This window comes from Phascolarctos cinereus, unplaced genomic scaffold (assembly GCF_003287225.1).
Source record: "Phascolarctos cinereus isolate Bilbo 61053 unplaced genomic scaffold, phaCin_HiC Scaffold_4;HRSCAF=312, whole genome shotgun sequence".
NCBI lineage: Eukaryota > Metazoa > Chordata > Mammalia > Diprotodontia > Phascolarctidae > Phascolarctos > Phascolarctos cinereus.
In genome coordinates, this window is record NW_027555847.1 from 501,984,986 (window position 1) to 502,091,619 (window position 106,634).

Genomic DNA, 106,634 nt, shown 5'->3' on the forward strand with positions numbered 1-106,634 from the left:
ACAGCATTCCTATAAATAAACCAATAAAACCCAGATGGAAAAGTTTTAAAAAATCCATTCAAAATAACTGCAGAATCTAAATTATGTGCAAATGTATATACCAAGATTCACCCAGGGATTATAGAAATCTAACTATAAAATACTCTTTGAAGAAATAGAGGCTGGCCTATACAATTGCAGAAACATTAATTGCTCGTGGTAAGCCAATATAATAAAAATGACAATGCTACCTAAATTAATTTTCTTAATTAGTGATTAACATCACAATCAAAATGTCAAATATTTTATGGACCTCGAAAAAAATAATAACAAAATTCATAGAGAGGAACAAAAGATCAAGAATCTCAAGGATAATTTTTTTTAAGTAATAAGAAAAGGGATAAATATTTAAGTCAAAAACATAATACTGTTGTTTGTGAGAGCAAAATCAGAAATAGTTTTTAAAATTAATTTATTTTGATTTATCAACAATTACTTCCATATGCTTTTGCGTTTAAAATTTTTCTCCCCTTCCTCCCCACCAACCTCCCCAAGATGGTGCAAATCTGATATAGGCTATGCATATACATTCCTATTAAATATATTTTCACATTAGTGATGTTGTAAGTAAGAATTAGAACCAATAGGAGGAACCACCAGAAAGAGGAAACAAAACTCCACAGAAGAAAAAAAAATAGCAAATAGTATGCTTCAATCTGTATTCAAAATACATCGTTCTTTCTTTGGATGTGGATAGCATTTTCCATCACGAGGCCTTTGGAGATGTCCTAAATCCTTGTATTGCTGGGAAGGGCTAAGTTTATCAATATTAGTCTTTGCACATCTTGGCTGTTATTGTGTACAATGTTCTCTTGGTTCTGCTCACTTCACTCAGCATCAGACTATACAAGTCTTTCCAGGTTTTTCTGAAGTCAGCCTGTTCATCATTTCTTATAGCACAATAGTATTCCATTACATTAACATATCACAACTTGCTCAGCCATTCCCCAATTGATGGGCATCCTCTCAATTTCCAATACTTTGCCACCACAAAAAGAGCTGCTATAAATATTTTTGTACATGTGGGTCCTTTTCCCATTTGTATGATCTCTTTGGGATATAGCCTTAGAAGTGCTATTGCTGGGTCAAAGGATATGCAAATTTTTACAGCCCTTTGGACGTAATTCCAAATTGCTCCCTAAAATGGTTGGATCATGAAATAGTTTTAGAAAGAAATTTATTAGGTTATTTGATAGAGGAGCGAAAGCTAGAAAGGAGGTATGGTTCCCTCTCCTCTAGGTTCTGGGACATTAACATTATATAGGATTTAGACAAGGGTACCCCACACAAACCACATGTATGTAGTTAAACAATTTTGCTGAGAGGGCAATTTGAAAGCAAGATAGATTGAGATGGATATCAGTAAATATAAACAATAAATAAAATTTTGGTGAAGTCAAAACACAAGAGAACCCAAAACACAAGCTTTGTCAGACCCCTAAATGAAACCTGTGGGTCACTCAAAATTCCTTGTAGCCATCTCTGCCATTCCTGGAGAATTACTGAAGTCAGAATAACATTCTGGGTTCAAACAATCTCTAGTATAGAGTTAGGTACAAACAATATTAATAAATGGTAAATAATAACCCATACTACAAAGCAGCAACCTTTAAAAATGATTTGGTACTGGTTTAAAAAAAAGAGATTGATCAGTGGAATAGTAGGTATACAGCATACAGAAACAAACATAGTAACATAGTGTTCAAGAAACTCAAGAATCTAGTTACTGGAGGAATTACTCATCTTTCACAAAAAAAAAACTGCTGGGAAAACTGTTATAGAGTAGTCTAGCAGAAATTGGCTTTAGACTTTAGACCAACACCTCACACAATACACTAATGTAAGCTCCAAATGGATGAATGACCTATATGTAAAATACGACATTGCAAACAAATTAGAGGAGCAAGGAAGAAATTACCTTTTGGATTTATGGATAAAGGAAGAGTTCATGACTAAACAAATGATAGAGAGAATCACACAGGATAATACTGATCACATACAAATTGTATATTTTTTTGCACATTGCACAAACAAATCTAATGTAGTAAATAAAAAATCAGAAGGGAAACCAGTAACGGGGCAGGAAGTCTTTGTGCGACAAGTTTCCCTGATAAATGATGCAGATTTATAAGAGTAAGAGCCATTCCTCAATACACTGTCAAATGACATGAATAGGAAATTTTCAAAGGAAGAAATCCAAGCTAGTTGAAAAAATTCTCTAAATCACTAATAAATACAGAAACTCAAATTAAAGTGACTTTGAAGGTCCATCTCATATCTATCAAACTGGCAAAGAAGATGAGAAGAAAATGACAAATGTTGGAGGAGCTATGGAAAAATGGGTACATTAATACACTTTTAATCTCTCCTTTGATTTTCAGAATTTCTATTTTGGTGTTTAATTGGGGGGTTAATTAATTGGTTTTCTAGGGGTTTTTTTTAGTTGTATGCCCAATTTATTGATTTACTCTTTCTCTCTGTTTTATTGAAGAAAAATGTTTAGAGATATGAATTTTCCCCTGAGCATTGCTTTGGCTACATCCCCCAAATTTTGGTAATGTTGTCTTATTGTTGTTGTTTTATTTAATGCAATTATTCATTGTTTCTGTGATTTGTTCTTGTTATGCTTTATAATTAAGTTAATTATTTTTCAATTAATTTTTAATCTTTGCTTCAAAAGCACTTTATTGAATGCTGTTTTAATTGCATTAGTATCAGGAAAAGATACATTTAATATTTCTGCTTTTCTGCATACATTCATTTGGTTTTTATGCCCTAGTACATGATCAATTTTTGTGAAGGTACCAGGCACAGTTAAGTAGGTATACTCCTTTCTCTTCTCATTCAATATTCTCCAGAGGTCTATCATTTCTAATTTTTCTAAAATTCTATTCAGGTCCTTCATTTATTTCTTTTTTGTTTATTTTCTGGTTAGATTTTTCTAGATCTAAGAGGAATAAATTAGGGTTCCATACTACTATAATTTCATTGTCTATTTCTCACCATAACTCATTTAACTTTCCATAAGAATTTAGATGCTATATCACTTGGTGCATATAATTTTAGCATTTCTATTAATTCATTGTCTATGATAACTTTTTGTCAAAATGTAGTTTGCTTATTTCTTTTTATTGGGTCTATTTTTGCTTTGGGGCAGCTAGGTGATACAATGGGTGAAGTGTCAGGCCTGGAGTCAGGAAGACTCATTTCCTGAATTCAAATCTGGCCTCAGACACCTGTACTAGTGTGACGCTGGGTAAGTCACTTAACCCTGTTTGCCTAAGTTTCCTCATCTGTAAAATGAGCTGAAGAAAGAAATGGCAAAACACTCCAGTATCTTTGCCAAGAAAACCCCAAATGTCATAAAGAGTCGAACATGGGAAAAACATCTGAACACACAATTAATTACTTAGAGGTTGTGCAGCAAGTAGATAAATCACTATTTCCTTCATATAGGTCCATCAGCTGCCAAGAAAACCTCATAGACAGTATGGTCCACACGGCCATGAAGAGTCAAACATGACTGAACCACTGAACAACAACATATTCCAAGAACCATGAGAAGCTTTGGTGATACAAAGAAAAGCAAAAAACAAAAACAAAAACAAAAGACCCAACCTAGTCTCCATGCTCAAGGAATTCATAGCCTAATCCAGCAGACAATATTCAAACAACTATATACAAAAAGATGTATACAAGATAAATTGGAGATAATCTTAGAGAAAAGGCACTAAGATTAAAGAGGATAGCCCCTACTCAATTAACTCCAGTAGTTTCCTATTGCCTCTAGGATCAAATATAAAATCCTCCATTTGGCTTTTAAAGCAACTATTCTCTTTTTTAAAATAATTTTTAAAATTCTTAAATTAAAAAAATAATAAAATAAAATTTAAAAAATGAAAAATAATAAAAAATAAAAAGATCTTTAGTGACCTTTTTGACTACGCTATAAGTTTAATATAGTATTGGAAAGGGGCCCTGTGAATACAATTTTATGAAGGTCGTTTCCTGCTCTAAATCTATGATCTTATGGTTCCTACTCTCATGGAGCTTACTATAGTCCGGTTAAGTTTACAAGTTTAACACAATGTATCATCCCTACCTTCACCTCTAGTAGAATGTAACTTCCTTAAGGGCAGAGACTGCCATTTTTTTTATAACCCTAGTACCTAGCATATAGTGCCTTTTACATAGTTGTTGATTAATATATATTTGTCTCATGCAATTCAAATACACAAATATTCATGAAGAATCTTCTATTTGTAAGGCACTATGCTAAATTCTGGGGATATAAAAGGAAAAAAAGACATAGTCTCTGCCCTCAAAGACTTTACATTCTACTGAGTGGAAGGGGAACACACACACAGAGATAGGTAGGTTGAGAATATATATGTTTATGTTAAGAGAAAGGGGAGGAGTTTGAGGAGGTAGGAGAGAAAACCAAGCAAAATGCTCCAAGAAAACAGGTGAAGTTAAATTTTTTTTTAATTGATCAATGGAGTTGATTCAACTATAAAAAGCAGTTATTCTATCATCTGTGCAAAGTCCATAGAACATTAAGTATGAGAGAATAGCAGCACATGTTCCAGGACCGTTTCTACCTGAATCCCTTTAAGAAAGAGAAAAATATCATCATCATCATTTGTGACCCAAAGTGATTTACTCTGGAGTAGAGCCTATAAATCTGCCAAGATCCTAGAGGAATCAAAAGCTTAAGCATCTGTCACCCACAGCATACTGAACTTGGCCAGTAATGTGTCAGTAAGGAAGGGCTGAACAAATAGTTGAGTCATAAGCATTTGTTTATGGTAACAGAAGAGTTTATGGCAGAAATTCAGTGCCAGGTCAGAAATAACCAGAAATTACAGACAGTTTATACTTAAGGAACTCAATGATCAATGAGGATTATACAAGGAGATAATAGAAACCACACAAATCACTTCAGGCTGTAAAATTTTTGTTCCTAACAAATACCTAGCAAGAATGACTTGGAGGCTAGAATTAGAAATCAGAGGTTCACCAGATTCTGTGGACTGATAGGTAACAAATACCCATGCTATAATACAGATATCAAAGATTTCTTGAGGATTTAATAAACTGTATTGGAAATGGAGCATTATCAAATCAAACTTTGTATGCCCAGACATCATCACTTTGATCCATAAAAATTTAAGGACTACCCTTTACTGAACAGCTCCATTCCAAAATATACATAATCCCTAAGCTTTGTGGAGTAAAAAACTTTCAAAATAGAAACCTGGCAGAAGAAATCAAAATCATGTGAAATGGCAGATAACGTATTTATCCACATTGTCATTGTCCTGGAGGCTATGACACTTACCCTGAAGATGATTTCAGGGAGCCAACAGAAGGTGGTCTTATATCCAATTACAAAAAGCAGTTATTTGATCCACTTGTGCAAGAGACTGTAGAACATTTCATATAGTGTGATATTGACTTATTCTTGGATTATTTTGACTTGAATCCCACAAAAAAGATGAGAATGAGATTTTATATATATATATATATATATATATATATTGCTAGTGTGAGACAGTACATAGAGTGAACATAAATTAAATATAATTAGTCTCTATTATTTTAGGGGGGAATAAATATTTGTAGTTTTCTTCATCTGAGAAGCAAGCAATGATTTTCCTTTTTATAGGATTATTTTTATTAATTAATTAATTTTGACTTATCAACAATCATTTCCATAAGCTTTTGAGTTTTAAATTTATCTCCCTCTCCCCCTCCCTCCCCAAGATAGAGGCAATCTGATATAGGCTATACTTATACATTCCTATTAAACATATTTTCACACTAGTCATGTTGTAAGGAAGAATTAGAACCGATAGAAGGAATCAAAAGAAAGAGGAAACAAAACAAAACAGAAGGAAAAAAAAGAACAAATAGTATGCTTCGATGTGCATTCAAATTCCATAGTTCTTTCTTTGGATGTGGATAGCATTTTCCATAATGAGGCCTTTGGAGATGTCTTAGATCCTTGTATTGCTGAGAAGGGCTAATTCTATCAACATTAGTCATGACACAACGTAGCTGTTACTATGTACAATATTCTCCTGGTTCTGCTCACTTCACTCAGCATTAGTTCATATAAGTCTTTCCAGGTTTTTCTGAAGCCTGCTTGCTCATCATTTCTTATAGCACAATAGTATTCCATTACATTCATATACCACAATTTGTTATAGGGTTATTCTAAATGACAATTGACACTTAAAGTTTGCAAGCTGTTAAATCTTAAAACTGAACTAAGACTCTTGGGACACACTGTGGACACTATCTCATTTGATTTTTACAATAACCTTGTAAGGTCAAGGATTTCTTGTGGACTGAGGAAATTCCTGACTTCAAAAAATAGTTACACTCCACTACGTTAAATTCCAAAAAAGTTACGGGGGAAAGATAAAGTATTTCATTATTAGGATCCATTGATATAGTAGTAGATACTTGATCTATCAAATCAATTGGCAGATCACAGGACTCTGAGGGAATAGCAACAGAGAAAAACTAAATTGTAATGAGAAGGTGGGATGGTACTATACACTTCATAAGGTTGTGATCAGGAACATACATTATGGATCACAAATACGTCTGATGAAGATGATGATGATGTTGTTGGAGGAGTGGAAATAGAGGGAAATCAGGGAAGTCATTTAGAACTGGTAGGGACCTTAAAAATCATCTAAGCATCAGGAATGACACCACTCTCATACATAGTTGGTAGAGCTGTGAATTGGCCCAAACATTTCTGTGAAATAATTTGGAATTATGCTGAAAAAATGACTAAAATGTCCATACCCTTTGACCCAGAGATCCCTCTCCCAGGCTATACTCCAAGGAGGTCAAAGAAAGAAAGGAAGGTTTCGCATGCTTCAAAATATTCATTGTAACTTTTTTTTTTGTGGGGGGAAAAAAAGAACCAGAAACCAATTAGATGTCCATCAATTAGAGAATTGATAAACAAATTGAAGCCCAGGAAAATAATGGAATATTATTGTGCTATAAAAATCAATGAATATGAGGGATTCAGCTAATGGTGGCAAGGCATGCGCACTTACATAAAATGAAGGAAACAGAACCTGGATAGCAATTTACACAATGACCCACAAAAAAGTGAATGAGAAGAACAAAAATACCCAAATCTGAAAGAATAATTAAAATAACTAGTAATTTTGGTCCTGCATAGGGGATGAGAAAATGTACCTTCCTCCCTTCTCTGGAGAGGTGGGGGACAGCTGTTGGGGAATCTCAGTTGATGAGATGATTTTGCTAATCTGCCCTTTTTTTTGTCTCTTTCTTTTATTCTTTATTATATAACCCATGATAGAATAGAATAGAATAGAATAGAATAGAATAGAATAGAATAGAATAGATCCCTGAGTAGGATGACAAGAAATGTATTTTTAAAATGAAGATGATGTAAAAACAAAAGATATAAACAAAAAACTTTAAAAACATTTTTGAAGGCCAGCAGTGTTTTTATGGTTTGGGGAAATAACTTTTTTTTAATGTAAAAAAAAATAAGAGTTTTTCATTTCTGTTTTATAACATTGTCTAGTACAATTTCCTCATTTTGCTGTCAAGAAATCTGAGTCAAAAGAAGTAAAGAAACTTGCTCAAGGCCACACAGTTATTATAATGAAGAGCTGGGATTCAAATTCAGATCCTCTGCTTCCTGATTTAGAGACATGATGTTGTGTATAAGATGCTGGACTTAAAATACCCTACACTTGTATAGCTGTTTAAGATTTGCAAAGCATTTTTTATTATTCTATCTCATTTCATCCTCACAACAACTCTGGGAGGGAGGTGCTATGATTATTCCCATTTTACAGAGGTGAAATCTGAAGCTGAGAGAGGTTAAATAACTTTCCCTGGGGTTAAACAAGTAAGTATCTCAGGCAGGATTTGAACTCAGGTCTTCCTGATTCCATGTCCAGTACTTCATCCTCTACAACACCTAAATGCCTCTATAGAAAGACTTTGATGTTCAATTTCTTGGGAGTGATAATACCCGTAGTGCCTGCATCACGGGACATTTGGGAGGGTCAAATGATATAGGCACAGGTAAAATGGTTTGCAAATCTTACAATACTGTCATTAAATAGGGGGTCCCAAAAGTCTTAGTGCAGTTTTAAGGAATAAAACTTAAAACTGCACTAAGACTTCGTGGGATACTCTGTATCCTAAAACAACAACATATGGCACATGTTATCATTTCTACTACACCGTGTTCCAGCTCAGTGGAGTAATGAATAGGGAAGATCCAGGTAAGGAGCCCAGTAGGATCCTCTCCTTTACAATGCATAGCCTGAGGCCTGGAAGGAAGAGGATTGCCGAAATACTTCTTGCAGAGGACCCTGAATACAAACTTTCATCTCTTATACCTTTTTGCCTAGGCCTGGTCTGATCACTGCTAGGAGTTCTGACCAAATAGGGCCCAGTCCTTAGAGCATATATACGTCTGTGTCTGTGTCTATGTGTGTCTGTGTGTGTCTGTGTGTCTGTATGTGTGTATATATATATATATATATATATATATAGTATACATATATATAGAGAGAGAGATATAGATATAGTGTTATGCTAGTAAATGTTTAATAGATGATTTTCCATAAATAAAGCGATGGATAGATAAATAAATGAAATCTATGCCCAACACACTTTTAAGTTTAATTTGCAGCATTAATATTTTTCCCTCACTTTCCTAAATCTAGACAGTCAACAAAAGCGACAACTCAAGTCACTCTGTAACATTTGCCAGCTTCTGAGGTATAAATATTTGCAGTACAAATTTAACAATAGGCTTGAGCCAACTAAAGATGATTCCACTGCTTGTTATTGCTTAGTCATTTCAGGTTCTTTGTGACCCCATTTGGGGTTTTCTTGGCAGAGACACTGGAGTGGCTTTGCCGTTTCCTTCTCCAGTTCATTTTACAGATGAGGAAACTGAGGCAAACAGGGTTAAGCAACTTGTCCAGGGTCACACAGCTAGTAAGTGTTCGAGGCTACATTTGAACTCAGGAAGATGAGTTTTCCTGACTCCAGGCCTTGCACTGTGCCACTGAACTTCCTGGCTCCACTCTATTCCTGCTTCTACAGAGCACTGTCAAATATTCCTTACTTGCCTCCAATCCAATGTATAGATTTAGAAGATCACTGTTTCCAGTGATAAGTAATGGTGTGTGAAGCAAGGACTACTCTGAGCTTCTGAGGTAGGAGGAAGGCCTATCTCTCACCTAGCCATTAGAGATCTCACTTTCATTTTTGTTTTGTTTTAATTTTTTCTTTCCTGATCTTAGGTTAAAAAAAGTATTCCAAGAGGAGTGACTAGGTGAACTTGAACATTTAGGATCTCTTGAGGTTCCAGCAGAATTTCCACCAGTGACTGGCATCAATATCAGTAACCACTGGAATGGTAAAGGCTGATGACAAAGGCTGCCCCTGCAGATAGATGGAAAGCAATCATCAGAGGATGGTGGTAGCTTCAAGGATAGTGACTCTTACCATAGAGAGAAGTGTTGGGGGGCAGCTAGGTGGCACAGTGGATAGAGCACTGGTCCTGAAGTCAGGAGGACCTGAGTTCAAATCTGACCTCAAACCAAACACTTGACATTTACTGTGTGACCCTGGGCAAGTCACTTAACCCCAATTGCCTTAAAAAAAAAAGCTTTTTTTTTTTTTAGAGAGAAGTGTTGGCTATGGACTTGAGAAAGGCACTGATCTTTAGAGCCCCGTGCACCTAAGGGAAACTTCATCAGGACTCCACACAGGGAGATAGGACTTCCAGAGCCAGTAGTTGGGAGGTGGCCAAATGTGTCCTTTATACATATGTGTCATCATCTTCCTTCAAGCAACACACTCTCCCTCCCAAGGGACATTACATGTGCAAGGGCAGAATGCACCAGTGCAAAGTCCCTAGGGAGAGTTTATTCAAACTTAAAGAATGATGGTAATATAAGAGACACAATGTATTAGCTGTTCTTGCCATATCTTCTTAGTAAATGTCTTTTCTTTCTTCTTTTTTTTTTTAACTAGGCAATGGGGTTAAGTGACTTGCCCAGAGTCACACAGCTAGTAAGTGTTATGTGTCTGACGCCGGTTTCGAACTCAGGTCCTCCTGAATGCAGGGCCAGTGCTCCTTGTAAATATCTTTTCTAAAGCTAGCACGGTTCACCAGGCTCATTGGTAATGGGAAACAATCAAAGGGAGTTTAGGAGTGAAAGTGTTAGAAGTCACAACCATCCAGGGTAATACCCTAAGAACCCTGAGGAGAAAAGTAGTTATTCCCTACTGAGGACTTAAGACTGCAAGTTTGATGGGAGATGGCAGATTGGGCCCAGAGTGAGTGTTATAGTAGTATAACCTGGCTTCATTCTACTCTGGCCTTCCATTGTTAGGAAAAGTCATCCTTGCTTTAATGTCCTTAATTACAAAAAGCAAATCACTAATAATTTTAACTGCGGCAAGAAACAATTTGTTTGAAATCTGGGGAGGAAAAGTATCACCACAAGGATGCAAAATGTAGGTTAGAATGTTTTTACATTGATATCATTGTAACACAAATGCAAATCTTGAATCTGGTAGGTGGAGTATTAGATAGCATGTGGACTTGGAACCAGGGAGGGGAATTCAAGTCCAGATTCAGGTAGTGTTGGGGATCTGTAAGGATGTAGAGGGCCACAGGCTGTCCATGAGGTCTCACTGATGCCCCTCTCAGGTGACTGATCTATGAGCAAAGGTCATCTGGCTCGGTGCTCCATTCTATGGATCTTTAACAATCTTTAACTCTCCTAGTTATTGTATGGTCATTAGCAGTCTATCTGGGATTGGAGTCAGATCAGTGCACAGGACTGCCCATACACTGTCCTTAGCACAGCATGAGCTCTATGTCATTGTAACTTGATAAGAAGTTCCTGTTACTTTACTACTTAAGGGAATGCTTTGTAAAAATAAAACGGAGTTGCTTCCATCTCGTCTCCCGCCTCATCAATGCGCATTTGAAAAGAAGGTTAAGCTGGCTTCATCCCTTCAGTTAGTATAGGATCCTGGCTCTTGTGGTGAGCTGAATTAGTTGTGCACAACAAGGTAGTTATTGGGATGTGGGATTCTGGACAAGTCAATTAACTTCTACTTTGTAAAGAAATGCTAACTTTTTTTTTAATCTTGGTCAAGTAATTTTAGCTCTCTGGGACTATTTCCTTAACTGTAAAATGATCCTATTGATACTTCCTGAAATAGAGGTGATGGATATGGCCAAAGTGGGAATTTGATTTCCTTGAATTTGAATTTTTGCTACGGAGATTTTATCTTTTTTTTTTCCCTCCTCCTGTGGGGAGAAGGGTGGGGGAAAGAACAGAAATAGAAGTATAGGATAGCAAAAAAGAAAAAAGAAAGTCATTGAAGTTTTTTAAAAAAATTCATAAGAGAACAGAAAGGCCAGAGAGAATCATAAAGTAGAACAGCTTTCAAAGCTATATGTTGAATTTTTAATATATGTTAAAACTATCTGTTCATACAGATTCACAATTTCATATACGATCCCTTTTCTATTTATATAGATGTAACACCATTTTATTTGGTGTTTATTTAAAGTTCAATTTTTTTAAATAAAAATTTTAAATAAAAAAAAAGAAAGAGTATTGGACTAGAAGGCCTCAAAGGGTCCTCATTCTGTAACACAATGATTCAGTGGCAGATGACAATCTCCTCGCTCCCCAAACCAGAAGGGTCAGCCAGCCAAAAGTTTGCAGCTCTTTTTCCAAGCTCCCCAGGTAGCTGTAGGTACTTGAAAACAGCAATGCAAACTTCTACCGAAAGATGGTGTGTGTTTTCAAGCTCTCGAGAAGTTTTGGCAGAGTCAGCTGTAAACAGACAGGATCTGTGACGATTACATGTTTGGCACTGAGAATCCAAAGCGTCACTCCAGGAGACTGTCACCATCTCTCCACGCCGCCCCTCCCTTCCCCTGCCTTCGGCCAATGACTAAGTCCTCTCTGGCTTTGGGTTTGTCTGATAACCTCCCATCATGGGTCAGGCCACCATACGTCAAGCTCCCTGGGAGTGTTCCCACCCGACTGGGTATACTGCTTGGAGTTGAGTTGTGTTTGTGTAGCTGTATCAGCAAATAAAACTGCGTGGTGCGGCCAGGACCAGAGCGTCCCTAGCTAGACAGCCCATTAGAGATCATCTGGTTAAATCTCCTTATTTTACAAATGAGAAAACTGAGTGCATCTCTCTCCCTTCCCCTCCCTTCCTCTCCCCCCCCCTTTCCTCCTCCTCTCTATGGCTATCCCCACCCCTCCCCCTCCTCCACTGTGACTACTGACCTCCAAGGTCCTTTAAGTCCCAGCTTAAATCCCGTGTCCAGTAGGAAGCCTTCTCCAACCCCTCTTAATTCCAGTGCCTTCTGTTAATGATTTCCTATATATAGCCTGCTTTGTATATACTTGCTTGCATGTTGTCAACCCCTCCCGTTAGACTGTAAACTCTTTGGGAGCGAGGACTGTCTGTTGCTACTTTTTTTTTTGTATCCCCAGCGCTTAGTACAGCGCCTAGCACGGTAGGTGCTTAATAACTGTTGATTGAATTGAAGAGAAGCGAAATGATTCGTTAAAGGTCACTCAGAGCCAGAATTTAACCCCAGGTCTCCTACCTCACATCAGCGGTCTTACCCTTATAACCACACTGCTCCTAAACCCAGACAACTTAATTTCACTTGGGTTGATGCGATTTTTTGCTTTCAAAACAATTGCAGCGTGAAATCATTTGGAGGAGACTCCACGCCACCCACCCTCCAATTCTAGAAGTAAAAAGGCTGTATGTGGACCCTTGGAATCGTTCTCCCCAGCAAAAGTGAACTGTTACTCACTATAGATAAGGAAAAATGATTGACGTCCTTAGGAACATTCTCCTTCCCTAAATCATCCCAGAAAAAAAGGGAGAGGGCTGGATGGAGGTCCCTAAGTTTGTATGAAACCAGAAGATTCAAGGTGAAGAATGGGGTGGAAAGTGGGAGGAGGGGGGCATTGCTAGTATTCAGTCAACTAAAAAGAGCAAGGAACGAGCAAGTGGGGTCAGCACAGAGAATTATAATAATGCAAGGAGAGAGCGCGATGGCGGCCGAGGAGAAACTCAGGGAGGTGCAGGAGCATTGGTGGAGAGGAAGATCATTTTTAGCTCCTCGTAGAGGACGGCGCCGGAGCCAAGGCTAGGGAAGCAAAGCCGCGGGCCTCCTGCTGCCGGCTGCGGCAGGGCCCGGCAGGCGCTGGGCTGGGGGAGGGGTGAAGGGTGGGGGGAGCAGGAGCGCGCGGCGCCCGGCGACACGAGGCTCCGCCCCTTGGGGAGAGGGGAGAAGAGGAGGCGGCGACCCAAGGGGCGGATCGCATGCGTAGCCCCACCCTGCATTCCCCCCCCCCACCGTCTCCTTCCTGACTTGCGCGTTAAGCTCGCTCCCTGCTGCTGTGCTGGCTCACAAAATTCCACTGGTGTGAGCGAAGGCGGCGTCGCAGGGGGACGTGGACGGACCGGCTCCGGCTCCCTCCGGCACAGCCCGGCTCCCTCCGGCACAGCCCAGCTCCGCCCGGCGCGCCTGCCCCCTGTCCTGCGCCCCGTCCGACTCGCGGGCCGCCCTGCCCTGCGCCCCCTCCGACCCCGCTGACCGCAGCCGGCTGCCGCAACCGCCGGATCATGAGCCCCCGGCTGCTCCTGGCCGTCGGCCTGGCGCTGCTTTGTCCCGTGCAGGTGAGCCTCTCATCCCCTTCCCTCTTCTTCCGCCTCCCTGTGCAGCCCGTACACATAGACCCATTTACTCTCCTCCTCTCCCCCTACCTCCTGTCTTCTCCCCTCTCCCCATTTCCTCCTCCTCCCTCTTTCTTCCTCTCCTGCCCTCTTCCCTTTCCTTTCCCCTCCTCCCCTTTCCTTTCCCCTCCTCCGCTTTCCCTCTCTCCTCTTCCCCCTTCTCCCCTTCTCTCTTTTTCTCCCTCCGTCTCTTTCTCCAGTCTCTCTCATCTCTCTATCGCTTTCTCTCTCTCCATCTTTTATCTCCAGTCTCTCTCTCTCCTTCTCTTCTCCCCTCTCTCTCCCTCCCCATTTCTTTTTCTCTTCTTCTGCGACAGAGATGGGAGTTACTATGGGTTACACTGGCTTGAGGGCTATGGGGCTATCTCGGCTAATCCTCGCCAGCGATTTGGAGTTTAAAGTTGTCTGAAAGGCCCAGGGGAAGAGAAGGGGGGAGAGGAGGCTGGAAAGCCAAGGCAGACTAAAAGCAAGAAAGTGCCCCTTGCCGGGTGGGGTCCTTACCAGGTTTTATTGATTCTCCGTCATACCTTGTCAAATGGGTTAGCTACGGAAGGAATGAGTAAGCTTAGTGACAGTTGCTTGTAAAATACACCTCACTTAATCCTTTTCTTGTTTTACTTATTTTTGGGGGGGAGGGAAGGGTGTCATGGACCCTTTGCAGTCGGGTGAAGCCTGTGGACCCCTTGTCAGAATGTTTTTAAATAATTGAAGAAAATGCTAAATTTCAGTTTGAATGTGAAAATAAAGATTGTAATTTTTTTTTACCCTTCTAAATTCCCTGTCTCTTAAATCTGTCCATAGACACTGCTCCTTTCTTCTCCCCAAGAGATTAATAACCGTAGATCTAGTCCTGTTTGCCTGTTTTGCAAGTCTGAAAATTAAGGTCCCAAGAGAAGTGACTTGTCAAGACATGGGGGTAATGAATGGGAAAGTTGATCCAGAACCTTATTCTTTTGATTCCCAGGCCACAGTTAACCTGAGGCATTGCCCTTATTTTTTTTTTTTTGGTTAGGCAGTGGGGTTAAGTGACTTGCCCAGAGTCACACAGCTAGTAAGTGGTATGTGTCTGAGGCCGGATTTGAACTGAGGTCCTCCTGAATCCAGGGCCGGTGCTCTATCCACTGCACCACCTAGCTGCCCCTGTTGCCCTTATTTTTGTTAAATAACATCACACCAGGGGCTTGCTGTGAAAGCTTCATTATACTTTTAAGGATTTTTCTATTCTCTTAAGGGGTGAGGAGTAGCTCTTGAATCCCAGCTTCCTAAGAGGGGGTGCTAAGCACCTCTGAACCTGGTAAAATGGAGAAGTATCCTAAAGCAGTGGATATGATTTCTCTGTTTTCGTCCCTTTTTAAACAATTATCATAAGAACATCCCCACCCCACCCACAGGTATTGGACCTGTGATTTGATTGGTATTGGAACCTTAACTCCTTTTACCAGTGAATGTTTGCGCCTTCTGTGCAGTAATTTGAGAGTTGCCTAGAGCAACATCTAGGATCACCCAGCCATTATATTCAAGGTGACAGTTGAAACCAAGTACATACTATTTAGTAAAAATGCCATTTATGAGTTCACAGTTGGAGACAGCTAAAGTATTAGATGAAAATTTATTAAGTATCCCCACTGTGTTGACTTTTGGGGGGAGTTCCTGAAGATTGGAGTTGATATCAGCCTCTACAAAAGCTGAAAAACTGGAGAGTCAAGTGGGAACTTCCTCCTAGCAGGTGTAACTTCTAAGTGTTGTGGTTTGCCCTTTCTTGAGAATGTTCTATACTGGTACATTTCTACTAAAAGGTTACATCCAGTTGTAGGACACCCTAGCCCTTATCCATTTGATACTATACCTGATTGGGAGAATTTGTATACCAAGAACTGTCTTTGTTTTGTTTTGTTTTTTTAATTAGGCTTTTGACACACTCATACTATGCTACTCAAGAAAAATGAAGAAAGTTTTTTGTTTTTTTTTCCCACCTTAGAATCTCCAAGGGGCCAAATATCCTGGTAAACATGAAGGAGGGAAGAGAAAGAAGTTTGCCTATTATCCATCTCACTAAGTGGCATTACATTGGCCAGTTGTGCTACTGCTATGATCATTTTTTATTTTTTTGTTTGTTTTTTTTATGATCATATTTTTAAAAAGGTGATCTTTATTTTGAATAATCCTGTGCCAGTGCTTTTCACCCCTAGGTACTTAGCCCTCTAAAACGTTCTGAGAAGGAGGTCATTGATTAAAACTAGTTATTGCAAAATACCTTGAAGCCTTTCCCAAGGTCTTTAAATCCTAACATAATGATAGTCCATACAACATTCTTTTTGTTATGAAACACTTGGCTATTGCTTTGGTGGCCTTTGGTCCAGTGGAATAGCTTGCTAATTAAATTAAGGTTTGGTAGCTATTGTCAATAAAATCTTCACAGACGAAGCCTCACTTCTGTTTAGGAGTGGTATATGACAGTTTTAGAAGTGGTAAGTGAATTTCCCTGACAATAAATCTGTCCTTGACTTTGGAAGGGGAGAGAGGGAAAGAGGCTGCTCTTACTCTACTCTTAATTTTTTTAACAGCTGATAAGCAAACAAAATGATAGCATTTGGCCTGGGCCAATTTTTTTTTGAAATTATTTTTAATGTCTTTTTTTTTTGAGTTGAGCTCTGAATTCTTTCCCTCCCACCCTTTCTCACCCATTGTGAAGGTAAGAAAAAATGTGATATCAGTTATACATGTGAAATTATGCAAAACATATGTCCATATTAGCCATGTTACAAAAAAAAGCCAAGAAAATCAAGAAAGTGAAAAAATTATGATTCAGTCTGCATTCAGACTCCATCAGGTCTTTTTCTGGAGATAGGTACCATTTTTCATCTTAAGTTCTTCAGAATTGCCTTGGATCATTGTGTTGATCAGCATAGCTAAGTTATTCACAGTTGATCATCTTGTGTACTGTGTACAATGTTCTTCTGGTTCTGCTCGCTTTGCTTTGTATCAGCTCATATAACTCTTCTCAGGTTTTTCTGAAACCATCTGCTTATTGTTTCTTTTAACATAATAGTATTCTATCACAATCATATACCATAACTTGTTCAGCCGTTCCCCAGTGGATGGATAGCCTCTCAATTTCCAATTCTTTGCCACCACAAAAAGAGCTGCTATAAACATTTTTTGTGCATATAGGTCCTTTTCCTTTGATTTTTTTTTTTGCTTTTTTAGTGAGGCAATCAGGGATTAAGTGACTTGCCCAGGGTCACACAGCTAGTAAGTATTAAGTGTCTGAGGTCGGATTTGAACTCAAGGCCTCCTGACTCCAAGACCAGAGTTTTATTCAATGTGTCACCTAGCTGTCCCCTCTTGATCTCTTTGGGATACAGATCTAGTAGTGGTGTTGCTGGGTTAAAGGATATGCACAGTTTTGTTTTGTTTTGTTTTTTAATTTTTAAAAAATTTTAAAATTAAAAAAAATTGATTATTTTGATTTATAAACAATCACTTCCATATGCTTTTGAGTTTAAAATTTTTCTCTCCCTCCCTCCCAATTACTCTCCCCAAGACAGCACACAGTCTGATATAGGGTATACATATACATTCTTATTAAACATATTTTCACATTAGTGATGTTGTAAGTAAGAATTAGAACCAATAGGAGGAATCACAAGAAAGAGGAAACAAAACTCAACAGAAGAAAAAAAAATAGCAAATAGTATGCTTTGATCTGTATTCAAACTCCATCGTTCTTTCTTTGGATGTGGATTAGCATTTTCCATCATTAGGCCTTTGGAGATGTCTTAGATCCTTGTATTGCTGGGAAGGGTTAAGTTTATCAATATTAGTAATCGAACAATGTGGCTGATACTGTGTACAACATTCTCCTGATTCTGCTCACTTCACTCAGCATCAGTCCATACAAGTTTTTCCAGGTTTTTCTGAAATCAGCCTTTTCATCATTTCTTATAGCACAATAGTATTCCATTACATTCATATACCACAACTTGCTCAGCCATTCCCCAATTGATGGGCATCCTCTCAATTTCCAACTCTTTGCCACCACAAAAAGAGCTGCTATGTATATTTTTGTACATGTGGGTCCTTTTCCCATTTGTATGATCTCTTTGGGATACAGCCCTAGAAGTATGCACAGGTTTTTTTAGCTCTTTTGGAATAATTCCAGATTGCTGTCCTGAATAGTTGGATCCCTCTAGAACTCCATCAGTGCATTAGTGCATTTCTAAGGCTTGTAGTTGGCCAAAATAATTCTATAACATTTTGGAAAGTTGAGGAATCCCTGTTCTCCTGTCCATAAGTGATCATGAGCCCCCTTTTTTTAAAATGAAAAATTGTTTCAGTGAACAAAAATCAATTTTCTCTCCTTTTCATTGCCCCCACCCACCCACAGGGGAAGGAGTAGGGGGGACAAGACCTCTGTAACATATGAAGATTCTCATATTGACCATGTCCAAGAAATGTTTCATTCTGCACTTGAGTTTTATCGTCTCTGACAAGACAATCATGATATTGATTAAAGTTTTTCAGTTATTATTTTTGCAGTATTGTTATTTTATACATTGCTTTCTTGGTTCTTTTTACCCTGTCAGTTTTTACAAGTCTTCCCAGATTTCATGGAAACTGCGTCTTTCATAAGTTTTTGGGGTTTGTTTGGTTTTTTGGGGGGGTGTGCTAGGCAATGGAGTTAAATGACTTGCCCAGGGTCACACAGCTGGTGTCAAGTGTCTGAGGCTGGATTTGAACTCAGGTCTTCCTAACTCCAGGGCCAATGCTTTATCTACTGCGCTACCTAGCTGCTCTCTTTCATCATTTTTTATGGTATGATAATATTCCTTTATGTTCATGTACCTTAGTTTGTTCAGTTATTCCCCAAGTTGATGGGCACTCACTAGGTTTTCAATTCTTTGATACTACAAAGATAATAGCTAACATTTCTATAGCTCTTCCTGTGTGCCAGGTACTTTATAAATATCTCGTTTTACCTTCGTAACAATGCTGAGAGGTAGTTCCTATTATTACCCCCATTTTACAGTGAGAAAACATTGAGGCAAAAGGTTTGTCCAGGATCACACAGCTAGTAAATGTCTAAGAGAGGATTTGAACTTGGGTATAATGGAACTCCAGGCCAAGCACTCTATCCTGTATCACCTAGCTGCCAAAAAAAAAAAGCTGCTAAAAAATATTTTTGGACATGAGTGCTTTTCCTCTTTAATCTCTTTGGAGTTGTAGACCTAGTAATGGTATTGAAGGGTCAAAGGGTATTCACAGTTTAGTAACTTTGGACATAGTTCCACATAGTTTTCACGGGCTCTTTCGTTAGGAGAATCAGATTTAGCAGAGTTGATAGTTGAGCTAGTTCAGTAGGTATTAGGCAGAAAGTTAGACTAGTTAACCTTTAGACTTGGGAAGGTGGGAGGCGAGGAAACTCTGAAACAGGGCAACATTTTTTTTCTTAATACTTTGATAGACTGTGCCTTATTTTCTTTTTTTGTGGGGAGGGGAGGAAGTTAAATTTCAACTTGAATATCATATATTAGTAATTCAAAGAAAATGACCTTTTCTTAGACGCAGATGGTTAGAGACAGGCTGAATAGGTCTTTGTGATGCTCCATTGTTGTATTACACAGAACAAAGGATCCCTCATTATAATCCAAACAACATAATCTCTGTTTCTGAGGCCTTGCCCCATTTAATAAAATTTAGGAATATTTGTCAGAATTTCTGGTTTGTTATTTGTGAAGTAGGATGGGTGTCACCTTGAAGAAAATCAATACCTCCTGATTCAGGTTTAGAAACAGCCTTTAGCTTGACATTCAGAGTAAATCCATGATGTGTCTCTCAAATCACCCATGAGCATGTATTCAAACAGAAGCTTCACATGTATGCACACGTACACATTGGACCATAGACCCAGCTCTCTGTCGTCATTTTCTGGAGGTGGTTTAACATTTAGCCAAATTTTCTAAATCTATGTCCATCCTACTTTTGCAACCTTATTTTCCCCAATTTTCTTAAAACCGAACTACTCAGTTCTTATTTCCTAGATTCCTGGTCCATTCCCTCTGTTTACTCCCCCATCATCACTGGAGTTCTCCTCCTCCCTACCTCTCCCTGAATTATCCTCTTTGAAATCCTCTCCATTCTTCAAGACAAACAGAGCTCAGATTGAAGATATGATTTCTGCGTGGAGTTTTCTCTGTCTGCCCCAGTCATAGTAATAATTGACATTTCTATAGCAATTTAAATTTTGAAGTCCCGTAGTCCTGTGTTCTTGACCTTGTACTCGCTCAGTTTAGTTTTTTATTTCATTCCTCAGGTATCTTACCTCACATAGTAAGCATTGCACTATAAAGTCTACTTGGGGTTGATCATAGGTTGTTTTGTTAGAAAATTTTTAAAAAATGGTTTTATGGTATTGACAAAAAAACTAAAGTGGCATTTGGACTTTAAAAAAAAAGTTTAAACCCTCATTTCTTTAGATCTTTTTGGATTCAGCAACATTACAAATGACTTGATGTGTTGTAGAAGTTTATTGTCATGTTTAGTAATTGGAAACTGTCTGATTGGATTTTGTAAGGTGCTTCAGAGCAGTTCTCTCTTTTCTGTTTACTTTCATAAGCCAGTATTTGATAGCAATTGAAGAATCATAGATTGGAAGCTTCAAGGGATCTTAGAAGGCATTTGGACTTCTTATTTTACAGATGAGACCGATAAGTGGAACAGTGGATAGAGCACAGGCCATGAGTCAGGAAGACATGAGTTCAAATGTGCCCTCAGATATATATTAGCTGTGTGACCCTGGACAAATCACTTAACCCGTTTGCCTCAGTTTTCTCATCTGTAAAATGGGGATAATAATGATACCTGCATCCCAGGATTGTTGTGAGGATTAAATGAGATGATAATTGAAAAGTGATGAGTGTAGTGCCTGGCACATAGTAAGTGCTACATAAATGTTAGCTATTATGAAGATGATGAAGAAATTGGGTTCAGAGAAGTTAAGTGAGTTTTCCAAATACATGTAAAGAGTATCATAGTTAGGATTTGAAACCAGGTCCTCAGCTAATCACATTTTTGCTTTAAGAACTTAGGAGTTTTTGTTTTCTAATCAGCTTTGGTTTATTTGGTACCATTAATATAGTAGACATTTTAACAAGTCACCTTAAAAGACTTTTCTGGTCTAGTTCCACCAAGTTTTTGTTCAAAGTGAAGTCCCACTGAAAAGTTGGAGAACTATTGCCATATTAATGTGCTTCTTAGGAGCCGTATTACCTTTTAACTTAGTAGACATTAGTGTTATTGAATACCCAAAATAACTTGTAATATTGCTTAGAAAATAGTATCCCAGAAGGTGGTTCTCCAATAATTCTTGGAGACATTGTTGTTCATGAAACTTTTGTAGGTGACTTTTCCCCATTCTAGCATTAATTCATTAAACTGCCATTTTTTGAGCACCTCTACAGGCAAGGCACTGTTATAGGTGCAGCAGATAACAAAGAAAAATGAAATGGTCCCTGCCTTCAAGGAGTTTAATTCTACTGGGGATAAACAAAAAATAGATAAACATATCAATACAAAATATATACAAGACATATGTGGGGTGGAACATGAAAATCTGGGTTATCAGGAAAGGCCTTTTGTAGAGAGTGGCTCTTGAGCACGTCTTTGAAGAAAGCTAAAGATTCCAGGAGGCAGAGGTGAGGAGGGGGTACATTCTAGAAAGGAGAGTAGTGTGTGAAAATGCTTGGAAGTTGCATATTGAATGTTATATGCAGGTAAGTGGGCCAGTTTGGCTAAAATATAGACTGTATAAGGGTGAATGATGTGAAATCAGTCAGGAAATAGATCCTGGAACTATGTTGTCGTGGGTTTTAAATGCCAAAGGAAAGAATATGCATATTGCATCCTAGAGGTGGTAAGGAGCTTCTAAAGCTTCCCTCTGTTGTATCTCTAATTTATCCTGTATATATTGTTTGTCTCTTCCATTTGACTGTGAGCTCCTTGAGAGCATGGCCTGTCTTTTGCCTTTCTTTGTATCCTCAGTGCTTAGAATGGTTCCTGGTACCTAGCAGATGAGTAGCCAGAGCTTCACCTTAGGAATCAGTTTGGTGGCTGCATAGATGATGGATTGGAGCAAGGATAGATTGGAGATTGAAGGATCTATAGCTGAATCCTAAAAACAAAAAAAAAGTCCAGGCAAGAGGTAACAAAAGTCTGAACTGGATATATGGGTTGAAAGGAAGTGAATGTGAGAGCTATTATGGAGACAGAATCACATGATTTGACAGTGGATTGGATATGAGGGCTAGGGATTAGGGGAAAGATAGAGGTTGTGGATCTGAGTTGTCTGGCAAGTACTGCCTCCATATGGGTAGCTAGCCTCATTCTTACTTAAAACAACAATTACAAAGGCTTAATCTAGAACAGATTTAGAAATAATCTCTCCTTCCTCTGAAATAGCATAGCCCTGGATGTCTGTTTATCTTTTTGGAATGCAAGTTCTAGGATCCATGTCTTACTTGAGTTAGCTTTCATGATGCTTCATGTATATATAATCCCTTGAAAGAACTGTCAGAGAGTTATTTTCTTCTAAAACTATAGGGCGTAGCATCTCAGTAAGGCTGTTGTATACCACAGGTGTTTCCTAGACTTGGGGGGAGGTGTCAGGGGTGTGGAACATGCAGAAGAGTGAACTTAGTTGTCATGTGAACCACAGAAAGGGTAGCTCAGAATTTAAAATGTCAGAGAAGGAAAGTTATATTTTGAGCTCCTGATGTCTTAGAGTAGAAAGAGAATCTAGTGGTCTGATTCAAACTTGTACCTTAAGCAAGAGTCTTTTTTTTTAATCTTCCAGTTTTTTTTAATTTTTAGCATTCACTTTTCCTTCCCCTCTCCCCAAGATAGCATGCAATCTGATGTAGGTTATGATGTACAGTCATTTTAAATGTTTATATGATGTACAAGTCATTTTGTGAAAGAAGAATCAGAACAAAGGGAGAAAGAATCAGAACACAAGAAAGAAAAAAACAAGCAAACAAAAAAGAGAAAATAGTATGCTTCAATCGTATTTAGACTCCATTGTTCTTTCTCTGGCTGTGGATAGCATTTTCCATCATGGGACCTTTGAGGTGTCTTAGATCCTTGCATTGCTGTGAAGAGCCAAGTCTATCAAAGTCAGTCAGTGCACAGTGTGGCTGTTACTGTGTACAGTGTTCTCCTGGTTCTGCTCACTTCACTCAGCATCAGTTCACGGAAGTCTTTCCAATAAACAGGAATCTTCTTCGAAGTGTCCCTGACAGTGGTCACCTGGCCTTTCATTGTATAAGGTGGTGCCTTCCCTTTGAGTCCTTCTAGCAGTAGAGAATTCACTGCTACATGAGGGGCTACCGTACTATTTTTAGACAGTTCTTTACATCAAGTCAGAATTTGTTTTCCTTTATGTAATTTTTACCCAGTGATCTTTTTTTGTCCTTTGTGGAGCCCTGCAGTATAAGTGCTCTCTAGTCTCTCTTCCCCATGGCAGGCAGCCCTTTGGATATTTGAAGACAGTTTGTTGAGTCTGTTTTCCAGGCTACAGGAAGAAATTGAGTTTGCTGAACTCATCCTGTTTGCTTCCAAACCCCAGTGGCTCCCTGTCACTTCTAAGATCAAATATAAATCCCTTTGTCTTCTAGAGCAGGTCTTATTAAACTTTTTCTACTTGTGAACCCTTCAGTGCTTCTTAAACTATGGGTCATGACTCCATTTGGGGAGAAACACTGATCTAGAGCTCCTCATAACCTGGCCCCTTCGAAGACACCTTTACATTTTTATACATTATTCCCTTTCACATGATCTATAGTGCAACTAGATGGCACAGTGGATAGAGTGCCAGGTCCAGAATCAGAAAGACCTGAGTTCAAATTCAGCCTCAGACACACTTATTAGCTGTGTGACACTGGGCAAGTCACTTAACCCTGTTTGTCTCAGTTTCGTCATCTGTAAATGAGCTGGAGAAGGAAATAGCAAACCACTCCAGTATCTTTGCCAAGAAAACCTCAAATGGGGTAAGAGAGAGTCAGACACAACTGAAAAATGACTGAACAACATAGTCCAGCCATTGTGGGCTACTTGCTGTTCCTCTTAGAGACCTCATCCCCCACCTCTGTACCCCTGTCTGAAGTGCTCTCTTTGCTAACCTCTGCCTCGTAGAGTCCTTGGCCTCTTTCAGGACTGAGCTCACATGTTTGTATACATATACATGTAAATACACATGTACATAACTACATACCAACACCTTTTGAAATACATTTTTGTTGATGTTTTTCATTTTTATACATTACCAAAATTTCCCCCTAATATATGAGATTGTCCCAGAGAGCTATCTCATAAAACAAATAACATTTTAAAGATAATAAAAGAAATTAAATCGGTAAAACTGATCAATATATTAAAAAAGTCTGCAAATGTGTTACTGTAATTCACTTATATATTATTTTATATACTTTTAAAATAATATTTTGTTTTTCCCCCAATTACATATAAAAACAATTTTTAATGTGCATTTTTTTTTGTTTTGAGTTCCAAATTCTGTCCCTGCCTTCCTCTCCCTCCAATCCCCAAGACGGTAAGCAGTCTGATATAGGTTACACATGTACAATTATGTAAAATATTTCCATATTAGTCATCTTGTGCATCACTTCTGTATTATTTTATAGTGAATTTGCACAAATTATATCCTTTTGATTGTGAGCATGGTGAGGACAGGGACCTTTGTTTCCCCTACCATCCAGCACAATCCTCTGCCTTTAATGTCTGTAGAATGAAGAAACTGGTAGATTGAATGTACTTCCCTGAAGTTGCTTCAAGCAGATTGTTAGCTTTTCTTTAGTTACCTTCAAAAAAATGGTCAGATGTGCTTTAAGAATACTTAGTGTAGAACATTTGTGGTTAATCCTCACTGTCATTTTTAACACTGAGGTTACTTTCTATAACTGGTGCTGCCACCATAACCTAGAATTGAAACTTTAACTTCCTTCTGATATGTATATTTTTTATAATCTTGTGACTGTCACATGAGGAATATGAGTGGCTCTTGAGAAACTTTTAAGTAAGAGATTTGTTGATTAAGTGATACCCTTGAGGCTGCTGACATTAAAATAATCTTTGTTTATTCTGATCTTAAGTCCCTAGACCTAGGCACTCTGCATTCTTCCTACTCTTGGTTTATTCCAGCTAATCCAAATATATCTAAAATATCCCTTAGTTCCTGGTGTGAAGAGGGATTGAAGGGTGGGGTAGCATTATATCCTGAGCCTGTGGGTAAGAGATTAATCTCTTGTCCCCATCTTCCCATACCTGGCTGGTTTGCTCCTGTTAGCAGATCTTCCTTTTTCACACCTGAAACTACCTATTCCCCCTATGGGTACTTAAGAGAGCACTAAATAGAAAAGTCAGTAAAGATCACTTCCTTAAAATAGCTTTCCAGGGGCAGGTAGGTGGTGCAGTAGATAGAGCACTGGCCCCGAAGTCAGGAGGGACCTGAGTTCAAATGCGGCCTCAGACCAGACACTTGACACTTCCTAGCTGTGTGACCCTAGGCAAGTCACTTAACCCCAATTGCCTTAAAAAAAAAGCTTTCCATTTGTGTGCACCACTACTAGTTATGGGAGACCAGAATTCTGATTGTGAGTACTTCAACAAATGTTTGCCTAAGGGGATTAAAAAACCCCCGAGGACCTCCTTTTTAAAGGTATCTGTCCCTCTAATCCTTGGTTTGAGGAAGGGAGATGTCATGCTTAGAGCACAGGCAACCTTTAGATCAGAAGTTCTTAAGCTTTTTATGTCATGGACCCCTTCTCAGAATGATGTTTATAAAATGCATAAAATTAAATATGTAGGATTACAAAGGAAACCATTTATATTGAAATATAGTGATTGAAACATTTTTTAAAACAAGTTCACAGAACCTGGTTAAGAATCTCTGCTTTAGATCATAGTACCTATAGAGAGACTTCAGGTTCTTATCGTTGAAATGTTTTTTGGCATTAAGATTGTTTGTATTTGTTTTGGTTACAGAATTTTGTATTCTTTGTTTAGGTATTTTCACAATCGTGTGTTTGGTATGGAGAATGTGGCGTGGTATCCGAAGGTAAGAGATACAACTGTGAATATTCAGGGCCACCCAAACCACTGCCAAAGGATGGATATGACTTAGTGCAGGTGAGTTTATTATGTTTATATTGTGAAATAGGAAGCTGAGTAATGCAGTGGATAGAGCCCAGGACCTGGAGTCATTCAAATCCAGGCTCAGATACTTACAAGCTCTGTGACCAAGGACAAGTCACTAAACATCTGTCTTTCAGTTTCCTTTTCTGTAAAATGGGGCTAATAACACCTACCTTCCAGGTTTGTTGTGAAGATAAAAAGAGATAATATTTATAAAACACTTTGCAGACTTTAAAGTGGTTTGTCAATGATAGTTGTCATCCTCCTCATCATTATTATTGTTACGGATATTCAGAGCATGGGTAACACTATACTATATCATGTGTGGCTACCAACAAATATTTTAATGGAAGATGGGAATAAGTTTCATTAGATAGGAATTTGAGGCCAAAAGAGATTAAGTGCCCAAGTTCACACAGAGTATCAGAGCCAGTATTTGAACCTAGATCTGCTGACTCCAGGTCCAAGGGCCTCTGCTTTATAACAGATTCCCTCCCTGAAACTCTTCTAACACATTTTGGTTCATTTTTTAAGTTATTAGGAAGCTTTAAAAAGTGTTTTATTGCTGTGTGTTTTTACCCTTAGGAGAATCATTTGTGAAATAGCTCTTTTTTTTTTTAGAATCATCATTTGGTACCTCTGTTTTAACTGTACTGAAACTACGTGCCTTTGTTTGCTTTCTGTCCTCTAAAAGGAACTCTGTCCAGGCTTCTTCTTTGATAATGTCAGTCTTTGTTGTGACGTACCCCAACTTCAGACACTGAAAAATAATTTGCAACTGCCTCTGCAGTTTCTGTCCAGGTAAGTGGATGATCCTGGCAAGTAGGGAAGACAAATACCTCACAATAAGGTTTTTATGAACCATTGAACTATCATTTGGATCTACTTGAGAAGGGTGACAAGTCACAGAGGACATTTAGGAAAGCAATTTTTGTCATGACTGATTGGAAAGGAAGATTAGCTAGTAATTGTTAGATTTTTGAAGGGCGTTTTGATAGTTTAAATTTTGAGTTCTCCAATTTAGGTTTTTGGTTTTTGGTTTTACTTTCTCTACATTTTTTCCTTTGGTTATTTCATCAGCCCATGCATTCAGTTATCACCTTTATATAGATGACTCTTAAATCTTTCTAGCCTTAATCCCAACCCTGAGCTCCAGTTTTGTATTGCTAACTGCCTGTTAGACATCCCCACCTGAATGCCCCATAGATTTCTTGAACTCATTATGTCTAAAAACTTCCCTCCAAACTTTCCCATTTCTATTAAGGGCATCCACATTCTCCTTCCACTTACTCATTTGCTTCATTCATTCTATTCGCTCTTCCTCTTCCCCCTTATCTGATTACTCAGCGGTTGTGTCCCTTCCTTTTTTTCCACTCGGATAACAACCAGACTCTCATTATATTGCACGTGGACTGTTGAAAGAGCCTCTTAATTGGTCTCCTTTCTCTTAGTCATTCGCCTTTCCAATCCATCATCCACATGGCTGACAATTTTAATATTCCATAAACCCATGACTCACAGTATCACTCCCCTGCTCAAGAGTTTTCGGTGGCTTCCTGTTGCCTTTAAGACAAAACATAACCTGTTCCCCTTGGCATTTAAAACCCTGTATTATGAGCTGGCTCCAGTCTGCCTTTCAAGGTATATTTTATATTACTTTCCCAGTGTGCCCTGTGTTTCAGTCACATTGGCTTACTGCAGTTCCTCAGGTCTCTTTCCTCCCTGTGTCCTTTCAAAGCTTAGCTCAGTTGCCGCCTCCTCTACAAGTCTTTTTTCTGAACTCCACTAGTTTTTAGAACCCTGTCATCGAAATGACTATGTATCCGCTTTGAATATATTTTGTATTTTACTTTTTGTCTATATTTTGAGTTTCTTTATAATAGCTAGCATTTACATAGTGCATTAAGGTTTGTGAAGCATCTTACAAATATCTTATTTGATCCTTCCAACAGTGCTGGGGAGGCAGGTGCTATTATTATCCTCATTTTTTTTTGTTCTTTTGCCCATGAGGAAACTGAGGCAGGAAGTGATTTCAGTGACTTGTTCAGGTCACACATCTAATAAATGTCTGGACTTAGGTCTTCCTGACTCCAAGCCCAGCATTCTTTCTACTCTGCCATCTAGCTGTCCATAGGACAGCTTCTTGAAGGCAGGGCACAGTGCTGAATACAGAATAGGCATTCTACAGATGCTTGCTTGAATACTATTGGCTACACTTTGCCCTTGACAGTTTAGGGGTTGTTGGATTTCAGACTAGTGGGTGTACCTGCTCGAGGGGTAGAGAGATGGCTTCCAGGTGGTCCTTGAACCTTTAGCAGCTACATGAGATATTTTCTCCTTGTAGCCATGACTCATTTCCTTTTGTGCTCAGCTACTTTCCTCTCCTTTCACTCTGTTTTAGGTTTGGATCTCTATTCTGTATTCCTAATCCTTAAGTAAAGTTGAACTTTGACAATTGTAATCAATTTTGTCTTGGAAGTTTTGCTGAGATCTCAAAGATTGAGATACTTGATGTGGTTGTTTGAAAGCCAAAAGTTCCTGATTGATTTGTTCCTTTGACCTAGCGTATAAAGCAGGGTTTCAGGGTTCAGTCTTTTTTAACCAATAAAGTTCTAATAAAGTATGCATCAATGTATATAGAAGCTAATGTTATTCTTCCAGTGCAGCAAGCTACCAACAACATGAAGGTCTTCGAATCCCTGTCGTAGAGTGGCTTCTGTATATTGGTATAATTGTATTGGAGGCAATTAATAATTTCTTCCCAAGATCCTAGGTCATTTGTAGTTAGTTCTTTGAAGGTGAAAAACCAGATTAATTGTTCTGCTGCATCAGGGAAGACTGAGATCTCCTCAGAGTTATTAATTAGCATTCTAAAATCCGGTTGTAGAATCATCTTAACCCTTAAAGAGACCTATGAGGTCATGTAGTCTAGCCACTGGGACACAGAAGAAGTGACTGATCCATAGTCAACATGTACCAGTTACTAGAGCCAATAATCGAATCCAGGTCCTTTGGATCAAAATCCAGTGCTCATTTCACTAGCTTTTTCACCATTACAGATCTCTATGAACAGATCAATCAGAAAGATTGGCAAACTGACACCCATGAGTTTGCTGAGTGCCTAAGTTGACTAAAGTGATATACAAAGTATTGTGAGAGATAACAAAGGGGTCACTGCCTACAAGGAAAGAAAAACAGTAAAGAGGGTGAACTCACTTCTTTCAAAATTAATTTATTTTGAATATCAACAATCACTTCTTCCATAAGCTTTTGAATTTTAAGTTTTTCTCCCTTTCTCTCTCCACCTCCCCGAGATGACAAGCAATCTGATATAGCTACACATATACATTCCTGTTAAAATATTTTCACATTAGTCATGTTGTAAGTAAGAATTAGAACCAATAGGAGGAACCACCAGAAAGAGGAAACAAAACACAACAGTAGAAAAAAAATAGCAGATTGTATGCTTTGATCTGCATTCAAACTCCATAGTTCTTGCTTTGGATGTGGATAGCATCTTCTATCATTGGAGATGTCTTAGATCCTTGTGTTGCTGAGAGGGTTAAGTCTATTAATATTAAGTCATCTCACAACGTGTCTATTAACTGTGTACAACGTTCTGCTCAATTCACTCAGCATCAGTCCATACAAGTCTTTCCAAGTTTTTCTGAAGTCAGCCTGTTCATCATTTCTTATAGCACAATAGTATTCCATTATATTCATATGCCACAACTTGTGAACTCACGTTTAAAAAATATTTTACTGACTCCTTTTGCTTTATTTAGTACTGCTGCAATTATTTCCTTTTGTTCCTCTGCTCACCCTGTGCCTTTCCCTCTCCCCAACCTACCCCAGAATCTTTCCTTTATAGCAAAGAAAAATAATTATGCAAATTCCGCTAATGCAGTGGCAAAGGTCTGAATTCTTATATGTCCTTCCACCACCTTAGGCCACCATTTTTTTTCTCCTTGGGTGTTAACTTCCTATTCCTGATGTCTGTACTATTGCATACTTTACCTGTTGTGTCCAAATATAGTTTTCTATAGTGTAAAATAGGTGCACTTCTTCTGTGTTTCTGAAATAAATCTTATTTTGCTAGACCCTACTATCCCCTCAAGCTATCGTCATCAGCGTCAACGTAGCTAGTGTTTATGTAGTTCTTTAAGATTTACAAAGGTTTTCTGTACATGTTATTTCGTTTGATCCTTCCAGTAGCACTTTGGGAGGTAGGCACTATGATTATCCCCTTTTATAGGTGAAGAAACAAGCAGAGAGAAGCTGATTGTCACACAGCTAAGAAAGGATCTGATCTGGGTCTTCATGTTTCCTTATATCTCTTCTCCCTTCCTTAGTGGCATACATCCACTTCTCTCACTTTTCAGCTCTTTGTCGTCTCACGTTTGACCTCACTCAATCCAAATGGGCTCATCTTTTCTCAGTTCTGATTCTTGGCCTCTGCTGCATTTGACATTGTTGACTACCCTCTCTTCCTGGCTTCTCTCCCCTGGGGTTTTATGATGCTGCTTTCTCCTGGTTCCTTTCCTACCTGCTTGACCACTCTTTATCAGTGTCTTTTGCTGCTTTTTCATCCACATCGTACCCCCTTACTATGGGAGTTTTTCCTCAGTGTTGCAGGCTGGGCCCTAATCTCATTGGCTGTAGTGGGTTTAACTATCGTATCTATGCAGATGACTTTCAAACGTATGTATCCAGCCTCAATCTCCTGCCATCCTACTGCCCATCTTTGGTCCCCAGTCATTGAATACGTATTGGGCATTTCAGATTGGATATCACAGAGATATCTTCAGCTTTCAGCATATCTAAAACCGAATTTAGCATCTTTCCCCCAGAACGTCTCCTTTTTTAAACTTCTCTATTGTCAAAGATATCACCAGCCTTGCAGTTGCTCAGGTTCATAAACTTTGCCTCAAAAAACCAAAAACAAAAAGCCAACAATAATCTTTGCCTCATTCTGGACTCCTTACTCTTTTACCCCCCATTTCCAAACAGATGGGAAATCTTGGCCTTTATGCCTTCACAGCTTTGCACAGAATCCCTTTACTCACACAACTTCTTTATCGCCTCTCACCTTGCTAACTGAAACAGTCTCCCACACATATGGGAGTCCTTCCCACATATTGCTGCAAAAGTAATTTAAGTGCTATATGATTCCCCTATTCAGCCATTTCCTTCGGCTTCCTATTGCTTCTATGATCAAAAATAAATTCCTCAGTTTAGCTTTTAAAGCCCTACACATCCTGGCCATAGCCTACTTTTCCGAGCTCTTTGGACATTAGTATGTTTTGAGATCCATCCAGCAAAACTATCCTCCTCTCCCTGGCTATCCCCCATTCCTGGAATGTATTCCTTCCTTCCTTCTGCTTCTTTTCCTTTAATATGCCTTTTGCATGAAGCCTTTCCTGATCTTCTCCCTTAACCTCCATCTGCTAATAGCTTTCCTACCTTGTGTTTAACCGCTTTTTAATATATTTGTATTTATTAACTCTACATATTTGTGTGTGTATACTGTGTAGATTTTATACACATATATTTATATGTATACCATATCTATTTTACATATATTTGTTTTCTCCCATTAAAATATGAGCTTATTGTAAGGATTGTTTTACTCTTTGTCCTTCTATCACCAGTGCCTAATATAATACCTGGCACAAAGTAGGTACTCAGTAAATAATGGCTAATTGATTTGCTTAGAATCTTCTTAGTTGCCTTGAGAATGGCAAGGAAGGACTATTAATTTATGGTACTTTAATTTAGTTCTGTCCTCACCTCTGTTGAGCAGTCTTATTCTTACTGGCTCCCTGTATCACTTCCCAATAATAGCCACTATTTAAAATTTCTTTTCTGCCAAGGCCTTCCACCAAATCCTTATGCTTCTCCCTTAAAGGGATGACTGAACTTTCCTGAGAAGATTGAGGCCATTCTAAGTGGCTCCCTCTGTTCTTATCCTTTCTGTCCTCACTTATCTCATTAATCCCCTGACCTGAGAAGAGGAAGAATTCCTACTCTAAGATAGGGCTAATACAGTCTTTTTTTTTGGGGGGGCAGGTTGGGCAGTGGGGTTAAGTGACTTGCCCAGGATCACACAGCTAGTAAGTGTTATGTGTCTGAGGCTGGATTTGAACTCAGGTCCTCCTGAATTCAGGGCCAGTGCTCTATCCATTGCGCCACCTAGCTGCCCCCTAATACAACCATTTTTACAAACATTTATTAAATGCATTGTGCTGAGCTCTGGGGACACAAAGAACCTCAAAAAGACAGTCCCTCAATTGTATATTGAAATGGGGGGGGGGACGCATGTCTAGCTAGATACAGGATATACAGAGTAAGTGCAAGGTAATCTGAAAGAAAGCCTAACTAGCTTGAGGGACCTAGAAAGGTCTGCAGAAAAATAGAATTCTGACCCAAGTCTTGAAGGAAGGGAAAACCAAGAGGTGGAGTTGAGGGGGGCAGGGCATTCCTGGCATGGGGCACAGCCAGGGCAGACACAGAATCTCCTTTTGACAAGGAGAAGGAGAACAGTTTCACATTTGAGGATCTGCATGTAGGCCAGCGAGTGGCAGACTCTCCCGCTGTCTCTCCTAGAGCTTTGTTTCAGCAGTTGTTTCTTCTGCATAGCCAGTCTTCAGTCTCCCTGTCTTTCCCGTCTGCCAACAAACAGGGTCTTCCTAGTCAAAAAAAGCCCTTCACCTGGTGCTTCTGCCCCATTTTCCTGTTCTCCCATTTCTGTCTCCCAGTCACTGTCAGACTTTGAATGAGTTGAAAATGCTGTGACTGATGTGGAGGCTACTTTTTCACCATTCACTCTTTCTTAATCCCTTTTAATCTTATTTCTGTCTGTACCATTCTGTTGAAGCTACTCTCTGCAAGGTCACTGGCAATCTCTTCGTTGCTAAATGCAGTGGCCTTGGTTCAGATCACTTCTTTTTGGCATCTTTGCAGCATTGGATGCTGACTCCCCCCTTTCTGGCCCCGCCCCCATTCCTGAGTATGCCCTTTCTCCCTTTGCTTCATTCAGAGATCACACCGGCCTGGCTTTCCCTTGTACATTCCTTTTCCCTTTATTCCCTTTGACCCCTTGCCTTCTTCCTACCTAGCTGTTGCTCAACATGTGCTTTTAAGCAGACGGGCGGCTTCAGCTCTCACCTCTTTATTGAACAAAATCCTTGAGGGCAGGGCTGTTTTGGTCTTTGAATCTCCACTATGGCACATACTGGCACTTAATGTTTATTTGAATTGAATGACTGTTGCTAAGCAGTCTTCCTATTGCTTCCTTATCAACTCACTATCCCATTTTCCACAGCAGCTCTTCCAGACCTCATCCCTCCTTAAACCTCCTGCAGCTCCCTCTCCCCCCAACTCTCTCAGCTGAGAACTCTGCTTCATATTTTACAAAAAATATTGAGGCCATTCGTGTGAACTCCCTCTTCTTCCTACTTCCTCATCTCATGTCACTCAGATGCCTTCTGCCACCATTTCCCCCTTCACCCATCTCACATGATGAAGTTGCCTTACTCCTTACCAAGGCTTTACCCCTCTACCTGTTCAAACAATCCCATTCCATCCCCTCCCCTTCAACAGATTGCCCCCTCTGTCATCCCCATTCTATCACGTATTTTCAATCTCTCTCTTACTACTGACTCATTCCCTACTGCCTGCAAACATGCCCATGTTTCTCCCATCCTCCAAAAACCCCTCACCTACTTGATCCTTCTATCTCTGATACATTTCCCTGCTGTCCCTGTACCTGCTTGTGCCTGTACCTTTCTCTGTATTGCCACCGCTGCCACTCTACTATGAGCCTGCATTGTCACCCTCCTAGTGAAATGGAGTCTCCATTCTCTTTTACCTGCTGCAGCCTCTTCTACCCTTTCCTACCATTTTTGGCCCAGTCTTCTTTGTACGTTGATCCAGACCCATCAGTCCTCTGTTAAAGGCTGTCAGTAATTGTTCCCTCTTGCCTGTTTTGTGTGATATCTGAGGCCTATGTAATCTGGCCCTCCCCTTCATACTTATCCAGCCACATCCTCTGTTCCTCTCTCCACATATAAGGCATGCCAGCCCATCTGGACATTTCTTTTTGAACCCTGCCACAAACACTTCTTGTGGTCAGCTGCACCAGCCTACTTGCTGTCCATCACAGAGGACTCTTTGTTTCCTGACTGTGCATTTGCCCTGCTTGTCCCCCATGGTGGAATTCTTTCCCTTCTCACCTCTTTTAGAATCCATGGCTTCTTTCAAGACTCAGCTCAAATCTCACTTTTTGAAGCAGACCCTTTCTTGTTGTCCTTGCTGCTGTCTTCCCCTTTAGATTTCTTCCTCTGTGTGTGTGTTTGTGTTTGTATGCACATACGTACATGAATATGTGTGCTTATGTATGTACACATAAACACATAACAACTATGTACCTAGGTGTGTACATGTACATCTCCCTCATGATGTATTCACATTGTTTCCCTCCCCTAGGCATGGACTGTTTTTTGCATATCTTTGTGTTTCCAGTACAGTGCGTCATTAATAAGCATGAGTAAATGATTGTTGACTGATTGCTTCCTCTGGTTAGGATGCCCTCCCTTTTCTACTTGTTGAGTCCCACTCATCTTTTTAAAACTCAGTTCAGATATCTGCTTCTACATGAAGCCTTTCTTCATCTCCCCAGTCATTACTGGACTTCCTACTTCCTTCCCCCCCTTCACCTCCTATATATCATTTTCTGTGCATAAGAATTTCATTCTGTATAGATTTTTTAACCTACCTAAGTGCCTTGTACACTATACAGTGTTCTGTACCCTAAAAGCACTTGATAAATGTTTAAATATTTTTTAAAGGGTCTTGGATTAGAAACCCCAGCAGTACTTTAGAGACAGTTTATAAGACAGCAGGCCCTCTGACCAGCGAGCAGGCCAAAGAGAGTGGTAAAAGCCCAGGGGTGGGGGAACCCATGGCGGGTGTTAAGCAGAAATAGTTCTTTAAGTCCTGGAGAATAATGCATTTAGATTATGGGGTAAACTCCAGAATCCTGCAAAGCAAACCTTGAGTGAAGGTAATCACTGCTCACTCCACGCATTGGAGCAGTCAGGCATCTGCCGTTGCAGCAGCAGAAGACCAAAGGACCATCATATGCACAGTGTAGATAAACTTGTTTGCTGTCTGTGGGTTTTTTATGTCCACCCAGGCAACTCCATGGCTTTATTCTTCAACAGGAAAGACAGCAGTCTCCTAAAAACCTAGTTGCTAATAAACTGAGAGAAGTAAAGCAAGGCTGGTTTTACTATTTAAGGGTGTGGTGGTGGAGACCCTCATTCGTAAACTGGGCCTCAAAAAATTAGTTAAAAACTCTTTGTTCGTGTGCATGGAAATCTTTAGTAAAAAGTGAAGCATTTATATGATCTGAAGAGAAATCAGAATATCTTTTTGTTTTTGTTTTTGTTTAAACAACCTGGAAGCCCTACCACACTTTTGAGAGGGAGCCTTAGGTGAAGTGGGACATGGGGAAACAAAAATTATTAGTGCCATTAGATGGTTATAGGACAAAAATTTAAGAACCTACTAGATTAAACCTCTTTTTCCTCTTTATGTTCTTTGTTTGACATTTGTCGGTAAGATGATTCTGAGTCCCTCTGGTTTTGAGAAAGACCGCATCTCTAGATGAATTGATATGTACAGAGAAGTATTTTCTTTCCGTGAAACTTTCTGTTCAAAAAACCAGTAGGGATTTGGAATCAAGTACATTCTCATCACAACTCTATTTGTATACCATATCATTTGGTTAACATGACCTCCTCTTGGCTTTTTCTTCAGGTGTCCATCCTGTTTTTACAACCTGATGAACTTGTTTTGTGAGCTAACCTGCAGCCCTCGACAAAGCTTGTTTCTGAATGTTACAGATACCACAGACTATAATGATACCACCACAAATGAGACCAAAAGAAATGTAGAAGGACTACAGTACTACATTGGACAGAGCTTTGCTGATGGTCAGTTAACATAGAGAGTGTATGTGTGTAGTATAAGAGCGCCTGATGAGTTGGAAGACCTCTGCTTAAGTACCATATGAACTGTGTATTACTTTTATCCTTTGAGTTAAACGATTATTACAGGATAAACGCTACCACCACCACATTAATAATAACTGCTAGCATTTCTTTGGTGCTTCAGAGTTTGCCTGTGTTATCTCATTTGATCCTTAGAACAACCCAGTGAGGTAGGTACTATTATTATCCCCATTTTATAGAGAGAGAAAAAGTCACAGAGAGGTTCAGCATCTTACCCCAGGGTCACACAGTAAGTATCTGAATCAGAATTCAAACTGAAGTCTCCTTCAGATCTAGCACTGTATGCAAAATACCACCTAGCTGCCTCTGTTAGAAAAGAACAGATTGGAAATAAGCCAAGTTCTTATTATTTTGTGGAGTAGAAATAACAATTGGCATTTATATGGCACTGTCAGGTTTGCGGTGCTTGGAAAACCATCTTTTGAAATTGAGATGGGGTCATTTCTCTGCACATTCTGAGCCTGAAGCGCCTCTGGAGATGAGACAGACTCTGCCAGTCTGGTTATTTCTCTTCCGCCCCTGGTACTTAGTGAGCTCTGCTTTTCTTTGACTCTCTTCTTGTTGTTTGGAGGCACAAAATGAGTCAGGGGAAGAGTTTACACTTACTGCTCAGAGAAGAGAAAGCCCAAACATCCCCACTTGTTTTCTCCCTTTCTTTTGATGTACTTTGGCTCTGCCTGAGATAAGTTGTGCAGTGTGAGTGCAGGTCCCCTGTGCTGTGTGCTTCAGTGTTTGTCTTCCGTCCTGTTTGCAGGGGCTCTAGAATTCCCGGAGCTGGCTGCCTTTGAACACCTCTTTGGGGTGGAGAGGGGCATCTTTATAAGAAGAGGCAGGGGAACTAAAGCAAGTATATTCCATTTCACCTTTTTTCCTCATTGTTGGTCTTTAGCCATGTATAATGCCTGCCGGGATGTTGAGGCCCCCTCAAGTAATGATAAAGCCCTGGGGCTTCTCTGTGGGAAAGATGCTAAAGACTGCAATGCTACCAATTGGATTGAGTACATGTTCAATAAAGATAATGGACAAGCACCTTTCACTATCACACCTATTTTTTCAGGTAGGGGAAAGTTGTTCTTTGTCAATTATGTTCAAAATCTATTGTTTTAATGCCAGAGAATAAACTAAATGGATTGGGGGTTGGGCAGGGTTGACATTATATAAATTTGGTTCCTCATACCTATATTCTGTAGTGTGAAACTTATCAAATTCTGTTAGTGGTGTACTGAAAAGCAGGCGGCTTTGGAGTCTGGTGCCCAGGGTTTGAATCTCGAGTATGCTGTGTGATGTTGAGCCAGACTTTTAGTAAGAGGGGGTTGAACTAGATGGCTTTGAAGGGCCCTATGGTGATGTGAACTCCAAAGTGATTTCTGAAACAAATGTCTTGCTTCTGATTTGGAAACAAAAGGCACATAATTAAAATAAAATTGATGACTACAACTAATAGTTTGCTGCTAATAAACAAAAGAGGGGCACCTTGCTAGTGGCTGTAGTCGGCCCCTATACTAACTCTTTAGAAGTAAAATAAGATAGCATTAGTTAGTTTTGGTTTTCACAGAACTAATGTCATGGGCGAGAGTATGAGAGGGCTGTATGGACAGATAGAGGAGTGCCAGATTAGGGTGGGCCTTGAATATCAAACAGAGGAGTCAAAACTTTTGAGGCAGTAGGGAACCACTGATGACTTGAGCAGAGGAGTGACATGAGAAAGTGTATGCTTTAAGAGGGTTTGTCTGGCAATAGATGAATTGAATTACAGAGAAAAGTAGAGCAGTAAGATCTACTAGGAAACTGTTGTTTCCACCTGTGTCCACCTGTCCAGGTGGGTAGTAGTGAGGCCTTATACTAGATTAGGTGAAAGTGAACCAGAGAAAGCCTCATTGGCATTTGGGAACTGATAAAGAATATGGGCAATGATAGAATCCTGGTCCCAAGCGCAATTGCACATCATGTACAGTAATACATAGTTTATGGAGGACAGGATGGTGCTTATAGCCATTTGTAATTATAGGACTAGTAGTACCCTTGATCCCTTGCCCTCCTCCTACAGGCTGTCTCCACTATTCCCCACCTTCAGGTTTGTAGTCTCTCATTATCTGATGGTTTCTTCTCTGTTGCCTAAAGACAAACCAGGGCTATCCCATCCTTTGAAAAACAAAAAACAAAAACCACCACTCGCCACACCCTGCCATGCCTGCCACCCTCAGGCTTTATCTCTCTCCCTCTTTTCAGCTAAATTTAAAAATATTGTCAGTTCTCAAGGCCTCTCCTTCATCTCTTCTCACTTGCTTTTGAACTTTCTTTAATCTGGTTTCTGAGTCCAGTCTAGTGTCACAAGCTGCCTATGGGACACTTCAGATTAATGTCACATAGGCATCTCACTCTATTATCTTCCCTGACAAACCCACTCCTCTTCTGAGACTCCCCAATTCCTGGTTTTTTTAATTGTTTTTAATACTATCTTCTTTTTCTTTTATCATTAGTTATCCCAAGTATTCCCTCCTCCCAGAGAACCATCCCATATAACAAATAGTATTTTTTAGGAGGAAAAAAAATCAGAACAACTAATCAATACATTGAAAAAGTCCAAAAACGTGCAGTGTGTAACACCTGTGGACTTTCCATCTGCATGAAAGGATGAGTTGGGGGTGTCCTCTCATATATCTTCATTTGAGTTCTGTTTGCTCTTTATAATTTTGTTACATTTACTTTTTTTATGTCATTCTTTGCATTTATGTTGTTGTAGTCACTGTGTATATTGGTTTTTTGTCTGCTTTTACTTAATTTTGCATCAGTTCATATAGATCTTTCTGTGTATGTTCATTTCACGCACATCATTTCTTAAAGCACAGTAATATTCCATTACATTGATGGGCATCTACTTTGTTTCCAACATATATATATATATATATATATATATATATATATATATATATATATATATACACACACACACACACACACACACACACACACACACACACACACACACACACACACACATATATATATACACATATATATATATATACACACACATACACACACACACATATACATATACACACACCTTTTGGATACCAAACCTTCATTAGAGAAATTTGATTAAAAAAAAAAAGACCTTCTTTTCTCCATTTGACCACTTCCCTTCTTATCTTAGATGTGCTAATTTTTCCATTACTGGGGTTTCCACCCTTATCCCCCAGTTGCTGGTACCTTCCCTCATAACATTACTTTCCATTTCCATCTTGTGTATGCATGTTGTTTTATCCTTTTGAATGTACATTCCTTGAGGGTAGGAACTGTTTTCACTTTTTGTCTTTACATCTTTAGTGCTAAGCATGTGCCTTCCCCATAGGAGGCCTTTTCTCTCTTTCTTCTTTGGCCTGTGTGTCAGAAATCATAATATTCAGTAAACCTCAAATAAGAGAAAACAAATTAAAGATTTGTCCATTTCTAATTTCAAATTAAAGAATAGGAGCTCCTTGCCTTTCTATAGTGCTATAGCTTTTTTTAATAAAAACTTTTTTCAGTTAGCAAGCATTTATTTTCTCTCCATTTCTCCCATTGAGAAAGAAAACAAAAACAAAAACCTTTATAACAGATATCCATTGTAGAACAAAACATTCTCCCATTAGCCATGTCCAAAAATCTGTAAATCATTTTGCTTGACTCCGTCACCTCTCTGTCTTAGAAGGTGGGTAGTATTCGTCATCATTTATTCAGTCATTTTTCAGTGTCCCACTCTTTGTGACCCCATTTGGGGCTTTCTTTGCAAAGATGCTGGAGTGGTTTGCTGTTTCCTTCTCCAGCTCATTTTACAGATGAGGAACTGAGACAAACAGGTGTAAGTGATTCGTCCAGGGTCACTCAGCTAGTAATGTCTGAGGCTGGGTTGAACTCAAGAAGATGAGTCTTCCTGATTATCACCAGGCCAGGCACTCTATCCACTGCACCATCTAGCTGCCTCTGTTCTTCATCATTGGGCTTCTAAAATTATAATCTGCCATTACACTGATCTGAGTTCTTAAGTCTTTCAAAGTTGTTTGTTGTAGCTATTGTATAAATTGTTCAACTGGTTTTGCTCATTTCATTCTGCATCAGTTAATGCGAACCTTCCCAAGTTTGTCTGAAACTGTCCCTTTTGTAATTTCTTAGGGCATCATAGTATCCCATTGCATTCATTTACCACATTGTGTTCAGCTGGTCCTTATTTGATGGATACTCCCTTAATTTCCTCTTCTTTGCCACCACAAACATTGCTGCTATAGATATTTTTGTAAATATAGAGACTCTGATTTCTTTGGTGTATGGTCCTAGTGGTGGTAGTATTGCTCAGTCAGGGGCACAGTTTCAAATAGCTTTCCAGAATGACTGCAGTAGACTCTTAATGAATGCTTGTTGATAGAGAAATAGAAAGCCATCTAGTAGACTAGAAAGTTAAGGAACTTACCTGGAATCCCATAGCTAGTATGTGTCTAAGATGGGAAATGAATCCATTGCTGGTCCTCAGTAGAAAGGAATCTCCTTGCTGGGAATTGCCTGTACTTGTGAAATCAGAAGTTGTGGGTGGGGTAGGGGGAGATAGGAAGAGATGGCGGGAGGTAAATCAAGTGGAAGAGGAAGAGGGAGACTTTTTTTTTGCTATATGACTGTTTCTTTGGTTTCTTTTTAAAATATGTATATACATATGTATGTGAGTATATATATAAAATGAATATTATGAATGGTTCTTTTCTGTGTTGTTGTCATTTAAAGTTTCTCAAATAAAATCAAGTTCTCATTCTGTTAAGATGTATTGTTAATTTGTTAATCTGTGAATTTGTTAAAATGTATTAACTGAACATTGTTTAATCTCTCAGATGTCCCTGTTCATGGAATGGAACCAATGAACAATGCCACCAAAGGCTGTAATGAGTCAGTGGATGACGTAACTGGGCCTTGTAGCTGTCAGGATTGTTCCATTACTTGTGGGCCCAAACCCCAGCCCCCACCGCCTCCTGCTCCTTGGCTGATACTTGGCTTGGATGCCATGTGTGTCATTATGTGGATCTTCTACATGGGATTCTTGCTTGTGTTTTTTGGAATGTTTTTTATAGTATGGTGTTACAGGTAAGGACTGACAAGGTTTTAGGGGAAAAAAGCAAACTTGTGGGTGACATTGTTAACTTTCTTTTGGCTGTCAAGTGCCGATTATAGTAATTGGTGTAGGAAACAGTTTTGTAAGTTATTAATACAGAATGTGAATTTTTTTTTAAAGCAAGCAGCCATTCTGAGGCTTGTTGAAACACTAAGCCAATTTTTTCTAAATTATGTATAATTCATAGGAGTGTTTCTTGTTCTAATGGGCTTTTTGCTGAAACTATCCAATCATCAGAATTAAATCAGTTCAAATCCTTTTTTGTCCCCTCTGAGTTTCTGTTCAAATCCTTTTTTGTCCCCTCTGAGTTTCTGAATAAGTGTTTACTTTGTCATTAGTCTGGAATAATACATTTTTGAGCCTAAAATATGTGAGATGCAGACTTTAAGTTGAAGACTTTGAAAAGACACTTTGATTTTGTTAACTGTTTAAAGAACATGTGCAAAAAAAAAGCAGATCTTTTTTTTCAGGATGCATATGGAGAAAAGATGAATACTCTTGAACAAAGAAGAAACAGGAAAAGCTTTCTGTGGGATTATAGTGATTTCAGAGTAATCTTTTCAGAATCACAGCATAATTAAAAGTTTATTAATATTGCTTATACTTTTTTTCCCCAGAAAACGGTATTTTGTCTCTGAGTACACACCTATTGATGGCAATATAGCATTTTCTGTTAATGCCCATGATCGAGGTATGCGTATTTGAGATTTGACAAAGAAAGGGGGGTTGGAGCTTTAGGCATCATGGTTATGAAAAAATAATTTTTAGTATGGGGGAAGGGACTCCTTACATGCTAAATTTATTCCTCTCCTGGGTGAGGGTATGAATCACCCACCTCTGGGAGGGAAAGCATGGATTTTGTGTCCATCGTCACAGACCTTAGGCTAGTCAAAGATTTTTCCCACCCCCCTGTAAGCTCTGAATCCAGTCACTGCTGTATGAAGTTTGTTAATTTATTTCCTGTTAAAAATTTCAGGAATGGCTTGGCTCTTAACCTCCAACCTCCCTTCCTCTCATGCTCTTCCAGGGGAGGCCTCCTGTTGTGATCGGCTCAGTGTAGCAGTTGAGGGCTGCTTGACCAAAGGCTTCACCCGCTGGGGATCTTTCTGTGTTAGAAACCCAGGGCCCGTCATCTTCTGCTCCCTGGTCTTCATCGCAGCGTGCTGTTCGGGTCTGGTGTTTATGAGACTCACTACCAATCCAGTGGATCTTTGGTCAGCCCCCGACAGCCAAACTCACCTGGAGAAAGAATACTTTGAAACTAACTTTGGGCCTTTTTTCCGTACTGAACAGCTTATCATCCAGGCTCCATACACTAAACAACACACTTACCAGCCATATCCTTCCGGAACAGATGTTCCCTTTGGGCCCCCTCTGGACAAAGGCATCCTGCACCAGGTAATGTGCCGTTCGATAATGTCGTCCAGGAGGTACAGACATACTATATTTGTGGTACATCCTAAGGAAGGCACTTTTTGGGGGAGTGGGGAAAGACTGGACTTGTAATTTCATCAGCTCCCATTGAAGAATTCCCACAGCATCTTCTCTGCAAATAAAGAGTTGCTTGGAGCATTAAGTAGTTAAGGGACTTGCCCAGGATCACACAGCTGCTATATGTCTGAGGTAGGACTTGGACCCAGGTTCTTCCTGGCTTGGAGACCTCTTCTCTGTCCTTTACTTGAGAGCATGGCAGGCCGGTCCTACTCATCCAGACCACACTAGCAAAGACATTATTGTATTTCAAGATTCTTGAATAAACATACAGCCTTTCTGCAAGAAGATTTAAAGAACTAGTAGAATTTTATGGTCGGTCCCACTCTTATGTACTTCTTGTGGCAAAACCTGCCTTTTTATTGAGGTTGGATGGGAAAATTCGTCTAAACAAAGGGGAGACTTTACCAGTAATTTCTTCCTCATCAAGAACTTATTTACTAAAACTTGACATTGTGGATTTTCTCAAAATGAGAGTTTGGGTTTTTTTCAGTCATTAGTTAAGTGGCTTCTCAGAGTGATGAGCCTTCTAAAACTTAATGCTTGGCTGGTTGGGAAGAAAACTTATTTTGTATTGAACACGTTGGCAGTAATTATCCTAAAATCCTTGTATTTTGCCTTCCATCATATTTAATGAGAGATGCCCCCAAGCTTCTCAGGAAGGTTTTTAAAACCATCCCATACTGTCCTGTACTACACTGTGCCTGTGGATATGTCATCCAACTTCTTTTTGTACAGTTCCAGATTTTTTTAATCTTCTCAAACATGATTCCTGATTGTAAACTCCATCAGATTAAACCAGCATTTTTGAAGCATAATCCTGTGTGCCAGGCCCTGTTCTAGGGGCTGGGGATATAGAGATAAAAGTTGTGTCTCTCCCCGCTTCTCAAGGGGACAAGACAAAACATTTATATACAGAAGTAGATTTGAACGTAAAGCAAATTTGAAGTAATTGTCGGTGGGAGGTGGGGGAGAGGTACTAGCAAGTTTGATCCTTTGAGAAATGTTTTATAAAACTTCAAGGAGATGGCAACAAAAAAGTCTGACGTCTTATTTCAGAAAGTAGGATGTTTAGTCTTCCACATCCCCGTTTCCTACTTTGTTGAATACAGATTGTGTAGTGCCTACTTCTCCTATCTGCATTAGCAAGATCAAAGACCCAGAAGAGTGGGGTGTTGGTAACAGCTCCACACTGCCTTGCCCCAGGTAGTTTTGGAAGGTTTGAGGTTATCGGAAGAGGGTTTTTTTGAGGGCCACTGGGAGTTTTACCTTATTTTCGCTGATGTTTTCTTCTCTGACTTTTTGCTGCTCTGAGAAATTGCGTACCTTCAGCCATTTGGTCCTTCCAAAAGCCACTCATGGTTCCCTATAAAGTGTGAGGTCTGGGAAGGCAGCCTAGTTGTCCATATTTTAAGAATCACTCTGGGCTTTGGTTTGCATACTTAGGAGAGTTCTGCTTCAGATATAATCCTCCTCTTACAGATTGGGACAGGGGTTGTATGAACTTTTTTTTTTTTGGGCATTTTGATCAGAGTATTTCACTATGATTAGTTTCTTTTGTAATTCCATATATTTTATTATATGCATTTAAAAACATTTTGTGAGAAAAGGATGCATATAATATCCATTATAAAAAAAGTTTAAAAACCCCTAGATTAGGGGAACTTATACCTCCCATTTTCTGACCCCAATTATCAAAATGTTAATCAACTGTTAGTTAACTATCTAATGTAAACATGGTTCTGTTCTTCTAGGTGCTAGACTTACAGACAGCCATCGAGAACATTACTGCTTCTTATAACAATGAAACTGTGACACTTCAGGACATCTGTTTGGCGCCCTTATCACCTTCCAACAACAACTGTAGCATTATGAGTGTACTCAATTACTTCCAGAACAGCCATTCTGTTTTGGACCACGAAAAAGGAGATGAGTTCTATGTCTATGCAGATTATCACACCCACTTCTTATACTGCATACGGTAAGCAAGAGTATAGTTGGAATTGGCCAGTGAGAAAATGACTTTTTAAGAATTATCCGGGCATGGTGGCACATACATGCCTGTAGTCCCTGCTTCTGGGGAGGCTGAAAATGATGGTTTGCTTGAGCTCAAGAGTTCTGAGATGCTGTAGGGCTAAAGCCAATCGAGTGTTCACACTAAGCCTGACAGTAATATGGTGAACCCCTGGAGCAGAGGGACCAGCGGGCTGCTGAAGGAGGAGTGAACCAGGCAAGGTCAGAAAAACAGCAGGATAAGGTTTCTGTGACACCTGGTATTGGGATTGGGCCAGGAGTATCTGTTACACTTCTAACCTGGGCTCTAAGATAGGGAGAACCAGTCTCCAGTGTCCATCTCCGCCCCCCCCCAAAAAAAACCTCCCCACACAACAACAACCTCAGAACAACACTTTTCAGACCCTTTTAAGTAGGAAGTTATGTCAGGTGAATCTGTAAGTATAGAGAATTGTCGGGTCAGTTTTTAAAGGAGGAAGATGAATGAATTGGCCCTAGAAAAGGCCTGTTTTAGAGAAGTGACTGCTTTTGAGGCTCTGTCAAGTAAAAAGGATGTCTAGTGGTTTTGAGTGAGTACATGAGTACTTGTTGGGTCAGCTTTTCAATGAGCTTTCCAGATTTGAAACATTCCAGAGAGATGCTAGACAATTGCCTGGTGACCTGTAGGATGAACTTGATATTTGAACTTTAATGGGGTGGAGGGAAGAGGCAGCATCAAATTTACCTGCTGGCTCTGAAAACTGCGCTTCTTGAGTCGTGATAGTTATGTTGTTTTCAGGGTGAAGACAAGAAACATATGCCTGGTCATCTCTGAATGTGCTTTTTCTTAGAAATTAGTCTCCCAAAAACTTAGTTATAAGATTTGGTCACATTTTGCTGAAGCATAGGTTCTTTATTTTTTGTGCTGAAGAGAGAGAGAGAGAGAGAGAGAGAGAGAGAGAGAGTGTGTGTGTGTGTGTGTGTGTGTGTGTGTGTGTGTGTGTGTAACCCACACCTTGGGTTTCTCAGTGACTTCCAGTTTGCTTCACCTGTTTTTCAAGGGAGTGCTCATCTAAACAAGATAATGGTAATGCAAGCATACATCTTTCTGACAGCTTTATTCTCTAAGGTTGGGTTTGTGCCTGTTAACATGCCTGGAATGTCTTAGTGTGTGCATGTATTTTCAAAGTCCTTTATCAGATATGATGAAGTAGCACAGACAGTTGACCCTGTGTAGGTAGAAAGAGCACTTTTAGGAGAGCCCTAGTACCAGCTGTGTGTGACCTTGGGCAAACCAACGAATCCCTCATCTTCTCCTTCCTACTTCTGTAAAATGGGGATGAAAATCTGGTAGGACCGTATGTATGTAAAGTGCTTTGTGAACTTTCAGACCTGCTGTCAGTGCCAGGTGTTGACTTTTGAGGTCCCTTGGCTACTGCAAGGCTTCCTTCAGATTATTTGGCAACTGAAAACCTCCACTAAAATTAAGATGAAATGGTGAATACGCATCTTGAGCTTACCTTGAAGCTCTCTCAAAAGCTTTTGCCCCTCAAAGAAACACCTGAATTTCATGTCACCAGCATTTTCCAAATATTTTAGCAGTGGCCACTCTGCTACAGCAAAGACTTAACAATGGAATATTTCCCCAGCATTTACATATTTGTTTGCAGAATCTGAATCTGTTATATTTACATAATTGAGGATATATTTGTCTTACCTGGGCTCATTTAATTTGTAGCTCCACATGTGTGTTTCCTGTGATGTTACCTTGGTTTTTCTCTGTCTTACTGTCATGTCATTGGGTCCCTAAAACATTTCTTGTTCAAATGCATAATAATTGTTTTTGGATTTTTTTGGGCAGGGCTCCTGCCTCTATGAATGATACAAGTTTGCTTCATGATTCTTGTTTGGGAACATATGGTGGACCTATTCTCCCTTGGCTTGTCTTAGGAGGCTATGATGGTAAGTACTTTTGGGAGGGGGCACAGTTTCAGTTACCTAGGATTGATCCCAGAAGTAGCTATTAATTTAGGACCTCTGAAGTACCCAGATATCAAGGCTTGATTTCTTGTCTCATGAATTCAGGGCATATATGTTTTATTTTTTCTTTACCCTGAAAAGAATTTTTTTTTGTTTTCCATTTTAATGAGTTATTATTAACAGACTTTAGTATTATATCAGCACCACCAACTTGTTTACAATTACTTATGTTTAAATGAATATCAGCGCATAAAATTTCATCATAACTTTACAGTCTTTGTCCATTCCTCCTCGTTATCTTTTCCTCTGATGAATTAGATTCTTTTAAGACTTCACATGTTTATAAGACCAGAGAGAGTGAGATTTTAGTCTTTAGCCTCAGTCATCTCTTAAAACTGTGCAGATCAGCACTGAAGCAGTAAGGTTCTCTCATCTTTTTCTGAGTTGGCTGATGAAGAAATTCAGCCATATGTATATGCCACTCAAGGCTTTTAAATACAGAAACTGCAGCTTTGATTTCTCTTTGCTAGTTCCCATAGCACATCACAGCAGACGTCCTGGTGTGCAGTGGTGCAGTGAAGGTCGTAGCATCTTTGGCACCTGAGGTTTGACAAGGTTTTCCTCTGCAGAGGGAGGCAGCCAATGACAGTTCTTGGGCATCTCTGCTGTGAGTGAGGAGAGATTGACCTACAGTCTGAAATATGTATCTGCTAAATGAGGATTTGGCTTCTTTTAGGTAGATGAGTATTAGTTCACAAGCAGCACCCTACCCTTGTCTAGTAAATTTCCCATTCTTGGTACACAGGGATTCTTGTTAGTAAACTCCCCCAGTTATGTCATTAGGTTAGGAGCTCTCTGGTTAGGAGTCTTTTTGGTTTCAAGCTAGTAATCTTTGTGTTACTACATTTTTCCTTTATAGGTCAAAACTATAATAATGCTACTGCCCTTGTGATTTCTCTTCTTGTCAATAATTACTACAACAATACTGAAAAGCTACAGAGAGCTCTAGCCTGGGAAAAAGAGTAAGTTTCTTGCCGTGTTTAAGTAAGCTCCTTGTATCTCTGGATGGTGAGTTTGCTATTCTGTTCTTAGCATTTCTTAGTCAGTGAGCAGATAACTTTGATCCTCTATTTTCCCTTATTCAGTAAGGTGCTATTAGGTAGACTGGGGGAAAAAATCTACACTTTAAGTTCTAAATTCTTGATCCAAATGATAACCCATTCCAAAGTCACATTTTGTTTTTTATGTTTCAGCATGGCAGACTTTAAAATCCCACCTTTTACCAGATAGGAAGGAGAGAGAGCTTTTTTTTTGTTTAAAAAAATCCAATTGAACTCATTTTGAATATTTACTTTTTTATTTGTTTTTGGGGTGAGGCATTCAGAGTTAAGTGACTTGCCCAAAGTCACACAGCTAGTGTCAAGTATCTGAGGCTGGATTTGAACTCGGGTCCTCTTGACTCCAGGGCCAGTGCTGTATCTACTGTGCCATCTAGCTGCCCCTGAATATTTTTTAAATGACCAGAAAATTGACCGAGTTGAAAGTAACTGCCTTATTAACTCACAACCCGGTATAGAAGAAAGTTTAGACATTGTGTTGGTATAGTGGAAAGAGGGATAGATTTGTAATCCCTAGAACCTGTATTTAAATCTTAGCTCTGTCATTTACTCCTGCTTGTAAGATAGTGAGATCTTAGGTTGAATCTCTGTGGTTCTCAGGTTCCTGATCTATCAAATGAAGGGATTACATTGGACGACCCCCGGGGTCTTTTCTAGCTCTGAATCAGTGATCCTAAGACTCTTCACTTTTGCTGGGGTTTTTCCCTGACATGCATTTTATTTACTTTTTAGATTTATCAACTTTGTAAAAAACTACAAAAATCCAAACCTGACTATTTCTTTCTCTGCTGAACGAAGTATTGAAGATGAGATAAGTCGTGAAAGTAACGGTGATGTTATCACTGTTCTAATAAGCTACACTGTCATGTTTTTGTATATTTCCATTGCCTTAGGACACATCAAAAGCTGTCGTAGGTTCCTGGTATGTGATATCAATGAGTTTTCATGTAGTTCTTAGTATAATTGAGACTTGTAAAATCTATCCCCAAGGTATCTTTATGCATTAATCTTTAAAGCAGATAAAGTTACTTTTGTATTTTTAAGAACAAAGTTCTTTGGCACATTATCTTTCTTCATTTTGTTAAACTTTTTTAAAAATTGGAATATGAGTAAATAGTGTATTTATAAATGAGGGAACTTACAGACATGTCTCTTACCACCTCAACTTGTCCTGTTATAAAGTATAACTGTTACTGGGGGAGACCAAATATATTTCCCATCTACTACTGGTAGAGGGCTACTATATTCATTGAAATCAAAAACTGTCATAGTGTGCTTGGTATGTGGTATCATTAAGTTTTCATATAGGTCTCAATATGATTGAGACTTTAAAAAATCTCCCTAAGGTATTTCTTATACATTCATCTTTATATTTAAAGCAGATAAAATTAATTTTTTATTTGTAAACAACAAAGTTGTTTGGCACATCACTTCTCTATCTTCATTTCGGTAATTTTTTTAAAAATTGGGATAAGTATAAATAGTGCGTTGATAAATAAAGAAAAATTATAGATGTATCTCTTTACCACTCCAGCTTGTACTTTTATAAAATATAATTGTTATTAATTATTTCCCATCTACCATTGGTAGAAGACTAGTGTATTCATTGAAATCTTCTTTATTTGGGTATGTCCAATCTGATGTAGCAAAATCTAAACTAACCATTTTTCTTTTATGCATGTTTCAGGTAGATTCTAAAATCTCCCTGGGCATTGCAGGTATCCTGATGGTGCTTAGCTCAGTAGTGTGTTCTCTAGGTCTCTTCAGCTATGTTGGAATTCCTCTCACCCTGATTGTCATTGAAGTCATCCCATTCCTGGTGCTTGCAGTTGGAGTAGATAACATCTTTATTCTAGTTCAGACCTTTCAGGTATACAAATATGTGCCAATCTTGCCTTTTGGTTCCATTTTTTAAATTATTTGAAAGCACGTTGAAAAGAGGAAAAATGCCTTAGTTGAAACTTACTGCATTTTCATTATATGTCTGTAAATTCTAGTCTATTTGGACTCTCATGGTTACTGGGGTGGGTTCATTAGCACCAGGGAAAGGAGTCAATAATAATAACAATGCATTTTAAAGTTTGCAAGGATTTTTACACATTATCTCATTTGAGCCATATAATGTGAGATGTAGGCATTAGTCCCATTTTGCAGACCAGGAAACCAGGGCTCAGACGTGAATTATAACTTGCCCTTTGTTACTCAGATTATAAGTGTCAGAGGCAGGATTTGACCTAGGTCTTCCTGACTTCAGGTTGTCGGTCTGTACAGTTTACCATATTGCCTCTTGCCTTCCTACAGAATAAACCTTTATTACAAAGATTGTTTTCTACCCAGTGGCCAATATGCCACAAGTTTCCTTTGCCCTAAATCTCTCGAGGTAGTGAAGTTAAAGAAGCTTGAGGTCGGTTTGATTTAACGCATGTTTTTTTAAGTACTCATTGTGCAGAGCACTGTGGAAGATAAACGTTTAATTAAGAAGCCTTTACCCTCTTGTGAAATTTAAAGCACATATTGCATGCACCCAGGTGATTGTAAAATAAAATAATACATAAGTGTGTGAGAGATATAAGCTACATGTGATCTGAAGAAGGAAAGTCATTGCCAGCATGGGGACAGGAAAGAGAATAAGAGAGGTGTGCTTGCTATAAGGGGCTGGAGACTTTGGGTCTGTTTGCTTTCTTCTTGTTGAGATCCTGATTGTATAAAACATTTCACTTCTCGTGTCAGATGAAGGGGTTGAACTGATTGACTTCTGAGGGCCTTCCTGTTTTACTTTGGGGAACCTATCTTCTTGTATTTCTCATCCCTGTACTAAGGGGGGAAGGGGCACCAGGAATCTCTTAGATTGAGTTACTTTTAATGTTCTAATTTTGAGGGAAATAGGAAATTTAGCTTTTTAAATCCTCATTGTGAATTAAAATTAAGGATTTTTTTTTTATTCTTTTTGAAGTCGGCCATGTCTCTTTAAGGAGTTATGGAAAGAGAGATTGTAGCTAATTGGGTGGAAATGATCTTTTTTCATCTTTCAGAGAGATGAACGCCTTCAAGGGGAAACACTGGATAAACAACTGGGCAGGATCCTGGGGGAAGTGGCTCCAAGCATGTTCTTGTCATCATTTTCAGAGACCGTAGCATTTTTCTTAGGTAATTACTCCTCCTACTTGTGTGCCTTTGCTTTCATTGAGCCTGGATGGTATGGTATAAGAGGTTTGCAGGTAGGCATCTGGATGGCTCCTTTTAACATTCATCACGTAATCTGAATATTTTATTGGGATGGAGTGTGTGTGTGTGGGGTGGTTCAAAAGAATTCCTTCACTACCTTTCCTTGCAGTTAAGCATCCCCTCACAAGCATCAGTTTTGGGACTAGAGGGATCTCATGTATAAAGCGTACCCTTCTCCCACTTGTAATAACTCTCTCACATTTCTGTGGCATTTTGATATTTACAAAGTACGTTCCCCATTGAGTTACCTTGTTATACAGACATTTCAGAGCCTTTGGGGGCAGCTTGCTCGAGGTCATTCAGCTACCTATTGGACTGAGTTAAAGCTACACTTTTTTCCCACTTGAAAAAAACTTTCTCTGTCCACTGCTACTAAGAGTATATAGGGGGGAGAAAAAAAAACAGAGCAAGCTTGTGTCATAATGTTTCCTGACTCTAGCATTGGGAGAGGGAGTTCTATACATACATGTTTGGTCTCCAGGTTTCTGCCTAATTCCCGAATGTAAATGAAACTTCTCCAATCATTTTTAGATAAGATTTTTAGTGTAGGAGCACCCAAATAGAATCTGAGATTTGAAGAATATTTCTTGCTAAAATTGAGCTAGTACAAGGTGGTAAAGACCCGCCCTCTTTGAATTGAAATATAGTCACAGTGAGAGCTTAATAATGTATGCCCTTCACACCCTCAAAACACCCCTTTCTTCATTTTACCATCTTTCTCACTTCTTGGGGGAACTTTCTTATTGGTATGTCAGCTTCCTTTGCCACAATCATGTCAGAAATGGCAAGTAACTGGTTAATTGTAAAGCTAGTAGTACACATGGATCAGGAATGACCAGTCTCCTTTCCTGTTGCCCTGTAGGGGCTTTGTCAACCATGCCAGCTGTTCGAACTTTTTCTCTGTTTGCTGGAATGGCTGTTTTCATTGATTTCCTCCTTCAAATTACATGTTTTGTGAGTCTTTTGGGACTGGACATTAAGCGTCAAGAGGTAAGGTATTTAATTGTGGCAAGTGATTCTCATTTATGTCTCTCTAAATGACAGTGGTCAGATAAGGTTAATGCTGTGACATGTTTGTTTTCACTCAATCAGAAAAATAAATTGGACATTCTGTGTTGCATCAGAATTGTTGAAGACAGAACTGGCCCCCAGCCATCAGACAGTTATTTGTTTCAGTTTTTCAAAAATGCCTTCTCTCCACTTCTGCTGAAGGACTGGATGCGGCCTATTGTGGTATGCAGCTTTCTGCAAATGTTTGCTTTTGTAATTGTGGAGATAACTGTACAGAAGCCTCAAGTCCTTCCCACTCCTTTTTTCTCTTGCAGATATCTCTGTTTGTGGGTATTCTGTCATTCAGTATAGCAGTTCTCAACAAAGTGGAAGTTGGCTTGGATCAGTCTCTTTCAGTGCCAGATGTAAGATTTGTTTTATTTTGATTTGATTTGTTGGTTAACCAAGAAATTTTATATAGAGGTGTTCAGGGAAAATGCTGACTGATAAATACAGTTACAGGCAGCCTTGTTAAGGGTATCACTCTAAAGATCTACAAACTTGGGTTACCTCCATTGTTCACTATGCCTTCTCCTGTAGACCCAGAACAGTAGCATGAACAACCAGTTTGTTAGCTTGTAGCAGGACTTAAAGGAGGAACCTATAACTTGATGTAGATAAGATGTTCTTCCCATCTTTCTCAGGCATCCTTGCCAAAACAGTCTTCATTCAACAACTTCCTGATGACCTTTTTTTTAAAAGAAAAAAATTTTCTGTTTGTAAAGTACATTTTTATTGATAACTTCTTTGTATCAAAAAATTTCTAGATGATTTCACGTCACCTACATTTTTCAGTATATCCTTCCTCCTTCCCTTCTCAGAGAGTCATCCCTTATAATACAGAATAAAAAATCGAAAAACAGTTCAGCAAAATTAACCAACATATTTAAAGAAGCATAATGTATGCAGTGTTCCCCATATCCAAGGTCCACCACCTCTGCAGAAAAGTTTGGGGGTGGAGTTGCTTCCATCTCTTCTTTGGCACCAAGTTTGATCATGATGATTTTATTTTGCAGCATTCTTTTGATCTTTTAACAATTTTCTTACCTGAGTTTTACCTTGCCTTTTGTCTGCTTTAATCTGTTGTTGTTTTTTTTTTAAAGGACTCCTATGTACTGGATCATTTCAAGTCCATGAAGCAGTACCTAAATACAGGTCCCCCTTTATATTTTGTGCTAGAAGAAGGACATGACTATACCTCTCTAGAAGGACAGAACATGGTGTGTGGTGGAATGGGATGTAACAACAACTCACTTGTGCAGCAAATTTTTAATGCTGCAGAACTAGAGAATTAGTAAGTACTGCATTCTTCTCCATCACTGCAATAGAAGAAGCTTCAGACTCTTTCTACATTTGCTTGGGTGATTAGAAGGCAAAATGTGTGCTCAGTTTCAGCTGTCATGGGCCAGAACTTTCAGAAGTTAATTTAACCCAAAAATGATTTTTATTGTAAGTAAGTGATAAAATAATATGGAAGAGTTGATGTTTAGTTATCCCAGCCATTAATTTGTCTTTGTCTTGTGTCCCATAGCACAAAGATAGCCTTTGCTCCTTCTTCCTGGATTGATGATTATTTTGATTGGATTAAACCCCAGTCTTCCTGCTGCCGGATTTATAATATGACAGACCAGTTTTGTAATGCTTCAGGTAAGAGCCCCTGAAAGTCTGCCCTTTCCTTTGAGCATCATAAAACTTTTATTAAATTTAAATTAAATTTTTATTAAATAAAAAGTTTTGTATAACCTATTGAAATTGAACTAGCTTAGAGTGACAGCTTTCAACCAGTTTATGATTTCCTGTGTCATTTCTTTGGAGAGTTTGAATGTTTCATGGGCTAAAATTAGACAATTATGGCTTATTTCTTGACTGCCGTCCCAAAAGCTGTCTTCTGTGGATCGTAAGCCAAATAGGCCCTTTAAAAACTACTGATTCATCCCATTGGTTTGAAATAAGAAGGGGGCAGCTAGGTGGCGCAGTGGCTAGAGCACCAGCCCTGGAGTCAGAAGGACCTGAGTTCAAATGTGGCCTCAGACACTTGACATTTAACAAGCTGTGTGACCCTGGGCAAGTCATTTAACCCTGATTGCCTAAAAAAGAAATGAGAAGACTAAATTCCTTATTCCTTGGAGTGTAGCTTAACTTACTGGGAGACGTTATGTTACAGTAGTAAGAGATTCCATATTGTGGATTCAGCGCCTGATTCTGCCACTTTTACTTTCTCTGTGATTTTTGGGCAAGTCATTTAACTTCTCTCGACCTCAGTTTCCCTTAGTTGTATGTAGTATGGCAAAAGTTAGTCTAAGATATTTCAAAGATCCCTTTTAGCTCTAAATCTGGGACCCTATGAATGAAATGAAATGAAAAAGCATTTATGAAGTGTAACTGTGTGCTAAGAACTATGCTTGGTGGCTAGATGTAAAAGTGAAACCATGCCTGCCCTCAAGGAGCTTAATTTTAATGGAGGGACAGTACATAGAGGGGAATAGTGACCAAGAGTGAGGAATTTTGGTTTGGAAAATCGTGGGGCTAGCACATGAAGCCATAAGTAAATTGGCATACTCTTTCCAGGAGTGGGATGGTATTAATTAGATTAGATTTTTGTTCCAGAGATTTAGCTTTTATGAACCTTGGCAAGTAATTTAACCTCTCAGTGTTCTGTAAATATAAGACCATAAATTTCAGGCACTGACCTGTGTGGGTAGAGGGTGTTCCTCATTTAGTGCCCTATACCATGGGCATCACAGCTGCTGGAAATCAGGCCCGGTTCCTGTTGCTATTTAGAGCTGGAATGGGCAGGGGGAGGGGAAGGCGATGGGGATGAAGGAGCTGCCTGTGGCATCACAACAGGTGGCAGGAGGAGGAGTAGTAACATGGACCACGCCTGGGGCCACCGAGGCACACAGGTACTGGCCAGTCAGGACAGGGTGGGGACCCCAGAGGGCGAGTTCCAAAAATGATCCGAAGGAGTAGTGAGTGGCGGGGCTGATGGCCAGCATGACTGTCTGAGGGCCCAGGTGAGTCTCTCTTTGGGTTGCTTTCCAGTTTTCTTTTCACTGTTCCCTTTGTGTTTGTTTTAAGAATTAATTGAACTATTACTATAGACACTCATAGTTTAAAAAGAAGAACCTAGAGATTAGATTCTGGTAACATTTGAGGTCCTTTCCAGTAGCGGGGGAGCAAGGCATATTTTGAAGGACAGAAGTCTGTGGACATTTTAGAGATAGAAAGAGCTTGTTTACCCCATCCTTTCAATATTGCAGACAAGGCCATTGAAACTTAGGCTAAAGGATTGGTGATAAAAATAATAAGCATTTACATAGTACTTTAAGGTTTGCAAAGCACTTTTCATGTTCACTTTTGATCCCCACAGCAACCCTGGGGGGTAGTGCTATTATTACTCACATTTTATTGATGAAGAAATGGATTGAGAAAAGTCAAGTGACTTGCTCAGGGTCACACAGCTAGTGAGTGTCTCAGGCAGGACTGGAACTCGTCTTTCTGATTGAAGTCCAGTTCTCCACCTGCTGCAGCATCTAGCTTGTGTACAGGAGTAGAAAGCAGCTCTCTGCTCAGTCTGGTGCTTTGCACTGTAGCTGTACCCCCTTCTCTCTCCCCCCTCCCCCCCAAATTAATTTAGAACATTGGACTGAAAAATATCACACATAGAAGGGGAAGAGAGAATTTTCTTTGAGCTTCTTTACTGGCTCTACTATATGTGTATGTGTGTGTATATACACACACATATGTATACATATATGTACATATATCTTGTATGTATATGTGTGTGTATACATGCTGTGTATATAGGGTAGCTAGGTGGCGAAATGGATAGAGTTCCTGGCCTAGAGTAAGGAATTCAAATCCAGTCTCAGACACTAGCTGTGTGACCCTAAGCAAGTCACTTAACCCTCTTTGCCTCAGTTTCCTCATCTGTAAAATGTGCTGGAGAAGTCAGTGGCAAACCACTCTAGTATCTTTGCCAAGAAAATCCCAGATGGGGTCACACAAAGAGTCAGATACGACTGAACATAACTTAACAAAATGCTGTGTGTATGTGTTGTGTGTGTATGTGCTGTGTATACATGTGTGTGTATATATATAATCAGTATTATGTGGTTTATAAATGTATTTTACAATAAAACCTGCAAAACTTTACTCCTAAACCTTGCTTTATTACATGTTGGTTCTAGTTGTTGACCCAGCCTGTATTCATTGTCGGCCTTTGACTCCAGAGGGCAAAAGAAGGCCTCAGGGTGAAGACTTCATGAAATTTCTGCCTATGTTTCTTTCTGATAACCCCAATCCTAAATGTGGCAAAGGGTGAGTGCCCTTGAGTGAGTCTTAGTTTTTTGGTTTCAGGTTTCCTTTACACTTACACTTAAAAACTATGCATTTTTGTTTACTTGGGCTGTATCGATCATTATTTACTAGAAAAATAGGTTTGACCTCACGGACCCCTTGGAAGGGTCTTGGGAACCTTTACTGGTCTGTCTCTCCTCCAGTTTTAATAGAAAATGTGGAATTAGCATTTTAGTCTGGGCAGCTTTGTGGCAGTAGTCTTCCTCTTCTCCCTCAGACTCTCCTATACCTCTCCCCTGTGAAAATGAGGGTACATAAGAGGTGGAAAGTCAAAATTTAAACTTGCTTGTCAAGAATAAAAAATGATAATGGCCAACATTTATTTATTGCTTTAAGGTGTGCAAAGTGCATTACAAATCTTATCTCGTTTTATCCTCACAACAACCCTGGGAAGGCTATGCTATTATTATCCCCATTTTACAGAGGAGAAAAAGGCAAATAGAGGTTAAGTGACATGTACAGGGCCACATAGGTAGTGTGTGTCTAATGCTGGATTTGAACTTCAGTCTTGCTGGTTCCAGGCCTGGCACTCTATCCGCTGCACCACTTCGCTGCCTCTGGGAATAATAATAGCACCCAGCTCAGAGTATAAAAACAGAAAATAAATGCTAGTTACTGTTAGTGTTGTTACTACTGCTACTACTACTACTACTACTATTATTCATATTGGAAGTTTAACAAGGACTTATTCTTAGTTTGAGAGCCCTTGCTAAAACCATTTTTACATACTGCCTTTCAAAGTATGTGTGTATGTGTATGTGTATGCATATGTATGTGTGTACATATATGTGTATATGCACACAAACACATTCTAGATCCCAGTAGTGTATATATGTGTGCTCTAAATTATCATTAGGAAAGATAGGCCTTTTATGGGACTTTAACCTTGCTCCTCCCCACTTTTTTTGGACGCAAAGAAAGCATTATCATGAGCTGTCCCAGATTCCAGCGTAGTATTTTAATACTCCTATCTGTTTACCTATGTACTTGTCTGAAACCCTAAAACAACAAAGAAAAGCTAGTTAGCAGAAGGAATATATGCTTAAATACTCATTTGCTTTTTGATCAGTAGAACTTCCAACCCTTAGAATTCACAGCTTGCCCTATTGACCGCTCAGGGTGTTTGGCAGACCAGACGTGGCATATTCAGTGTTCAGGATAATTCTCCATCCAGGATGCAGGGAATGATGCTTGTCTACTCTAGTGATGATCTGTGCTCTTTCCCTTCCAGGGGGCACGCATCTTATAGTTCTGCCGTTCACATGAAAAACAATTACACCAAGGTTGGAGCCACGTACTTTATGACTTTTCATACTGTGCTTCGTACTTCCTCTGACTATACTGAGGCCATGAGAAAAGCAAGGATAGTGGCCACTAATATCACTGAAACCATGGGCCTCCAGGACAAAAACTACCGGGTGTTCCCATACAGGTAAGGTTGGACCTCTTGCTCCACAAGCCATAGTTTGTGCGTTTGTTAAATCATATTCTGTTAGGGATGGGCGCTGTGTCAGGAGACGGTATGGTGTGGAAAGAGCTCATCCCAGGACCTGGCTTTGATTCCTAGCTCTGTTGTCCTTGTGACTTGACCCTCAAGTCCCTCAGCCTCTCCGGGCTTCAGTTTCCTCTTTTGTAAAGAAGGAAAGAGAGGATTCGGCTTGGTGGTCTCCGAGGCTTCTCCCAGCTCTAAGCGTGGGGTATCCTGTATTTGGATTGTTGCTGTTTTGCTCCATTTGAATGACAGACAGCAAAAGTGAATGGGAAGAGTTCTGCCACTCACTAGCTTTTGGATGACAAGCAAGTTTCTTGGCAAATGGAGAGTGTATATTAATATTCACTGTATCCACCTGGCCTAGGTTATTGCAAGTATCTAATGAAATGACGCATGTGGAAGGGATTTGAAAAAGTATAAAGTGTTACACAGATGTGAGGGGCTGGGTTTTGTTTGGGGTTGATTTTTTTTATAAACTCTTTCTAGGGGGTCCTGGCCTTTCTGAATGAGGAAAACAGACGGCATTTCCCTGGCCAAGTTTTTCAGTGTGAGAGGGTCTATGTTCAGCTCTCATGCTGTGTGACCATGGGCAAAATCACTTTGCCCCTCTGATCCTCATTTACCTCCTGTATAAAATAAGGGGAGACTCTTGATGGTCTCTTAGGTCCCTCTGTGATCCTGTAGCCCTTAGAGGTAGTCGTAGTAGGAGTGACCCAAACTCCTCACACACAGCAGCCCTAGTAGTTCAGGTGTATGTAATGGTGCTTTAAGATTTACAAAGGGCTTTTGTTGCAATAGCCCTGTGAGGTAGTGAATTAACCCCAAGTTACAGATAAAGAGACTAAGGCCCAGGGAGGTGAGCTGCCCAGGGTCATACAGTTCATATCAGAGAAATAAATAAAACCCTGGCCTCTCTGTAGGTCTTCAGTCCATTGGCCTATGGGCCATAGACCTTCCCCTGCTTTAGTGGCACATAAACCGTGGTAAGCTCATATTTACTGGCTTGGGTTCCTTTCTGAGCAGCAGACCAGCCTCCTTTGGCTTGTCCTTAAAATTATTCATTGCTGGCTGGGAGAAAAGGTAGTATTATGGGAAACTTTGATAGCCACAGCTCAGTACCAGGACACTTTAAGTGGGCTCCAAAATAGACTGTAACGTTATCAGGAGAAGCACCATAGGGATGCCTTTGGGGGGGGGGCAATTGGGGTTAAGTGACTTGCCCAGGGTCACACAGCTAGTACGTGTCAAGTGTTTGGTCTGAGGCCAGATTTGAACTCAGGTCCTCCTGATTTCAGGGCCGGTGCTCTATCCACTGCATCACGTAGCTGCCCAGGGATGCCCTTTTCCGAGAATAGTATGAGTTAATTTGAGGGTTTTTTAGGGGTGGGGGGGTTCCAAACCTGTAATTTTATGAGCAAGAACCCCCAGTGTGAGAATCCCTTCTCCCGTACAGATGGGTTACTTTGTAACTTCTTAGAGCTGTCTGGGGTACGAGGGGCTGCCCAAGATCCCATAATGACTGAGTCAATGGCAGGATTCAACCCAGACCTTGCTGGCTTCACAGCCAGTCTTCTAGCTGCTGACCCACGTTGCTTCTCTTATGTTTACTTTAAAACAAACATATTAAATGGGCGTGAAATCAGTCCTCTTAAAAAGATTAAAGTTTCAACTTAATTCCCTTAAGTACCTCAAACCTTTTTATTTGAAGTAAGAATAATCTGTCAGTCCATTAACGGTCAGTAAACTGCAAAAATGGGAAATGCCCTGGGTTATTGGTCAGTCACTAGTAAGCTTTTGCATGTTTTGCTTACTTCCTGTGAAATGTACTTTGTTGAGGAAATAGGAAGTTATGTCAAAACAATATGTCAAAAAAGGCCAAAAAATTTAAATGGTAAGTTTTTCTTCATTATACGTCTTTTGTAGCATTCGAGATAGTCAACCAAGAATGAGTGAGCAAAGTAAAACTTAGCTGTGCCTGCACTAAAGCTCCATGTCTTCTCCACACAGTGTTTTTTACGTCTTCTATGAACAGTACCTGACCATTGTGGAGGACACCATCTTCAACCTTGGCGTATCCCTGGGAGCAATATTCTTGGTGACTACAATACTCCTAGGCTGTGATCTGTGGTCTGCAATGATCATGTGTGTTACAATTGCTATGATTTTGGTCAACATGTTTGGAGTTATGTGGCTCTGGGGCATCAGTCTGAATGCTGTTTCCTTGGTCAACTTGGTAATGGTGAGTTTTGTGACCCCCTGTACCTTGGTACCCAGAGATTCTTTTTTAAGGATGCCTTATAAGTCTTAAAATAGATAAGATAAAACTGCTATGTGGTCTTAATAACTGTAGAGAAGATTAATGAGGACATTAGGGTTGGCCAACAGAGGAATCCTTGAAAAGAGCTACTTGGAAGTATGACTTTTTTTCTTTTCCCTCTTTATTCCTCCCTGTAAAGATGCTGCTTAAGTATTAATGTGTAGCCATAGTAAGCTGATGAATACATGTGCACATCCAGTCCGTTCTGCGGCTACATTTGTGAATCATTCTTAGCATTGTCAAACCTTTCAGCGTACAGCAGTAAATGTAGTGGTTCTTGCTTATTCTAGCTTCACAGTTATGTACTCTTTAACAGGGTGCAGTGTAAGGGAGAGATTTGAGATCCTTGTTAATAGTTATAACATCCTAATACAAAGCTCAGGAAAGGATTCATTCAGTGCTTGCTTGGCCCACCTCAGAATAAGATTAAGATATAGCAAATACATCATTATTCAGAAATGGATCAAATAACGAATAGGAAAAGTGTCTAAGCACTTTGATGTCTTCGCTGCTTCTAGTAGTTGGTAATAAAGCACATAGAAGAAGGCTTAAGCCTGGAGGTAGGCCATTTCTCTGATGGCTCTCAGTGGTTTTCTTCTGGGGACTACACTGGCCTCTTAGCAAAGGCAAACCTAATGCCAAACTGGGCATTTTGATTTTCCCAAAGTAATGATGTGATTTGTGGTGGTGGTAGTGGTGGGGTGTGTGTGTGTGTGTGTGTGTGTGTGTGTGTGTGTGTGTGTGTGTGTGTGTGTGTGTGTGTGTGAAGATGATGATGATGATGATGACAATGACTATCAAATTTGCCACCCCAAATGCTCTGGAAACCTCATTCAAGATCCAGGTTAAAGAACAGAGTAGTGCATGCATAAGACTGGCCATTTTCAGGCTACCCATCATTAAAGTTGTTTTTATTTCAGAGTTGCGGTATCTCTGTGGAGTTCTGTAGTCATATAACCAGAGCTTTTACCATGAGCAGAAAGAGGAGTCGGGTGGCGCGTGCTGAGGAGGCGCTGTCTCACATGGGCAGTTGTGTAAGTATTCCGAGTAGCCCTTAGGACAACTGGCTGAAATGTCAACAAGGCAGGGCAAGGGATGTTGTGCTCTTCTGTGACGGCAGCACCCGCTAGTGCCTTCCCTTCTCAGATTACCTTCTGTCTAGTGTGTGTATGTTTGGTTTTGTACCTAGTTGTTTATTTGTTGTCTTCCACGTTAGAACATGAGCTCCTCGAGGTTAGGGATTGTTTTTGCCTTTATATCCACAACACATAGCACAGGTCCTGGCAAACACTATGTATTTAATAAATGCTTGTTGACCGAAAAAAATTTCAGTGCTTACTCATAGTAGATGCTTCATTTTTTTCTGACATGGCTAATAAGACACCACAGCCTTGTTGAAAGAAGGTAACTCATAATTCAGTATTCAAACAGAACTTTGGGATTCATCCCATGACTAGAAAACATAAGTTACAGGTCATTTTCCCATGCTTGGTTGATAGGTCAATTCTTTTCTATCTAGAGTTTGGATAAAATGGAAACATGATTGATTTGGGAGTAAAGTAGAAATTTTTAAACAGGAAAAAGGTCATTACTCCCTTTTTATTTGGAAGTCAGTAATATAAAAGCGATCATTGAAGCCATGGGACCAAGTGTGTTCACCAAGGAGAAAATGTAGAGCAAAGAGGGCCTAGTCAGAACCTTGGAGCCTTCATGTTTAAGGAAATGGAGAAGATGAGGAAAGAGGAGACATGGTGCAAATAGAAGGCTGCAGTGTCTCAGAAGTTGGGGCAGGGTGGTATCTACGATGTCCAATGCTACAGAGTACAAAGAGGGTAAGGACAGAAAAAAGGTCATTGGATATGGTGACATTTGTAACACTTCCCACCGCCTCTCTACTTCTACTTCTGCCAGCTGAGTTCTGGCATAAGACCACAAATAGGAACTGGAAAGGTTCTTCCAAGCGATGTGGTGCCACTGTCTCTCTTTATAGGTGAGGAACATGAGGCCTTGAGACCCAAACTCATGTCTTCTGACTCAACTCCATGTTTTGTTTGTTTGTTTGTTTATTTTGTTGGCTAGGCAGTGGGGTTAAATGCCTTGCCCAGGGTCACACAGCTCGTGTCAAGTGTCTGAGGCTGGATTTGAACTCAGGTCCTCCTGACTCCAGGGCCCAGTGCTGTATCCGCTGCACCACCTAGCTGCCCCTCCATGTTCTTTCCATTGAACCCCACTGCCTCTTTCATTATCTTTTCCTTATTTTAATAACCACCTAATTGGTCAGCCTGTCTTCAGTCTGTCCTGTCCATTCCATCCACCACACTGCTGTCAGCAGTTTTCTAACGCACAATTCCGATCACATCATTCTCCTGCCCTAAAATTGTAGGTGATTTCCCATTGCTTACCCCCATTCTCACACCCCACCCCCAACTTCCTGAGCCAGGCATTGAAGGTCAGGCCACAGTCTGATTTCCAAAAGCATGATCCCATGAGCACTAGGTTTTGGATTTGCAGGACTTTGGTTCAGATTCCAGCACTGCTACTTAACTACTTTGTGCGATCTTGGACAGATCATTTTTACCTGTGGGTTTGAGTTTCCTCATCTGTAAAATGTTGGGATTAGAGAGCAGGCAGTCCTTTAAAGTTCCTTCTAGGTTTATATCTCATGGGCCTACCTTTTCATTCTTACTGCATGCTATTCTTAACACACTCCAAACCCCAGCCAATCCAGCCTGGCTGTTCTTTCCATCTGCCCTTTGCTACCTGCATGCCTCTGTGTATACCATTTCTCGTGCCTGGATGGTCCACTCTGAATTGCTGCCTCTTGAGTTGGAGGGAAGGAAGATTTCATGTGGCCCCTTCTTCAGAAAGTATTCCCTAACTCTTCCAGCTCTAAGTGATCTCTCCCATCTTGATTCTTTCATACCATTGTTGGTAACTCTCCCAGGCACTTATTTTAGTATGACTTGTATCGTTTGTATCACTTGCTGCTCTCCTCTCCTGCACCCCTTAAGTACACAGCATTAGATTCTGCTTTTGGTCACTAAGGACTGTTTTATCTTTGTATACCTAGTGTGAAGCAACTGTGCATCATCTATGCTTCATGTGTTTCTCTTGACTTTCAATTCTGTCACATTGTTTTATCTATTCTAGTGCTCATTAAGTACTGAAGCTGGACACATAATTTTAAAAAATCAGTCTATGACATTACTTGGTAGTTTTAACGGAGGGGGGATTTAAAACTACTGGCTTAAATTAGAGTTGGGATTATCAGTGGCTTGTAATTGACTGTGCTGTTTTTGCCCCATTGCCTTTGACCATTGAGTAGAATGTATTAAGTTGAGCTCTTGCCCTTAAATTATTACTCTAAGGGGATATGTGAATTTGAGGCTGGAGAAGGTACAGTTGTTTACACTGATACATATAACTTGTTTCTAACATTTCCATATTTCCTCTTAGGTTTTTAGTGGAATTACACTAACAAAATTTGGAGGGATTGTGGTGTTGGCCTTTGCCAGATCTCAGATTTTCCAGATATTTTACTTTCGGATGTATTTAGCTATGGTCTTGTTGGGAGCCACACATGGCTTAATATTCCTTCCAGTCTTGCTTAGCTATGTAGGTAAGTTTTATTAAATTGTTTTTATGGGTATAAAATGGGAAGAACTTGGTGCTACAGAAGCATTTAAAAATATATTCAAGGTTTTTATCAGTGGCTTTTGATTTGCAGTATTCACTTTAAGGAATTCTCATTTTTACATGAAGGATTTGTTGCCACAACTGTTACTTGTTACAGTGCCAAACCCAGGAATTATACATGATGTCAAAGTAAGAATTTCTATTAATTCCCCTACTTTGGCTGGTCCTTGGGGAAGTAGAAGGGCCCCTAGATAGGACATTGATCAAATTCTGGCTAAACATGACTCAGTACCAGTTGGCCTCTACTAGCATTTAATGTTATTGAGTAGATGACTGGTGAAGAATAAATATGCAGCCAGATTATTCATGGTGTTCACAAATGCTGCACTGGTATTAGCTTTATTTACTTTTTGGGGATGAGAATAAGAACACTGAAGTAGAGGCCTCTCTACTGTGACTCTACCCCTGCCTTTAACTGTTTTCAGGTATAAGGGCTTAAATTGAGTCAGCTGTGAGCTTGGACCAAATCCCTGGGTGAACCAGCCTCAGCAAAGCAGGAGTGAACAGGATAAAAAGGAAGATTACTAGTTTACTTGATAGCATTTTCCTAAAGACTAAAATGAGGCTGGAAGACAATTTTCTTCTACTAACATGTGCTTCTTCACCTTCTGTGTGAGGTTACATTTAACTGCCTAGTGACCAGGGAGAACAAGAGATGAAATTGGTCAGCTCAGAACCCTACAACCTTAACATTGAATAGTTGGTAGTGCAGGAGAGGAAACCCAGCCTGCAGTCAGGGAAACCCAAGTTCAAATTTGGCCTCAAGACACTTACTAGTAATCTTGGGCAAATCACTTCACCTCTTTTTGCTTCACTTTCCTCATCTGTAAAATGGGGATAATAGTAGCACCTATCTTGTATTATTAAAATGGTTGTGCTAAGAAGAAACAGACTCAGTTGATGACACTCTGGGGAAAAACCAGTAACCAACTTATTTTCCTTCCCCTACAGGGCCATCAGTAAATAAAGCTAAAAGTCAGGCTGCTCAAGAACGAAACAGAGGAACTGAACGGGAACGGCTCCTCAACTTCTAGTCCTTTAGGTGGCTGAATGGTCATGTGGTATAGCATGGGGCAGTCATGGTATTCTAGGAACTGTGGTGTTGGCGTGACTAGCTTGTGCACTGGACATCACTGAACACCACCGCTATTTAACACCAACAGCTTCAGATGTGTTTTTTAAACTCAGGAATGCTCAACTTGGACTTGTGAAGCAGCATTACTAAATCTTTAGGACACTGAGACACTTTGGAGAAGCTAGAAGAAACATGTAACTTCTCAGCAAGCCAAAAGTGACGGCCAATATTGGTGGGTATGAGAATAGACTGCTCACTGCCACCTTTTTTTTTTTTTAAAGAAAAAGCAAATCAATGCAATTTTTTCTCCCTCTACTTTTAGGGAAAAAGCCATTCATACAGGTTCTGTACCATATTTTTAAGTAACCTTCCAGAATACTGTGTATATATATATATTGTACACATATATATATTAATATTATATATACTTTATAACATTTTGTAGTTCAAAGAGCTTTATTAATGCAATAAATTAACTTTGTACAATTTTTGTAAAAACTAGCAAATGAATTCAAAAAGTTGTAGGCTTCATTAGAGCTTGGTCTCCGAAAACCTGTTTGAAAAAAGCAACATGTTCATCACAGTGTTCTCCTGTAAAGGAAAATAAAATAAAGTCTGTTAGATTCACTATTTAAAGGAATTTCACAGATTAAAAACAGATGGGGAAAATGAACCTAGAACAAACACCTGCAGTTGGTACATATGTATGAGGGGTTTTAACTTATTTTCTTTAATAAAATGATATGTTTTTCTTAGGCTTTGAGCTTCCTTTTCTGTATAAGACACTAGCATCTTTACTGTAACTTCACAACTACTTAATATAAAAACCTTCTGTCAGCAAAAAGAGACAATTAGATAAATATATAACCCTTCTTCTACTTGGAGAGGAAAGGAGAAATGCAGGACTAACCTGTCACCACTGAAAAAGCACGCTTGTTTTTAACTTTCTGCCTTAACTTGCAAGTAAAAGTAAAGTCCTCAACTACTTTATCCATCTTAGAAAAGAATGAAGGCCTACACAGTTAATTTTCAGAAACTGATCTAGAATGCTGTTGCTGATCAAAGGTTCACAGGCTTGTGAACTAAGGCAGAAGCTAAGAGTCTGAAATATTAAAGGACCTAGAGAAAAGAGAGTTTTCAGTTTGGTGTGAGAGTACTGAGAAGCTGTTTACCACTGAGTATGGAACTAAAGGAAATGGGATGAAGTTTGAGCAGTCAATTAGAACTAAGAAAACAGACCACCGTATAATTTGCTGTTTTAACTATCTTCTTGAAGTTCTTTATACCTGGGTGTTTTGCCATAACTGGTAATCTCAAGTCTAGCTGAATTTCTTGGGCCCATTTAAAAAAAAAGCCATTATTCAATTCTCCCTATAAGTTCTTACTTTATTAAAGATTAGAATCTTTTTTTAAGTGAATTACTGGCTACGCCTCAGATAGATTTGTTAGATGGAGATTGTGTTCTCTCATAAGAGACTAGGACTAAAACTTGGCTACTAATGAATTGTCAAGGAGGCCTTTTTTCTTTTGTTAAGAGGTGTGATGTATATGTAACTTCTCAACCAGCTATTTAGAAAGAAAAACCAAAAGTCAGAGTTTTCAAATTCTGTTGCTCTTTGTTACTCACCTGGCGTAAAATGTGGGCTCCCTCGTAAACGCTGATTTCGTTGTTCAAAAAAGCGGAATATGGTATAGAAAAGCATGTTATCTTCAGTTTGTTTTGCAGCATCCAGAAACTTTCGAGCAGAGATGCTGTCATGTCCCCCAATACCTCGGATAAACCTTAGGGCAGCTAACACCTGGTGCTTAGAAAGAAGAACTTCTACTATTTCATCATTGGCCGTGGAAAGCCTCTGAAAGGAGAAAAGAGATGGTAGAAATATAAGCAGATCTGATTCCTGGCTAGAAACTCCCAACAGCATTGATTATCAATCACCCTTACCTTTAGCATGTCCAGAGACAACTGATGAGCAGGGGGATAAATACTCTCTAGGGACAACAACAGACAAGCCTGGAAGAAAGTTTTTCAGATAATTTTCAACTTTAAAGATAAACACAAATGTGACTAAGAAATATTTGAAATCAAAAGTTAACAATAAAGAAATTAGGTTATGTGACACCTACCAAAGGCTTTGAGTCACTGAGGACATGGTACTGCAGGAACTGATGGAGCATGTAAAAGAGGTTGTGCTGAACAAGTGTCTTGATGACAAGTTCATGTAGGTAATGCTGAGGAAGAGAAAAAGGGTTAGAGGATGTTTTGCCTCACCTTGTGCAGGGCAATGAGTACAAGACAGCAGACTGAGGCCAGGGGAGAATGCCCTGCTCTTTTTAGGGGAGTGGTCTTAGCATTCTTGAGGCACGTTTGATGCTCCTTTAGTATATCCAGAAGGGAGATTAAAAGAGAAAAAGACTATTTAAGACTAACAGTCTTAAATTTTAAATGTGGTGTTTAAAGTTATAAGATCATTTTTTAAAATTTGGCAATAAATATTGCTTGAAAAATACCTGAACAGGGATCTGAAACTGGTTGAGAGAGCGAATATATTCCATCAGGACTGCTATCACAAACTTATGCGGTATCTCCTAGAAAAAAGAACAAAAATTTACTAGAGTGGATTTCATGTTAACAGAACTAAGGGAGAGCTATAAAATTACAGGTCTGGATCACAGTAAAATAAGGAGAAAATTAAGTGTGTCATCTTGTTCATTGGGTTCTGTCAATTAAAATCTAATTTTACCATCAAGGTTATTGATCATGACCCTCTGGCTCCATTCCCCTCACCCCTCAAAGAGTGGATGACACAGATGACCATTTTGTCAGGGGACCACTTTCTGGGTTCTGCTAAATCACCTTGTACGGGGAAACCACTCCAGATTCTTTGTTATGATTAACTCAAGGTATTGGAAGCATGAGTTATACTACCAACTTCATCTGCTTCCTCAATTCTTTTATTTCTTGGAATACTATTCACTGAGCAAAGGATAAATTAAATGAAAAATTTATTTACCAACCTTCTTTTCTGTGAATACCGAGAGAACATGAGTGTACATATCAGACTGATCAATGACAGCTTGGGTCCGAACAGGTCTTTTCAGAAGGGGATTGCTTCGGCTCTGCCCGTTTCCACTACCTAAAGTAGAAGGAAAAGAACAGTTGATAGCCAGCCCACTAATTCACAGCAAGAGACCCTACCCACAATAAGCTCAAGATGCAGAGACAGGAGAGTGTGCCGGGCAGCCTGGTGGACTAGGAAGAGAGCTGGAGTCAGAACCAGAAGGAACTGCCTGCCAGGCTTCTATCCTCCTTCCAGTCAATCTTCCTGGCTATGGGACACTAAGCGAGTCACTGAGCTTCTTCCTGACACTGCTTCTTCATAAGAGGTTGAACTAGATGACCTTTAAGGTTCCTTCCAGCTCTAGATCTGTGGCTGGGTAAAGATTTCGGAAAGCAAGCTTAGGCTCAAAGTGTAGTTAAGATTCCTACCCTCAATAAAGTCACTCATAGTATGGTAGAGGACTATTATAAAAATACTGTAGGAGGGGCAGCTAGGTGGCACAGTGAACAGAGCTCCAGCCTTGGAGTCAGGAGGACCTAAGTTCAAATTTGACCTCAGACACTTGACACTTACTAGCTGTGTGACCTTGGGCAATCAATTGCCTCACCAAAAAGCAAAAAAGTAAAAAAAAAAATACTGTAGGGAAAATGGGAGGTCCAAGGGCAAGTCATCTAATACTGACTGGATCACTGAAAGTTTTGTGGATGGTGGCCATCAGGTTTAGCTAGAACACACAGTAAGGACATGAGGTGAGGTTGAGAAGGTAGGTTAGTGCCAGAGTGGAGGGCCTAGAATAATACCAGGCACACATTTATATTTTTGTTACGTAAGCAGCAAGACACAGGAGACAACTGGCCTTAAAGCTAGGCAGACCAGACTTCAGTTTTGCTTTTGATGAATATTGACTCTCTGATCCTAAGCAAGTTACTTTAACCTCTCATTACTCCATTCTCAACTCAAAGCAGAGACGGTGCCAACCTCCACTGGTAGAGGAGTCTCCTTGACCTGAGAGAGTACCCTGTACCCACAAATTACAAGTCATCTGTATTCCCTGTGTAGGCAGTGAAGAACCGCTGAAGTACTCTGAGCTAAAGATAAAACTATATCTAAACTACAGACAAAAAAGGCAAATCTGGTGGAAGTGGGAAGGATAGGAGGTAGATCATGTGAAGACCTACTTTGGAAGGCTACTAAGACAGGCCAGTGAGCAGCAAAGAGGACTTGTTTGTTCTAAGGCAGGGAAAACAAGGTGGGAATGAATGCGAGAGATTGCAGAGGAAGAATGTAAGACATGAAGTCGTGAGGCAGATTTCCACGTGTGGGTTATGAGGTCCCACTGTTTCACAACCACACTCCATAGTTTGAATTACTGCCTCAGCGGCAACATCTATAAACCTGACGATTTCACTCTGGCTTCACTCCTAGGTAGTTAATATAAATACAGAGTAAAATCATTCTTAGCCTGAAGCTGGTGCTACATTACCATATCTCGCGGTCTCCTTCCCTCCTACTGAACCCATGTCTGGGAGGGCACCTCGACAATCAGATCGCACAACTCCCCTTTGGCGCGTACTACCTCAGAGATCCCTCGCTGGACATCCCCTCGTTGAAGCTGCGCTGCCTTTTCCCCTAAGTAGGTTCCACTTTCAGTGCTTTGATCTGACCCTTTGATGAAGATGATGTGACTCTACAACACTCCTCCAGCGCTGCGGTTACCAGTAACATTTTGACCTCAGACTTCCTTTTTTTGGGTGGCCCTCATCTGGTGCTTCTCTTATTTTGTCAAGTAGCACTAGAAACACTTGTGCATTTGCTATTCTCTCTCTGAAAAGATTTTGGGACTACGAATTCTAATGAAACCACTGAAAAAACCATATTGGAGAGCTACCCTGTGCTGACATCTGCTCTCTTTTCTCCTACCCTCATGACCGCTTTGCTGCTTCATCATCCACACTATGCCCCTCACAACTGTGGGTGTACCCGAAGGCTCGATCTTCTCTTCATCAGTGACCTCATCCGCTCTCCCATGAGTTCGATTATCTCTACGTATCTATTTCCCAGATCTATCTTGAGTTCCATTTGCACATCTACTGCCTACTAGAGATTTCAGAATGGATGTCCAACAGGTACGTGTCCAAACCAGAACTCAATCCCCACCCCCGACCACAATTCCAGGTTTGCAATCTCAGCATTACCTCTGTCACTCTCCTTCACCCTACATATCCTGACCCGCTGCCCCTCTTGTCATCTGTCTCCATGACAGGTTTCACATTTGTCCATTTTTACTTGCACAGCCATGACCCGAGTTCCTCAGCACCTCTCACCCGGACTAATGCAATACCCTCTTCCATGGCCCTCTCCACCCTCTCCAAGCCACATGGCCGCTTAAGTGATTTTCTGAACATACAGGTCTGTGTCACCTCCCTATATTCCATAAACTCCAATGTTTCCCAAATGCCCCTAAGATCAAACCTAAGCCCCTCGGTTTGGCCTTTAAAGCTCTTCACAGTTTGTGCCCAGCTACATTTTTAGTCGTATTATACCCCCTTCCTCTATTCTGTGGTCTAGTCAGACTGGCCTTGCTGTTTCTCACACAACACCACGTACTGCGTTAGCACTGGCCTTCCCCCTCCCCCAGGCCTGGTAAACTTTCCCCTAATCCCTGCTTCCTGTCCTTCTCAGTTCCACCAAACTGTTCCAGCAAGCCCTCGGTGAAGTCTTCCCACATTTCCCCCCAGCGGCTCATGCATGTTTCCCCAATAGAATGTGAGCTCCCCAAGGGCCAGTTCCATTTCATTTTTGTCTTCGTAGCACCAGTGTCTGGCATATAGTAGGGTCTTAGTTAATGCTCACTGACTGATTTACTGTATCACAATATTGCAAACATAAGATGGGACTCTGGATATTCATTTGCCTTGAGTAAGCTGACTCATCAATCTGCCAGTGGAAGGAAGTAGGTTGACTTGGGAGCAGGATAACAAGAAAGGCCATCACAAACTGTCAGAGAAAGAAAAGATCTTATAGATTAACTATTTCAATCTGCTCATTTTGCAGATAAGCAAACAGAGGCCACAGAGATATGTGACCAACATCACACATGCACACTGAGTCAATGTTAAAAGTGGGAAGAGTACCAAGTCCATCCCAATTATCTAGTCCACTGTTCTTTCCCCTCCAACAATTAGACCCAGGGGTCTTTTCAGCCGTGCAGACTTTGTCTTAATGGCCACAGGAAGCTGAAAGTTGATGGAAGATACAAGTTAGCTCTGAAACCAGAAAAGAAAGCTCAGTCTGTAGGGCTATACGGATGACTAATTACAAAGAATCAGTCAATAAACATTTACCAATACCTGCTGTGTGCCAGACGCTCTGCCAAGCGATGGGGACACAAAGCAAGGCAAAGGTCCGTCCCCGCCCCGAAGGGTGCGCTCCGCAGGACTTGAAAACAAAGACTCGAGACTCCTGATCAACGCAATGACCACGATTCCAGAGGATTCAGGAGGACACAAGCCACTCACCTCCTGACAGAGGGGTGATGGACCTGGTGCACAATGAGATGTATTTGTTTGGACACGGCAAGTTCATGAACTTGTTTGCCTGACTATTGTGCGTATACCATTTTTCACAAGGGTTTTTTCTTTCTTTTTCAATGGACGTGGGGGTGGTGGGAAAAAGAAAAGTAAATTTTTGTAAAGAAAAAAAATGTTTTTTAAAAAGAAGAAACTAGAGCAACCATTTAAGAGCATGAGGCCCAAATTCACCTAAAAGAAAAACCAATTTTATCTAGAACTAGCCTGCAGGCCCAGAAAAATAGATGGCTTACATAACATGTCTATGTTTCTATGTAGGAGTATCAATTCATGTGAATATCCTAATTAAGTTTTAAAACTCTTTGTCTGATGGAAAGAAGCTGCTGATGCCTGGCCCAGAAGAAGACGAGGAGAGGGCATTCAAAGTTCCCTGGGGAAAAGGGAGAATTGCCTGGTGACTTTATGGTGAGGCCTGCAAGAAAACCTCTGAGAAACGAGCTTTGGAGTTTCATTGCGAAAGCTGTTCCTGGTCTCTCCTTTACAGGGATTTCTTTAACATCTTCCTTAGGAAGAACAGAGGGAAAGAATTTATTCACAATACAGGCTAAGACTTCTGTAGCCAAAAATAGGGAGTATGACACTAAGATGTGTGAAGAAACAAATGGAAAAATTCCTTTAAGTGACACTAGATACTTCAAAGTGTTTCTGTCTTTAATGTCCATGAGACGCAAAGAAGGGAACGAGATGATACTGTGAAACTACAATACAGGAGGGTGCCCCTCAACACCTCCGCTAACTTCTCTGGGCCAGACTTCGCCAGGCACTGGTATAAGAGTCCTACACAAGGAGGGGCACACTTTGCATTGGGCCATCTGGCGCCACCTGCAGGCTCCTATTAGTCCTTTCCCTGGTGTGCTCTTGGACACTCACTTATTCATGTGACTTATGAGACCATAAGCAAGCTATTTAACTCTCTGGGCCTCAGTTTCTTCATCTGTAAAATGGAGATGAGAAACTTGGATTATTTATCCCAAAGGGTTTTTGTGAGGAAAGCACTTTGTAATCCTTGAAGTGCTTTATAAAATGAGTAGTATTTACAGCAAACAACTCCATCTACACAGAAGGTAAACTGCTTCAAAATTATAAAATGGGTTAAATAACCAGAACAGAATTAACTACCTGAAAAATACAAAATATAAAAATAAAAATATTTTGGGGGCAAAGCCAAGATGGCAGAGTAAAAGCAGTGACTTGCTTGAGCTCTCCCCCAAACCCCTCCAAACACCTGTAAAAAATGGCTCTAAACAAATTCTAAAGCAGCAGAACCCACAAAAAGAGAGAGTGAAACAAATTTCCAGCCCAAGACAACCTGGATGGTTGATCAGAAATGTATAACATGCCAGGCTGGGAGAGGAACACAGTTCAGCATGGGCATGCAGGCCTCAGAGGACTGAATCACAGGCAGCTGTGGCAGTTTCCAGACTTCTTAACCCATGAACACCAAAGACAACTTAGAAGGTCAGTAGGAAAAGTCTGTGTCTGCGGTGGTTAGAGACAAGTGTGGCTGGTCCCAGCCCCAGTCTCCGGGTGAAGCCCCAGAGCAGTGGCTGCTTCCGGAGCTTCTGGCCCACAGACTGAGGGGGAATCCAGTGGCTGATAAGAGGGGGATTGCAGGGATCTCTATGCTGCTGCAGGAATCTCTTGTTTTGCTGGTGCTTGGATCTGGGTCACAGTTCTGGGGGGTGGTCCTAGGGTGAGGAGGAGCATTGGTGTGGTGGAGCTTGTAGTGATGGTACAGAGAAATCCTCCTCACAATTCCAAGACAGAAAAGAGTGCTTGTGATCATTCACAGACCAGAGCACAGGCTAAGAAAGGAGTAAACACCTCACTCTTGATCATAGCACCTTGGAAGAACTGAAAATTTACAGGTCCCTAGAAGTATCTCTGCAAACAGCTACACAAGGGGCAGCTAGATGGCATAGTGGATAAAGCTCTGGCCTTGGAGTCTGGAGGACCTGAGTTCAAATCCGGCCTCAGACCAAACACTGACACTTACTAGCTGTGTGACCCTGGGCAAGTCACTTAACCCCAACTGCCTAAAAAAAAAAACCAGCTACACAAAACCCCTGAAGCTTGAGACAGTACATTCTCCATACTGGAAGTAGACTCCTATCTTAACAAAGAGTTTAAAACTCAAGTAATTGGCTGAGACCATGAGCAAGAAGCGCAAAAAGAGTCAGACTACAGAATCTTACTTTGGTGAAAAGAAGATCAAAACATACAACCAGAAGAAGACAAAAAAGTCAAAGCTCCTACATCCAAAGCCTCCAAGAAAAATATCAATCAGTCTCAGGGTCGAAGAGAATTTTGAGAAGCAAGTAAGAGAAGTAGAGGAAAAACTGAGAGTGATGCAAGAAAATCATGAAAAAAAGTCAACAGCTTGCTAAAGGAGACCCAAAAAATACAGAAGAAAATAACACCTTAAAAAAAGCCTAACCCAAATGGCAAAAGAGGTCCAAAACACCAATTAGGAGAAGAATGCCTTCAAAAGCAAAATTGGCCAAATGGAAAAGTCCAAAAGCTTACTGAAAAAAATATTTCCTTAAAAATTAGAATGGAGCAATTGGAAGCTAGTGACTTTATGAGAAATCAAGACACTGTAAAACAAATCCAAAAGAATGAAAAATTAGAAAACAATGTGAAATATCTCATTGGAAAAACAAAATTGACCTGGAAAATAGGTCCAGGAGAGAGAATTCAAAAATTATTGGACTATCTGAAAGCCATGATCAAAAAAAGAGCCTAGACATCATCTTTCAAGAAATTATCAAGGAAAACTGCCCTGATATTTTAGAACCAGAAGGCAAAATAGAAATTGAAAGAATCCACCCATCTCCATCTCCTCCTGAAAGAGATCCCTAAAGGAAAACTCCTAGGAATAATGTAACCAAATTCCAGAGTTCCCAGGTCAAGGAGAAAATATTGCAAGCAGCCAGAAAGAAACAATTCAAGTATTGTGGAAACACAATCAGGATAACACAAGATTTAGCAGCTTCTATGTTATGGGACCGCAGGGCTTGGAATATAATATTCTGGAGGGCAAAGGAGATAGGATTACAACCAAGAATCACCTACCCAGCAAGACTGAGTATAATCCTTCAGGGGAAAAAAATGGTCATTCAGTGAAATAGGGGATTTTCAAGTACTCTTGATGAAAAGACCAGAGCTGAATAGAAAATGTGACTTTCAGATACGAGACTCAAGTGGAACATGAAGAGAAGCAGCCCTGGAAACCAATTTCACTTGTGACTAGAAGATATGGGTGAAACAGTATCAACTGTTTGTCCAAGTTGCCCTGTTTTGGCTGTGTAGGTGGAGGCCAGAAAGATGGCAACAACAACGCAGGAGACTAGCAGTGACCCTCCCCCAAAGGCAGCTATGAGAAGAGACTCATCCCTGTGGGTTCTCCTCAGGGGTCACCACCCCCAGCCTGTCTTCACTGAGAAAGGAAGACTTTGTACACAGAATTGCATTTTAGACATAAGTTCATCTGACCTTAGAGGTTGGGATGAACAAAGACTCCGAACACCACTCCCACCTGCCCCCTTTTTCTGGAAGAAGCCTCTACTGTTATGAACACAGCTGTTGAGAGTGGCTTTTAAGAAAGCTGCTGTTTGGAATGAGTCAAGATAGCCCCATTGGAGCCATTGACTTCAGTCGACGAGCATCTTTGAAACCCTGATTTCCTTGACTTTGAAACCAATGTTAAAAACTAGTCTTGGGTAGCTAGGTGGCGCAGTGGATAGAGCACTGGCCCTGGATTCAGGAGGACGTGAGTTTAAATCTGACCTCAGACAGGTAATGCTCACTAGCTGTGTGACCTTGGGCAAGTCACTTAACCCCAACTGCCTCACTAAGGAAAAAAAACAAAACACTAGTCTTCAGGGAAGTAGCTGAAGCACCTGCTGCTCTCTTCCGAGTCCAATGGAGCTTTATCCTACCAGCTACAGGCACAACAGGGCAGGGGACCTGAGGGTGGCTGGAGCTGACAGTGCCTTCTTGTCCTGGAGAGGGAGATGTTCCCATGGCTGACGGAAGAGGGAGGCAGGCACTCCCTGCATTCTTGGCTCCTGTTGATCCTGCCTGCACTCCACCAGTTAGAGCCATTTGGTTCTGTCATCCTTAAGACCATCTGTCCTCACCTTCTCCCTGACCGTTTTCTGCCTGGCGAAAACATGCTTATCCTCCAACCCCAACCAAATCAATACCACCATTGCCTCTGGAAAGGGCACATCTGTGAACTGCCCTATTGTTCCACTTATCTCTTTGGACTTCCCAGACTACAACTCTCTTCCCTTGACCACCGCTCTTTCATCTGTGCCGTCTCCTACATTAGAATGTAAACTCTGTGAGGCACTTTCTCCATTCTTGTATTTGTATCTCCACTTCTTAACATAACGTTTGGTATGCAGTAAGCTCATAAGTGATTTTTATTCATTTGTTCACTCAGTCATCCATTACAAGCTATGCCAATGGAGTCAGTTGTGAATTAAAGAAATGTCATCCTTTTAATAGACAGAAAGCCATCTCCTCCTTCCAGTCCACTTGACTCCTTGGGGATCACAGTTTCGAAGCAAGGGAAAGGGGGTCTCACTCTATTCAAAACAGAAAGTTGCCGCTCAATACAACCTACTGGGAAACACTTGTAATGTCTGGAGTCAAGTAAAGGATGGGAAGTCCTTTCATGATCTTATTCAAACAACTGGAAAGTGTCAATTGTCTGACACTTTGTCAAGTAAAGAAGGAGTTTAGAAGACATCATAAGGAGATAGGTGACACTGGGCAGAGGAATATATCTGGGTACTCTGAGATCCTGCTTTCACCTGATCATGCCTTAATAAATTAATTAATTAAAAAAATAAAAATAAAAATATTTTTAAAGAGGATACACATAATAACTACAATTTCTACAAAAGAAAGAACATCAGGGCTTTGAGAAGAGACATCAGTGAAAGCTGGTGTAAGAAAAAAAATACACAATATAAATGTGCTATTAAAATAAATCTGTTAGGACATTTCTCTCAAATTAACAAGTAAATGGAAAGAAACAGCCTTCTAGCTATTATTGATCACAACAACAGGATATTAAATTCCGTGATGGATCTCTTATTTTAATAGATTATCAACTGAAAATAGGAATGAGGGGAAACATAATGTTTTCTTTTCTAATTTATCAAATGTCCGTCCATTCTGGCTTTGGAAGATAGAGGCATACCATAATAAAAGAATCAAAATCTCAGCCTCATGTTCTATAAAATGGGAATAACATATAACTACATAAAAAATCTAGAGGTGGAGAGGTTACTAAATAAAATGAGATCCACTTCAATATTTCAAGGATCTATGATGTGCCAGGCTCATAACTCTCCAGTCTGGAGGACAAGAATAGTAGTTTAGTTTATTGTTACAACTTTTATTTTTGTAGAAGACAGTACGCAAAAAATCACAAATATATTTGAAACAAAATAAACTGAACTAATTTAAATACTTAGGTGTTTCAGCCTTCCTAAACTACTACTACCAATAATAGCTTTCCCTTTTGGTTTAGACACAGGAATGACTTGACAGAATCACATATTATTATATAAAGTAAGATGTCATGTAGTCCAACACCCTAACTGTAAGATTTGGACCAGAAAAGTCAATATAATTGGAGGCATTTCATTAATTTAAATAAGATTAAATATGACATTTTAAAACTATTAACTCATGTGAATTTTATTTAAATTAGACACAGCCATATTTAATAGGGGAAATCTCTTCACCATAGTATAAATAACTTACCATAGTGTAACTCTGCTCAGCTTCCAAATACTTTTTATACTCATGATTGAGTTTATCAAAAACAGTGGCAATCACAGGCAACGTTCCTCTGTCTGATTCACTTAACACTAGAAGAAATACAACATTCATACACACGTAAAAATATTCTTTAGAATGTAAACTCTATAAACAAAATTAATAAAAATCTAATCTTACAAAGACTACCCACACTCATGATATATTTTTAAATTCTCCAATCTCCTAATGGGAAATAGATAGCTGAAATATAATCCAAAGAAGATGCCTTGATAACATTCATTCAATCATATTGTAAGGGGTGGCTCCAGTAGAAATAATTATCTTCATCCAGAATGTCTTAAAAACAGTCTTATTGCTTTAGAGCTGAGTAACAGACAATATTCACTATAGGCAGATGTGACCAGATTCAGGGTTTCCTTACTGTTCTGAGTCTAGGACCATCCTGGTTAGTGCCTTTTTAACTACTCTTAAGACCAAGTAATTCTGGGGAGTCTCTTCTGTACTGCCAAGAGGTGACAAGGTACAAAAATGTGGCCCAGTACCCAAATACAGGTGGCAGGTGGCAAAAACCTCAATCCTGGGAAGACAAGAATGGATACTAATGGATGTCCTGCCAACATCTCACACACTCCATATCCAAATCTGAATTCGTCAGCTTTTCCAATTTTTCTACTCCACCAGAAGGATTCCCCATTGCCTGCAGGCCCTTCCATATACTGGGTTTAATTTTCCTTGAAAGCCTTTTTGCGATAAGACTCCCCTTCAACGTTCTATGCAAATTGGACTATTTGCTGTTGTTCCCCAATCTCATTTTAGCCTCTCACCCCTAGCGTTTATTCATGCTGTTCTCCATGCACAGAACAGTCTACCCTCCGTATCTCTGGCTTTTGAAACTCTTTCTATTCAAAGCCCATCTCAAGTAAGCCTTCCCTGATCCCTAAGACGAATTATTTTTTTATCCTCAAATATCTTATGCCAATCTACCTTACTCTTCAATGTACTTAGTAATATTCATTTCTATTATAATTATTTGTACAGATGTCATATGCACCTAATTAGAAATTTTCAAGTACAGCAACTGTGTTGCAGAATACAATTCCCTGCACATAGCAGGCAGTACTTGTTCTTGACTTTAAAGCCTTTAAAGAAACTAGCAAGCACAAACTTACTCTGTGAACAGACAGACAAAATGACCATCTTGCAGTCCTTTCTCTGGAGAAGAAAGTCCATCAGCCTTCCTTTATCTAGCAAGAGATTTACTACAGGCTGAAGTTTTACCTGAAGAGTCCAGAGGTAACCTAGATTTAAGAAGCAACAGGTTTAACAATTTGATCTGAACCAGAGCTAACACAACAAACATATAACCAGATCTCACTGAATTCTTGTGGCAAATCCTCAAAATAACAATGGTAACCATTTTTTTTCATTGAAAAGAACAATCTCAGTTATTCAGAACAATACCTACTGACCTTAGGGTTTAAATTTTAGCACAGCATTCCTGGCCTACTTCTGAATGTTCTGATAACTCCTAAGAGTAGGTCAACCAAAACTCAATCTCAGTGACTAGAGAAAGGTTAAAGAGAACTGAACACTCCTACACTCTGTATACTAGTGATGCCTTTTTTCCAACCCAGGGGGCTGGGCAGCACTCAATCAATCATAGCCTCGATTTCCCATCACATATTGAACACTTTCAGGGAAGAGCCTGGAGAGTTGAAAAAGGTCCTTAACAAATACCACTAACCCCAAATAATATATTTTGTTATCTCTTCTACTACTATTACTCTAACAAGGTTGCTCTGTAAAAACCTCATTAAGATTTTCCAATGAAGTAAAACAGATGGATCTAGACATTTCTGAAAATTTTATCTGGACATAATTCATCAGACATTGTCTTACTGCCTTCTGAAATCCACACATATTATGATGGAAGACTGTGCCTTCTGACGTACCTTGACTTGCACTGATGATGATGTCAGGCTGAAAGACGATCCAGGATGATGAATCTGAATGTCAAGGGAAGTTCCAAAAAGTGAAGGAATACATGCTTATTTTTAGCCTCCTCCCTCTCCAGCAGTGGTGGGCCAGATCCCCCTGGACCCACCACCACCATGTGGAGGTTCACAGTGCTTGAACGAGCAGGGAGTTAACCAATTATTCCTTGAGTAAGATGGCCACTAGGCCTCACTGTCTGTTCTGCAAGTGCATCCTCAAGTCTTCTGGGCTGTCTTATTATCTGCCTTGTTACTATACACACTCCAAACCCCTGGGCATGCTATCTGACCCACTGATATACCCTAAGAAGACCTGGGTCTTTCTACCTGCCATCCACTGGACCCTTGGGCCCTCTGGATCTTTTTAGCTGCCTTGAAGCAGAACCCTCCCATATATTGTCTCTCCCATTTAGAATGAGAGCTCCTCGAAGGCAGTGACTGTTTAGATTTTTTATCTATGTCCTTAGGGCTTAGCACATTTCATACATGGTAAGCACTTAAAAAATGCTTTTTAAGTCTTTTAACAGCTATCACACACCTACCTCTTGTGTATGTTTAAAAACAGGCCCCCTCCCAAATGCCTGAGACAGCTAAGAGGCTTTCTTAATGATATGTATAATGATAGCTTTCAGAAAATGGCACTTTTTAAAATTTTGTTTTACAAAGATTCATACATTTTGGGAGGTTACATGTTGGCTAATTTAAGCAAGAAGAGATGAAAAGACAGAGATACTTCACTTCCATAGTCACTCTGCCAGCTGCTCTTTTCAAAGGATACAGAGTTTACAGGGAACAGGAGACTGGCTGGTCACAGAAGCAGGACCTGTATTTTTGAAAGAAAAAAATATAGAAAAGCTGAAAACATGCTTCCCAAAAACACAATTCCACCTACTTAAGATTAAAGACACATGAGCAGAATAGAGCACAATGAGCATGGATTAGTGTCTATCCATCCCTACCGTTAGAAAAAAATTCAGACCTGCTGTGGTGTGTTTACTAAACATGAAGATTAAGAAATCAGCATTTACATGTCCTACAAAACATTATGGAGAAGACAGAAAATGAACCAGATAAACCAAGTTTAGATACTCTAGATGATCTGGACATCAAAAGTGAGAGTTCTGTAGACTGAATTATCTAAATAACTGCCCCATTCTTCACTTTAGTAAGCTATCTCCCTACTAAGTACCCATGACTGTGAGTTAAAAAGGACTACTCCAAAAAGCTAAACTGGCTTCATTCATTATGCCCTTTTTTCCTACAGCTAAGTTATGGGCCAAAGAACCCAAAGCACCAGCTTTACTGCTCATATGGCATTGACATAAACCTCTGTGAAGTGGGAAAGACAATTCCTGAAAGCAGAACTCTTCTCCCCCTTCCTTTAATGGTCCAACTGTGCAGAGAGTAAAGCTCTTTGATGTTACCCAAAGATGCAATCAACTAGCAGAGTAAATGGTGTTCTAGAAAATCGAGAAGCTGTGGGGAGCAATCAGCTACACTGAAGACAGCAGACAGCTTGGTCTCACAAAGGTCTGACACTCCACACATGGAAACTCATAAGATCTCAGACATAGTAAAAGGGACCTTCGAGATCCACCAAGTCTAATCCCCTTCCCCATGCAGGAATCCCTTCTGCAGTATCGCTGCAGACTCGGTGTGGATACCTCCATCAATGAGGACTCTGTCCGATGGGGCATTCTGTTCAACTTGTGGATAGCTCCAGCTACTAGGAAGTTATTTCTTATCCTGAGATTTAATCTGCTTGCAAAAGGGAGATGTACAACTCCAAAGGGTAGTATTTACAGAAAGAAAAGAATAATAAGCTTAATTCTTCCACACATCAGTCCTTTGAATATTTGAAGAAAGTTGGCCTGCTTCTAATTCAAAAGGACCATGATGAAAAATGCTGTCCACCTCCAGAGAGAACTGATGAATTCTGTGCGCAGACTGAAACACACTTTTTTAAAACTTTCCTTATTGCGGGGGGGAAGGGGTGTTTGTGTGTGTGTGTGTGTGTGTGTTTTCTTTTGCAATATGGTTAATATGGTAACGTTTTGCATGATTTCACATGTATGACTGATATATCGCTAGCCTTCTTAGTGGATGGGGGAGGGGTCAGAGGGAGAGAGAGAATTTGGAACTCAAATTTTTAAAAAATGAACTGTTAAAAAAGTTTTTACATGTGATTGAAATATTTAATGAGGGGTGGCTAGGTGGCGCAGTGGATAGAGTACCGGCCTTGAAGTCAGGAGGACCTGAGTTCAAATCCAGCCTCAGACCAAACACTCACTAGCCGTGTGACCCTGGGCAAGTCACTTAACCACAACTGCCTAAAAACAAACAAACAAAAAAAACAAAACAAAAATATTTAATGAAATAAAAATATATTTAAAAAAAAGAAAGTTTCTTCAGTTTTCTCTTCTCCAGATAAAAACCCCAACACTGTCCCCCACATTGCTCTTCATGCAAAATGGTTCAGCTCCCCTCACCCTCCAGGCTTTGACAATGTTTCTCTTAAAACACAGCACCAAGAAATGAAAAAAGTATTAGAGACTGGGGATAAACAGTAAAAGAACAATAGGACTGACACTTGGTTCACTCTAGACACTATACTTTGGTAAATACAGAATAACTGTTTTTTGTTGGGTTTTTTTTGGCTAGACAATGGGGTTAAGTGACTTGCCCAGGGTCACAAAGACAGTAAGTATTATGTGTCTGAGGCTGGTTTTGAACTCAGGTCCTCCTGAATCCAGGGCTGGTGCTCTATCCACTGCACCACCTAGCTGCCCCAAGAACTACTGTTTTTAAAGAAGGAAAAAAACCTTCTCATACCAATCCAATAAGAAGGGTGACAATGTATACATATCTATTCATTACTACCTTGAATAAGCACCCCAAAGGGTCAGGGTAAACACATAACATCTGCTATAATACAACTATACACAACCTTTAGCAAAATACAAAATGCTTCTCTATAGAATTTTAATAATTCTACCTGCCATAGGAATCTGATAGGGCTGTATTGATCGAGCTGGAAGTACAGGGTGATGGAGGGTAATTGTGCCATCAAATTCTCCTCTTAACTTGATGTCAAATATTACAGATGTCTAAAGAGGGAAGGGGAAAAAAAGAAGATTGTTGACACCAAAACAGATATAGCTGAAAGCTGCCTGTATTATTCTACAGCACCTAGACACATTTCAATGAATACTATTACAATTAAGCTTAAAGACCATTGTTAAGAGTACAAGCACCCTACCCTCAAATTAAGCAGGCTCTTTCTGATTTAAGAATTAGCTACAATATGTGAATATAGCTGTCTTTTTAGAATCCAAAGTCCTCACTTTAATTATTCATTGCTCTCAAAAATAATGTATCTTGCATTTATATACATCTTCCCCTGAAGACCTCAATGCATTCTCATGTGTATCATTCACAGCATCCTTGGTAAGAAAGAAGTGTTGGTATTATCGTGCACACCTTAAAAATAAGAAAAACGGAGAATAAAGAATAAATGGTTTGCTTAAACCCAAATTAGTCAATGACCAAATGGGACTTAAGAGTTCATGATTAACATACTAAGCCTGCGTAGTACTGCTTCCTAATCATTATTACCTATAGATGAGTATTCAATCTGAAGAGGATGCTTCATAATGACACAGTTTAATATTTCAGAAATATAGTACAACCACGAGATTACATGGCCTTCATCATTTTAATACTAGCTAACATTTACAGGGCCATCTCCAGTCATCCTGATCTGTGTCTGGCCACTGGACCCAGATGGCTCCGGAGGAGAAAGTGAGGCTGGTGACCTTGCACAGCTCTCCCTCACTTAAATCCAATTCACTTATAAGTCATGGCATCACCTTCCTGATATCATGGTCCTCTTCGAGAATGAAGGATAAACAACAACAGTAGCTAGCATTTATATGGCACTTTAAAGTTTGCAAAGCACTTTATAAACATTATCTCATTTGATCCCCACAATCTCCCCAGGGAGGTAGGTGCTATGATTATGTAAAATGAGGATTTTACAGATAAGGAAAATGAGGCAGATAGCAGTTAGGTGCTTTGCCCAGTGTCATACAGCTGGCAAGTATATGAGGCAGAATTTGAATTCAAGTCTTCCTGATTTCAAGTCCAGCACCCCATCCACTATGTCACTTGGCCACTCACATGACCATCTATGCTAAATAACAACCCAAACTGAATAGTTGTATTACAATATCTTATGTATTAAAACTCATGCATATCATTTTATGAAATCGTTATTATTTCCTTCTGCTCCACAGAGGGGGAAATCAAACCACTCATCCCAAATTTCCATCTGTAAGGTCACCATTTTTAACATAAGGATGGCAAAAGCACTTTTTTGTTTTGGTTTTTCTCTTTTTTGTTTTTTTGTTTGTTTGTTTTTTGGTTTTGGGGGTTTTTTTTGGCTAGGCAATGGGGTTAAGCTTCCCCAGGGTCACACAGCTAGTAAGTGTCAAGTGTCTGAGGCTGGATTTGAACTTTTTTTTTTAATGAGGACTATTTACCCACTACAGATGTTCAAAGCTTTTTAAGCACAAAAAATCCACTACTAGTTCTTAGGAGTCCAAGTTAAATTCAAGTCTCCATGGCATCCACATCATACCTCTGTATCCTGATGATGAACCACCACCAGGTTATCCACCACATTCAATGCAAACTTCCCTGTTCTATTCAGCTTCAAAATATGGGTCTTTTTACAGACACCTTCTCTATGGAACAACAAAAGATAAAAAAATTAGATCAACAGACTCTTTTTTTCTCCTCACAGTTTAAAAACCAAAGTAGAGAGAGGGGCCAGCCTCACCGTGGCAGGTGATAAAGCACGACCTCTGCACCAGCACTGTTTGAGGTCCGGGAGTGATGCCTCAGGAAGAGTACATGGAGCTGCCCGTAGCTGGTCAGGGAAGAATGAGACGATTGTCAGTCATATCTCACACTTCAGGAATCCACCATTTCACAAACTTTTCTTTAGATTATTGAGTGTTTGGTACAGTAAGAATTTAGAGAAAAAACAGAAATCAACTAAGTGATAGGTGGTTTTTCCAAATGGAAGTAGGGACTTTTTTTAAAATAGAGAATAGTTTTCTTCCATGACAGATTACAGAACTTAGTTTACTTTCTTATTTATGAAAATTAAGCATGACATTTAGACTCAAGAGAATAAAGCATACACTTATTGTTATGATGAAAAGAATAACTGTCCTATCTCCTTGGACATTTTTTAAAAAAAATTCTGAGACTAGCAAATGGTTTTGAAGAGACAGCATTTTCTGTATTTATAAAGAACAAGTGATATTTACAGGGGAATGAGGGAATCACAAGATGATTATGATGATCAAGATGATGATTATTGCTAATCATCATAAAATGTCAAAGACCTATGATTTCCTCAATGTGGGAGCATCTGTGCCCCTCTTCAACTCAAAAGATGATCTTCAAGAACTTCTGTGGCCAAAAAAATGGATCACCTTGTGGCTAACCTGGTGAGGAGACTCTCCACATTTAGAGATTAATCCTTGGCCAAGAGACATCTAAGTCTGTCCCTGGGTCCAAATTCACTTTCTTCCAGTTTGACAGGCCTTGTCATGGCCTTCAAGAACACAGGATCACTTCCATGACACAATAAGGTAACAGAATCAGAATTTGGTGGACCTCACATCTTCTTTAAGCCCATTACTTATTTACTCCAAGCCAGGTTAACTCTCAAGTCCTGGTCTCCTTCTGCTATGCCACAGTGACACAGCCTAGGTGACATTGTACATAGCACAGTGAAGTCTGGAAAGTACTTTACAGACATCTTTTCAACTGATCCTCACAACAACCCTGTGAGGTAGGTAGTGACAGAATAATATCCCCATTTTAGAGATGAGGAAACTGAGACTCCAAGAGGTTAAGTGACAGTCATGGTCACACAGCTGGCAAGTTATCTTCCTGAACATGCTACTCTCAGAAACTATGTGGCAGGGCTAGAATCTGAAAATCACTTGAGTGCTTTGCACCGGGGTATACTTCTTCTATAATTTAAATCACCAGAAACAATTATAAAAAGGAATTCTCATCAGACAGACATACATTGTAGCCATTGCAATATCTCTTTCAGAAAGGCTGAGTTTAGTTGACTTAGGTGCTGCTGGCAATTCAATTTCAAACTTGGATAGCTTCGACATAGTTCCAGCCTATTTTAGAAAAACACAAATAATTTTTAGAAAAGGTTTTTTTAACCTCCTATATCTTAACACTCTTACTTTAAGATTCTCAAGGACAGACAACTAATTGTGTCTTTCACTTACTTTGCAACTCCCTATGGCATCTGCTACTGTGTGTGTTAACAGCAGAATGTAAATAATTATTAATTAAAGCTTTCCTGGAAACCACAGCTGGAGTAATGCCCCCAAGAGGCACAGAGTCATACTGCTATTGGACTACAAACACCCTTTGAAACAAAGTGCTTCAGTATTATGACATGATTTGGAGCTGGGGAGAAATCGTAACTTTTTTTTTTAAACTAAAACACAATGCCATGCTTACTCGGAAATAAAAAGGCTGGAGAACATTTCCAAGGACAGTGGTAGACAGCAAAATGACTGAACTCTCAGGACAAGACATGTACCAATTTACATTGATATTCTGACTTTTCAGTAGTTTCAAGCTTCGTTTCTCTGGTAAGACCTGAAACAAAATTCAAGGATTACAGTTTTCTTTAAAGAACCATTAAGTATTAGAAGACTGATTTAACAGACTGACAAAGAATAGGAAGTTAGACATACAGCTTATATAATAAAAGCTTATCCACAGCACTTTATAGTTATTAAATGCTTACATACATATATTTTCATATACTTTATCTTACTGGATCCTCACAACACATAGCGTAACTATGATTACCCTCAACACAGACATGGAGGGAAGCTTTGATTTAAGAGGTTAAGTGACTTGCTCATGGTCATACAGCTTAGAAAGGGTCAAACCAGGATTGAAACCCTAGAGCTTCTGAGTTCTAATCTATCTCTCCTAAAACTATGTCATAATACAAACATAGGTTAAAAAAAAATCTTCTTTTCCTCCCTAAAGCAGCTAGTGGTAGAGTGGAGTCAGGAAAACCTGAGTTTTAATTCGGCCTCAGACATTTACCAGCTGTTTGCTTCAGTTTCCTCAACTGTAAAATGGGGATGATATAGCCCTCCCTCTCAGGGTTACTGTGAGAATCAAATGAGATAATATTTGTGAAAAGCATTTGGCACGGTGCCTGGCACATAGCAGGTGCTATGTAAATGCTTATTCCCTCCTCTCCAACTGATATAGTCAGTACTAGCCAAGATAAGACTCTGAAAATGATTAGAAAGAACTGCAAAAAAATCAAAAGTAAACACTGGCAAAATTATAAAGATCAATCATGTCTCCAAAGAAGACATACGAGAAGGTCTGCAAGGTCCACGAGTGCTGTACACTGCACACACTTTCAGATTTGTTTCAATGTACTGATTAGCTATGCTGATATTTGTTAGATGGGATGGCTTTCTAGGAAAAGGAAGGGGAAGGATACTGAGGGGAATTATGGTGATGTAAAAAACCAAAAGATATCAACAAAAATTCATTTTTAAAATGATTAAAATGCACAGCATAGGAAGGTTTAAGACATTCAATTTGAATTGAAAATTAAGCAACAGACTTGTGGCTAACATTGTAACTTTCGAATTTTAACATATCCATTATTCCATCTACAAAGCTGCCAAACTTATCCTTTCACTGACAGTCATTATTACCTGATAAAATTCAATTCCTTGATCTGTTATGAAGACTATTTCAGTAGAACTGGTCCAGCAGAATCCTAGTATGTTGGCATTCTTCGTCTTAATAAAATGACATATTTAAAATTTAAATAATTAAAAATACATTTTTTAAAATTTAAATACATTTTAAAGCTTCCCACAAAATACAACTATTAAGCCTAGAAATTAACTTACAACTTTTATCAAAGGCTCAAAACACTATATAGTTTATTGCTGGCCCTTTAGGGAAGCAGAACTATAATGACATGAAAATATTTTAAATGTAATTATCACCATGCTACACTATTTGTAATAAAATCTTTTCTTTCATTCAAAACACCTCATCCAAAATTAGTCTTGGATTCTTCAATGATAACTGTGGACAGATCTAAGCTTCACTTCAGATGATGACTGAGCAGAATGTAATAACCCTGACTTCTACTAGAGATAATCACCATTGATAACTCCACTAAGCTTCAAAGCAATGGGGTCAAACTCAGACAGAAAAGGGGACCACTAAACCACACATGAGGATCCCTACAGGCCACATACAATCTTAGTTGTAAAATGTAAAATTAACTATGTTTTATATTTATTTATTTGTTTGTTTTGTTAAATATTTCCCAATTATGTTGTATCTGGTTCAGGCCACACTCAGAAGTGTGGAGGACCTCGTATTTGACACCTCAGCTTTACACATGCACTGCTAAAGCACAAGAATGGCTCTTCTTACCATATCTGTGACCCTAATGGAACTCACTATTTCAACAAACACTTATTAAATACTTCTTATGTACGTTCTGAGTTCACAGAAATGAAGTTTGGATTCAGTCAAAGAGCAGCACTTGAGGACCTAGAGGGACACATGTGGCCTGGAGGCCACAGGTTCCCTACCCCTGCATACTATTCTCTCATCCTATAAAACCCTCCCCTCAATCTTTGTATTAAAAAAAACAACCATTAACTTGCAACTTATGAACTTGCAGAACCAAACCTCAAACCTCCAAAACCCAGAGTAGAAGCCCTTTTCCCTTGAAGACTTCCTTGATGCCCCTCAAGCAAGAAGTCATCTCTCTCCCTCCTCCAAATTCTCCAAGTACTTTGTATCTCTCTTACACACTTCCCATAGTCTATTCTGTATTAGCTGTTTGTACACACACACAGATTCTTTCCTATAAGCTGTGTATCTTGTATCCACTGGAAGCAGTAGATAAAGTGCTAGACTGAGACAATAACTGTAAGGTGCCTGGCACACAGTAAGTGCTATATAAATGTTAGCTACTACTGCTGTTATTGTTCTTATGCTATTATTTAAGCAGAGGTCCTATTTATTCATCCAATTATTCAACAAAGCATTTTTGAAGTGCATGTTACGTGCAGGCACCATCCTAACCAGCCGGGCTCCGCTCAAGGGCTACCTCGTTCAATTGGCCACATTTTCTGATTCCCCAAGTAGGTCATATTTCTCCCACTACTTTGCAACTATCTGTCTATGTCCTGCATCACTGAAGGAATACCCAAATTACTGAGATCCAAGATCCAGTAGACTATTGAGGGCATCCTGTGTTTACTTATTGGTGAAAATGCCACATCTTTCTAGTATAATGTAAACTCCAGAAGGGCAAAGATTCTCTTTGCTTTCGCATTTGTATTCCCAGTGCTTAGCACCATATCTAGCAGAGAGCAGATGGTAATAAATGCTTTTTGACTGACTATACAACTAAAATTTTGACATGTAAGATTTTACATTTTCTGATTAAATTCTATCTTGTTAGATTGGGCCTTCTCTTCTAGTTTTTCCAGATCTTTACAAATAGAGGTTCTTAGCTAAGGATCTTTATTCTTTAAAAATATTTTGATAGCTATATTTCAAAACAATTTTGGATTCTTTTGTAATAATATGTATTATTTTATACATTTAAAAAGCATTATTCTGAAAAGGGGTCCACAGGCCTCCCCAGAAAGTCACAGAAGTCCACAACACACAAAAAAGTTAAGAAATCCTATTCTATACTCTTATTCTATCACACTATATATGTATATATGTATATTAATTATCCCTTCTAATTGTGTTATCAACCATAAACTGGATAAGCAGTCTAATTCCTCATCCAAGCGGATTAAAAAAATGCAAAAGAAAAAGCTGAGTAGGCAAGGACTGAAGACAAAGCCCTGTGGCACAATACTAGAAATAACAACCCATATTCCTTGGGGACATACTCAACCACTTATGAATTTTTCCTAAATGTACAACCATCTAAAACACACTTCTCCATCCTGTTAACAGGATCTCAAGAATGATTCTGTCAAATGTTTTGTTAAAGTAAAAATTCACTCTTTCAATGACATTTTCTTAATCTACTAGTCTAGAAACTCATTTTTTTAAAAAAAAGGAAATTAAGTTAGTAGTCAGAATCAGACTAGGGTGAAGAAAGGTACACAGGAACAATATGGTTAAATGGTTCTATTCTTAAAAAAAAAAGCTCTGGGTTCTTTATAGAGGATCTTGGCTGAGGGGATTCAGTCACTGAGTAAATCCTCCCTCCTTGTAGGGGAGCCTACTCTGTCTTTGATTTAATGAAGGAAGAATTCCTATCCTGCTCTGAGTTTTGCTGGAGGTAACCCCCTCCTCTAAAAAGTGCATTCCAGGCACATGCCACACTACCACTGCTGGCTAAGGATCCTATAAGTCTTCTATCAATAAAACCAGCCACCAGCTAGTGAAGCTGAATAAGAGAACAAAAACGAGAAGAAGATGAAAACAAAGTAAAAGTCAAATTTTGGAGGCTTTAACTGGAATGCAGGAGTACAGACACAGGTGAAAAATGACTTCTAAAAATCTCTAGCTGATTACGTTATCAAGAACATTTTACCACAGATCACTCAAAAAGGCAGACTCAAGGAACTGTCTTGCCCAAGGCTAACAAACTGAAAACACATGCATGTACCTTGCATTCTTGTGTGTATTCCAGTTGAGGACAATCAGGGATAAAGTTCAAAAAATCCTGAAAGAGAAAAAATGCACAGTTAATTCTCTAAAGCAAGGTCTTGGGAATATCAGCAGTAAGACCGAGGTCAGAAGTATTCTTCCTGTCTTACTGCAGAAAAAGACAATGTGACAACACTGATAACAAATCCAGATACTTAAAAATTTTTACAATACTCACTCAGCAACTGAAAGAGTGTGACATTCAAGAAAATGGAAACAAAACAAAAATCTGAGTGATAAACAGTCTCCATTCTATGAGTATGTAAAGCTCAATAATGACAGGGATCATATCTTATTTAAGTCTAGATTTCTCTCATTACAAGGCTTTTCAACGAGTGAGTTCATTTCAGAGAATCAGTGACAGGCAGCTCTCTGATGCCTGACAGGGCTAGTGATCTTCTCACTGTACAGTGTAGTTTTGGCATTTGAATGTTTGCTGACATGAATTATGTTTTAAGATTACTACAGGATTTTGAAAAAAAGTATAGATCCATTCTTCCCAGGTAAAATTTAAGAGAAAATAAAATAACTTTTAAATTACATTTATTCTTTAATATTCTAAATCATTTATATTAATGGAAAATGTTCAACAAATTACTAACCTCAGGTATTTTAGAGGTGGAAGGAACTTACTTGGTATTTTCACTTTGAAAAAACTACCACACACATTTATTAATTAATATATGGACCCTATTCAATTCAGATAACACATATATGAAAAAGATAATACGGAAAATTACATTCCCAAATATCCAATTCAACAAAATAGTGTTCATACGATCTTCCCATTGCTACCTGGAATAACCTAGTTTTGAAAACTAGTTGATTTTTACTAGAAGAGGTAGTATGCTGCCATCGGCAACAAAGTTAATGAATTAATATTTATACATCAATGGAAAGTTCTTCCTATTATTCCACATTATGAATTTTTACCCCACATTAGGTACCCTTAACTTGGATCTCCTGTCCTGGTTAAAATCAGCTTCTAGTCAGAGAGAGAATGCTACAGTAACTCACTCATGTTATCCAATCAAAAAAACTCACATGTGACATTTGTGCTGGTCATTAGCTACCAACATAACATGCAGGAAGTCTAGATTACTTAAAAAGAATGCCTAGAAGTCATAAAATGACAAATTATTTAAGCCATAGGCTTCTGTTTAAACAAATGCCTCTCTAATCTCTAGAAGACTCATAGGATCCAAAATCATGCAACATAAACACATATATTTCACCAAAAAGGTAATTTGATTTTTACAATTCATCCTCTTCCAAAATTTCACCAATGTACTTTACTTCATACAGAACTCAAGAAGGATTCTTACCACAGTCTTTGAGGTTCTTTGAACAGCCAATATTTTATTTCCCAAGGAGAACTTGATACATTTCACTTCCCCTTTGTCTTCCATCCTTTGAAAGGAAAGGATACAGGAAGACTTCAGTGGAAGGGGCATGAGAGAGATTCAGGAAAAATAGTGCTTTAATTTAAAATTAAAATTATATTTAGGATAACCATCAGATTCACAGTAGAATCATTTTTCAAACAATCTAACTGGCAATAATGTGAAAACAGATTCTATTAGAGAATACAAATAACTAAAGTGATAGAAAAGTAGACCAATGCAACAGATCAGACAAACAATACCTAAAAGTAAAAGGTCTCTTTAGCCCCATATTCAATAAACCCAAAAATACAACTCTAAGGAGCTTGTATACTTGTATATAAACTTGTATACTACAAGAATTGATGAGAAAACTGAAAAGCAGATATAAAGGTTGAACCAGCTTTCACAACACATCCACAGTAAGCTCCAGATGGATAAGCAGCCTAAACGTAAGATCACATCATTACAAAAATTAAAGGAGAAATTAAGGTAGTACTTTTCAGAACTATGGTTAGGTGGAGAATTCATAAGCAGAGAATAGAAAAAAATCACTAAAAAACCCATATTTTTGATTACATAAAATCAGAACTTGTGTGTTAACAAAATCAGTGTAGCTAAGATGGAAATGAAGCTGCTGAGTGGGGGCAAATCTTTACAACAAATATTTCCAATAAAAATTTACTCTGTCACGTAAATAAAGAGAACTGTCACAAACCTATTAAATTAAGAGCAATTCCCTAATAGGTAAGTGGTCAAAGGATACAAATACAGAATTTTCAAAAGAAACGAAAATTATCAATAACCATGAGAAGAAATGCTTCAAATCACTAAAAAGCAAATGTAAATTAAGATGACTCTGAGGTTTTACTGCTTGTCCCTCAAACTGACCAAGGAGATAAAAGATGGAAATATTCAATGTCAGAGAGATTATGGGAAGGCTGGCACACTAACACACTACTGGTGGACCTATGAATTGGTCTGTTTTGGAGAACAATTTGGAATTATGCAAGAGAAGACACCAAACTGTTCATTCCTTGTGGCCCGGGGATCTCCTTACTCATAAGATACACCAAGGAAACCAAAGACTGAAAAAAGGGTACCACATACACTAAAATATTTGTAGCAGCACTTTCTGTGATTGCAAAAAACTGGAAACAAGATAGGTGCCCATCAGTTAGGGAATGGCTGAACAAATATGATCTTGGTTCCAGAGGGTAGATAATGGAACACACTCCATGCCCCTGAGAAACTGGGGATTAAGGGTAGGAAATGTTGCATATACTGTCAAACATGGCTGCTATATCAGTTGCTTTTGCTAGACTGATTTTTGTTGTTACAAGAGAAGCTTCTATTGAGGTGGAGGGGTATTATCAGGAAGACTAAGGTATGAAAAACAAAAGGCATCAATATAACTCAAAAACTAACTATACTAAATTACATTTGAGATTGTATTTTCTTGTTAGCCAAACATCTTCATGCAATTGTTAGCAGAACCTGAGCAATAGAAAGTTAATTTTTCTGCCCAATTCAAAAGCTATTTCCTATTAACAGATAAACAATGCAAGATTTTTTAAGGCATCTTAAATCTGTTGAAAACGCAAGTCAAGCCTGTGATCAAGATCGTTTTTTAATAATTCCATTGAAACATAAGCCCTTGCAAGTAGGGATTGTTTCATTCTTTTTATCTGTATCCTTAGCAGTCAGCATAGTGCTTAATAAGCGCTTCTGAATAGTTGCCTAAATTTCTAACTAAAGTAGTTTCTCCTTTCAAAGAGATACAGGCCATATTCAAGGATGTCCTATATCCTGACCAATATTGTAGAAGACAATATGTCAAACAGATGAGTAAGACAAGATTCCTGCCTTCAAGTTCTTAACCCAGCCCTAGATCCAAGTCTCCCATCTCCATCCCAAGGAGGTAGATTGAAGGTCTAAAGTGGGAGGAATAAGAATAGATTTTTTTTCCTACGATAATCACAGTCATATTCTCTTTATGTTGTAGGGAGGAAATACTTTTTTCTTAATATGCTGTCACATGAGAAACAGTGGCATAGAAACCTCCTTCACAGTTTCCTAATCTGTAAAACTGGAAAAACAATTGTCATACCTACCTGACAGGGCTGCTGTGAGAATCAGAGGAGATAATGTATGTAAAGCCCTTTGTGAAATTTAAATTGCTATATAAATGTCAGCCAATATTCTTCACAGACCAAATGCTGTGGAAGACCTAAGCCAGATAAGGAAGCAGAGATAAGAGTTCTTTGGAGGTCAACAAATCCACCAATAGGTGTCCCATGGACACTAACTTCCAGCATTATCACCTGAATGGCAGGATATTAGTCCCAAATTCCCCATCCTACTCCCTCATCCCAATGACTGCGGTAAAACTAGTTAACAGGTCGTCCCAGTAGAGAAGGGGAAAAGAAGACAGAGAGGGACAGAAATTCTGAACTATATTACTGAATGGGGGGGCAGGGGGAATCACCACATTTTGCTTAAGTTTTGAAAAAGCCCATAATGCAATTGGCACTGTTACCTAAATGAGATGGGATTCCTATCCTCTGGTCCTTTAACGACCACTCCAGTAGCCCCACCAGATCGGACGGCAAAAACCTGAAAAAGTTTGAAGTTCATTTTAGTATCTGAGCTTCCAAAGGCTATTCCATAGTCAAAAGTGCTATTTCAGTTTTATTTCATACTTAGTAGTTTTAGGTATATGTTTTTATCCAGTTTGAGGCTTCTGACATAGAGCTAACCTAAAATGCTTCTAAAGCAAACAAAGTGCACGTACTGATATGTGAATGATTTCAAATGTGTTTTGGGAAACGAGTACATCAGCTCAAAGTAGCACAACCATAATGTTAACACCCCATATGACACAAGATGATGAGAAATGAAGGATGATACACCACTGGTTTCTCCTGCAGACTTGAACACAGCATAGCACTTTCCTAGATTTTGTTTCCCTTTGTAAAACAGATAATAGAACAAGTTTGAATTTTAAAATCCTTAATTGAAAGTTTAACCAAAAGCCTTTACTCTTTTGTACTCCAGAAACCCATGGTTTCATGGGTGTGGGTCCTCCCTCCAAGGACACAGGTCAAAACCTTTTGATGATACAATTGTTGGTCTTCAAAAGTTGTTGTGGTTGAAAAAATTCATTGCTCCAGGGTCAACTTGGTGATAAGCCCTTAGGAATTTAGCTTGGTTGGTCCTTGGCCATCAAAAAGACAAGGGTCACATCTATACCATTTAGAGACACCAAAGTAGTACTTAAACTAATAAAAATCATCATTACTAACAAAACATAACTAAAAATGACTTGAATCCCCTCTCTAACTTCCATGAAAGCAGCAGCTTCACAAAAATTAAAAGTGAGCTAAATCTGTGGTACTAGCTCAGTTTGGACAGTGATGAAGTTAGATCCCTTAGCACAGGAAATCATTTCCCCCAACTTGTTTACTAGAAGAAACAAACTGATATTAAGACTCTGAAAAGTATGGAGCCATGCAGGGTCAGCATATAGGAAACTAAGAATGTTTAACCCCAGGCTTCTTCCCATACTGCCTCTGCCAAGCCTCCTCCTGGCAGACATGAGAGATGGTCAGATTTTTTTTTTTATGATGGGAGTAAAGGGAATTGAAGATTTCAAAAAGAACAAGAGGGTAAGAAATGATACTCACAATCCAGTTTCTTGATTTGTAATATGAGGAATTGGTTATTACTGTATGATCTTTAAGATCTCTTTCAGCACATTCTATTAGGTTTCATCCAAACCTGGGCAGCCTTGTCAAGAAAAGAGCAAGTGGAACACAAATGCCCCAATTCCTCCCACAGAATTTGTCTTAAGATCCTAGCACTCAACTACCACGAGTAACCCAATACAGTTGCAACCTTCCTCTGTATACCTTCTCCCACACACCTATTCTAATGGGTTCTGATCTTCATCATCTTCTATCTTTTTTGCTGTATTTATTCTCGTTCCTGCCCAGGCCAGATCTCTGACCCTCCCCCTCAAGGCACAACTTCCCAGGCTCCTCAACTTATTCCCAAATTCAGGTCAATAAAGCCACTGATCTCCACATTCACAACCCACAGAACTACCCTGCAAATCTGAGAGTATTATACATAGCAGAAACAACCCTAGACTTGTCAAAAGACCTGGATTTCACTGCAAGGGTGAAAATGAAGGGAACCTTGAGAGGAAGTTAACTACTCCATCTTAAGAGTTTGTAAGAGAGATGAAATTAGGAATAGTCTTATTTGCACTCTAGATTTCAGGAAAACGGATTTCAAGGGGTTTAAAAAAATCGTTAGGATCCCACTTACTGAAATTCTATAGAGGATGTCAGCTTATGGGGTTGGGAAGCTCTCAAGAATAAAATTCCAAATACACAAAATCAAATCCAGTGAATGTGTTTAAATATCTATGTATATCCTGTTTTGAAAGAATGTAAGCTTCTGGAATTAAGCCTAGGACACAAACCATGCACAAAAGTGGTCAGTAGGGAGACGATGCCCAACCTGAGCAGGAAGATAGTAAGAGAGTAGTTAGTCTAGATCAACTATGTCCTGGGGGCAAGAGAACTGGCAGATAGGATTGTTAAGCCACTGCCCATCTTTAATATCGTTTCCTTCTTTGACAGAGCCACTAACTTTGATAGACAAGGAAAATACTATAGAATTTATCTAAATTTGAGCAAATCATTTAATAGTCTTTCATGTTATTCTTGTGGGAAAAAAATGGAGATATGGGAGAGATAGTAGTATATTTAGGTGGATTCAGAATCGGCCAAATGGCCAAACCCAAAGAGTAGTGGTAGTTAAAGAGAAGTAGTTGTAGACAGTCTAAAAGGAAGAATCCAATGAAGTGCCCTAAGAATCTCTGCTACTTCCTTCAATATTTGAAATTTTTATCAGCGACTTGGATAAAGCAGGAGATGGTGTATTATCAGTTTTGCTGACATCACAGAGCTAGAAAGGATGGGGTTTACACAAGGTAAGAAAGTCAAGATTCAAAATAGGCAGTTAGAATACTGAGCCATAAATCTAGTAATATAAAAATCTAAAAGGGATAAATATGAATTCTTATGTTCGGGTTCAAATAATCAACCTTACAAGTATATGACAGGAGAGATAGTTTGAAAAAAAATGAGGGTTGTAGAGTTTTAAGTTCAAAAGGAATCAACGCTTTGATATGGCAAGCAGACAACTAAGGCAGTTTTAAACTTCATTAGAAGAAGCACAGTGCACAGGACTAGGAGAGTGATGATAATCCCATTTGTTCACACCTGGTCAGACAACATCTGGAGTACTGTGTTCAGTTCCGGTTGTCAGATTTTAGGAAGGGGCAGTGATAAGCTAGAGGGTCTGGAGCTTAAATCCGATACGGATCAGATGAAAGAACGGGAGATTTACCCTAGAGAAGGGGCCAGATTGCCTTTATTTTGTAGACGGGTGGGTAACAGAGTAAAAAGAAATGACTGGGGTCACTAAGAACAGAATTCAAAGGCTGCCTTAGACAAATCCCTTAACGTCCCTCAGGCTCAGTTTCCTCATTTGTAAAATGCCTGGTTGGGATACGATTGCCTCTATAAAGCAGCTTTTGCCTTAAATTTAGGATCCCATGAGTTGTCTTCGAGTCTTTGAAGGGATATCCCTTGGAAAACTCGCTCCTCTTGCCCCACCCAGAAAGAGGAACAGGTGGAAAGTTCCAAGGAGAAAAAACTTTCGAGCTATCCCAAAGCAGAACTGTCTGCCTTCGTGAGGTAGTGAGCTCCCCGTCCCTCAAGGTCTTCAAGCAGATTCGGCTGGGAGGACACGCTGATACCGGGACTCCGGTCCAGGTCAGCGATGGGGGTGACTGTCTCCGAGATCTGTTCATTCCGGCTGTGGGCACGAGCCAATCGCCCCGCCTCTCTGAGCCTCAGTTTCCCCACCTGAAGTCCCCCTGCTACCCTCGATGGGTCCGGATGGAGAGCATGCAAGGAAAGCCCTTGATAATTAAATTCCGTCCGTAGCGAGTGACGAGCACAGAGCCGGAGCTCCCCATCCCCCCCCCGCCGGCCTGCGCGCCCCGGCCACCCCCGCCCCCTCCCCGAGGCCGGACGCCCCGCAGGCGCGCCCCGCTCCCCGCTCCGGCCCCTCCCCCACAGCGCGTTCCCCCTCCCCTCCCCCCGCCCCGCCCGGACCTGCTTGTTGGCCTCATCGAAAAAGACGCAGTTCACGGGATTCGCCTTTTCGAAGTGCACCGGCCGCTCGCACAGCTCCAGGTAATAGTCCTCCTCCTCGCTCATCTCGGCGGGCGGCAGCTCCGCTCCGAGGCCCCGGGAGACCCGGGGCCGCTCCTCGAGGGCAGCCGAGCACACTGGGCGGTGCGTGAGGGGCGGCAGCGGCGGCAGCCCCGGCTACGGCTCCAGGAGCAGGAGGCCGCTTCCTGGTGCCTCGGCCCCACCCCTCTGTGCCACGTGACCCGGGCCGCCTCCGCTCTTAAAAGGGCGAGGGCCCCGGCGCTGGAGCGGTGGCGGTGGCGGGGTCCACCAAGCGCCCAGGTGACGTGGCGTGACGGCACGCAACCGGGGCCTCCCTCTGGGAGGCTCTGCCCTAACCTCCTCTAGGCCTCCTCGTGCTGCAGGCGGGAATCCCAGGGTGCGACGGAGGGATCTGCTGTCCTCGGAAAGGAGGGAGTTCCGACAGTAACAGAGTAACAGAACAAACATCACTTAATGATAACGATGCTACTACTAATAACAATGAATACAATTAATAATAACAAAGGTAAAACAAACAACGTGATTGACAACAATACAATTAATACCCTCAATTGCAATCACAGCAACAGTGAACAACAACCCATCACTGTATGGACAACCACAACGATGATAACAATGATCCAACAGTAATCCATCCCTCGATTAACAATAAGAATGAACAGCAACATTAGCCACAGCAAGCATTTAGTAAGTGCCTGCTCTGCGCTGGGCACCGGGCTAAGCGCTGGGGATACAAAGAAAGGTAAAGGACGTTGTGGCTCTCAATGAGCTCCCAGCCTAATGGTGGGAGGAGGCAACCTGCCAACGACTAGACACACGTGATAGGTAGATATAGACACATACACTGAGGTATGTGTGTGTATATGCATGTATGTGCGTATGTGTACGTATGCGTATATAGGTGAGATGCAGAGATAATAGAGCGAAGGCACTGCCGTCAAGGAGGACTTGGGAAAGGCTTCTGGTACAAGTGGGGATTTGAGGGAGGCCAGGAGGCAGAGACAGAGGGAGGTGTTTCAGACAAAGGGGCTGTTCTATTCCGGGAGAGGACCGATGACATCACCAGGGTGAGGTCTTGAGTGACAAGTGAATTGGGTCTAAGTGAGGCAGAGTTGTGCCAAGTCATCAGCCCCGCTCTCTCCTCCAGTCATTGGAGTCCGCTGGCGAGACGTTAAGTCAAGACGCCTGGCACTGGCCCAGCAGGCAAAGGGAGATAGTGAAAATGCCCACAGAAATGTTTTCTTGTGCAAGGAACCGCAAGGAGACCTGTATGGCGTGGAGGGGGGAGGGAGGAAGAGAGTAAGGTAGAAGACCGGAAAGGTGGGGAGAGACTAGTTAGAAAGGGCTTTAAAAGGCGGTGCAGTGGACAGAGCACAGGCCCTAGAGTCAGGAGGACCCGAGTTCAAGTGTGAACATAGACACATAACATTCACTAGCTGTGTGACTGTGGGCAAGTCACTTAACCCTGATCGCCTCACACACACACACACACACACACACACACACACACACACACACACACACACACACACACACGGTATTACAGAAGATTTTATATTTGATCCTGGAGGTGACATTTATTAAATAAAAGGGAGGTGACATGGTCAGACCTGCACTTAATAGCAGCTAACATTTACATGTAGCTGCAAGGTTTTCAAAGGACTTGACATATATGTTATCTCACTTGATCGGCACAACAACCCTGGGAGGTAGTTGCTAATAGCATCATTAGTACACAGATAAGTAAACTGAGACTGAGAGGGTTGTGAAGATCACATAAGATAATATTTGTAAAGCACTCAGCACAGTGCCTGGCACATAGTAGGCACTTAATAAATGTTTATTGAATTAAATAGAAAAGATGATTCACAGATCTATATATCTAGCATCTATTCTCCCCCAAATTCCAGTCCTGTATGACCGTTGTCTATTGGACATTTCAAACTGAATGTCCAACAAATATCTCACAACACATCAAAAACCAAACCCCTTCTCCTATTCCAAACTTTTTTTTTTTTGGTGAGGCAATCAGGATTAAATAACTTGCCCAGGGTCACATGGCTAGTAAGTGTTATGTCTGAGGCTGAAGTCGAACTCAGGTCCTCCCGACTCCAGGGCTGGTCCTCTATCCACTGAACCACCTAGCTGCCCTGAAACTTCCCTCTTTCTGTCAAAGATGCCACTCTCCTAGTCTCCCAAGTTTGTAACCTTGGTATTAGTCTCGACTCCTTACCCCACCTCATCCCACATCCCCAGTCAGTTGCCATATCTTGCTGTATTTCTACTGCTCCAGCATCTGACCCTTCTCTCCTTACACAGCTCCCACCTTAGCTGAGTCCCTCATCATCTCTTGCCTAGGTTATTACAACAGCCTCCAAACTGGTTCCCTTGCTTAGTCTCCCACTGCTCCGATCCATTTTGCACACTAGTATCAATGTTGTTTTCCTTAAATGAAGATCTAACCACGTGATTCCCTTAACTCAATAAACTCTGCGTGTTCAGCCATCCTGAAAAAATGCTAAATGGAAAGATGGCTCCCTGGTGCTCTTTGGAAAAGCAAATAAGGAAATTGACTTGCTAGTGTGTCCAAGGGCAACATGAAATCTCATTCCATAGGACATTTAGTTATCTTGGATTGCAGAAAAGCTCATGATAAGCATTTGCCAAAAGACCAACATGAAAATAATAGCAGCTTTATGCCAACAGTTGTTGCAGAGGACGAAGAGATAGAAGAATTATGCAGTGAGCTCTAAAAGATTCTCCAAAGTCAATTAACATTAATACTCAAAGACTTTAATGAAATTGTAGGCACAGGGGAGGATGACAAAATATGATGGAAAACATCGTTCAGGATTAAGAAACAAAAGAAACCAAATTCTTTTAGACTCCTAGGAATACTTCCTTCAAGAAGAGAACTATAAGGTATCTGGAATGACAAATGACAAATAACTTCACCAAAAAAAATGTGAAACTGGGCATATTTTAGCAGAAACAGAAAGAATTGACTTGTTACTGATGTGGGAATCATTTTGGTAGCATATGTGTTTTGGGGTTTTTTTGGCTAGTCAATGAGGTTAAGTGACTTGCCCAGGGTCGCACAACTAGTGAGTTTTGTGTCTGAGGCTGGACTTGAACTCAGGTCTTCCTGAGTCCAAGGCCGGTGCTCCATCCACTGCACCACCTAGCTGCCCGTTGGGAATCATTTTGGAAGCAGTCATTTTTGTAAATTTTGTAAATTCAGACCACTGAATTATTAGGATAAAAATTAATGTCAATACTAAAAGGAAAGATAAATAAAAATGAGAAGATAATGGCATTTTAAACCTGGCCTAGTTAAATGAGTTATTAATACTGAAAAATGAGAAATAGATTAAGAACAGATGATAACACTATTAGAATTTTCTAAGGAAGTTTTTCCATTATCAATCAGTTGTGTCAACGAGAACAAAGAACCTAGAAACTACTTCAGCCAGCAAGCACTCTTCTCTAAGCAGTTAGTTATGGCAGCCAAGAGCAACACCAATTTAGAATTTAAGTTGATTTATAAAAATTTTTGCTTTTTTTTTTTTGGTGACTTGCCCAGGGTCACACAGCTAGTAAGTGTCAAGCATCTAAGGCCAAATTTCAACTCAGGTCCTCCTGACTCCAAGGCCAGAGCTCTAGCCACTGTGCCACCTACCAACCCTGACTTACAAAATATTTTTAAATTAATTTTTTTCAATGAACAGAAATCAAATTTCTGTCTCTTCCACCCCACCACTGAAAAAGAAAAGAAAAACAAAATGCTTGTAGCCAATATGCATAGTCAAACAAAACCAATTCCTGCACTGACCCTGTCCAAAAACTCTTGAGTCTCATGCAGCATTGCACCCTGGTCCTTCACCTCTCTGTCAGGAGTTGGGTAGAACATGCTTCATCATCAGTCGTCTGGAATAGTGGTTGGTTATAGAGTTGATCTGAGTTCTCCAGACCTTCAAAGTTTCTTTTTAACAGATAAAGAAATTCAGGCCCAAGGAGATGAGACTTGCTCAAGGTTTCACAGAAAATTAGTGACTGAGGGGCAGCTAGGTGGTGCAGTGGATAGAGCTCTGGCCTTGGAATCAGGAGGACCTGTGTTCAAACCTGGCCTCAGACACTTGACACTTACTAGCTGTGTGATCCTGGGCGAGTCACTTAACCCCGATTGCTCATCAAAAAAGGCAAAAATAAATAAATAAATTAGTGGCTGAGACAGGACTCAGACATAGCCCTACTGAATTTCCAGTTCAGGTTTTTTTTTTTTTTGCAAGGCAATTGGGGTTAAGTAACTTGTCCAGGGTCACACAGCTAGTGAGTACCATGTGTCTGATGCTGGATTTGAACTCAGGTCCTCCTTACTCCAGGTCTGGTACTCTATCCACTGCGTCATCTAGCTGCTCCCCAGTTCAGGATTCTTGCCACTAGGCTGGGGCAATTTCCTGAGGTTCAGGTGCATTTGTCTCCTTCTGCCTTGCTACTCAGAAACCCATTCTTAATCCTTAACCATGAACTTCAGCCCCTCCATCCCTCCTAGTTTTCTTAGTTCAACAGTCTGTTCCTGACTCGTTTTCTTCCTTCACTGTCTTGGCCCTACCAAGACCTGGTCAGCTATTCGCTGTCCTCTGTCCACTTAATCCCTTGCTCCTTTATGTTCCTGCCAAACTCCCTACCACCCCACAACCATTAGTTATCCTCATCACCTAACTCAATCACATCCACCCTACTCCTGAGCTGCCCACTGCTACTAGAGGAAGTTACATAAAAATGCTGACCATGTCCACTACTGAGCTATGTGGATAACAAAATTTATATAACACTTTAAGGTTTGCAAAGTGCTTTATAAATATCATCTGTTACTGTTTACTTTCTACTCCCTTGGCTCTCTCTCCTGACTCATCACCTACCTCTCTGACTAATTCTTCTCCATTTCTTTTGCTGATCAGCATCCATGCACCCACGGCTTAAGGATGGGTCTTCTGAGGTTCTGAACTATATCAGCTTCTCTCTCTTTCTATGCTTTTAACTTTGGTGAGTTCATCTGATCCTATGGATTCAATTTAACTCTATGCAAATGACTCACAAATTGAAACATGAACCCCTGATCTTTCTCCTGAACAAGCCTTACATCTTCATCTGCCAGCAAGGCATTGCCACCTGGATGCAACATCCCCATCTCAAACTCGAGATGCCTCAAACAGAATTTGTTGTTGTCCTCACAAATCCCTCTCCAAACTCCCTTATTTCTACTGAGGACACTGTCAGCCTTCTGGTCACCCTCATTTATACTCCTAGTCATCCTTTTCTATCAATTTTCCCTAACTTCTGAGATCCAGTCAATCAATCAGTCAACACATAGTAAGGCTTGACTATGTGCCAGGAGCTGTGCTGGGGGCTGGGGACACAAATACAAGCAATGACAACATGGTATGTGTACTCACAAGGAACATATATTCTAACGGGGAAGACATGAAAGAGAGAAAGAAATGAGTAAATATATAGATACACATATATGTGTATATAAATAAATCTTTTTTAGGCAGTTGGGGTTAAGTGACCTGCCCAGGGTCCCACAGCTAGTAAATGTCAAGTATTTTGGTCTGAGGCCAGATTTGAACTCAGGTCCTCCTGACTTCAGGGCCTGTGCTCTATCTACTGCACCACCTAGCTGCCCCCTGTATGTATATATATACATATATGTGTATATATATGTGTGTATATATATATATATATATATATATGTAATGAGAATAATTATAAGTAAATACAAATAGTTAAATTTAATATCATAGTTAAGTATAAGTAAATACAAATAGTTAAATTTAATATAATAGGTATAAGTAAATACAAATAGTTAAATTTAATATAATAGTTAAATATAAGTAAATATAGTTAAATTTAATATACCCATTAAATATAGGTAAATACAAATAGTTAAATTTAATGTAATAGTTAAATATAAGTAAATATGAAGAGTTAAATTTAATATAATTATTAAATATAAGGAAATAAAAATAGTTAAATTTAATATAATAGTTAAATATAAATAGTTAAATTTAATATACTAGTTAAATATAGGTAAATACAAATAGTTAAATTTTATATGATAGCTGAATATAAGTAAATACAAATAGTTACATATATAGTTAAATACAAACAGTTTAGGACAGAGGGCACCAAGCAGTATGGGAGAATCAGCTGAGGCTTCATGCAGAAGGTAATGTTTTATTGCTTGACTTTTCAATGGGTGGGGGAGGGGTGGGGGAAAGAGAATTTGGAACTCAAAAAAATTTTTAAGTAAATCTTCAAAATAAAGAAATTTATTTTTAAAGAATGTGATGTTTCGGGTGAATCTTGAAGGAAGGAAGCTGCATCTATAAGGCAGAGTTGTGAAAGGAAAGCATTCCAGGCATGGGAAGTCAGTGCAAAGGTCCAGAGATGGAGTTTTATATAGATATATGGAACAGAAAGTACAGGAAGAAGAGTAATGTCCATTGAGGCTGGAAAAGTAGGTTGGGGCCAGGATGTGAGGGGCTTTAGAAACCAAATAGAAGAGTTTATATTAGATCCTAAAGACGATAAGGAACCGTTGCTAGGTGGCGTCATAGTGCACAGAGTGCCGGCCCTGGAGTCAAGAAGACTCCCCTTCCTGAAAGTCGAATCGTTCTCACTTATTTTTACCTTCTGTTGAGTTTTGTTTCCTCTTTCTGATGGTTCCTCCTATTGGTTTTAATTTTTACTGACAATTTCACTAATGTGAAAATATGTTTAATGGGTATGTAAATGTAAAGCTTATGTCAGATTGTGCGCCGTCTTGGGGGAGGGTGGGGGGGAGAAAAAGGGAGAAAAATTTTCAACTCAAAAGTGTATGGAAAAACAAACAAACAAACAAATAAATAAATAAGATTTCTCTTCCTGAGTTCAAATCTGGCCTCAGACACTTACTAGCTGTGTGACCCGGGGCAAGTCACTTAACCCCATTGCCTAGCCAAAAAGAAAAAAAAAAGGAAAAAAAATTTCTAAGAATTCCAGCCCTGGAGTCAGGAAGACTCATCTTCCTGAGTTCAAATCTGGCCTCAGACACTTACTAGCTGTGTAAGCCTGGGCAAGTCACGTCACCCTGTTTGCCTCAGTTTCCTCTGTAAAATGAGATGGAGAAGAAAATGGCAAACCATAGAATCTTTGCCAAAAAAAACTCCCAAAATGGGGTTGTGAAGAGTTGGACATGACTGAAAAACAACTGAACAATTGTTAGGAATTGTTAAAAAAAAAATGTTAGATCAAGCCAAAATCTGCCCCTCTGTAACTTCAGCTCATTTCCCTAATTTTGCCTTCTGAACCAAGGGAAAAAGAAGAATAAAATGTGATATCTCTTTCATATTCACATTTGCTGCACTAAACATTGTATTATAGATTTGTAGATGAAATGGAACTTAGAGATAACCAAGTGTAGACACCCCCCCATTTTATAGAAAAGGAAACTGAGGCCTAGAGAGGTTAAATGAATTGTTCAAAAATCATACTTGCCCAGGTAGGTATTTGAGGTAGAAATTGAAACCAGGTCTTCCTGACTCCAAGTGCAGTGATATATCCACGATACCACACTGCCTCCCTAACTCTTTAGATATGGCATGTAAGAGTAGAGTGGGACTGTCACCTCCCTTGTTCTAGAAATGGTGTTTCTAATTATGGTTCTAGAAATGGTAGCCTAAGATCATATTACATTTTTTTTTGTTGCCATGTCATAATGCTTATATTGAGTTTGCAAACTGCTAAGACCTTCAGCTCTTTTTTTTTTTTTTCAATGTGAACTGTACAAGAATAAAACTGCATCCCCAGACTATGCCCTCTGGAGAACTCTCTCCAAGTAAGTTATTATGCTTTGGGTCAGGTCATTCAGCTGGCTCTGAATTCATCCAACTAGGCCGTCATAAAACCCGTTAACTCCTCACCTCGTCACCAGTGACAGGATGCGATTCTGTCATGTACCCTGCTGAAGTCCAGTATGTCATGCTGACAGCACTCTAAACTCCAGACCATCTTTATTCAGCTGCCAAGATGATGTTCTTCCACCTCCAAAAAGAGAATCGGTGAACTCTGAATACAGATTGAAGCATACTCCTTTTTGCTGTCTTTATTTTTATTGTTTTGTTTTTTTCTTTTGCAACATGGCTGATATGGAAATGTTTTGCATGGCCTTCCATGCATATTTGGAATGAAACTGTTTGGAGGGGGAAGGGGAGAGAGGGAAGAAGAAAATTTAAAACTCAAAATTTTTTAAATGATTGTTAAAAAAAACCTTTACGTGTAATTAGGAAATATCTAATAAAAAAATAAAAATATATTTTTTTAAAAAGTGCTCTCCCTAAAATGTCTCTGACTGTATTATCTCTCTAGTCAATAAACACAGATGGCTCTATATCACCTCCAGATTCAAATAGCAAATCTTTTTGTTCAGTCATTTTCAGACATGTCCAACTCTTATGTGACCCCATGTTGGGGTTTTCTTGGCAAATATACCGGAATGGTTGCCATTTCCTTCCCCAGCTCAATTTAGAGAGGCAGAAACTGAGGCAAGCAAGGTTAAGTAACATGTCTAGAGTCACACAGCTAGTGTCTGAGGCCAAATTTGAACTCAGATCTTCCTG

General features: G+C 39.7%; 2 protein-coding genes across 3 annotated transcripts; one reads left to right on the forward strand and one right to left on the reverse strand.

The window, feature by feature from the left end:
- Nucleotides 1-13,495: 13,495 nt before the first annotated feature.
- Nucleotides 13,496-65,830, forward strand: NPC1 (NPC intracellular cholesterol transporter 1). Of its 2 annotated transcripts, none has more exons than XM_020968746.2 (25): nt 13,496-13,806; nt 25,939-26,061; nt 26,762-26,868; nt 35,890-36,065; nt 37,033-37,200; nt 41,003-41,252; nt 41,898-41,971; nt 42,257-42,678; nt 44,526-44,752; nt 46,625-46,725; nt 47,663-47,765; nt 48,594-48,783; nt 49,549-49,731; nt 50,894-51,008; nt 51,949-52,076; nt 52,179-52,319; nt 52,412-52,501; nt 53,240-53,430; nt 53,668-53,783; nt 56,327-56,456; nt 57,727-57,927; nt 59,995-60,226; nt 61,225-61,338; nt 63,761-63,923; nt 64,952-65,830. In XM_020968746.2, the coding sequence occupies exons 1-25, from the start codon at nt 13,753-13,755 to the stop codon at nt 65,032-65,034; spliced, it is 3,882 nt and encodes a 1,293-aa protein (XP_020824405.1). In that variant the 5' UTR covers nt 13,496-13,752; the 3' UTR covers nt 65,035-65,830. The 2 variants fall into 2 exon arrangements, with proteins under 2 accessions (XP_020824405.1, XP_020824407.1); XM_020968748.2 differs by having other exon boundaries at nt 42,308-42,678.
- Nucleotides 65,513-98,141, reverse strand: RMC1 (regulator of MON1-CCZ1). Its single transcript, XM_020968749.2, has 20 exons — nt 97,891-98,141; nt 94,236-94,312; nt 91,640-91,724; nt 90,274-90,330; nt 87,320-87,406; nt 86,085-86,225; nt 85,629-85,732; nt 84,361-84,450; nt 84,160-84,265; nt 82,516-82,627; nt 80,299-80,343; nt 79,479-79,532; nt 78,696-78,824; nt 77,505-77,615; nt 68,091-68,209; nt 67,584-67,661; nt 67,200-67,304; nt 67,018-67,086; nt 66,703-66,928; nt 65,513-65,666 (listed from the first exon to the last, which is right to left on the reverse strand). Exons 1-20 carry the CDS (start codon nt 97,993-97,995, stop codon nt 65,587-65,589), a joined length of 1,980 nt encoding a protein of 659 aa, XP_020824408.1. The 5' UTR covers nt 97,996-98,141; the 3' UTR covers nt 65,513-65,586.
- Nucleotides 98,142-106,634: the final 8,493 nt, after the last annotated feature.

Bases quoted from the DNA above. Each gene is read 5' to 3' on its own strand.
- NPC1 (XM_020968746.2), top strand. From the start codon at position 13,753: ATGAGCCCCCGGCTGCTCCTGGCCGTCGGCCTGGCGCTGCTTTGTCCC. The intron at 49,732-50,893 runs GTATACAAATAT...TTCATCTTTCAG, and splicing joins TTCTAGTTCAGACCTTTCAG to AGAGATGAACGCCTTCAAGG. The intron at 56,457-57,726 runs GTGAGTGCCCTT...TTTCCCTTCCAG, and splicing joins AATCCTAAATGTGGCAAAGG to GGGGCACGCATCTTATAGTT.
- RMC1 (XM_020968749.2), bottom strand. From the start codon at position 97,995: ATGAGCGAGGAGGAGGACTATTACCTGGAGCTGTGCGAGCGGCCGGTG. The intron at 84,266-84,360 runs GTGAGGCTGGCC...GTTGTTCCATAG, and splicing joins GTGCTTTATCACCTGCCACG to AGAAGGTGTCTGTAAAAAGA. The intron at 78,825-79,478 runs GTACGTCAGAAG...TCTTAAATCTAG, and splicing joins CATCATCAGTGCAAGTCAAG to GTTACCTCTGGACTCTTCAG.